Source organism: Eriocheir sinensis, unplaced genomic scaffold (genome assembly GCF_024679095.1).
Source record: "Eriocheir sinensis breed Jianghai 21 unplaced genomic scaffold, ASM2467909v1 Scaffold351, whole genome shotgun sequence".
In the NCBI taxonomy this organism is placed as follows: domain Eukaryota; kingdom Metazoa; phylum Arthropoda; class Malacostraca; order Decapoda; family Varunidae; genus Eriocheir; species Eriocheir sinensis.
The window spans coordinates 2501-132500 of record NW_026111667.1 but is presented as its reverse complement, the minus strand read 5'-3'; the positions used below and the strand labels follow the sequence as shown (position 1 = coordinate 132500).

At 41.6% G+C, this 130000-nt stretch overlaps 3 protein-coding genes, 2 long non-coding RNA genes, 1 other non-coding gene and 2 pseudogenes across 6 annotated transcripts; 3 read left to right on the top strand and 5 right to left on the bottom strand.

Moving 5' to 3' along the window:
- Positions 1-18554: 18554 nt before the first annotated feature.
- Positions 18555-24272, bottom strand: LOC126991861 (multidrug resistance-associated protein 1-like). Its single transcript, XM_050850510.1, has 6 exons — positions 23997-24272; positions 22255-22431; positions 21358-21483; positions 20718-20855; positions 19171-19290; positions 18555-18980 (listed from the first exon to the last, which is right to left on the bottom strand). The coding sequence occupies exons 1-6, from the start codon at positions 24042-24044 to the stop codon at positions 18783-18785; spliced, it is 807 nt and encodes a 268-aa protein (XP_050706467.1). The 5' UTR covers positions 24045-24272; the 3' UTR covers positions 18555-18782.
- Trnaa-ggc (transfer RNA alanine (anticodon GGC)) lies at positions 22015-22088 on the bottom strand. The gene has a single exon. It is a non-coding gene; the product is annotated as a tRNA-Ala (tRNA).
- A 1506-nt stretch (positions 24273-25778) lies between the features above and the next one.
- LOC126991860 (hexosaminidase D-like) lies at positions 25779-42589 on the top strand (annotated as a pseudogene).
- A 12141-nt stretch (positions 42590-54730) lies between these two features.
- LOC126991856 (hematopoietic prostaglandin D synthase-like) lies at positions 54731-59309 on the top strand. The gene is made up of 5 exons (XM_050850507.1): positions 54731-54896; positions 56272-56451; positions 57032-57215; positions 57754-57886; positions 58830-59309. Exons 2-5 carry the CDS (start codon positions 56319-56321, stop codon positions 58992-58994), a joined length of 615 nt encoding a protein of 204 aa, XP_050706464.1. The 5' UTR covers positions 54731-54896; positions 56272-56318; the 3' UTR covers positions 58995-59309.
- A 1127-nt stretch (positions 59310-60436) lies between these two features.
- On the top strand, positions 60437-77454 carry LOC126991855 (uncharacterized). Its single transcript, XR_007745893.1, has 2 exons — positions 60437-60539; positions 77157-77454. It is a non-coding gene; the product is annotated as an uncharacterized LOC126991855 (long non-coding RNA).
- Positions 74329-92292, bottom strand: LOC126991854 (bis(5'-adenosyl)-triphosphatase enpp4-like; annotated as a pseudogene).
- A 2378-nt stretch (positions 92293-94670) lies between these two features.
- On the bottom strand, positions 94671-117039 carry LOC126991857 (glucose-6-phosphate exchanger SLC37A2-like). Its single transcript, XM_050850508.1, has 13 exons — positions 116862-117039; positions 110161-110340; positions 109623-109700; positions 109254-109389; positions 108953-109034; positions 108020-108225; positions 105602-105688; positions 105044-105154; positions 100529-100619; positions 98582-98733; positions 98030-98231; positions 97602-97699; positions 94671-95168 (listed from the first exon to the last, which is right to left on the bottom strand). The coding sequence occupies exons 1-13, from the start codon at positions 116939-116941 to the stop codon at positions 95091-95093; spliced, it is 1581 nt and encodes a 526-aa protein (XP_050706465.1). The 5' UTR covers positions 116942-117039; the 3' UTR covers positions 94671-95090.
- Positions 117040-119046: 2007 nt separating this feature from the next.
- On the bottom strand, positions 119047-126374 carry LOC126991858 (uncharacterized). The gene is made up of 2 exons (XR_007745894.1): positions 126312-126374; positions 119047-123472 (listed from the first exon to the last, which is right to left on the bottom strand). It is a non-coding gene; the product is annotated as an uncharacterized LOC126991858 (long non-coding RNA).
- Between the last annotated feature and the right edge of the window lie 3626 nt (positions 126375-130000).

The window sequence follows — 130000 nt, the reverse complement described above, 5'->3', positions numbered from 1 at the left end:
TCTCTCTCTCTCTCTCTCTCTCTCTCTCTCTCTCTCTCTCTCTCTCTCTCTCTCTCTCTCTATATATATATAAATATATATAAATATATATATATATATCTATATATATATATATATATATATATATATATATATATATATATATATATATATATATATATATATATATATATATATATATATATATATATATATATATTGTGTGTGTGTGTGTGTGTGTGTGTTTAGTGAGGAAATGTAGGTTTGTTTGTCTGTTATACATACCAACATTTTTAAACGCCATTGCTCTTATTGCAGGTTTTCAAATGGTGAAAAAGCTACTGGCAAAAGTGGCTTTTATGGGAAGCAGTCTGAACACATTCATGACAGACAACTGCAGAGCAATGAAGGGAGCCCTTACAGCAACTTGGCCTGCAGCTCGTCAGTTTTTATGCATCTTCCATATACTTCAACAAGTGTGGCGATGGCTGCTTCAATCCCAGCACCGCATCAGGAAAGAGGATCGCCAGGAGTTGATGGCTGTCATGAAGTCCCTCGTATATGCACCATCGACGGACCATTTCTTCAAACTTTATCAAGACTTCAAAACTAATCCTCTTTCACAGAGATATAATAACTTCAGCAGGTATTCGAAAAATTTCTGAATTTTACTCTCACTATCCTAATAGATTCGTAAAGAAACTAAGTATAAAGCTTTTATCAATAAGAATCATATTAATGTTGCCATTATTAATTATGAACGCTTATAATTTTTTTATTATTATTGTTTATGTTATTATTATTATTACTATTATTATTATTATTATTATTATTATTATTATTATTATTATTATTATTATTGTTATTGTTATTTATTATTATTATTATTATTATTATGGTTATTGGTAGTGGTGGTAGTAGTAGTAGTAGTAGTAGTAGTAGTAGTAGTAGTAGTAGTAGTAGTAGTAGTAGTAGTAGTAGTGTAGCAGCAGCAGCAGCAGCAGCAGCAGCAGCAGTAGTGGTAGTAGTAGTAGTAGTAGTAGTAGTAGTAGTAGTAGTAGTAGTAGTAGTGTAATGGCAGCAACAACGGCAACAGCAGTAGCAGTAGTAATAGTGCTAGTAGTAGTAGTTGTAGTAGTAGTAGTAGTAGTGGTAGTAGTAGTAGTAGTAGTAGTAGTAGTAGTAGTAGTGGTAGTAATAGTAGCAGTAGTAGTAGTAGTAGTAGTAGTAGTAGTAGTAGTAGTAGTAGTAGTAGTAATAATAGTAGTAGTAGTAATAGTAGAAGTAGTAGTAATAGTAGTAGTAGTAGTAGTAGTATGTAACAGCAGTAGTAGTAATAGTAGTAGTAGTAGTAGTAGTAGTAGTAGTAGTAGTAGCTGGATGCCACAGTCATTAGCGAACAGAGTTGGGGCCAATGACCTCCAAGTGCTGGAGCCGAAATAAATAAACATGGTGGAGGTATCCATAAAAAAAGTATAGTAGTAGTAGTAGTAGTTAGTGTATTTATTACTACTATTATTTTTCGATGAAATTACTAATAAATTTATTATTATCATCATCTACTATCCTAACTGTTCGCTTTTCAGCTACCTGGACACTCTAATGGAAAGGAGAGAAGAATGGGCTGTTACGTTCAGGGCAGGTGCGATGTTACGGGGTCATAACACCAACAATTATTGCGAGGCAACCATGTGCATCATCAAGGAAGTTGTCCTGAATAGGTAAGCATGTAGAAAATTGTCAACCCCAATACTTGATATGTCTCTCCCAGGTATCAAATCAATGAAAATTATAAGGCTATGCACATACCTACACTTCTCAATCTTCACATTGTCAACTCGATTAGAATTATTCGTTATTGCATTAACATTGATCGTGGGAACTGCATAGTTGATGTAATTTTAAAAATACGTGTGACGTGTGTATGTGTGTGTGTGTGTGTGTGTGTGTGTGTGTGTGTGTACATCGTGTCACATTTTTTTTTTTTTTCAGGTGCAAGGCATATAACACCGTTCAGCTCATGATTTTCATGGTTGAAATTTTTGACTCTTATATGAAGAATAGACGTTGCTGTAGGAAGGCGGAGGACAAAAAATGTAAGTATGGGGACACTGTCCCTTGACGCTGTCACTTCCCTAGGCAACGGAAGATATACTGTGAGGAGCCAGTCTGCTGCATCCCTTGAGTATTTTTTTTTTTTTTTTTTTACATTGCAGCCTATTGCGCCGGTAGGCTTCTTCCGGTGGATCCTGATGGTCGGTCCAAGGCTTCTTTCCGGTAGGTCCTGATGGTCGGCCCAGCCCGTTCTGACGCAGGCGAGTGTTTATAGTGGCGCCATCTTGCATTGGCTCATGCTGCCCTCCCAGAGCTCATCTTTGATCCTAGAATCTAGAGTCCGGGTTGATAGGTGGTCTTCTGGACAGCATGTGGGTAGTTTTAAGCCACTCGGCGGCGGCTGAAAAATCCCAGCTTGGTGGCACCGGGCGGGGATTGAACTCGCGTCCTCCTGAACACGAGGCCGTTACTTTGACGACTCAGCCACCGCCTCCCCTATAGAGTATGCTGTAGATGTGAAGGCTGGCTTCTGTGAATGTAACGTGGGACAAAATGGTGCTCTCTGTAAACACCAAGTCGCCTGTGCAGAACACAGCATGACAGCCCTCCCCCAAGTATCGCTGCAACAAGTGAAAACAGGCGGTGGCTGGCGTCAGTGGCAGTCGGAGAAGAGAACACCCCTCCAGAAACTTTTTTCAGAGGGTTGTTAGAACCACCGCCAGAAGTGGAGGCTGTCGGCAAAACAACTGTTTTTCCAGAAGAGAGAGAAGAGGACACTGAACCACCACAACAAGTCATGAAAATAAAGGAAGAACGGTGTTTAGATATTTCAGAATTTGTCGCTGCTGTACAAGATGCGACGGAAAAACACGGAGATGAACATACCGTGGCAGCTTTCGCCGCAGCAGTAAAAAGGATAAGAAAGATAAAAAATTCAAACATGCTAAACAGCATGCTGTACACTTTGGGAACTGATGTCACTACTACTGGAGCTGGCCGAGGAAAAATTCGGTGCCAACCAGCATCAATTGCTCGAAGGGGACAGGGAAAACCGAAGGGCGCAGCACCTCTCGGAAAAGGAAGAAAACCTAACTCTTTGATGCAAAATGCAAAGACAAAGAGGCCAAGAAATCTAGCTGAAAATATTGCAAAAAACTTGGCTAATGCCAAGTCGCACGGGAGTGGCCATTAGGACCACACACACACACACACACACATTATATATATATATATATATATATATGTATATATATATATATATATATATATATATATATATATATATATATATACACACACACACACACACACACACACACACACACACACACACACACACACACACACACACACACACACACACACGTACACAAACACATAATAATATTAAGAGCATGCTTTTGAAATTTATCTAATATAAGCGTATGTTTACTCCTTAAAAGAACGCTTTTTATTGATCCCACTTTAAAATATATAACCGAGAGAGGAAAAAATACACACACACACACACACACACACAGAAGCGATACGAAAACACACACACACACACACACACACACACACACACACACACACAGAAGCGATACGAAAACACACACACACACACACAGAGAGAGAGAGAGAGAGAGAGAGAGAGAGAGAGAGAGAGGTTAAGGTGAGCGTCGGCGAGGTCTAGTTAAGGCTCTCCTCAAACGGTGTCTTCCATCCGTTCTCACTGCAGCGCGCAGTACTGTGGTACAGTCCAGAAATATGCGTCCGGGTTGATGGGTGGTCTTCAGGACAGCATGTGGGTAGTTTTAAGCCACTCGGCGGTGACTGAAAAATCCGAGTGGTAGCGTGGGGATTCGAGCCCGCGTCGTCCATCACGCGGCGAATGTGGGCCCAGTACGCTACCACCTCGGCCACCGCCTACCTACAACATGGCATTATAAACAAAGTCAGCTGTTATTTACTTATTTACTTATTATTTTTACGGCTTGGCCTGAAGCGCCAGTTGGCCTTTTCAGTGGTGTTGTAAGGTGATTCTGTTGATTACTCGACATCATTTGAAATGCACATTACTCGATTTCCTACTCCCCCACACAAAAAACCCGTGTTCCCACAGGTCCCCGAAGATCGTTGAGAGGATAGGCATAACTTGAAAAGAGGCATAACTTGAAAAGAGGCATAACTTGAAAAGAGGCATAATTTGAAAAGTAGACATTAGCGACGGAATTGATGTACAAAATCGTGCAATTCATAACATCTATCACCAGAAAAACGAACCACGTAAGAAAATCGTTGGTTTGGTGAAACCGTAAATTGTCCAGAACAGCTACTATTACCACTACTACTGTAACATACTTAACAAAAATAACAAAAACAATAACCGCAGCAATACTCATACCATATAATTATACTCTTTTCACTCTTAACCTCTCATCATCATCATCCTTACCTACCACTCGCACCCCTTTACCCCTCCCTTCCCCCCCTCATCACCTGCTCTTTATCTACCACTCCACCTCCCTTCTTCCTTCCACTACCTTTCTTCACTCCATCACCTCCCCCTTACCCCACACAACCCTAACAAACACTCCACACTCACCCCACCCTCGGCGTCCTGCTGCCCCGCCACGCCTGCTGCCCCACCCTCGCCCTCAGTGCTTCACGTCCCCGTCCGGCGCAACGCTCAGCCCCGCCACGGCGTGTAACCCTTGAACACAGCACTGCACACAGGAGGGAAGGAGTCTGCCCTTGCTGAGACACCGACGCGGAGTGACACGTGACCGCGTAACGCCCCACCCAGCTGATTACTTTCCCTCGGCGCAGAGTGTCTTGTCCATGTAGTTCTGCGTGTATCAGTACTGTAGTCTTTCCATTGTATCAGGTCACTTTAGGCGTGACTGTGTCAAGCAACTGTGCTACCATTTCTCCCTTTAGCATTTGCTCTCCCTCCCTAATATCACTCACTCTCCCTCCTTCCCCCACTCACTCATTTTTTCTATCGTAAATATGTTTTGACGTACTCCCCACACCACCCATGAGATAATTCTGTGTCTGGGTTCCGTGGCTCGGGTGACCGGCGCGGTGTTCTCGTCACCGTGACATCATCGCTGTTTTACCCCCAAAAGACGAATCCTTCATGGAATTACATGATTTCATCATATAATGAAATGTACATAGTATTTAGAACTCATCTAGAAGCAATTAATAGTTTACAATATGAGAGAGAGGGTGGCGGCGATGATGTGGCACATCGCTAATCCCGCCGGCCACGGCTAAAATGACTTGATGAAATGGAAAGGCTATAGTTTATGGGTGAATATATCACGTGGAAGAGAAATTACAACAGTTCATGCAAAGTCTATAAATAGACTTTCTGTTCATGCGTATTAATACGTCACCAGCGAACTCCATAGAACGTAACCCCCTGGTATTCCTTCTGTTAGCTATGTAGTATCAACTCTAAATGATGGAGAAAACAATTACCTAACACTACAATAATTAATACATTCTCTCTCTCTCTCTCTCTCTCTCTCTCTCTCTCTCTCTCTCTCTCTCTCTCTCTCTCTCTCTCTCTCTCTCTCTCTCTCTCTCTCTCTCTCTCTCTCTCTCTCTCTCTCTCTCTCTCTCTCTCTCTCTCTCTCTCTCTCTCTCTCTCTCTCTCTCTCTCTCTCTCTCTCTCTCTCTCTCTCTCTCTCTCTCTCTCTCTCTCTCTCTCTCTCTCTCTCTCTCTCTCTCTCTCCAAGGGGTTTCCATTTTCTTTCACTCGTCCAGACTCGGAGGAAACTTTTTTTAATTCCTTTTTCCTCGGCGATTGATGACTTCGGTGACGATGAGCTTCCAGGACAGACCGGCAAATTTTTCTCTCAACTTGTGATTCCCTTCCAGTACCCCACGTCCCCCTACAATCCCTAACTCTTGAACTCCGGGAAACCCAGCCTACGACCCCTATCCCCCTCTTTCCCTTCTCCCTCAGCCCAATTTCAAACTAGTCCGCCCCACCATTCTTCTCGCAGTAATCTTCTCATAGATCCGCACGATTCTACGGACGGATGGCTCGGAGAGGGATGAAAGAGAGAGGAAGGAGGAATTGGCGGAGGAATGAATGGATTAATAGTGGGAGCTCTTGTCTTTCATTTTTTTCTCATTTTCATTTCTTGTCTCATTTTCTCTTTTCTTTTATAATATCTTTGCATTACTTTCATTCTATATTTCGCTACATATTTCTTTTCTGTCTTTAATCTCCTTAATTTCCTCTCACTTCCTTCTCCTATTGCTCGTTGCCTATCATTCATTCTAGTCTATAATTTTCCTCATTTTTTTCGTTCACTTTTCCTGCTTCCAGTTTCTTCTCGTTTCATGTCTTCCCAGTTATTTCTTCAGGATCATCACATCATTTCCCTTCCCACACACTCAGAATATCTCTTGCCTCTTCTAAACCTTTGGTGGCATGGTTTCCCTTCACACACACTTGGCCTCATATCCTCTACCAGTGAACCCTACAATGTGGACCGGAAACTTGCCCGAGCCCTGTCATTAAACCGCGAATTTTGGAAAATCAACCGCTTTGGTGCGAATTGCCGTAACTCCCTTTTTCTGGGGCTAGATAAATGTTTTTGGTATCAATGGACGGCAAAATGAAAGGGCTATATTTTCTAATACGCAACCGGGGTAAAAAAAACGACTCAAAAGGGTTAAAAACGAATAAATTCTAAAAAAAACGACTGAAAAAAACTATTTTTGAGTTCCCAACCTTCAAAGTTCAAACCCACTTATTTTTTGAGAATTCTAAAGAACTTATTTAACAAATACTTTAGCCCTACCAATGTGCTCTCCTATAGCAGCAACAAGCCCCGCCTCCTCCTCCTCCCCTTCCTCTTCTTCCTCGTCCTCCTCCCCCTCCTCTTCCTCTTCTTCCTCGTCCTCCTCCCCTCTAGTATTGTCTTCAACCACACAGCAGCCCCTCCCATCCTCCTCCTCCTCCTCCTCGACCATCTCCGATCTCCCCGCTTCCCACCCCTCCTTCTCCTCTTCTTCCTCCTCTTCCTCCTCCTCCTCCTCCTCGCCTTCCTCCTCCGTCCCCCCTCTCCCCTCTCCCCGCCCACCCTCCTCCTCCTCCTCCTCTCCCTCTTCCTCCTCCTTGTCCTCCGCCTCTTCGCTCGTCCCTCCCTCCCACACCTGTCCTTCACCTTCCCCTTCCCCCTCTTCCTCCTCCCTCTCCTCGTCCGTCCCTCCCTCCCCCACCTCACTCTCCCTTTCACCTACTCCTCCTTCCTCCTCCTCCTCCTCCTCCTCCCCCTCCCCCTCCTCCTCCTCCGCCTCAAATTCCTCGCCTTCCTCTTCCGTCCCCCCTCTCCCCTCTTCCCGCCCACTCTCCCCCTCCTCCTCCTCCTCTCCCTCTTTCTCCTCCTTGTCCTCCGCCTCCTCGCTCGTCCCTCCTCCAACACCTGTTCCTTACCTTCCCTTTCCCCTCTTCCTCCTCCCTCTCCTCGTCCATTCCTCCTCCACCACCTCACCCTCCCTTTCTCCTTCTTCCTCTTCCTCCTCCTCCTCCCCTTTCCACCTTCCACCTCTTCCACAATTTCTCCTCGTTCTTCACAGCAGGTCCCTCCCTCCTTCCCTCTCCCCTCCCCTTCACCCACCCTCCTGGCCCCCCTTCCGACCGTCGGGTTCTTGTTGTTGGTGATAGTCAGGTTCGTTATGTTGACAGGTATTTTTGCTCCAAGGATAAGAACAGGACGAGGGTGTGTTTCCCAGGGGCAGGGGTGGGCCATATATCAGACAGGATTGAGGCGTGTATGGCAAGCGAGGATCGAACCCCATTGTCTTTCTCAGCTGTGGCGGAAACGACGTTTCTCGTGTGCATAGCGAGGACCTTCTCAGGCGTTTTAGAGAATTGTTAGGCAGGATACGTGACGCTGGTGGGTCACCAGTAGTGTGTGGCGTCCTGCCAAGGAGGGGCGTTGGCGATGGATGGCTGTCCAGGGCGATAGCAGTGAACAGCAGACTTGCTGAGCACTGCGAGCGCAATGGGTGGCCGTTCGTCGACAATTGGGACCTCTTCTTTGGCAACGACGCCCTCTACGCCCGTGACGGGATACACTTGACGTTCAAGGGTGTTGAGGCTCTCTCAGACTCCCTTGAGCGAGCACTTGGTACCCTGAGGATTTTTTAGTATAGGCGAGGGGGGAGGTAATGGGAGCAATGGGAGGGGACATCTAGCTCATAATATAACCAGGCAGCTTAGAAGTAATTCTAGAGGAGTAACAGAGGACGGGCTAAGAATCTTCTATACTAACAGCAGGAGCCTCAGAAACAAGATAGACTTACTAAGGGTGAAGCTTGTTCAGAAAATTTTGCCATAATAGCGATCACTGAGACATGGATAGACTTTGCTAATAGAAATTTTAGGTCAGAATTTGAAATAACGGGTTATCAGATGTTTCACAAAGACAGAAGAGGCAGAAAGGGAGGTGGAGTTGCGCTATATGTTAAAGACTCACTTAAATGTTTAGTTAACAACTCAGACAAAACTAACATGGATTCAGAATCAGTTTGGGTGGACGTTTACAAAGGGAAAGAAAACTAACTCTTGGAGTTATATACAGGCCACCAACCTTAACAGGCAGGACACGAGTATATTACTACAGGAGATTGGCAGGGCGAGTATGAGTAGAAATGTCTGCGTAATGGGGGACTTTAATTATAGGAATATAGACTGGGAAGATCTAGTGGGTGACCTGGAAGCCGAGGACTTTCTTGAAGTTATACAAGATAATTTCCTTAAGCAGGTAATTACTGAGCCTACCAGAGGAGATAACATATTAGACTTAGTCCTAACCAATAATGGGAACTTGCTACGTGAGTTGGAGGTGGGCGGAGAGTTAGGAAATAGTGATCACAGAACGGTTCGTTTTAGGTTAGACTGGGCGGTAACCCGTGATCCAAACCCAGTGTTAGTGCCAGATTTTAGAAGAGCAAACTACGAGGGGCTTCGAAGACATCTTGAAGGGGTAAACTGGGATAATTTAGGGATTCATGAGGGCCAGAACTGCGGATTGGAGAGCCAGGAGAACCAGGTAGAAATGTCTTACAATAATTTAGTTAGAGTAATAGTAGAGGGGCAAGAACAGCATATACCACAGCGAACACTTAGAAAAGAAAACAATGATCCTAAGTGGATGACTCGTGGACTAAAACACGAGATTGGGTTAAAGAAGGGAATTTATCAGAAAATAAAGAATGGGGAAACACATCTCAGGGGCCGGTACGTCGAACTATCTAGATTAGTTAAGAAAAACACCAGGATAGCAAAAAGAACTATGAGATCAAAGTAGCAAATGAGGCGAAAAGTAATCCTAAGGGCTTCTTTCAGATGTATAGAACAAAAACACGGGAGAAAATTGGACCGCTGAAATCAAACACGGGAGCTAGTAGAAAATTACGAAAATATGAGCACATTGTTGAACGACTACTTCCTTTCAGTATTCACACAGGAGGATCGAACGACTATACCGGAAAGAGTTCAGGTGTACGAGGGCGGGGATGGCGATAAATTGAGGGATATAATCATTACCAGGCAAGTAGTTCAGGATGAGATAGATAAGCTTAAGAAGAACAAGTCGCCAGGTCCTGACGGGATATTTCCGAGGGTATTAAAGGAGCTAGGTGATATAATCAGTGACCCACTAACCGACATCTTTAAGATGTCGGTTAATACTAACTATGTGCCGAGCCTATGGAAAGTAGCTAATGTGACGCCGATTTTTAAAAAGGGGACAGGTCAGTTGCTTCAAACTATCGCCCAATTAGCTTAACATCGGTTATAGGGAAGATGCTGGAGTCCATAATAGCCAGGAACATTCTGGAGCATTTAGAGAAACATAGCTTAATTCACGACTCGCAGCATGGGTTCACAAAAGGTAGGTCATGCCTCACCAATCTCTTGTCCTTCTACAATAAAGTATTTGAGGCGGTTGACAGAGATGAAAATTATGATGTAATCTATCTTGATTTTAGTAAAGCGTTTGACAAAGTTCCTCACCAACGACTGTTGCTTAAATTACAGGCTCACGGAGTAGAGGGTAAAGTTTTGAACTGGGTCAAGGCGTGGCTTAGCAATAGGAAGCAATGAGTGCAAATCAATGGTAAAAGATCTGACTGGGGATGTGTTACGAGTGGTCCCAAGGTTCGGTATTAGGTCCACTTTTGTTTATTATTTATATCAATGACTTAGACACAGGAATTAGTAGTGATGTTAGTAAATTTGCAGATGATACCAAGATCGGTAGAGTAATTGAGTCGGATCAGGACGCTAGTATTCTCCAAGGTGAACTCAACAGATTAAATGACTGGGCGGATAAATGGCAGATGGAGTTCAATGTAGGGAAGTGCAGTATTCTGAGTGTAGGTAGGAACAACCCCTCACATAACTATTGCTTAAATGACACTCTCATAAGTAGGTCTGGGTGCGAGAGGGATTTAGGGGTCTTAGTGAGCTCTGATCTCCGTCCAAGGGCACAATGCATTCAAGCTAGAAATCGAGCTAATAGGGTACTGGGATTTATTTCAAGGAGCGTAAGCAACAGAAGCGCCGAAGTCTTCCTCAAACTATATTTAGCATTAGTTAGACCTCATCTTGACTATGCGGTTCAGTTCTGGTCACCCTACTATAGAATGGATATCAAAATGTTAGAATCGGTGCAGAGGAGGATGACTAAGATGATTCAGTGGTTGAGAAACTTGCCATACGAGGAAAGACTCAAACAGTTAAACTTGCATTCTCTAGAAAGGCGAAGGGTGCGTGGAGACATGATCGAGGTTTATAAATGGATGAAGGGCTTTAATAAGGGAGACATTCATAAGGTTTTGTTGGTAAGAGAACCGGGTAGGACACGAAGTAACGGGTTTAAACTGGATAAATTCAGATTCAACAGGGACATAGGCAAAAATTGGTTTACTAATAGGGTGGTGGATGAGTGGAATAGGCTTAGCAGTCATGTGGTGAGTGCCAATACAATTGTCACATTCAAAAATAGACTAGATAAATTCATGGACAGCGATATTAGGTGGGGTTAGATACACAGGAGCTTAGGGTCAAAGGAGCTGCCTCGTACAGGCCTACCGGCCTCTTGCAGACTCCTGCGTTCTTATGTTCTTATGTTCTTATATATATATATATATATATATATATATATATATATATATATATGACTATATATATATATATATATATATATTATATATATTATATATATTATATGTATATATATATATATATATATATATATATATATATACATATAATATATATACAGCAAAGGGAGACAGCTCAAAGGGCACCAAAAGTAAGCATTAATTAAAAAAAAGCCCGCTTCTCCTTGCTCTAAAAAAAGAATCAAAGAGGTGGCCGAAAGATGGGTCAGTTTCGGGAGGAGGTGTAATCCTGATACCCTCCTCTTGAAAGTTCAAGTCGTAGGCAGGAGGAAATACAGAATGAAGGGTGTTCCCAGAGTTTCACCAGCGTGAGGAGGATGAAAAATTGGTGCTGGTTAACTCTTCATAAGGGTTTGGACAGTATAAAGGATGAAGCATGAGTAGAAAGTCCAGTGCAGCGAAGGCCGCGGGGACATGGGGGAGGGGCATGCAGTTAGCAAGTTCAGAAGAGCAGTCAGCGTGGAAATATCCCGATAGAAGATAGAAAGAGAAGCAACATCGTGCGGCAGATTTAAGAGGTAGGAGACTATCAGTATGAGGGAGGAGAGCTGATGAGACAGAGCCTTTGCCTCCACTCTGTCCAGAAGAGCTGTGTAACAGAGTGGAGCCCCCACACATAGGATGCATACTCCATACAGGGCGGACAAAGGCCTAATATATGTGGACAGCAGCTTAACTGTGCAGGGGAGAAGAACTGGCGGAGACAGTACAGAAGCAGCCCAGCAGCCTCGAGGGAAGCTGATTTAGTAAGAGATGAGATATGAAGATTTTCAGTTGAGGAATTTTGAGAATTAAGGATAGACCGAGGATGTTTAACGGTGTTGAGAGGTGATAGCTGGAGTTGTTTGTCAAAGAATATGAGGGATGGTTGTTTTGGAAGGAATTGTCATCAGTGGATGGGGTGGAGAAACTTTGTGTTTTTGAGGCGTTTGAAGGACACCAGGTTCTTCTTGCCCCAATCGGAAATAAAATCCGAGGGTTCTGAGGCCTGAAAGCGTTCTGCGGCCTCCGGCAATTAGTCGTTAAAATTTCCTGAAGGTGGGTCTTCTATTAAAGAAAGTTAGATAAAATGCAGAGAGTGGAATCATCAGCGTATTGAAGATTCCTGGATCAGGACAGTTCGTTTACGGAAAGAAGATCATCAATGAACTCTTTCAAGAAAATTAGAGTGGGAATAGGACCGAGACCCCTGGCAGGACACCTCTACTGTTAATAGATTTAAAGGGAGGCTAGGAACGGTGACCGTCTACCACGGCAGAAATGGGAACAGTCAGAAGAGCTGGAGAATAAAGGTACAGAGAGGATAGAAACCCAGCCAGGAGGAGTAGTTTAGAAAGCAAAGATTTGTACTGTAGACCCTATCAAAAGCTTTTGATGTATTGTGTAATGCGCAATAGCAAAGTTTCTGAAGCATTTAGAAGAGGATGACCAAGGGAGTCAGTTAAGAAGGCTAGGGAGATCGCAGTGAGCGCCTTGGAACCCATACTGGTGATCAGATAAACGATCCAAGAAGTGGAAAAGGTGCTTTTTAGATCTGGGTTGGGGAGTTGGTTAGCTTTAGACAAACAAGAAACAAAGCAATAGAGGGCCCCAGTGGTTTGAGGATTGGGCCGGTCACTCGCCCTAGCAGGTGGGCTGTATGAAGGGCATACTTCCAGCAGAAGGAAGGTAGGTGTTGACAGGCCAGGCGAAAAAAGAGGGAAGTTTGGCCAGGCAGGGTGACAGCCTGGAGCTTTGATTTTTAAGGACAATGAGGCTACTCCATCAGGTCCCTCGGCCTTCTGAGTTGAGGCCAGAGGGCATAGAAACATCATTTTGAAGAATCTTTATAACAGGCATAAAAGGGTCCCAGAGGAGGATAGTAGGAGGAATATGCCCAGAATCGTGATGGGGTTTTGAAAAAGTTTGAGAGAAGAGTTCAGCCTTAGAAGATAGATGGGGGCGGCCAGTGTTGCCGATAAAGAAAGATGAAAAGGATTGGAGAAGATATTTCGGCTAGAATGCCGGAAGTCAAGGAAGAAGTTAAAAGTTGACATTTTCTATTAATGAAAAGAATTTTTGGTTGGTAGGAGAATAGATTTGTAGCGCGATTTGAGGCAGAAATGTAAAGTTCAAATTAGCATTGGTTGAAAACAGTATCTTTTGTGAGCTACCTCTCTATCATTGACAGCAAGAACAAAGCGTGATTAAACCAGGGCTTTTTAAGTAGAAACGAGGAATATGCCTCCATTCCATATATATATATATATATATATATATATATATATATATATATATATATATATATATATATATATATATATATATATATATATATATATATATATATATATATATATTCTTTTTTTTACAAGAGACAGCTCAGGCACAAAAAGTAAACATTAATAAAAAAGCCTGCTACTCTGCTGTTCTAAAAAGAATCCAAGAGGTGGTTTAAAGATAGGCTGCTTCGGGAGGAGAGGTGTCCTGATACCCTCTTGAAAGAGTTCAAGTCAGAGGCAGGAGGAAATACAGATGAAGGAAGATTGTTCCAGAGTTACAGCGGAGGGATGAAAGAGTGAAGATGCTGGTTAACTCTTGCATAAGGGGTTTGGACAGTATAGGGATGAGCATGAGTAGAAAGTCGAGTGCAGCGGGCCAAGGGAGGGGGAGGCATGCAGTTAGCAAGTTCAGAAGAGCAGTCAGCGTGGAAATATCGATAGAAGATAGAAAGAGAGGCAAATTGCAAGTGAATTTAAGAGGTAGAAGACTATCAGTATGAGGAGGAGAGCTGATGAGACGAAGAGCCTTTGCCCACTCTGTCCAGAAGAGCTGTGTGAGTGGAGCCCCCACACATGAGATGCATACTCCATACGAGGCGGACAAGGCCCTGTATATGGACAGCAACTGTGCAGGGGAGAAGAACCGGAGACGGTACAGAACGCCCAGCCTCGAGGAAGCTGATTTAGTAAGAGATGAGATATGAAGTTTCCAGTTGAGATTTTGAGTTAAGGATAGACTGAGGATGTTTAGTGTTGAGGAAGGTGATAGCTGGGTGTTGTCAAAGAATAGGGATAGTTGTTTGGAAGATTGTGTCGAGTGGATAGGTGAGAAACTGTGTTTGAGGCGTTGAAGGACACCAGGTTCTTCTTGCCCCAATCGGAAATAATAGTAAGGTCTGAGGCTGCTGCCTGCAGCCTCCAGCCTTGAGTCGTTAAGTTCCTGAAAGGTGGGTCTTCTATTAAAAGAAGTTGAATAATGCAGAGTGGAATCATCGGCGAGGAATGGATAGGACAGTCTGTTTTGGAAAGATCATCAATGAACAACAGAAAAGAGGAGATAGGACAGAATCTTGTGGACACCACTGTTAATAGATTTAGAAGAACAGTGACCGCCTCACCACGGCAGAAATAGAACGGTCAGAAAGGAAACTGAGATAAAGGTACAGAGAGAAGGATAGAAACTGTAGGAGGGTAGTTTAGAAAGAAAGATTTGTGCTAGACCCTATCAAAAGCTTGATATGTCCAGCGTAATAGCAAAAGTTTCACCAAACGGCTAAGAGAGGACACCAAGAGTCAGTTAAGTTAGGAGATCACCAGTAGAACGCTTATGCGGAAACCCATACTGGCATCAGATAGAAGGTCAGAAGTGGAAAGGTGCTTTGAATCTTCCGGTTGGCGATTGATTCAAAAGCTTTAGATAGACAAGAAAGTAAAGCAACAGGACGGTAGTTTGAGGGATTGGAGCGTCACCTCTTAGGTACAGGCTGTAAGGAAGGCATACTTCCATCAAGAAGGAAAGGTAGATGTTGACAGGCAGAGGCTAAAGAGTTTGACCAGGCAGGGTGACAGCACGGAGGCACAGTTTTTATGACAATAGGAGGCACTCCATCAGGTCCATAAGTTTTCTGGAGGATTGAGGCCAGAGAGGCATAGAAACATCATTTTGAAGAATCTTTATAACAGGCATAAAGGAGTCAGAGGGGGGATGTGTAGAAGGAATATGCCCAGAATCGTCCAGAGGGAGTTTTTAGAAAAGTTTGAGAGAAGAGTTCAGCCTTAGAGATAGATGAGACGGCAGTGTTGCCAGGACTGAGGAGTGGAGGAAAGATGAAGAAGTGAAGTTGGAGGAGATGTTTTTGGCCAGATGCCAGAAGTCACGGGAAGAGTTAGAGAAAGCAAGGTTTTGACATTTTCTATTAATGAAAGAATTTTGGTTAGTCGGAGAATAGACGGTACGATTTCAAGCAGAAATGTAAAGTTCATAATTAGCATTAGTTTGAAGGTTCTGTATCTTTTGTGAGCTACCTCTATCATTGACAGCACGAGAACAAGCGTGATTAAACCAAGGCTTTTTAGCGTGAGGAGTAGAGAAAGAACGAGGAATGTATGCTCTCCATATATATATATATATATATATATATATATATATATATATATATATATATATATATATATATATATATATATATTTTTTTACAACAAAGGAGACAGCCCTAAGGCAAAAAAAGGAAACAATAATAAAATGCCCACCACTGCTGCTCCCCAAAAAGAAAGAATCAAAAGAGGTACGAAAGAAAGGTCAACTTCTGGAGGAGAGGCGCCTGATACCCTCCTCTTGAAAGATTTCAAGTCATAGGCAGGAGGAAATACAGATGAAGGAAGATTGTTCCAGAGTTTACCAGCGTGAGGGATGAAAGAGTGAAGATGCTGGTTAACTCTTGCATAAGGGATTTGGACAGCATAGGGATGAGCATGAGTAGAAAGTCGTGTGCAGCAGGGCCGTGGGAGGGGGGGAGGCATGAAGTTAGCAAGTTCATAAGAGAAGTCAGCGAGGAAATATCGATAGAAGATAGAAAGAGAGGCAACATCGCTGGGCGGAATTTAAGAGGTCGAAGACTATCAGTATGAGGAGGAGAGCTGATGAGACGAAGAGCCTTAGACTCCACTCTGTCCAGAAGAGCTGTGTGAGTGGAGCCCCCCTACACGTGAAATGCATACTCCATACGAGGACGGACAAGGCCCCTGTATATAGATAGCAACTGCACGGGGGAGAAGAACTGGCAGAGACGATACAGAACGCCCAACCTCGAGGAAACTGATTTAGCGAGAGAGGAGATGTGAAGTTTCCAGTTGAGATTTTGAGTTAAGGATAGACCAAGGATGTTTAGTGTTGAAGATGGTGACAGCTGAGTGTAGTCGAAGAATAGGGGATAGGTGTTTGGAAGATTATGTCGAGTTGATAGGTGGAGAAATTGGGTTTTTGAGGCATTGAAGGAAACAAAGTTCCTTCTGCCCCAATCGGAAATGATAGCAAGGTCTGAGGTTAAGCGTTCTGCAGCCTCCAGTCTGGAGTCGTGTACTTCCTGTTGGGATGGCCTTCTATTGAAAGAAGTTGAATAATGCAGAGTGGAGTCGTCAGCGTATGAGTGGACAGGACAGTTTGTTATGCAAAGAAGATCATTGATGAATAACAGGAAGAGAGTGGGTGATAGGACAGAGCCCCGTGGAATGCCACTGTTGATAGGTTTAGGGGAAGAACAGTGACTGTCTACCACCGCAGAGATAGAACGGCCGGAAGGGAAACTGGAGATAAAGGAACAGACAGAGGGATAGAATCCAAAAGAGGGCAGTTTAGAAGGCAAAGACTGGTGCCAGACTTTATCGAAGGCTTTCGATATGTCTAGCGCAACAGAGAAAGTTATATATATATATATATATATATATATATATATATATATATATATATATATATATATATATATATATATATATATATATATATATACAGTCGTCCCTCAAATAGTACGGTTTCCAATAGAACGGTTTCGGTTTTATACGGATTGTTATGGAAGAATTTTTTTTAGGATTTTTAAATTTTCCATTCATCGCACCAAGTGGCAATGGCGTGAGTGGCAACACTGTTCTACCAAAACACCTCCTGAAAGCACCCCAAAGCATTCAAGATAGGTGTTCACCTTGCAGAAGAATTCAGATTTCAGAGAAGTTACGTTTTGGGATGAGTTACGTTGCCGTAGGAAGAGCATACCACGTGAATGAGAGCAGTGTTCGCTGTATCTATCATCTTGGTCTTGGTCTTGGTTCGGGAGGTAGTTGTCCCTTTCGGTCCCAACTACAGCCTTTGAAACGGCCTACTCCCTCAGGGCCAACACCCTGAAAATCATAGTGTAAAAGAAATTCTTGCCGCAGTAACTGCCAGTGCTCCAAGTGCTGCAAGAGTGGAAATAAAGGCCGTCCTTTTACTAAGCCTCGTCGTTGTTATGGTAACGGTGTCTCACTCGCAGCAAAATGGCGACGCTGATCTTCCTGGCGACGTTTAATATGGATTACTAGCTGTCCAGGCTGACGAATTCCTTACAACAGAAGATAAAAAGGAAGCTGCAGTGGTTATGGTGGCACAGAGAGGTTGAATGCAATGGAAACACTTACGGAGCTTACTTAAGGAGCTGCCTTGTACAGGCCTACTGGCCTCTTGCAGACTTCTACGTTCTTATGTTCTTATGTATATGTGTTTGTTTGCGCCGCCATGTTTGCTGATGACGTCATCACAGCACGAAGGCGCTCCACCTCTCAAAGCCGGAAGCCAGCGGACATGCCAAGTTGGCAACCCGTGGTGCCGCATCACACATCCGAGAGCACTCGGGACGTTCCGAGAGTCCCGATTCCCTCTCTCAAACACAGCCCAGGGAGTGTTTCTAAGAGGGGCACTAATTTTATACGGATTTTTGAATAGCCCTGGGTCCCTAACCCCCGTACTATTTGAGGGACAACTGTATGTATATATATATATATATATATATATATATATATATATATATATATATATATATATATATATATATATATATATATATATATATATATATATATATATATATCTATATTTTCTTTCTTGGATGCATACATGCCTTTGGAAATAGACAGGGTAAATAACAAATATATATCACCAGCATATTGTATTATATAGCATTTTACCACAGAATAGATTAGACTTACCCAAAGTTGTCCCAAAATTTTCTTGAGAGCATGAGAGGTAATAAAATATAATGTTTAATAAAAATTATCATACAGTATCAATAAATACTCTCTAATCTCTTCACTATTTCAATATGTCTTGCAGAAAAAAAGGTCTTATAATTTTTATCAAACACATATGTGGTTTCACTAAAACAGTTTCCCTCTTCACCAATTTTCTTTACTGATTAATCAGCATTCACATTCTTTCCTCCAGCATCATTTTATAAAGCTTCTTTTCTCAGTTTCTATTCATATTACCCTGAATCATATTTTTGATTCCTCTAAGATACCTTAATCTCACACACCTAAAACCCTTGGCTGTTTATATTCATGATTCCCCTTATTAATAAGCTTTAATATATGCCCAACAAAGTTTGACAAAGGTTCTATTCCAATTTTTCTTTCTGCTCTACTGCAATTGTGCTGGAAGAATTGTCATGAGAGATCCTTAATTTGTCACAACCACAAAACTTCTTTGCATATTTCTCCCTGTATTACTCTGAAGCTTTTCAAACAATAAGATCAATCTGCTCACCTGTAGGATTTAGCTGAGACTTTCTTCCAGTTTTTATTCCAGTTTGCTACAATTGTGCTGGAAGAATTTTCATAGGAGAGATCCCAGAGATCAGAATTTTCCAAAGGCTGTTTGTACCCCTTCCAAATGAGGGAGTCCATCCATGAAAATGTAAGTTTACTGAGGAAGGATGCACCAGTTTCAGGGCAGCTTTTCTGGTAGAAAGAATTTGTGAATGACAATAAAGATCTTCATAAGAAAAAATAGCTTTTTTGTCTTACAATTTAAAACTCTGTGCATATGAATGAATTTGTATGAATTCTTATATATAATTATTGATATTGATTTGAGTCATTAATATAATCATAATTTAATTGTTCCTCCAAACTGGCAGATCATAATTACCTGGCTCTGTGGGTAATGAACATAGCGTGGCGGAGCATCCCCAAAACAGTTGAACACAAGCATCAACACAGTGAGAGGGTAGAACACCATGAATGTACCAAAGCTCACTCCTTCACCCTCCTGTAATATTACTCAGTGGTAAATAATAAGAACCTGTAAAGCAATCAGGTAAATGAAAGGGTGAGGGAATCTATATCCACTCTACAGGAGTGGTTGATCATAATCTAAATAAACAAGTGAACAGTTGTTACCCAACCCATTCCCCATACTCAAGCTAACCCTGATAGTTAAACTATTTTAAGACAGGTTTCAACATTTTCTGTCACATAGTGACTAGTGTGTCTGGTGACAAATGTGTAGCATCTCTTAGGACTTGGAAAGCTCAATCTAACTCAATTCTATTTGTTAGAACAGTGAGACAAAAGTGTTAAAATATTTCATATTTTAGGTGTTGAATGTACAAGATTCCAGTAGTCTATGAACAGTCAAACGAACAAATAGATAAGAGGGACAGTTAAATATACAAATACTGTTTACCTTTATTTCTGCTGTTTGAACTAAGTGATAAGCCATCAAGATTGCCCATCTCTGTACTGTTACTGATGCCAAACAAAAATTTCTTAGTTTAAATTATTAGAGAACTGAAACCCTCTTCCTTTAGATGTTGATGCTCCATATCTTACTTGTGAAAAGTCAAGCCACAACAGAATCAACTGCTGTGAAAAACTGTATATATTTCTCAGAGAAAAGACAGCTTTCTCTAACAGAGATACAAATTACAGTTAGGCATATATAGCTGTGATGGCTGGTATGATAGCCAATGTGGTCCTTTTCCCAAAACTCAGCCTACCAGGACAAGTGTTTAATATGGAAATATCCCCCTTGGAATGAGCTTAACTATTATCAGTAATTCTAGCTTGTTGATTGCTTACTTATAAAGACACCGTGTTTTATATATAAATACATAGATTTCTCAATCATAAAAAGAGTAGTCCTAAAGTACTGACGAGTACATGAATTTACAGTGTCATGCTCACTAGTTGATTTGCTTAGTGAGGTTATGCGAAAGAAAATAAATATATGCTGACAAGGTGTTTTACAGGCATGAGAGCCTGTCCTACCCCAGCAGAAGGCTGCATCAGCAGCACTGGCAGCAGTGAGTTGGGTGGTTATGCTATAACACATTGGAAAAGGACCACATTGGCTATCATACCAGCCATCACAGCTATATATGCCTAACTGTAAGGGTTTGGATTCTACAGCCCTAACTTTTATCTGGACACTATCAGTGTGTCCCACTCTTCCATGATGTTCCCCTTGCAGATATTTTAGATTTAAACACTGAATTGTTGTTGCTTATTACAGAAAAGAGCAACTGGATAAATTTTAGACTCCTATATTACTTTCAACATCACTTATTTGTAATGGTAATTTCTCATTCCACAAATGCTCTTGTAACAGATATAAAATTTATTTAAGATTACTTAAGATCTACATTGTAATAAACCCAATAATATATGAAAATGATGAAAATTCTATATACTGACCTGGTGCGGACCTGCATAGATGTGAGACAGAAACTCTGGCAAAAAACACGCTACAGCCAACACCCAAAAGAGGAAGAGGTAGCCTGAACTCTGGAAACCTCTTTTTCTTTCAACTATCACCAGTGAAAACTGCAAAAACTGAATAAAAAGGAGTGTTAATTCCTTATGGATAAAGTAATCGAATAATTTCCCTGTAATGTTGACATGCTCACTATTACTAGGACATAAACTATATCACTTAAAAATGTTTTTACAATTATTTTTTAGTTAATTCACTGTAATCTTTCAGTTTGAGGAAATTATGGCAAAGATTACGTATAGAATGCATGAGGCATCTAAGAGTCTTTTACACCAAACTATACAGCAATTTTATTCTGATGCCAGTGTCCGAGCTATTTACATAAAAAACTGTTATTAGTCTTTCAAAAGTGTGCCTTATTTCCAAATAATACAAAAAAATATCTGGTGATTTTGATTTTTTTTTGCCATTATGCTATCTAATATTTTACCTTAAGTTTTACTGCATCTTATATTTCTTTTGCAACTTAATGATATAAATCATATTTCAGGTTTTAGATCACTGTGCAGGCCTCTGATACTCATGTTGGCTCATAAACTGGGAATTTTGGCCAATACTCACCAAGGAGACAAAGAGAAAAGCAGGAGTCACAAAATGCACCCCATAAACAGGTTCCCCAACCATCCATTGGTAAAGGGCATGAAAAAAGTCAATCAGCTGCAGCATCAGGAGCACTAATGACCCAGCCTGCAAAATAATTATGTTTGAACTACTATAATCGCTGAACACATGGCGAATAAATAAAAAAATAATTATTTCACCAAGCAGAAATATACAAAATGTTGGGGTGGTAGGGGGTTCATCAGAAAAGGCAGGCACCACCCGGGGATTGAACCCGGGACCTTCTGCATGCCGGGCAGACGTGCTAACTGTTACAACATGGTCGCCTCTCGGTGAGAACCCATACATCTCCCCCTAAGGCCCCCCTGCAAGGCCAGTCCGGGAATGTGTATCGCTGCTCTGGATCCTACTCACTGCGCCATGTTGGGGTGGTAGGGGGTTCACCAGAAAAGGCAGGCACCGCCCGGGGATTGAACCTGGGACCTTCTGCATGCCGGGCGGACGTGCTAACTGTTACACCACGGTCGCCTCTCGGTGAGAACCCACACATCTCCCCCTAAGGCCCCCCTGCAAGGCCAGTCCGGGGAATGTGTATCGCTGCTCTGGATCCTACTCACTGCGCCACGTTGGGGTGGTAGGGGGTTCACCAGAAAAGGCTGCCACCGCCCGGGGATCGAACTCAGGACCTTCCGCTTGCCGGGCGGACGTGCTAACCGTTACACCACGGTCGCCTATCGGTGACAACCCAAACATAAAACAGTAGCAGATCCAGAAAAAAAGTTATTCATGTGTGTGTGTGTGTGTGTGTGTGTGTGTGTCTGTATGTGTGTGTGCATGCCCTAGTATCACCAGTCCCCTCCTTTGCTGTTATGGTTATTGCTGGTTACATCAACTCACCAATTTAGAGACATTAACCCAAGACCAAGGCACATCTCTATCATGGCTCCGGATAATGAAATGGGTCTCAACTGGTGCCAGCACCCATAGGAAGACGCATGGAACCCATGCCAATACTGTCCTCTCAAAGCATCGTGGAAACTGGGGCGTGTCTGCATACCAGGTGAGGTTAGCATCCTGGAAAGAAAAAGATCTAAGACTGTTTGGTGGAAGCAATCAGTCATAAATAACATATCAGTGTGAGGGAGCTGTGTGAAATCCTACTTTGGAGAAGCAGTGAGAAAGTCAGCAGGATGACAAGTATTGAATATATACTTAGAAGAAGCAGTGTAGCAATGGAATTTTATACAATTTAAGGGGATGGTAATAAATGTATTAACAAACTTTATGTGTTATTTAGCAATCATTTGGTCAAGGTGGAGAGGGTCAAGAGTGATTTCTCTCTACCACCCACTACCAGATAATATGAGTTGGTTGGAGTGGCCAGAAACAATATCTTTTTGTTTCATAACATCACTTTGTGGACACTGTGTAGAACACTCCAGTGAAACTAGAAAAGTAAGGGAAATTATGAGACCTCAGTAAGGGTACCATACCTATAGCAGGGGGTAATGGTGGAGGTTTGAGTGATTCTTCATAATTACCAATTAGTCACTATAAAGGTTACAAAGTGCGGAAGGGAGGTTTTGAGGCACAGCCTCAGTTATTTTCATCACCTTATTCATGTGATTTTGACTACAAACTAGTTTTTCGTTCTTGATTAGCAGGGCCAAATGAATCAGCCATGAAGAAATCAAGCACTCCATAGTTACATAATTACAGAATATATGAAATATGGACTGCATCTACATGACAAGTGCAACATAATCCTGCACCGTAGCAAGTCAGTTTCACCAAGAGGATGCAGATTGCTGGGTCAGACTACATGGGGTTTGGTTGGGGAAAACCTAAGTGGTGGCAGGTTAGGTTAGGTCATGTCAAAGTTGCATTACATATCAACAGTAAATTGGGCTGACGTGAAGCGTTGTCAATGTGAACTGTCAGCGAGGAAGAACTGCTGGGGCACACGGGAGATAGAGACATGACGACATACTTGGCTGAAAGCTGGAACGAAGGGAAAGGAAAGGGATGGGAAGGAAGATTACAGTGTAAACACCATAGAAAATATACAAATAAGTGTTGAGAGGTCTACAGAAGTGAAAAGTCAACAGGAAACGTACGTAGAGCAAGAAAACGTTTTGGCGGACATGATATCATCATGTTATTACATCATGCTTGCACGTGTGCTTTTTGACATCACGGGTGACTGGAGATGCTGGATGACTGCCCTCCCGTAGAAACGACTGCATAGAAAAGCAAAGCAGTGGAAGCAAAGTGAACAGACTGACCTCGATCAGTGCAGGGTGAAGTATAAAAGTGTACACAGTGAAGTAATAAGAGTGCGTATAATGAGTATCTGAGTGTAAAGAAGTACCAAGTAGGACCTAAGAACTAGTAAGAAGCGATACACAGCGGAACAACTCAAAAGAACAGGGAATAATAATTCAGTGAACGATACTAATTCGCCGAACATTATTAACTCGCTGCCTTAGCTGGAAAAAATTAGCTCAGCAGGTTTGGAAACACTATAAATAGGTAGTCCACCTACCAGCCAACGATACAACTTACGGACATCACCCGGGCCTTGAACTGTGTGCAAGAAACAAGGCAAATTTTTAAAATTGAGTCAAGTGATTACTCACCCACAGACGGGAGCCGCAGAATGACCATCCTTCTACATCCGCAGCCATACCGGCACTGGCACTCTGGCAGTCTGTCTGGGACTGGAGCGCCACTTGCAGGGGTGACCGAGTGGCTTCTTCTTCTTCCTCCTCTTTTTCTTTTTGACCTGTATCCCCTTATATTGCTTACTAAGTCCTCCTCCTCGTGATCTCTCTTTAGTGAAGGTGCGACCGTGCGACACCTTTGAGTCAGAGATCGGCCAAAACAATGTGCTGAATACGACCACGGCCTTGAGTACGACAACTTCTGGCAACGCGGCGACCGAGGGATGCTGTGCTATGACGCAACCTCCTTTCCAACTCGCGGCAATAGCTTTAAATTAGGGCAATATCGTGGTCATTCATGTCAACCAATAAATCTTAAACTAAATAATCTACCATACTCGCATTCTTGCCTCAACTCCTCCTCCGTGATGTAGTGGTTAGCGTACGTGCCTTATTTGTTTAGCCGAAGGGAGGCTTTATGAGATGTATTAAACGTTTTTTTTCTTTTGTTAACCGCTTTCCAAATTAATTTTAAGGTGGCATAAGCCTTCTGAGATATGAAGCTTACCATCATAAGATCGGTGCTACGTACAGTACTTTAAAATTAGTATGCGGTCGATCTACGCGGCCGTTAATTTCTGCTTTATAGCTTGCGGTCTACCTCATTACAGGAACCTAGCTTATACTGCAGGATAATGAAAAACAAGCTGAAAGGTGCTGATTAAAGGTTTTATTATTATAAGGCAGCAATGAAAACCATCAAAACATAACTATAAAATATCCTAAGCATATATCAAAGTTAAAAATACATTATCATAGGACAATATATGCTAAACAATACGTCAAAATAAAAAAAGAATCATATTGAGATCCTCATTAATTTTATGAATTTCACAGACATATCAGCAGCATCTTTTCTGAGTATTTTTCATTGTCTTTAAAAATCTCTGTTTTGGCATCCAACCATGATTGTTCAGCGTGTGTGTGCTCCTGTCGCTGGATCAGTGGTTCTTAAGCCCGAGTCACACATTCACGACCATCTCCCGGCGCTCTCCCGACTCAGACCACGCCTCCCACCGTCGGGCCGCACGCCGACAGTTTTGGACATTTTCAAAACAATCGGGGCCCTCCCCGATATCTGTCACCCGTCGCGAATAAGCTACGGCCGTCGGATGTCATCTCAACGACGTCGTAACAATTAACGTCGTTTCGACATCGGCTATGGTCGGCACTCAAGGAGATGGACTTACGATGGTCGTTACGTACGTCTGGCAGCGCGAAATTCCAAAACTGGCAGCGCGTGGTCTGATGTCGGGAGTCATTGTCGTGAATGTGTGACTGGGGTTTTACCCACCACAGGCTCATGGCTACACTATATAATTCTACTCTCAGGTTTTTACAATGGTGACTCCAGCAGATAGAAAGTGCCCGGACTATTGTATGAACATATCCTATATTTTCCAATACACGTTAAAATATCAAACCATGTTGCTGGCTGGCACGCGTGTGGAGTCCCTGCGGCGTGACGGGGAGAGGGCAGCGCGTCAGGGCAGCGTCCTCCGATGTGCGACAAACCATTCCAAAATTCGATAATCAGGTCAGCTCTAGGAACGTAGGGTTATGCTATAAACTCGCAAAAAACATCAATTATTAACGAATTTAATAATGAGTATGACTAGATATCTGCTGTTTGTGTGGTTGTGACAGTTTTGGGTCAGAAACCGCCATTTAAATGTGCCAAGTACGACAATCTGTTAACGCGTGTAAGGGCCGACCAGCTGGCGCCCCACAACACACACAGCTGAGCGAGGAGAGGGAGGACACAGCCTAACTAGCCCCAAGAATCAAGAATAGAACATAAGTGGGAGCCGTTACAAAGGCAATCCCACGCCTACTACTGGACTGGATAGGCTATTAGCATCTGTAGTGGAGATCATTGGGAAAGAGGAGTGGCATAGCAGAGTGGAGGAAGAAGACGGAGGAATAAGCACCGTGTTAGGACTATATAGCTGTACATCAACAACGCCAAATCAACAATCAAGAATCAAGAATAAGACATAAGTGGGAGCCGTTACAAAGGCAATTCCACGCCTACGGAGTGGACTGGTAAGGAGGAAGCAGTGAAATTAATACCTTACACAAGTTTTCTTGGAATGCTGTTGGGAAGAAAAGAAGGTATTATTGTAGGAGTACACCAGTCTAGAGATGGCTTTTCTTACCCTGACCATTAGAAAGAGCTCCGCATTCTGAGTAAATTCATCCCCATAAACACCCCTCGGAAATCATTTATAACGGAGGGAGGGAGGCCGTTAGGTTAGGTTAGTTTTAGGTTAGGTTAGTGTTAGGTTAGGTTAGTTTTAGGTTAGGTTAGTGTTAGGTTAGGTTAGTTTTAGGTTAGGTTAGGTTAGGTTAGGTTAGTTTTAGGTTAGGTTAGGTTAGGTTAGGTTAGTGTTAGGTTAGGTTAGTGTTAGGTTAGGTTAGTTTTAGGTTAGGTTAGGTTAGGTTATGTTAGGGTTATGTTTAGTTTAAATGCACCTGTGTGGACGAAACTAGTTTTTTCTGGTAGATTTCGGTCTGTTTTGAATGAATGTGCTCTAAATTTTTTATCGCAAATCATTAGTCTCTTGGTTGGAAGGGGGGGGGGGTAAAAAAAAACATGTGATTTGCGATAGAAATGACACGCATATTCATTCAAAACAGGCTTAAATCGAAAAAACTAGTTTCGTCGAAATCAGACTGGTGAAGTGCTACAAATTTACCGAAAAGAACCGAGCAGTGAAAGTGGAGTGAAAAGAAAAGTGTAATATTGAAAACCTAACAAAACGACATAGAAAAGCAAAGCCAGGGGAAGAAAGGAGAAGTGCATGGTTTGAAGTATCAGCAGAAGTATTGAGAAGGAGGATCTAAGAAGCGATACAAAGCATTACAGGTCAGAAGAAGAGGGGCGCCAGGCCAGCCACAACGCCTGTCACAACCCTGCAGGACGTAGTGTCTCCTAGACCGTCACAGCTCTTCAACATCAATAAACTTGTTAGTATTTGATAATATACGTTCTAATACTGCAATACTCAAGAAACTTCGGTAAATGTTCAGAGAGTTGCCCATCTCAAAATTTGATACACTGGCTATTTATTTCGGCCTAAATATTTTGCTTTACATTTGGAGATAGTTTTTCTTCGAAACTACTAAAAGTGACTTATTGCAATTTCACCATCTGCCGCCACAGCCGCAAAAATAGCTCATAGAGGGTTTAGGGTGGGAAACATATTTAAACTATCCCAACCGAACTTTCGACCTAACAGCTGTGCCCTGGACCCCTCCACATGTATATGCGACTTATTTCTGAGGAGGTATTTCTGCAACACCGGCTGCACCGCCACTTGTCGCCAGAGTAGTCAAATATGGTGGCGTAAACAGTGGTAGCCGTAAATATTTCGTAAAACTAGAGAAACAACTGTAATAGGTAGAACACCGTATAATTAATCTAACCGTACCAGGCTAGTATGGGCCAAATTATTGAGAGTAGTATGCTAACCCTCCAACGCCCTGGGCCCTAAACCCAGCGGCCCTCAAAACAACACAAACTTTTTAAAAATCGGTAGCAGCGTTTCTCTCAATTTGTGATGCATATATAAGGGGTTCAAAATGCATGGAATAATGAGATCTAACCCATGGTTAGGGTGAGAAGTACTGCAGTGAGATGGGCAACTCTCTGAACATATACCGAAACTTCTACCAAGCTTTCTAACGACAGTCACTGGAGTTAATGGTCAATTATTTAAAACCAAAGCAAGGTCCAGTTGTTTGAAGGCTTGCTGGGTGACACGGTTCAGTCTGTTCACACATTTGGAGAGCCAAATGAGCTGTCACCCAAAAAACCCGATTTCCCCCTTGTCCCCCAAGATCATTAGGGGAAGAGGATTAGGCTTTTTTCTTTACTTTTAAGTACTTGCTCTTTCATATTATGGTTGAGGAACATGTATTTTGTCCCTTAAGTATAGTTTGGAGGCGTAATATCGTATTTTGGAGGCGCGGAGTCAATCTCCACAATTACTTAAATTTATTCGGCACGGTGTGGGTGCGATGGAAATACAGCGCCAGGACGGGATATGGTGGCGGCGGTGGCGGATGCTGCGAGAAATACCTTCTTGCTGAAATAAGTCGCTCTGCTGTCCACCACGAATGCGCACTGGGGGAATGCACAGCAGGCAAACATTAATTTGCATGGTTTTGTTCTAGTTTGTTCACTTATGATCTTTGTGAGTGGTGCAGTGAGTGAAATATAAAAACAGTAAGCAAGTTGAACCTCTCTGCGATATTTTGCGGCTGTGGCGGTGTTCAACAAGCTTTGAAAAGTCTCATTTTATTAGTGATTTAATGATTTGCAAGAGAAACAGTTAACAGATTATTTCATAGCACACCGAAAACTACTAAAAAAAAAAAAATAGTTTCATCCAACAGTGTCCCATGGGTGTCAATCTAGAAATTTACTTTTTTTTATAAATATGTTGCCCTAGTGAAAGAGGCTAACTGACAGGCATTGTTAATATTTATGCTCCCTGTCTTACTATATTGCTGTCAGACATGGACACTAAATAGTGACTTCGAGAGGTGTCAATGCCTTTGGTACTAAGTACCTTCGTCCTCCGCAGAATCATAGGGTATTGCTGAAATAACTTTGTTCCGAACCAGTGATTACTCGATGAAATTGAATCAAGGCCTGTTACTAGCTCAGTCCATGAACCGCAATTGTGGCTAGATGAGCACTTGACACACTTTGCAGACGTTGATCCTGCTTATAGGGTTGTTTATGATTGTGACAACATTGAGTGGAAGAGACCAAGGGGGTGCCCACATAACTCATGGTTGGGGCAAGTTGATCAATCCTGCCAAAAGTGGCTTTGAATGGGAAGTGTCACTGTGTGGGGGCTTGCTTAGAGGGACTGTCAGGGGTGCATGATTCATCATGCCCCATGGTGTATGCTCCCCATTAGTTAGTTAGTTAAGGTGACTCCTTGGCTCCATTTTCTCCTTTCCTTTTATCTTTTCCATGCTGTTCATCCCCCCTCTGGGTATTATGGCTTTTAAGCTTTTCTATAAGGCTCATTCATGATCAGTAATGTATAAGAATAAGAAGGAGGAGATTTATTCTTGAGTTGTTTATGATCAAAGGCAAATTTAAGCCCTCCACTGTTCATTCAAAGGCTGAGCCTGATTTGAAGAAAAATGTTCTCAATGCTGTTAATTAGTTTAAAGCAGTGTTTCTTAAAGTGTGGTCCGCGGACCCCCAGGGGTCCGTGGAATGTTCCAAGGGGTCCGCAGGATAATTTTTAATATCGATTTCAGTCAAATTTCGCCAAAAACCGTCATAAATTCCTATTTTTGTAGCACCAAATCCTGATGTTGTGGAAATTATGTTAAGCAAAATATAAACATTTATTTTGAAGATAAGCCAGTAATAAATAATTCAGTTGTAATTTCAGTATATTATGACCTGCAAACACTTTCAAACTCAAGAGGAAAATTATAATAATAAAGGGTCCGCTACATGAGTAATTTTAATAAAAGGGGTCCGCTGCACAAAAAAGTTTAAGAAACACTGGTTTAAAGAATGCTTAAACGCTCTCACAACTACGAGTCTGATGTTTTTCTTTTCAAATATTGGAATGCCTTATTTGAATTGCCTTACTCTTATTCTTAATCTACTTTCATTGGGTTTCAGGTTCTCCACTGAGAATGGAACAACCCAGAGATTTTCACAGGTAAGACCATTGATTCATTATCATGTAATATATTCACAGCAAACATTGATCGGTCTGCATGATATCAAGACCAGCTAATTGATATTTCTTAAGCTAAAGTTCTAACTTGTCAATTTAATTATTAATAATAAATACAAAATGATAAGCAAGTTAATACGTGGTGTAGGGTTGGAGCGGCATTAATAGACTCCTTCAAGTATCATAAGAGACGAGCGAGGGTTCTCGCCCCGCTCATAAGCCGGCTGGCAAGTACAAGCCTGTGCTGAGCAACGAGAGAGAGAGAGAGAGAGAGAGAGAGAGAGAGAGAGAGAAAAAACAGGGAATAACCTTGTCTCTTCCTAGAGGGTCTGGACTCAGGCGTTTGCGGCTCGGGTCGCAACGGCGGCCGTGCTGTCTGTTGCAGAGATTGGAGTCGGACGGAAGTGGTAGTTGATTCTGAGCAGGCCCTCGTTATTTGTATATATATATATATATATATATATATATATATATATATATATATATATATATATATATATATATATATATATATATATATATATATATATATATATATATAGATATATATATAGATATATATATATATATATATATAGATATATATATATATATATATATATATATATATTTATATATATATATATATGTATATATATATATATATATATGTATATATATATAGATAGATAGATAGAGATAGATAGATATAATACTTGTTTCATCATATTCTGCATGCAATTAATATTTTGTCATACTGAAATCTTGTAGGTTGGTCCACCTCGACTTGAAGGGAGCACCTCCAAAAATAAGCTACTATGAACAAGTAAGAGAAAAAGGCCACTTTGGTGTTCTTTGAATAGCATTATTTAGCAATTTGAAACAGAATATATTTCATTTTAATGGTTTGAGTGAGACTGCATTGTACAGTATCTAATAAACTGTTGTGTTCTTCACTGTTGTAAATTATCATGCAGCATTTCACCTTTTCATTCAGATCTTTCCTATCGTATCGTCTTTTGGTGCCACGGGGCTTTTGGTGGAGTACGAGGACATGTTTCCATACCATGGGAAGCTGGCACACTTGAAGGCGCCTCATGCCTACACACAAGAGGATATCTCAAAAATACATGAACTTGCAGCAAAAAGCAACCTTACTGTCATCCCCTTGATTCAGACATTTGGTCACTTTGAGGTAAGTGATTGCAGGATGTATTTATTGTTTGATTCAAATTCAGTACAGAAATGGTAGTCACTTGACTTCAAATACCTATGTAAACATAATAAATAGGGAATCAGTGGGAAATGTTTTTGTGTGTATTATTGGTTACTAATACTCACTCCCAGTCATGAAGGGAGCTGCTTTTTGGTATCCATGATTCACTGATTACTTATGCATAACAAAACATTGCCAGGTAAAAATTTGGTCTTAAATTTTACAAATTATAGATATAGGAAAACAAATGTGGACTTTTTCTGCTAGACTGATTAAACAAAAATGAACTTGAAATTAATAAAAAGTAGTTAACCCATCTAATTTGAGGGACTTTACAGTTTGTGCTTAAACATGATGAAAACAGAGCACTCAGGGAGATTGAGGGCTACCCGAACAGCCTCTGCCCCACTCACCCCGACACCTTCCCGCTTGTGACAGAGCTCCTCACTCAAGTGGTGAGCCAGCACCTCAATGACAAGTACATTCACATTGGTGCTGATGAGGTATGGAAATGTTGTACATTACCATATATACATTACTTTTAATATTCTTTGATGCCATCCAGCATGTGCAGGAAAGGTCATCTTATGCAAAGAAGATTTTTCACTAAAGTGCCAGACCTATTCTTAGATTCGTCAATAATTCTTTCATGAATAGAAAGTGTCACAACCTTGCTTTACCATGATGAAACGGTCAAATAATGCGAAAAAGTGTTGTTTTGTGCAACATATGTAGACAGGTAATGAGTGTTTTGAAAAGCTAGTAGTTAGGGCATTAAAAAATTCAATAATTTTATAGGAAGTGCTTTATCACGTCCTACTGCCACTCAGCGAGCGTTGATGCCAGAATTTTTATATAAATACCTCGGCCCGTGGGAATTTAAATATAGCGGCTGCAGGCTTCAAGATTTGCATGGAGTTAAAGAAGTTGAGTTTTTGAACTGAAAATTTGCCTCACAGCTTAATTGTGTCTTTGGAAGCTCATGTCCTGAAAGATAATAAATCAAGATTACATCAATGCAATATTCATTTGGATACTCATCACCATGTGTAGTCCCTGCTTCCTTACCTTGAGTCTGGACTTAATTCCATGCTTATCAAGGGATAGATTTCATATTAAAGATACATGTGGCTTTTCACATTTTCTGTGATTTACAGGTTTGGCACATTGGGAAATGTCCAAGATGTCAAGTTGAAATGGCTTCAAAAGCTATGACAACAGATGACATTTTCCAAGCATGGATAATCAAAGTGGTGGGATGGATCAAGAAGGAATACCCTCACCTTGTAATTATCATGTGGGATGACATGATGAGAAATATATCTACAGAAAGAATTAAAAGTTTGTATATATCCAGCTTGTATGTTGTTTCATAGGTTATATTTATATATACCCAAACACACACACACACACACAGCCTCTACTTGACAGGATTGCATTCTATAGAAAGCATTCAAATACAGCAAACCATCTCTAATTGGGCCTCTATAATTTGGGTATCAGATAAATTGTACATGTTAGTGCTCCGTACACATATTCATAAATTGGATCACAATGTGGGATACATGACGCATATCCAGACACAACTGGGAATCGGAATGGATGTTGTAAATCGGATGAAGATCTGGTTTATAGCTAGGAATTTGGTGTGTGTAGGGACTGCATCATTTCAAAACAAAGGCTGCCTGTCTCACATCCTTCCTGAGCCCACATTGGCATAGGGCAAGAGCAGTGCAGCTGCTCACTGCTTGATTTTATTTCTCAATCGTAGAGACACACAGGAAATAATTAATTTTCAAATTCAACAGTAGTTATAATTTGTGTGCACCAAATGCAACTCATTACTTATTCACCAGAAACTGCCCAGCAATGCTGACGGAAGGATGGAGGTTCTGCAGATGATAGCCGAGCACGGATTGACCCTCATTTTCGTATATTTTAGCTTACATTACAGTTACAAATTTATACTAACACAAGGCAGAAAAAAGAAATCATAGCCAAACATGAAAATGGCATTCATGTCACAGGAGTGTGTTTGTTTACACATCACTTTGCCAGCCAGCCAGGCAGCATCACCAGACTGCCTTACTCAGAGCATTGCATTTATCAGTTTCAGTCCCAAAACTACAATGCATACACAAATAATATTCAATTAATGTTATTGAAACCATTAATTGCTGAGGTTTTTTGCAAAATTATGAGTCAGAAACTAGAAAATACAATGTGCTAAGTGCAAAAATCTGGTAATGTTGACCCCAGCCTGCCCACACTTCCATCTCGGTTGCCTGTGGAGCTTGTGATGTAAGCACTACTCACATTACAGTTGCTGCTTTGCCAGTTTATGGACCTACAGTCTGCTATACAAGCATACGAATACAAATTTATGCATGAAGTATTGTTATAAAGGTTTAAATAAGCAATCACCAGGAGTTCAGGAACAGATTAATCCATATCACTTTAATTTTACGGAAATCTGGTGTAAGTTTTTTGAAAATTAATTTTCTGAAAAGCCTTTTGGAATGAATTAAGTTCATGAACTGAGGTTCCCCTGTATCTATGTTCTGTGCCTATTGTATCCAATTTTGTTGTAATCACACCGTCTGATTGATGGCCTCACCTTGGATCTTTTTTACATCAGTTATTTACCAGTCTGTCACTCTTTTTGTCCATATGGTGTTCCCTCTCCAAAATATGTCCTGACCATTGTTATTTCTTGATTAGAATTGTCTTTATAATGTTACCTACATGTCTAATGTCGTATCCATTTGCATTTATTCCATCCATGTTCTGAGTTATTTTTCTTTTCTTTGTTCTGAAACAATGAGTGCATAAATGAAATACCTTATATTCCATGTATTATGTAGTAAGTGTTATCACACAGAGCCCTGAATGATACTGTATTTTGAAATTCTCTAAAGAAATTGATGCTTCATACTATTGCCTGGGCAAAAATTACTTGATTGTTTAATTATCTTCATGCAATAAACTTTGAAATTTAAATAATTTGAAAATTTTGATTTTGATTTTTTTTTTTTTTACAACAAAGGAGACAGCTCAAGGGCACAAAAAAAGAAAACAAATGATAAAAAAAAGCCCGCTACTCGTATGACATTTATAGTAACTTCTTAGCTAAAGTATTTTATCTTGTTCGTCAGTATACATTACCAAATATAAATTACATGATTTCTTACATGTCTATTTTTACTTTTAAGCTATTGCTTTTAACATAGTGGAATTCATTGCTCTTTGATGAATGTAATTTGAAATTCTACCCAGCCTCTCCCCCTTATCCCAAACCCCACACACCACATTCTGTTAGCTGACTTAAAGTTAGTGGAAATAAATTTAGCGGTCCGCTAACAGTTTCAAAAGTTACCAATAATGTTAATCTGCTAATGAAAAGTCAGTTCTGCTGATTACTGGTTAGTGGATTAGCGTAACCGTGCCCACCATTGTATATACTATGAATTATCTTTGTTTCAGGCAGTGGCATCGGTGATCTGGTTGAACCTATGGTGTGGCAGTATCAGGCTAAAGCATTTGACTTGCCTTCAGGTAAGTGGAATATTGCTTTCATGATTTTTTTGTTGTCATTACCATCATCACCAGCATCATAATCATTATCCTCATCATATTTATCACTGAGGAATTTTGTGTGACAGTTGTGGCGCTTGAGTCTGAGGTGTGCAATATCATGCTCTGGCAACCTGATGTCCCACAGCGTGTCTGATTTCGTGGTAACATGATAGCCTATACATAGGAGACAGTCATCAGTATCAATAATATGCAGGCAGCAGTTACAAATACTGTCAATTATAGTAGATTTTGAGTTAAATATTATTAAAACTCACAGATAGTTGTTTTGTTAATTTATAACCTTCTACTTTTCTGGGCAGAGAGCAGCCAGGGCTGTTTAATAATCATAATCAGTGATCTTATAGATTAACAAAACTACTGTCTGCAACAATATTAATAATTTTCAACACAAAATCAACTATGATTCACTATATTTGTTGTTGTTGCCTGCCTGTTGATACTGATGACTATTTCCTATGTGTAGGCCATCATATTATCCTCGAAATTTAACTGGGAGAGCCCAGGTTCGATTCCTGGGCGGAGTGGAAAAATTTGGGCTTTTCCATTACCACGCCCCTGTCCACCCAGCAGTGAATGGGTACCAGGTGTTAATCGGGGGTTGTGTCCTGTTTCCTGGGATCTGTTCCCTTCTCCTATAATTCCTTACCCTTATGTCTCTCTCCGGCATATGACCACAGATGTTGCGCCGACTTAACCAAACTTTCCAACTTTCAAAATTTAACCTGATGTGAGACAGCAGGTCGTCAGAACATGATAATTCAAAGCTCAGACTCGAATGCTACGACTACAATTACTGTCTGTGAAACCCACAGAAGAAGCTGCTTGAAGGCAAAACATAACTAAAGGCAATGATGTTTAGCTAAATGTCAATACTATTAATTCACTGGTCATGGGATGAGTGATAAAGAACTAGGGTTACTGGGACAGCTAGCTCCCAGTGACTCCAGATTTGAGGATCATCTTATGCAAAGGCTATACCTTAAGCCTGCATTTTGAATGAATCTTTTTTTAATTATTTCATAACCAGGCAGATATGATAACTAAAATTGATACATCTCCTTACCTCAACTTACATCATACATGATAACTTTAACACTTACTTAATTGTTGTTACCTCTATCATATGCCTTTTCCATAGTTATGTAATAATACTAAGTATATTATCTCCTTCATTGTCACAAGAGCAATCCTACAGATTGAATTAATACTCTGTGATAACTAATTTGAATCTCATAAATAAGTTTGTTTGTTGATGATATGCTAATGGCCAAATTTGCATCATAGCATATCAAATAACACTTTTACATTTTTTCAGTTGAACACTTTAAGTAGGACAGAACTTTAAAATATTGTTTGTCAAATATTTTGGATAGAATTTCCTGTTAAGCAGATACTCATTGTGGGTCATGTTCCTGTAAATATAGTTACATGTTTATAAATGCTTTCAGATTTATTTGAAAGATACGCTGCAGTATTTCAAAACATATGGGTTGCAAGTGCCTTTAAGGGTGCAACAGGAAGCACACAGTTTCTGCCTCCCATTCAGCATCACATCAACAACAACCTGATGTGGATGAGTATATTATCAGAAAAGAAACATATCAATAAATTCAAAGGTATTGCTCTCACTGGTTGGCAAAGGTAAGCACAAACAGTATCTCATAAAATGTATGACAAAGTACATCTGCAATGCTTATTGTATAAAACACATTCAAATTTGCAAATGCCAGATGCACATACAACAAGAACCCAGGGTATTTAAAGTTTTTGTTTGATTCTTCTTGCCATGACTTTCAAGCCTTTGGTGACAGTATTTTCATTTTCACTCAAGATTGATAACACTTTCCCACACATAGTTTTTATTCTCTTCAAAATTGGGATATTTGTAATTATGTCATCTGTTGGTTAACCATGAAGGTAGTACTGTTTATATAAACTATATTAGTTAATCATATATGTATTTACCTCTGTTTTATTACTATTTATGTTGAATGACTGTCTATTGTGATGATCAGTAGTGTGTATGAGGCAATGGATGTCCTAGACCTAGAGACTGACTCCACATTCACATAAAGACTAGGGAGTGCTTTGTAATTTTCCTCAACCCATGGCAGTGTGTGTGGTGTCCTTACCTGGGATTTAAAACAGGATAAATTCTTCACTAGTTGTGGCATTACTCATTATCACCCTATGATATGATGTGTCAAAAATAAATGTAGCTCAGTTATACTAGTACTTTCCTCCATTAGGTATGACCACTATGCTGTACTGTGTGAGTTATTACCAGTGGCCCTACCCAGCCTGTGTCTGTGTCTGCGTGTGGTGTCCCAAGCAGCTTTCACAGAGGCTGACCATGATTATGTCTCCCAGAAGATGGGCTTCCACCAACGTATCAGTGTCCTACCTTTCCCCAGGTGACTCTCCTCAGTTACGCGCTAATAACTGTCAAGAAAATGTCCTTATAAGAGCATGTTAAGAAATGCAGTACTATTACACTCATCAGATAACAGGGTAGAAAGAGTCAGTCAGTTTGAAAGGGGTCTATCTCTCTATTTATACCTCAGATATTTTGGTGGTCATGGCAGCAGTCTCCAGTTTTCCCTGTTCTGGCACTCCTTTCTCACATTTCAATCCTTTACCTGCCAGCTCTTGCTCTCCACTCTCTTGATCTATTTTACAAGTGGTTTCCTCTTGATACCATTCCTCCCAATCATACTCTCATAAACTCTTTAGTGTTATCCTCATTCATAAATCATGTCCATTCCATCTCAGAGTTACCATGCTTTACTCATACAATCACTCCACAATCCACTCCTGTTACTGTTACACCCATACCAAAACTCTCATACACATCCTCCTGACAGTAAACCCTCACCTTAATGAACCAATTGGAGGGAAAGGGGCGACGTTATATTCGAAAACCTGTTACATCTGAGGGATCTGAACTTTACTTTGTACGTTATATGAGTTGAAAGTTCACTAATTTTGCAACTGTCATCACTTGCACCACCTCATTTATCATAGATTCACCCATGTATTAGTTTTTTTACTTCAGTATGAATGATTGAGATTTTGTTGCCTTTCCTTCAGACCACAAGTGATAGAGCAGCAAATGTCCTTCCCTGGCCACAAGATTTATGTTGGAGTGCAGATGTGGTCAAATTTTGTATGCAGATACCAAGCAATAAGTAACTCAGAAGGGTAAGGTCTAGTGAAATACAGTTGTTCTCATAACATGTCCATTATGCATGCATTTCTTCTGTCTGAGTTACCAGTTTTATGTACAGTTGATGCAAAATGTGATAACAAATTTATCCAATAAATGAAGGTATGTGTTGTCTCCATTTTCAGAATGCTGGGATGGTTCAGTGATTATTTAAGATCCAGAAACTTCACTAACCCTCCAAGTGGAAACTATTTTGACACAGATAGTTGAGTAAGTAGAAATATTTCTAATATTTTTTCTTTTTTTATCCATTTATTTCAGCAGAAGAGGCAGACCAAGTATAAAAATATAAAAAGGCCAAAAAATGGTAAGAAAGAGTATGAGTAGAAAGAGTAGAAAGGAGAAAATGAAGATGGAGGAAGCTGTTCTAAAGTTTAATATTGAAGGGAATGAAAGAATTGATATATTGTTTAACTCTTTCATTACAAGAGTTGGGCAGCACAGAAATAAGTTACATAGAAAGTCTTGTGCAACAAGGCTGTGGTAAGGTTGGAGGCATGCAGTTAGCAAGCTCAGAAGAACAGTTAGTGTGAAGAAAAGAATAAAAGATAGCAAAGGAAGCAGCAGTGGAGTGATAGATTGTTATAAAAAGATGGGGAGCTTGTGTGACAAAATGCCTTTGATTGTACTACCCTGTCCAAAAGATCTTTGTGGATAGATTCGTACAGGAATGAATAAGCCCCTTGTACAGTTGCCTCACGTCCAACGTGTTTGCTGCCTCGCATCCAACATATGTTTGTTCAGTGCATTTTATGTCAAAAGCAGCATTTTTTGGACAAGGATTTTAAAAAAAATTGCTACAGTCTGGGTAAGCAGCCCATTCACAGATATTTACAATACTCAGTCTGGCAGTTGCCAGTATCCAGTACCTGTGCCGGACTTTTACTATACTTTGTCCAGCACATTTAAGCAGCACATCTTAGAGATTAATAAAACAAGTTATTTGAAGACTTGCATTATATGTCAACAAGGGATGCACTCTCAAGAAGGAATGGGATTAAAGTTGAAAGAAGTTTGTGAGTGAAGGAAACCACTGTAGTTAGCGTCAATAACAAACTACTACTTTGTTAGATAGGTTGTAACTACATTGTACGTTGCTATGCATGTAATGTATTGTATTGTTGGCACGGCCGGTTTCATTCACTCTCCCTTCACGCATCTGCAAGGCAAGGGTTACTCTTCCTCCAATATTATCTCTCTACACCAGATCGTGCTCTTGTCTTCCTTTTTGCTCTTATTTTTAAAATTTATTTGGTTCCATGGCAGAGACTTCTAAGCGATGATAAAGGCATTGCCTCACCCTCTGCATTCATGGTGTTCACAAGAGGGCTAGGAGGGAGATGAAGTGTAAGAAAACTTGGCAAAAGAGAAGCATAATCTGTGGGAAGAATATGTGTCTGCATACATAGGGAAGACCATGGCAAAAGAATGCATGAAACAACAATAATCACCCAAATTAATACAGTCCCCATATGCTCGTTTTCTCCTGTGTGTTGCTTGCCACACTTCTGGTTGGATTTCGATTTGCGGCAAAGATCAGCAATGCTCACCCAACTTCAATCGCAGTTTTCTCATTTTCTTGTGTGTGTTGTTTGCCTCACTTCAGCAGGGAGCGCCACATTTACCAAAAAGTTTCAGTGGACACTGCCACCATCTTCAGTGAGGAACATTTGTACAGAAATCATTTTATGCTGGGAAAACAGATAAACATGAGAGGGCAGGGTGGGATAAGGAGAGGCAGAAAAATTTCATCCGTCAGGTCACAAGTAGGAGATTCAGGTCCACTCCCCTCCCCCACGTCAAGGTGGATGGACAAAGGGATTAATTTTGTGGCCCTGTCGGCTGTAGCCGGTGACCATACACTGATTGTTTGGCAATGGGCTGGCTCACAGAAGGCGATGGGCCGGCTCACAGAAGGCGATGGGCAAGCTCACAGCCGGTGGGCGGTTGGAGTGTGCTTGCCGACAGTCTTGGCGTGCTCGTGACTGGCCAAGAATAGGGGGCAGTCAGCGACAAAACCGTTACGACTCAGGCCTTGGTACAATCACCATCCTTGGTCATGATGGTGTGACAGGGGTTTTAGTCATCATGGTACTCATGCTCATTTGTTGTATTTGTACTAATTATTAATATGTCAAGGAAAATTAAGAATTTTTAATGAAGCAGAAAATGTTCCAAGACCAGTGGTTTTGTTTTTTGTCACCTCTGTATCTTAACAAAAGGCCTCCCCATGCATGGATTGTACCTTATTCCTGCATGCAAACATGGTAAGTGCTTTTATTTTTTAATTTTTATTGATGCCTTTATTAAATATTTCTTATTATCGAGTGGGAGAGAGGTCACCACAATAAGTTGGCAAGACCTCTGCTCTAACTGTGAGTACTTGAAGAGAAGAAGAAGGGGTTGATTTATGGTATGGCCATGTGTGTGTGTGTGTGTGTGTGTGTGTGTGTGTGTGTGTGTGTGTGTGTATTTACCTAGTTGTGACATACGGGAAAAGAGCTACGTTCGCGCTGTCCCGTCTCCATATCCTCTCTTATCCAACTTTTCCTTAAAATCATGAATGTTTCTTGCACAAACCACCTCCTCCTCCAGTCCATTCCATAGCTCAATGCTTCTGTTTGGGAAGCTAAACTTTTTCACATCTCGCCTACACATGGTCGCCCTCAACTTCTTTCCATGTCCTCTCGTTTCTCTCTCGCACACAGGTCCTCTCTGTCCAGATTCTCCACCCAACTCGCCACCCTGTACACCACTATCAGGTCTCCTCTTTCTCTTCTTCTCTCGAGGGTTGTGAGCCCCATGCTATTGAGTCTCCCCTCGTAAGTCCGATCCCTAAGTTCCGGTACCATCTTAGTTGCTGCTCTCTGTACTCTTTCCAGCTTTCTTATGTTCTTCTTTTCATGAGGAGACCAGACCACTGCTGCATACTCCAACCTTGGCCTTATCATTGTAACTATTATTTTCTTCATCATCTCTTCATCCAAATACACAAATGCCGTCCTTATGTTCCTCAGCAAATTCATAGTTTGTCCCGTTATCCTGTTGATGTGTTTGTCCGGTGACATGTTCTCTGAGATAGTCACTCCCAAATCTTTTTCTTCTACTCCGCTGCATAATATGTCACTTCCCATCTTATAATCATATTCACATCTTCTACCACTCCTACCAAACTCTATTTTTTTACATTTCCCAAGGTTGGATTCCATCTGCCATGTACCACTCCACTCCCATATTTTGTCCAGGTCCCTCTGCAATGCCTCACAGTCTTTCACATCATTGACTCGTCTCAATAGCTTTGCATCATCTGCAAACAAACTCACATAGCTGGTTACTCCATCCACCTATCATTTATAAAAACAGCAAACATTATTGGTGCCAGCACTGAACCTTGTGGGACCCCACTCCTCACTGGGCACCAGTTGGAAACTTTGTCTTTGATTATTGTCCTAATTTCCCTGTTAGTTAGGAAGTCCTCCAGCCACTTAATAAGTCCATCACCCACTCCACCCCTATTTTTAATTTTCCAAATTAGTCTTCTGTGCAGTACTTTGTCGAATGCCTTTTTCAAATCCAGGTACACTCATTCCCCCCAGCCTTCTCTCTTTTGTATTAAATCTGTCACCCTTGAGTAATAACATAAGTTGGTGACATAAGATCTCCCTCTCCTGAATCCAAACTGTGTGTGTGTGTGTGTGTGTGTGTGTGTGTGTGTGTGTGTGTGTGTGTGTGTGTGTGTGTGTGTGTGTGTGTGTGTATTTGCTGTCATGTTATTCTTGTTGTTTGTTCGTTGGTGTGTGTGTGTGTGTGTGTGTGTACAGAGAGAGAGAGAGAGAGAGAGAGAGATTCATTATCTACATCATCACCATGACACTGTATCATACCACTAAAGTATTAAGGTTTCTCCCAAGCATCTCCATTTATTTCTCTCCTTTGGATCAAAAACTTGCCATAAACTACCAAAAGGATAATGAAATTATTAATGTTTGTGATTATTGTGTGTTATGAATTCATATGATGTTTCAGTGATTTGAGAACCAAATTAAAATTTCAATTAATAGTCATTAAAATATTTCTTGCTTATGACTCAGTTATGAAATTTTGGTAGTAGCTTTATTACTGGGATAAAACTTGGGCATGACAGTAACTGACTTTGACCATTTTTAGGGTCTTGGACAACATTTTGGAGCTGAAGACTCACTTTGTGCCATGGCTACAGGATGTTTTCTTTGAGGACACAGTAGAGGAGTGGGTTGGCTGCTATATTGACCCACTTGTGGATAAACTGAATGATGTGATCAAGGAATGCAAGAAACAAATTCTCATTGGTGGACGAGTGAGGGACTACAAGAAAGCTCAGATTAGCTGAGATGGAAAACAGTCAACAGTCAACAGTCCAGAACAAGGAGGTTCTGTCTGAAAGACACAAGATTTGTGTCCATTATTATTATTCACACTATTGTGTGAGTATTGTTTTAAATTCAATTATTTGAATTATATTCCAGTGTTATGATATTTACATACTTCACTCACGAGTTAATGCATCAAATATATAGGATATTCAGGAAAAGAAAGCATTCAGATGAATGCTATATTTTTTTGGCATATAAGATGCACTTCTGTTTTTAATAAATGATATCTTCAAGAAAAAAGTCCAAAGCTTTTACTTACTTGTTCAACATCAGCATAATCTTTGGTTACCTAATCTTACATTATTATTTACTGTGCTTTGTAATATGTATAATCAGAAATAAAATCCATAATGTGATAATATATACTTATTTGGCATAGTAGTTATCATGCCTAGCTATAAATCCACTGAGGTTTGAGCCTGGCCAGGGCAGTTGGCACCCAGCTCACCTAGCTGTAAGTAAGTTTTAGTAAGTTTAGCATTTTTTTGTACAAATGGGAAATGAATTTCTGAGTTCGGAACTTTGACCATCACGCACCCCTTTCTGGTTCAGTTTAAAAGCAATAAATATTGACATCTGCCACTGACTTTGCACCTAACATGGCTTCTGTAGTCTCATAATCAGTCTCTAGCAACTTGTGTGGACTACCCAGCCCCTCATAAATAGAGGAAGAAGACATAACACCTGCCTGCAACATCATGGTCCCACAAAGGACTAACACTACCAGTACAAGATTTACTGGGACAGGTGCTTCCCAGTGGTGGGCACTGCTAACCCAAAAGTTAGCTTCGCTAACTGGTAATCCACTAAGTAAAAAGTTAGCTTGGCTTATGCTAAACAGCTAAACTGATAAAGAAATTAGTGAAAGCTAAACACTAACCACTTTTTTTGGTGTATGGATTTAGCTTCGGTTTAGTATTTTGGCTCTAAAACCCTTAAAAACAGACCTAGTGACCTGAAATTTCAATATGTTGTAGCTTAGATATAGAGCTTTCCAGAACTGTATAGGATGTCAAATCAGATGATTAAACTGGGTTGCATGAGCTGGGTGTGTCCTCTTGACATGTGACTTCAAGTTGTAAAGGCTCGCCGTCTGTCCGTTAATGATGGTCCTCTTGGGATGGCACATGACGCACCGGTAGTGCAAGACATTGACGTTCGTCATACCTCTTGATTTAAAGACAAAGTACTTCTCCTGGTGGGGCCACGGGTTCTGGGACTTCTGGCCGTCAGCTTGAGTGTCCTCCGCCTCACCCACATCTGCTGCCGGCTCCTTAACAGGGTCGACATCCTAAAGCGAAACAAAAATGTCCTCATTTGGGTCACCTTCCATGACGTCGATAACAATAAACAAAGTAACAATAATGAACATGACGACTACACGATGACAACGTCGCAGCTGAACTGAACAAAGAGCCCAACAAGCAACTATAAGAAAAAGAAAGAAGCCTCCAGTTTATCCTAAATCCGTATATTTTATCCTAGATTTCCCACAAATTTATGCATTTTTTACTTTTTTCCTCAACTGACACTTTTATTTTTATTATTTTAAGTTTACTTCTTGTCAGGTGGAAAATATTGAATTCTTGTTATTAAATCCCGAGTTCAAAGAGTTGGAAATGGAAGATGCATTACCCTAAATACCCAAAAGTTTCCCTAATAATTGTCCAATTTCCCTACTTTAAGGCATAATTTACCCAAAAGTGGAAGCCCTGGAATTATTGTGCCATGTGGCACAACTGGTACTGTGTCTGCCCACAACGGACAAGAACAAACCTGTATGAATTTTTGGCGGACTTAAGTTAGCGGATGAGGAACTTCATTTAGCGAAAGCTAATTGGTCCACTAGCTGTTTCCAAAGTTAGCGAAAACGCTAAACAGCTAACGAAAAAAGTAAGCTTTGCTAATTAGCGGTTAGTAGATCAGCGGAATCGTGCCCACCATTAGTGCTTCCTCAGTCTTGTCATTGCCTTCTAATATCCTCAAGCATACAGCCTTCTTGCAGAAGTCAGGCCAGCTCAGCAGAATATGTAAGGTAAAGTTGGGAGCACGCTATAATTGTGAGAGGCCTTGCTGCTCATCTCCTTCCATTGGCCCTTGAGCCTGTAGTGGGTATAGTAATAACTTCAGGACACAGGGCAATTGCAACATCCATGTTTCTACAGTTTACCTTCTCCAGGTCTCCCCAGGTTGACCAGTCTAAAAGGGAGGATGAACAACTTGGTGGGCTGCATGCCAACTGCCCAGGATGGGGTTCAAACCCAGGCCTGCAGATTCTTTGCTAGCTAGGTGTGCTACCCAGTACATGAACAGGACACTATGCATGAAACAGTCCTTTCTCCAAAAGCATATTACCCGCTGTATCTATAGGAACACTGGAGGCTGTGGTTCCATGACCTATCTCAGATGCTAAAAGAAGCAGTTAACTGCATTGTATTTCTGTAGCAGTGCCCCCTACAAACGGCCGTGTGCTCTCCTTCCCGGTGACCAAAGAAAATGGGTGTTGCAGCACACACTTAATGTTTTGATGCTCTTGTCTCCCGTCGCGCTCCCTGTTGTCCGTATCGCATCTTCATTGTTTGTCTTTCTCGTTACTTGTTTACCTTCGACTGTTTGTCCACGTCTTGCTACACATTACACATCCATATTGTTCCACACGTACACCAACACTTCATTGTCACTTACACTACACAACATTCATACAAACGCATATACACTCAACCATCTCTTTTATGTGTTGTGTTTGTCTTAATGACCTGTGTGATTTTTTTTATAATAGAGCAACCCTGACGGATATTGACTTTCTCTATCCGTGAACCAATTAGCGCTTAGAACACTCACTTAACACCAACACTTCTCTGCCAGAAAAAGTGAATATTAATCAATAAATTATAATTAGATCTTCTGTTTTCATTGCCTAATGAAAAAAAAAAGATTGAAAACTTAATTTAGGATGGCAAGTTGGAAGGGGTGTGCAACCATAAAAATAAAGTTACCTCGACACTATCATTTTCTCGAGGTGTGTAAAATTTTCATAAAAAATGCACATAACTGCATACTTTCTTAGGTGCCGCTTTAGCGTGCGGTCTACCCGACCATCAATTAACACTTTCACGTAGACCCTTTTAACTCCCGTGGTCCCGTGGTAGAGTCTCCGCCTTGCGTTCCGGCAGGGTGCTGAAACGTAGGTATGGGTTCGAGACCTGTCCGGTGCCATGGGAGTGGAAAGGTGGGGTCTTTCCGACACCTCACCCGTTGTTGGGTCTCCTCCTTAAAAGAAATGGGTATCTCTCTACCAGCCGTCTGGGTGGTTGTGCGGCATGCACCGCCTTCCTCCCTTGGGGTATATCCCCAACGAAATACAAAAAAAAAAAAATAATAATAAATAAATAAATAAATAAATATATAAATAAATAAGTAGCGGATGCCCGATAACCCGATTTTGTTATCAGCGATGATTAAAGTATCGCGATAACTTATCGCGATAACGCCCAGCTCCTCACTCACACGGACCCTACACTCCCCGTCTGCCTATATCTGGCGTGGGTGTAAAAAAAGGTAGCCTAAGTACTTTTTACTTGCTTTTTATGCTAAAATGTGCATGAAAAAATTCCATTTAAAGAACATAATATTATACTCTATTTATTCGCAAATGGGTTGGTAAAAAACGTGCTTTAACGTACTTTATTACTCAGAGAGAGAGAGAGAGAGAGAGAGAGAGAGAGAGAGAGAGAGAGAGAGAGAGAGAGAGAGAGATTTACATAGATTTACATAGAAAATCAGACCACACAGACCCCATGGTCCAGACTTGGTGGTCTGTCCTTAAACCTAAGTGATTTTACATTAATCAGAAGACTCCAAAACGTTGCACTTCTACTCTAGTTGATATTAAGTTGAAGGAAGTGACGGTCGAGCTTATTTTTGAAGGAGTCAATCGTGTTACACTGGACCACTGATGGTGGAAGCTTATTCCATTCTCGCACTACAACGTTGGTGAAGAAAAATTTTGTGCAGTCTGAATTTACTTGTCTACATCTGAGTTTTACGCCATTGTTCCTCGTGCGCAGACTGTCATTGATCATAAACAATGTTGATCTGTCTACATTCGTGAAACCATTAAGTATTTTAAAACATTCGATCAGTTTTCCTCGGAGGCGACGTTTCTCAAGAGAGAACATGTTAAGGGTAGAAAGCCTTTCTTCGTAGGATTTGTTGCGCAAGGAAGGGATCATTTTCGTTGCCCGACACTGAGAGAGAGAGAGAGAGAGAGAGAGAGAGAGAGAGAGAGAGAGAGAGAGAGAGAGAGAGAGAGAGAGACTTTAATCCTATTAGAAAATTATTTAATACATAATAGGTGATTTCCTGTCTCGTTAGTAGTGTAGCTTCGCCCTGAACCTTGATTCTTGAGCATCATGCTGAGTTTCTTGTACACGATGATTTGGAAGTAATGATGACGCCTTTATATTTCACACTATATAATCACCGTGACTTTGCATTACTGTGCGCAACATTTGCATCCCCTAGCCCCATTCAAGATCTCCCCTCGCTGCTTCCTCGGTCATTCCTCCCCTTTCCCTTCCCTCTCCTCCCCCGCTCCCTTTGATCTTTATGTCGATAATCCCACGAGAATCTGAGGAACTACGACCTTATCCACGAGGAGCAATAAAAGCGACTCCTTATTACGACTGCCTTGAAGCCACGACCCTTCCCTATTCTCTCTCTCTCTCAAATGTAGCCAAGATCAATATTGTTTGCTTATAATAATAATAATAATAATAATAATAATAATAATAATAATAATAATAATAATAATAATAATAAAAATACATGTCCTATATTCCTTTATTTGGTCTTCAGTGACTTATGATTGGTTTTCCTCAATTCATCTCCGTTTATGTCACTGTCACACACACACACACACACACACACACACACACACACGATGATTGAGTATAATTATATTGTCATAATATGGCAGTATACCGCTTTTCGTAATGTTAAAAACATGCTCTGTGGCTTAGGCCTACTAGCTACTACTACCACTACTACTATTATACTTTCACATCTCACAATGACTGCGCGTAAGTGTGGAGTAGCACTGTCGTGGACCATAGATACTGTTATACTCCACTTGTCTACCCCTCACACAGGCAGACAGGTGCTCTCCCAATTACTTAAACTGGGCTCGCTATGGAAAACACAGTGCTCCCACGAGGCGGACAGCAGACACAAAGACACTCCGGCGGACACAGGCGATTAAGTCCTAAGGCACAGAGCACAGGCGAGCGCGTCCTTTGTCTTCTCTCCGTCTCCACTCTTCCTCGCCGCATGGCGTCCCTCTCCAGCCCGCCCCCTCAACGGGGCCGCAGGGAACCCTCATTACGTCACGTGGCGCCAATTACAATTTAAACTAAGCTAAGCCTTGGCGTAACACTACCCCCCCCTTAAGCGCAGGCGACCCGCCTCGCCAACTTAACAAAACAAATAAAACATAACTGGGGAACTAAACAAATCATTCTGTATCAAAATCTGTAAGCCATCCTGGCCTCCTCCTCTCACGTCTTGGTCGTCGCGGTGGAGGTGAGGGCGAGGAGAGGCAGGCTGGTCCAGGTCACCAGCAGAGCCGGCCTCCAGGTCGGCGTCTCCACCTGCCTCCTCCTCCACATCATCCGCGACCTCGACGTCCACCGGGTCAAGTTCTGCCCGGTCCTCCTCGTCACTACTGGGGTAGTCAGGGTCCTCCTCAGCGCCAGTACCCCAGGAGTAACGGCCCGGCCCATGGTAGCGCCAGAGCCGGTCAACGTGGACGACAGAGGAGCGTTTGCGGCCCCTCCTGATGCGGTAGGTGACAGCGGACAGGACTGCAATCACCGTGTAGGGCCCCTCCAGGGACTCTGCAGCTTCGGTGATAACCCTTTCTTCCGGCGAGGGTTATGCAGCCACACTCTGTCACCCACCGCATACCTCACGTCCCGCATGCGGCGATCGTAGTAGTCCTTCATCGCCTGGCCTGCCACTCTGAGCTTGCCGCGCACCTGGTGATGGACCTCGACCAGGTTCTCCTGCAGCGCGGCAGCGAAGCCAGAGGTGACAGTCGGCAGGCCCACGTCCGGCGGCCGCCCCGTCGCCAGATCCACGGGGAGTCTGAGCTCGCGGCCAAACATAAGACGTGCGGGTGTATAGTCAGTGGCCTCGTGCACAGCGGACCGGTACGCCATCAGCATTGCGGGCAACTTGACGTCCCAGTCCTCCTGGTTTGCCCCGCAATACTTGGCCAACTGCTGTGCGAGTGTCCGGTTGAACCGCTCCACCATCCCGTCCGACTGCGGGTGGAGTGGCGTCGTTCGGGTCTTCCGCACTCCCAGCAAGTCGCAGCACTCACGGAACACACGGGACTCGAACTCACGGCCCTGGTCTGAGTGCAGTTCTGACGGCACACCGAACCGGGTGAAGCACTCGTTTACTAGGACACTCGCCACTGTTTCAGCCTCGTGGTTCGGGAGCGCATACGCCTCAGGCCACTTCGTGAAGTAGTCCATCACGACGCATACGAAACGATTGCCCTGGGCGTCATGGGCAGCGGGCCAGCAATATCTACAGCAACCCGCTCCATTGGCGCCCCCACGCTGTACAACTGAAGCGGAGCCCGATTCCGGCGTGTGGGCCCTTTTTCGCACTACAAACGTCACAGGCCCGACACCACTCGGAAACGTCGTTCCGCATACCGACCCAGTAGAAGCGCTGGCGGAGACGTTTAAGGTCTTTTTCGCCCAAGTGGCCACTAACACCGGCGTGCAACTCCTGTAACACCTCAGCACGCTTTGCACGGGTACAACCACTACCCAGGCGTCTCTGCCCACTCCGCCTAACACCTCCCAGCGCTTTACTAGCACTCCCCACCGGTCCAACCGCAGCGTCTCCCACTGGTCGACGAGGCACTTAGTGGCAGGACTCTCTGCCGACACTTCCTCCCACCGGGTCGCTCCCCGCTGGCCCTGAGCCAACGCACTACAGGAGCAAGAGCGGGTCTGCTCTCTGTGCCTCACGCCACCGGTCGTTGCCTTCAGTGGCGTTGGCAGGCACCGTTAAGCGTCGGCAAACAGGGTCAGGGTCCTGACGCGCCTGGTGTGAGTAGCTTGTTCACACGGGCTCTGACTCACGGCGTCAGGTCCTTCAGGGACGGAATGGGAGCTACCTGCCTCACACGGGCGTCGAGTCACAGGGTCGGGGTCCTTGCTAGCACAGTGAGAGCAACCTGCCTCACACGGGCGCCGGCTCAAACTATCGGCGTTGCTGTGCACACGACCCGGGCGGTGAACAATCCGGTAGTTGAACTGCTCGAGCCTTCCCAACCACCTCGCCAGCTGACCCTCCGGCGCCTTCAGTGTTTTCAACCACTGCAGGGCAGCGTGGTCGGTCCGGACAGTGAACTCAGCGCCGTAGAGGTACGGCTGGAAGTGCTCGAGACTTTTTACTGCCAGCAGCTCCTTCCTGGTCACGCAGTAGTTGCGTTCAGGCCTACTGAACTTGGCGCTGTAGTAGGCCACCACGTGCTCCCTTCCATCCTTCACCTGCGACAAGACAGCCTGATGCCCTCCGCACTGGCGTCGGTGTCAAGCAGGTAAGGGAGCTGGGTTGGGGTACGGCAGGACCGGCGCCTCCACTAGGGCCCTCTTCAGGCCGTCGAACGCAGCCTGGCACGCCTCGTCCCACTCGAAAGGCACTCCTTTACGAGTGAGGCGGTGTAGGGCGCCGCGATGGTGGCGAAGTCCTGCACGAAGCGACGGTAGTAGGTGCACAGACCCAAGTAGCTCCTGACCTCAGCTACGTTAGTGGGCCGAGGCCAGTCTGCTACTGCTGCCACTTTCTGCGGGTCTGTGCGCACGCCGTCCTTGCTGACGACATGCCCCAGGAACGGCACCTCGTACTGGAAGAGGGAGCACTTCTTGGGGCTGAGCTTGAGGTTAGCCTTCCTCAGGCGTTGCAGGACCTCCTCCAGCCTCCCCAGCTCCTCCTCGAAGGTGCCTCCGTAGACGATGACGTCGTCGAGGTAGATGAGGGCCGTCCTCCACTGCAGGCCGTCCAGCACCCGCTCCATCAGACGTTCAAAACAGCCAGGGCGTTGCAGAGGCCGAAGGGCATGACATTAAACTGCCACAAGCCCTGCCCGAAGGAAAAGGCTGTCTTCGGCTTGTCCTCTTCGGCCATCTCCACCTGGTGGTAGCCCGACTTCAGGTCGAGCGTGGAGAACCACCTCGCCCCTACCAGCGCGTCCAAGGTGTCGTCGATCCTCGGCAGGGGGTAGGAATCCTTCACAGTCACGTCATTCAGTGCCCGGTAGTCCACACAGAAGCGTTGTGTGCCGTCCTTCTTTAACCAGGACTACCGCTGAAGACCACGGACTGTCGGACTTCTCGATCACCCCTGATTTGCCAGGTCGTTGACGGTGCGCTGCATCTCCTCTCGTCGGGCAGGTGCGATACGTCGATGGGGACACTTGATGGGCGCGCTGGTTCCAGTGTTGATGCTGTGTTTCACCAGCGACGTGCGGCCCAAGTCCAAGTCGCCCGGCTGAACACGTCTGAGTACTGCGTCAAGGTGTGGCGCACCCTCTCCGCCTGCGACTCCGTCAGGTTAGCGGAGCCCCTGAGCGCCAGGTCTTCAAGGAAGTCAGGCAGCACTCCTCCGCAGGCGTAGACGCACTCTTCGACGGCTGTTCAGCTCGCTCCACCTCTTCACATGTGCCTAGTCTGGCACCAGCGGGTAGTCGCCGAGCCTCGTCAGAGAAGTTAGCAACGAGTACTGTCACTAACTCCTCCCCCGCTCCCACGAGGCTCCTCCCGACTTCCACACCGTCAGTCAGGTGAAGGTTTTCTGATGGTTCTACTATGCCTTCCGCGTCGTGCATCACCCTCGACAGTCGACACTGGACTCGTCGCTCCGTCCTGGGGCAAGGTGCAGTCGCTCGGCCGTCACTACCTCGGCACAACCGACTTCCGGAAGCCAGGGCACCTCTTGTCCGTGCACCTCATCCGCTTCCGTCCAAAGTCGATACATGCGCCAGTCTGCACCAGGTAGTCAAAACCGAGCAAGCCCTCTTCATCCAGGTCGGCGGCGTACACTGGCAGCCGCTCTTCTGCGCCGCCCACGCCGACACGAGCCACTACAGGCCCCTGGAGTGCCACGCAATGCCCCGTCACGCCGCACAATCTCTGCGGGGCGTCTGGGAGCCGCTCAGCGTCCAGCAACTCGGGGCGCACCAGGGTCTTTTCAGCCCCGGTGTCGACTGTCAGGCGGCAAGACTTACCGTCTACGTTGCCCCCACCTGCACCGAACTAGTGGTATGGCGGCATCTTACACAAGTGGGGGCGTGTCGACCTTGGCAGGCTGGGTAGTCGCCCCCTTGTCCAGCCCGCTGCTGTTTCCCGCCTGCGCCACTTGCTTCGGCTTGGGGCAGGCGCTGGAGCGGTGATCAGACTTGCCGCAGTCCTTGCAGCAAGTCTGGAAGCCCCCAGACTTCGGCCGGTCGAGGGAACGCGTCTTTCGCCCCTCGGACACCGGTCGCGTCTGTGGCCCTTCTCACCGCAGCCCCAGCAACGGCCACCAAACTCGGGGCTCGTCTCCTCGACGCCGCCTTACGCTCGAACTTCGCCTTCCGGCCTCGCACGTCGTTCCGAGGCTTGGCGTAGTCAGCGAGGCGGCTTGACGTCTTGAGAAACGCCTCGAACTCCATGGCCTCGCCAAAGCCACCTGCAGGTCACCAGGGTGGGCTTGCTTTACGTAGATCTGCAGCTGGTGGTCCTGCAGAGCATCTACGAAGGCGTCACGGGCGAGGACGGTCGTCATGTCTTCACCAGCAGCCGGATAAGCCCGCCTCACAAGGGCCTCCACATCTTGCGCCAGTTGTGACAGCGTCTCGCCCTTCTGCCTCGCCCTCTTCTTCAGCTGAGCCCTGTACACCTCAGCCTGGTGACTGTGCCCAAAGCGGCGCTGCAAGGCTTCCGACAGGCTGGTAAAGGAAGCTTGCTTGGTGGCTGGAAGGTGGCTGAGAATCTCGAGTGCCGGGCCCCGCAGCGCCGTTGCCAGCTGCAGCGCCTTTTCTTCCTCAGTCCACCCTTGAGCTGTTGCGAGCATGACGAACTGAGCAACGTAGGCCTCCCAAGCTACCTTGCCGTCATACTCAGCCGGCTTACGCCTGCGGTGGTCGTGGGAAGGAAACGAACGAGCAGGGTAGAAGGCAGGCACTGGGGCAAGAAAGGAGGCAGGGTAGGGTTTAGGTGAGGAGGCGAGGGTGGCGGGCTGTTTGGCAACAGTGGCGGGGCTGCTGCTCGCGCCCGCCGCAGCCCACGCCAGCCGCTGAACCCCGACCGTGACCCCTGGCCGGACACGCCAGGCCCGGAGGCTCAGAGAACACTGCGTGGCCTCAGCGAGGCTTGACACTGCCCCAATCACACAAAGGCTCACTCTGCACTTCCTCTGGGCAGCACACACGGCAGCCTGCCTCGCCTCAAACCTGCCTCCTGCACCTCACCTCTCAGTGCCTCTAGGCCCCTCTGTAGCTCACCCCGGACCTCCTCACAGGCCTGATCGGTATACTGCCGTGCCTCCTGCCGCACAGAAGCCAAGCTTGCTTGTAGTGCCTCCTCAAGCCTGCTGGCCTGTGCCTCGGAGCGCTCGGCCTGCTCACGGGCCTGCTCCTCAAGCCTGCTGGCCTGTGCCTCGGAGCGCTCGGCCTGCTCACGGGCCTGCTCCTCAAGCCTGCTGGCCTGTGCCTCGGAGCGCTCGGCCTGCTGTGCCTGCTTTTGACCTTGAAGCGTTATTTCTTGCCTCAAGCCAGCCAACATTGAGGCAATTAACTCCAGCTGGCCAGGCTTAGCGTCTTCATCAGCCTCAAGGTCACCACTACCCCCACCACTCGCTCCGCCAGCCGCACCGTGCTCGCCGAGGTCCATTGTGCCCGAGGCGTCACTCTTTGTCTGCCCGTCCACTCACAGCACAATTTCCACCCCGCTCCTGACACCACTGTTATACTCCACTTGTCTACCCCTCACACAGGCAGACAGGTGCTCTCCCAATTACTTAAACTGGGCTCGCTATGGAAAACACAGTGCTCCCACGAGGCGGACAGCAGACACAAAGACACTCCGGCGGACACAGGCGATTAAGTCCTAAGGCACAGAGCACAGGCGAGCGCGTCCTTTGTCTTCTCTCCGTCTCCACTCTTCCTCGCCGCATGGCGTCCCTCTCCAGCCCGCCCCCTCAACGGGGCCGCAGGGAACCCTCATTACGTCACGTGGCGCCAATTACAATTTAAACTAAGCTAAGCCTTGGCGTAACAATACGTACAGTTTCAAGGACACATGCCATATGGAGGACCTCTGAGTGACGGAAAAGTAAGAGGAGGAAAATTAAGGCAGCTACTATGTATACTACTACTACTACTACTACTACTACTACTACTAATGACTGTGGCATCCAACCATATCACTAATACTACCTAGCACTAAATCACCTATCATCTATTACGTCCAGATCCCCCTTTCCTTCCCTACTCAAGTCACTCCTGACCCACCCTAATGTCACTCTCCACCACTGTGGCTTCATATTCCATATTGGAGATGTTGGTGGCTTTTGGGCAAGAGTGTCTGGTGCCCCTGAGACATAGGATGGCCGACCTGAGCAGGGAGAACGAGAGGCGACACCTCATCCAGGCGACAACGTGGCTCCTTGGCTGATGCTTCTTTTTTGAGATTAGTTCCGCGAGGCGTGCGTAGAAGCATTGGGCCCTGGGACCCATCCCGCCGGATGTGGTGAAGACGAGGGGGGTGAAGCTGCCCTGATCCACATGATGGATTCTTTCACCGTATGCCCTTGTCTTCGCCTGCTCGTTCCTGTGGTGGACGGCTTCCAGGGGCAGCTCACGGTGACAGGCAGCCATCGGGTCGAATATGCGGATGTCCAAGAACGCCCGCTGTCCGCGTACCCAGAATCCGCGGGCACTTACATCAACCCGTGCCTCCTGTGAGGTATTGGCCGTCCTGTACCGAAGGTGTTCGCCGTCCAGGGGAAGCAGTGCCGGCTCGGCAGTGACGTCTTGGCATACCTCCCCGAGCATGCTGACTGTCAGATCCCTTACTTCATCGTGTCGAATACAGACGAAGCCTCCTTTTTTACATGTCATGGTGCTACTACTACTACTACTACTACTAGTCTATACTACTATATATCAAGAACAGTATAACAACTTCATGCAAAGCTTTCACCGTCAGCTATATCACGTGTCAGCAAGGAATTAATGGTTGGGTGGGAGGAAGGGGAAGGTTTCAGAATCTACTTATTCTCTATCAGTTTCTCCAACACCTATATGACCCCTGATAAGACATCTCCCCTCCTCAACGCCACCAATTCGATTTGCACTGTCATTTTACGTAACCCCTCAGGCCCTCACCGCCATAATAATGATTCGCAATCTACCTCCTCTTTCCACTTGCTCCTCCCCTACTGGTCTGCCTCCTATATATTCCTCCTCATGCCCTTCCCCGCCACAGCCAACCCAAGAAGCGTGCCACACACACGTCCGCTCCCTCACTGCTTTCGCCACCACCACCACGAACTCCACTTTATAGCTACCACCACTTCGTCATCACCAATAATTGCTCCATCAATGTAAGTGCTTTAACTACCGTGACCGACCGACACACACACACACACATACACACACACATTATATGGAGCTCCGTAGTGCAATGGTTAACGCGCTGGCGGAGTGCTCAGCGTGCGGGCGTAGAGAGCCCCAAGACAAAGTCAAGTCCCACCGAATGACGCTGACAGTTTTCAGTTATCGCCGAGTGGTTGAAGATTACCCACTTGTTGGTCAGATCTTCAGTCAACCCTAACTTCAACAACTCCGTTCAAGTGGAGCACCGGGGAGTAGCATGGGCCAATCACGAGTCATTTATGTTACTAAAGCATTCACTATAAATAAAATTCGCCTGCGCCACTAACGAGCTGGAGTTGTCCGAGAATCCCCTTAGGAGAGCCTACCGGCGCTATATATAGGCAGCACCGAAAAAAGAAAAAGAAAGCAAAACAGAGCGAATCCAGATTCAATTCCTGCGTAACACAATCCTAAAGTTCCAACTGACACCCGATGTCCATTCACTGCTGGGTAGACAGGGGGAACCTATCCGTCTCCTCTCTGACCTAGAATCGAATCTATAGGATCGCTCGGTTGTGAAGCGAGCGCGCTAATTAACTAATTGCACTACGGACTACGGAGCTCCGTGTGTGTGTGTGTGTGTGTATGTATGTGTGTGTGTGTAGAACTAAAGAACCCGCGAGCCCGGAGTCGATGCCTCCATCAACGCCCAGCTCATCCAACTGTTTATCCTCTTTCGGGTTGTTTAAGAAAAGTCAAAAGGAAAAAGTTAACATGGGGGCATACGCAATAGCTGCGCGTTGCCTCGGTGCTCATATCCGTCTCAATATTAGCCCTTGAGCCTATGGTGGGTATAAAAAGAGTCACCCCGGGCCACCTTGCCAGTATGACATACGGGTTATCGCAGTTTACCCAAAAGGGTATGTGGGGAAAGTAAGCTGTGATAACCCGGATGTCACACCTGCCCTGTGTCCCTGGATAATGGATTTTTACCCACCGCAGGCTCAAGGGCTGAGGCGGAGATGAGCACCGAGATCAGCGCATAAGGGCCGGTATAGTCTATGTCCCTGACTTTACTTTTACTTAAACTGAATGTCTTACTATATTTTCTTAAACGATCTTTTTTTTTCTAGTCCTGTCAGTTAGCAAGTTCCAATTTACATTAAACCAGCTATTCCCTACCCATTGCAGGGAGGGCAAAACACACGGCGCTGGCGGAAGGCAGGCCGGCAGGCGGGCAGAGCATCCGCCACGCCAGCCGACGACACGGTGTTAAATAACGATGATGATAATAATAATAATGATAATAATAATAATAATAATAATAATAATAATAGTTCTCTGTTTAACATTTTATCCCTTCGTTTCTGTCCCTCATTGTAGCACGCAAGATCAAGATCTGTCTCGACTCCCGACCTTGGTAACACGATATGGCTGAATACAAGCTGACCTACTTCATCGGGCGAGGGCTGGGCGAGGTGAGCCGCTGGATCATGCACTTCGGCAACATCCCCTTCACGGACGAGAGGGTGGAGGAGGTGGACTGGCCCGAGAGAAAGAAGCGTAAGTCTTGAATGGCATACAAGTAGTGCAGTGTTCTTCAAAAAATTCTCACTGCAACCTTATTGTTTTGATTAAGCCTTTCCCTCAGGACCCATTTCGAATCCTCATATACAAAGTAGACTATTCTATTCTCTCCTTGGTTGTTCCTTTTTGAGTAGGAAATTTAGGAACTGCATTAGATGATTGATTGATTGATAGTTTATTGTTGCAGGTATACAACAAAGGAGAAGGGAGGAACATGCCGTCCCAACCCCCAGGCAATACTAGTGTGATTGTTAAATATGCATCGTGAAAAATATTTATGTAATGGTTTTCCAGTGATTTTTCTACTTTACACGAATCTTGTATCCTTGCACTGAACTATGTTTGCACGCCACAGTAAATGAAAGCTATTGACACATTTCGGTAGCAATGGAACTACCTTAATTACTACCCATAGCCCATGTTCTGATGGTTCAGAGGCACTCGATACAGTATTCCAGCATGCAACATACACTTTTCCTCAACATTAATCAGTATTCATTCTCGGATATTCTTCATCATTGCCCCCTCATCTCATAGTTTTTCTTCCTCGACACAGACACACCGGCTGGTAAGTTGCCGGTGCTGGAGGTTGAGGGGAAGATGCTGAATCAGTCCCTAGCGATCGGTCGTTTCCTGGCTAGCAAGGTGGGGCTGGTGCCACAAGACCCGCTGCACGCTGCCTTCTGTGATGCTGTGGCTGAGACGATGAAAGAGTTGGCCGTTGATATATTTGATGTCAAGTGAGTGATGAAGAGAGAGAGAGAGAGAGAGAGAGAGAGAGAGAGAGAGAGAGAGAGAGTGTGTGTGTGTGTGTGTGTGTGTGTGTGTGTGTGTGTGTGTGTGTGTGTGTGTGTTAATTAAAAGCAAAGTAATTACAAAGCTGCAATCATTATAAACTTGCTTAAGTAGCACTGGAGAGGTAAAGAGAGTAGCTATGTGGCTGTGATGAATAACTGTTTTTTCATTGCTGATCCGAGGAAGCTTGGATTCACCAGTGAGATGAACACATTTTAGCATGTCGTTCTTATTTTCTTATTTCATCCGTGTTAATGATATTATGGTCTTCAGTACCTGACAGTGAAGCCTCAGAAAGGTAGAAAGGACCTAATGTATAGTCTACCCTCTTCTCTTCCCTCAGTCCTTTATTTAGTTGATAATTTAATCATAAGAATACCCCCATCTCTATACCCTTTCCCTTAAATCCTTTACCCTGTCCACACATCTAAAGCAGGGGTCTACTCAAGCTCTCAGCCTCATCTCATTCTATTTTATTCATAGGAATGCAGAGGGCAAGAGCAAGGAGGAGAACATGAGAACTTACAAAGAGGATTTCGTGCCCAGCAAGCTAATGCCTATGATGGAACGCATGAACAAGCGGTTTGATGGGAATGAATGGTTCATCTCATGCAAGGTTAGCTATCACTCACAGTCAACAGTGTACTCATCTGAAAGGGAGTATATATAATGTTACCACAAATGGTCAGAATATGAACACAACGATAAAGAGATAATATATTCTAGTTGTCTAGCTATCAAGTATAAGTAACGGTAGATTATAAGATTAACTAATATAGCAGCAATAGTTGGGCCCAGGTTGAGCCTGTCCATGCGGTGGGCTCCCTCAACGCATCCGCATTAGTTGAGCCTGCCGCCTACGATGAGTGCACGATAAAGCCTACGCAGGCCTCTCGTAGGCCTTGCCTTAGGCCCGTAATTTTGGCAGTTTTTTGGGGGGTCTAGAGGGCATCATAGGTTCAAGGCAGGGGGGGAGAGGTAGGGTGGCGAGCAAAGCGATCATGCTCAAGTGGGGTAATTTTTTTGAAAAATAAGGACTTCTAGGGTCACTTTCGGGCCGCCAGAAAACATGCTATGGCCCCCTAGCCCCCCCATAAATTATGGTTCCGCGCTTCCGCCCCTGCATCTCGAAAGGCGAGGGTCTCCAAGCCACTCGTTGTTTTGCGGACCATTTCAACAGTATAAATAATCAATAGACATAAAGTATCAAGTATGTATGTAGTATAGCTCCATGCCCACTTTCTTTCCACGGCTGCCAACTTGTCTGCCGAATGCTGCATGTAGTAAGCAAGATGGCGCCACTATAAATACTTGCTTGCGCCACAACATCCCACCAAGAAAGCCTACCGGCGACACAGACCGAAACGCAAAAAAAAAAAAAAAAAAAAAAGCTGTTACTTGGGTCACATATGCCGTCTGTGGGTCATATGTTTGATATCTTTGATGTAGATAGTGAGGTATGTGTATATGAATAGGCTACATAGATGATTGGTAATCTTTTTGTTCTGTGTATCACACAATACTAATTCCACCAATCCCCTTGCTCTCCTCCTCAATAGCTCACGTGGGGTGACATGGCCATCGCACTCACCATGGAGCCACTGTTTGCAGAGTTGCCAGAGCTGGCTGCTAAGTTTCCCAAGCTGAAAGCGCATTCAGATAAGATGGTGAACCTTCCTGGAATCAAGGAATACCTTAAGAAACGTCCCGAGACATCCTATTAAATCCTTTTCCACTACCTCCCCTCGCCGTTCATCTCAACACTCAATTTCAACACTCATTTTGTATTAGATCGTCTTTTATATACATATATTTTTTATATATTTGTTTATTTTATAATTATATGCCAGACTGTCTTTTATATTTTTATCAATTGTAGCAAAATGCATAACATCAGGAAAAGGCTATGTCTTTGCAGCTAATTTGAAGAAAACTGTTGTAAAATAGGAATGTAATGGGAGACTTAACAGCATATTGAAATCTGGGCTTGGGGTTCTCCCTCCCATTAATATATATATAATAAAAATTGTGAAGCTAGAGGAGGCCGTCTTTTTCTTTCTTTGGCCTTGGCTTTCAGAAAGACATGGAATCTCATGCAACATATTTTCTTTATTCCAATGCCTTCATCATCGTCATCTTCAGCCATTACTAGTCTACTACAAAGCCTTTCCTAACAATCTGACTTCTACAATACCCGGCCTCCCACTCTAGTTTATACCTTAGTTGCCCATATGTTATCAGTTCTATGCATTTCTAATCTTGATCAAACCTTTTTCAAAATAGCTTCCACCTTTGTTGTGGGGTCCATGATGTACGGTACAGTTTCAGTCTCCGTGTTATTATACCCAGCATTTTTCTCCCCATTCCTCCTTCTGTGCTTATCTTTATCTCAAAAAAAAAAAAAAAAAAAAAAAAAATATTGTAAGGCTCCAAAATTCTGAACCACATGTTAGAACTTAGAATTGTCAGTATACATTCATGACATAAGTGAAATGTAAGTAATAAGTGTGTAGTGAGTCTGAAATTGTCACCTTCGTGTTTCTGATAAGACTATCACCATATGAAACATTCAGATTTTCACTCGTTTCAGCCAAGTTAACTATAATCTATTACAATTAATTGGAATGATAGGCTATATTTTGAATTTACAGTAATCATCCACCTAACAACATTACCTGTCGAATATCAATATAATAGGTAAGATTATCCCTTTAAATTTTACCGCCACCCGAAGCATCAGCCGCTGCTCCGAACTTTCGAATTCCGGTGTTGTGGGAATTAGCTCGCAGCTGCAAAATAGCTCGCGGATAGAGGTTCAACTTCCTTACTTTTTATTATAGATTTTCACTCGCCGCTATCGTTTACTTGTCCTATTTCGGCCCCAATACATGGCACAGACATCAGAGCCACACTTTTAATCAAGAGAAGGCTTTACAACAAACGAAGAGGGTAGATTTTAGGAAGAATTACCCCACGTTGACGTTCACTCAGTTCCTGGCTTGTTTGGTCTGTTGGTCGGTGTGCTGTTGTCTCGCGGGCAATATGAACCATCACAAAGATCACAAGTGGACAAACTAGAACAAAACCAGTCAAATTATTATGTTTTCCTGTGTATTCCCCAGCAGCAGAGCGACTTATTTCTGCGAGGATATATTTCTCGCAATACCGCCCCTTTCAATCCCCCTCTGGCACAAAGGTAAAGCAAAGGAGCATCATTTCAGGGTTTAGCATCGGAGGTGGCAAGGCTGGGCTGCTCACGGGCGAGAATGGTGGGTATACTTTGACATTATTGAATATCTTTGTTATGAATTAAGTCTCAGATAAAGGCTCAGAGAAAGAGAGAACGTTGCAGGAGTCGCTCAAGGCATGGCAGGAGCTAATGGTGATATTCCGGGGAGGTGTTCAGCATGCCAAGTTAAACAATGCCGATTTTGTCCATTGTTGTTCTTTAGTAAATGTGCTCCACTGCGGGCTACAAAGCTGTGGTGGACCTGCTTGATTAATCTGAAGTAAAATGGAAAATCAGCTGCACGGTTTGTTTGTGTATTTTAAAACTTGCCTGGTAAGTTAGAAATACGCAAACCTTTACCTGACAGAAAAGTAGTTTCCTCTGCATATTTACTTCAACTTCAAAGTAACCAAACCCAATCAAATACCAAACTCAATAGTGCAGTAAATAGCAACCCAACTTTACTAAACTGTTAACCTAGCTCCACAAAATTAGTAACCTAACCCTGCTAAATCAACAACCCCATTTGATTAGCAACTTAACCGTACTAAGCCAAAAATATGAAAATTCCCTATCTTCAGTTTAGGTCCCTGTAAGTACTGAATTGATTCAAGGTAATTTTTTAGTATAAATCTAATCACAAACATCAGAACCCAATGGTTTTGGCTTATTTTGAAGTAAATGCTTAGAGCTAATTAAGGTATTTATTTATTTTATTGTTGCTTCTTATTTTTACTGTTTTATATCTTTCATTTGATATTTTTTTAAGTTTTTTTGAGTATTGTGAGGCCTCATTTACTGAGCAAATGAATAATAGTCATGATATGACCAATGCCAAATGTAATAATAGGGAAACACGGGGTGGAAAGGGGCAGGGTAATACTTTCTGAGAATTCCGCCTCCCCCTCCGCCACTCCAGACCCCCCTACCACCCAAGACAAGCCTGGGGAACTGTGGGGAACCGGGGTTTTGGGGGGGAAGCCAAAATCACTGAAAAATGGGCTTCCAAAATTTCTCTAGAAAAATCCCTAAATTAAGGAAAATTCCCTACATGTGGGGGGGTGGTCCAGGGGGGGGTTCAGCCCCCCTTGGTTAGGAGGATCGAGGGAGGCGAAGCCCCCGCGTTAGCAAGTCGTACAGTTCGGTTGGAGTAGTTTAAATATGCTCCCCACCAAAAAAAAAAAACAAAAACAAACTCACGATGTTCCGGTGCCTCAGACAGGTAGGGGGTCCAGAGGGGGGCGCAGCCCCCCTTGGTTAGCAGGGGGGCGAGGGGGGCTGTTTGGTTATAAAGTTAGGACTGTCCTTACTTTCGAGACTAGGGAATTTTCCTTCATTTAGGGATTTTTCTAGGGAAATTTTTGAAGACCATTTTTCAGTGATTTTGGCTTCCCCCCAAACCCCGGTTCCCCAGGCTTATCTTGGGGGGTAGGGGGGGCTGGAGTGGCGGAGGGGGAGGCAGACTTCTTAGAAAGTATTACCAGGGGCATAGTTATGGCTGCAGAGTGGTAAAGTTTCAGGAAAAATAGAAAGTTTCCAAGGAAAATTTTCGGGAATATTCAGGGCCCGGCAATTTTGGGAATTTTCAGGAATTTTCAAATTTTTCACACATGTGTATTTGTATTATCTAATAAACAAACCAATCTTGGTTAGTCTAACTTAAGACACATAAGAGGCGACAGCTTATGTTACAAAATAACAAAGAATGACCTCACTCAGTCAGTAAGGAAGCATATATGAATACTCTTGAGTCAAGACCTATATATAGTAAATGTTTTGGGTTTTGTTAGGTTAACCTAGGTTAAGTTTAGGGTATTGGGAATCTTCAAACACATGATTGCCAGCATCTTAACCCGTCCGCTGAGATTGGCATGGATTTGGCTTTCACAGGTAGCCAGGTATCATATACTCCCAGGTCTTTCTCTGCCTCTATGGTGGATAGTGGAGTGTTGCCAATGTGGTATTAGTATGCTGGATATCCCCTCCCAAGGTGCATGACTACATTTTTCTTCATCGAATTGTAGCAGACACTTTTTGGTCCATTCCTGTAGCTTGGTGATGTCTTCTTGTCGGAAAACCTCAGTCAAGGGGTTAACGTATAAACCAACAAAGAATGACCTCACTTTGCTGTTTTGAAAGTCTCATTAGTAAGGAATCTTATATGAATTTTCTGAATCAAGACCTATAACTGTTTGGGGTATTGTTAGGTTAGGTAAAGTTAAGGATATCATCAAACACATGATAGGCAGCACCTTTTAGTGAAAATCAACAAAAAATGACCTCACTTTGTTGTATAGAAAGTCTCATTAGTAAGGAAGCATATATGAATTTTTCAAGTCAAGACCTGTAGTAACTATTTGGGGTTTTAAAACGTTAGTTTAGGTTAGGTTAAGTTTATGGTATCTTCAAACACATGATAGCCAACACCTTATGGTATAAATCATCAAAGATTGACTTCACTTTGATGTATTGGAAGTCTCATTAGTAAGGAAGCATATATAAATTTCTGAGTCAAGACCTATAGTAACTGTTTGGGGTTTTGTTAGGTTAGATTAAGTATAGGTATCTTCAAACACATGATAGCTAGCACCTTATGGTATAAATCAACAAAGAATGACCTCACTTTGTTGTATAGAAAGTCTCATTAGTAAGGAAGTATATATGAATTTTCTGAGTCAAGATCTATAATGACTGTTTGGGGTTTTGTTAAGTTAGGCTAGGTTAGATTGGATTAAGTTTAGGGTAACTTCAGTCAAGGGGTTAACGTATAAACCAGCAGTGGCAGTATCGTAACCAATGAGGTTCATCCAAGGTGCGTTTTTGCTGCCTATGCGTAGAGCTCCCTTGTTTAGGGTATTGGGAAAGGAGCAATACGGCTACCCTCTGACTGGGAAGGTAGCCTACCCCATCCTCACCTTCACATAGTGCGCACCGTTAGTATACCCTGCGGGGTAGAACCAACGGGGAGGGGGGCAGTGACCATCAGCTGCTTTGTTTTAATCCTTTTAGCCTTGACAAGGAGCAAGTCTCCATAACACTACATTGGACTGGTCACCCATTGGTGGCCTCTAATACTTTTATCAAGTTTTTAGAGGCAGGAGCGATGGCCAGAGGGCGGCAGAAGAGAAAGGAATGTATGAGACTGGTGTCTATTAATATGAATGGTTTAGGTGGTGAGGAAAAGAGGAGAGTGATGATTGAAAATTTTGTAAATGGTAGAGTGGATGTGTTGGGAGTGAGTGAAACACATATTCGAGGAACTGGTGTAAGTGATGGAAGAGAGGGTACGTGGGAGGGTGTGCCTGGGGGAGTTGTATGGACGGGGATAGATGAGAAGTATAGAGGCAGGAATAAGGAAGGATGTGCTATTGTGATGTCTGAAAGAGTGTGGAATGGTGTGACTGATTATGGTTGGAAGGGATCAAGAATTGTGTGGGTGAAAGGAAAAGTAGGTTTAGAAAAGTATGCATGGGTGTGTATTTATGCACCAGTAAATGTGAAAAGTTAAAAAGGACTGAGAGAAAGGGAAGCTTTTTGGGAGGAAGTGAATGCATGTTTGAAGAGTTTTGAGAAAGAAAGGAAACTTATTATGATGGGAGATATGAATGCTAAAGTGGGTGATGAATGTGTGATGGATGTGGTGGGAAAATGGGGGATACCTGGGAAGAATGAAAATGGAGAGTGCCTGGTGGATGTCTGTGCTGAGAGGGGAATGTTCCTAGCGAACACCTTCTTTCAGCACAAGAATATCCACCGATACACATGGAGGAAGGGAGAAGATAATGAGCAAAAAGGATTGATTGATTATATGGCAGTAGATGAAAGGCTTAGAAAAGAAATTTGTGACACAAAGGTAGTAAGAGGAATGTTCGATGGATCTGACTATCTCGCAGTGCTGGCAAAGTTAAAGATGAAAGAAAAGTGGGTGTTTGAAAAGAAAAGGGAAAAATATAAAGGGAACAGGAAATCATATTGGAAAGAAGTAAAAAACGAAAGAAATGCAGAAAATATCTCCTCAAGTAAAATAAATTAAGTTATGGATGAGAATGGAAAGATGTTAAAAGATGGGGAAGCTGTGAAAGAGAGATGGAGAGAATATTTCAAAAACTTAATGAATTTTGAGGGTGGACGTCCAGCAGCTGTAACAGCAGCAGTTTTGAGTAGAGGTAGAGGAGGAGTATATAAAGAAAGAAGTATAACATATGAAGAAGTAAATCAGGCAATAAAAAAATTAAAAAATGGAAAGGCAGTAGGAATTGATGGAATCACAGCAGAAATGTTGAAGTGTGGAGGAGATGAAGTCGTGAAATGGATGGTCAAGATATGTGAAGTAGCATGGGAGGGGGGGGTGGTGCCAGCAGACTGGATGAAAGCCATCATTGTCCCAGTTTACAAGGGGAAGGGCAGGAGAGGGGAATGTGGGAGCTATAGAGGTATAAGTCTCCTGAGTATACCCGAAAAGGTATATGGAAAAGTCATAATAGAGAGGGTGCAAAGACTTACAGAAGAGAAATCAGTGAAGAACAAGGAGGCTTCAGGAAGGGAAGGGGATGTGTGGATCAGATATTTGCCTTCAGGTGGTAGTAGAAAATATAATAGCAAAAGGAAAGAAACTATATGCTGCCTTCATGGATTTGGAAAAAGCTTATGACAGAGTCGATTGGATTGCATTGTGGGATGTTTTAAAGATTTATGGTGTGGGAGGAAAACTGTTTAGTGCAATAGTCTTTCTATGAGGATGCATCTGCATGTGTCAAAATTACTGGAGAAACAAGTGAACATTTTGAGATAAAAGTGGGCTTAAGACAAGGGTGCATCATGTCACCATGGTTATTCAATATTTATATGGATGGTGTGATTAGAGAAATGAAGGGCAAAGTTGGAGAAGTTGGAGTAAGACTGTTTGATGAGGGAAGGAAGTGGGTACTGAATTCGATACTGTTTGCTGATGACACGGTGCTCATTGCAGAAAATGAAAGTGACCTACAAAATTTGGTGAGTGTTTTTGATAGTGTCTGTAATAGGAGAAAGCTGAAAGTAAATGTCAACAAAAGTAAAGTAATGGTTTGTGAGTAAAACAGAAGTGAGGTTGTAGATTTTGTATGCCCATATAGAGTGGGAATTGAATGTGAAAAAGAATGCAAAATAATTTTGAATGGTGAAGAAATGGAGGAGGTCAATGAGTTTAAGTACCTTGGATCAGTTATGTGTAAGCATGGTGGTATGGAGGGAGAGATAAGAGAAAGGGCATTGCAAGGAAGAAGGGTGGTAGGGTCTTTGGGACAAATCATGAATGGCAGAAGTGTGAGCATGGAAGTAAAGAGGGATTTGAGAAATACAATAATAGTACCAACCCTCACATATGCAAGTGAAATGTGGGCCTGGAATGAAAGTCAGAGGTCTAGAGTGCAGGCAGTGGAAATGAGTTATTTGAGGAGTGCTTGTGGTGTGAGTAGAATGGATGGAATGAGTAATGAAATCGTGTACGAGCATTTTGGAATGTGTCACAGGGGTGAAGGGAAGAAGTGTGGAGTGGTGGAAGAAGTGAAGTGACAGACCTTAAAGTGGTTTGGCCACATGGAGTGAATGGAGGAGAGTAAGATGACCAGAAGGGTGTATGTGAGTGAGATAGAGGGAGGGAATGCTAGAGGACGACCTCCAGTGAAATGGAGGGATAGGGTGCAAGAGTATGTTGGGGAGAGGGGGGAAAGATCTTTGAGAAACTTTGAGCAGGCAAGGAGGGAGTGTCTGGATAAAGAAGTTTGGAAGCTCTTCTGCCATGGCCATCCCCTGGTGGGAGCTCCTAGGAGCAGGCGTCGATGAAATAATGATGATGATAACTTCAAACACATGATTGCCAGCACCTTATGGTATACATCAACAAAGAATTACCTAAATAGCCAGCACCATATGATATGAATTAACAAAGAATGGCCTCACTTTGTTAAATAGAAAGTCTCATTAGTAAGGAAGTATATATGAATTTTCTGAGTCAAAACCTCTAGTAACTGTTTATAGTTGCTTTGTTAGGTTATGTTAAGTTTAGGGTATCTCAAGACACATGATAGGCAGCAACTTAAGGTATAGATCAACAACGAATGACCTCATTATGTTGTATAGAAAGTCTCATTAGTAAGGAAGCATATATGAATTTTCTGAGTGAAGACCTATATTAACTGTTTGGGGTTTTGTTAGGTTAGGTAAAGTTTAGGGTATCTTTTTAAATAAATTTATGATGAAAAGATTGTTAGTCAGGAATAGGATTGTAGAAGTCCTGTGAATTTTGATGTGGGAAACTCCATGGGAACTTTGGTAATTTCGGGAATTTTCGGGAATTATGAGAATTGAGAAAAGTTTACGTTTTCCTATGTTTTTTTTCTGCCCTTATTTTTGTATCTAAGATTATCATTGCCTCTTTAGGCAGTGTTAGTGAATGTCCCTTACCCCTGTGGTGGCGCAGGCAGGATTGAGGCTCATGCCACCCTCCGGTTAACCCAACCTAACCTAACAAAGCCTCCAAAAGTCCCCAAATGTCTTGACTCAGAAAATTCATATATGCTTCCTTACTGATGGGACTTTTTATACATCAAAGTGAGGTCAGTCTTTGTTGATTAATGCCATAAGGTGCTGGCTATAATGTGTCTGAAAATACCCTAAACTTAACCTAACCTAACCTAACAAAACTCCAAACAGTTAATATAGGCCTAAAATCTACGAGCAATGAGTAATGTTTTCTTTACTGACCAGCAAGTAAAATGTTTGGACATTTGGTTCCAAAGAGTAACTTGTATTCTGGATTTCTGAAATAGGAAAAAGAACTGAGTTCACTAAAAAAAGTATCTCTGTCAGTTTTCTAGGTAGCTTTTTTCTTTTTTTCAGCAAGGGAGACAGCTCAAGGGCTCTAAAACAAAGTAGCAACAAAAGAGCCCACCAAGACAAAAAAGCCTGCCAAGGTGCAGTTATATAGCCAATACTTGAGAACCTGCATGTTTGACTAAATTCAAGTAGTATTAGCAACAGTGAACTCAATAATTTCCAATTGTATGACCTCAGACATAAAGGGTGAAATGAAAGTTAGCCAGATTGGTGGATATTTAAGGAATTGAAAATGCAAGATTCATATTGGAAGCACTTTATTGTTCATCAGCAAAAACATATTTAATTCACACAAACAGTTTCATTTAAACAGATTTGGTGGACAATAGCATTGGATTCAGAAAGGTTAAGGTACTGATACCAAAGTAGGTTTGATGCATTTAACTTTGGTGCAGTACATAATTTGAATATTAGCAGTTGTCTTATGGCATTTTAATATATATGTGTGTGTATATATATATATATATATATATATATATATATATATATATATATATATATATATATATATATATATATATATATATATATATATATATATATATATATATATATATATATATATATATATATATATATATATATATATATATATATATATATATATATATATATATATATATATATATATATATATATATATATATATATATATATATATATATATATATATGAAGATTGAAATCTTTTAGAATTTTGTCACTTACAAAAGTGAGATAATTATGTCAGTAAAGATTATAAATAAGGATTAAAGTTTTATGAAAGGAGTGACCCCTATACTATGGCCTTTTATAAGTTACTACCACAAAAAAACATTTCAAATATGTAATTACATCACCTGACATTGATGTGAAAAAAGAGTGAGAGTAAGAGACGATTGTGCTTTAACCCTTAAAGCGTGGGTGTCGACAATAGTCGACAGCTGGTGCCTGGGCTCAAACCGAAAGGTGTCGACAGGGCATTTTTTTACTTAGCGCGCCGTCAAATTTATTTTGTTTATGCTGAAGTAGGGTAAGCATGTCGTTTTCTTTCAAACAAAACCCAACCATGCTCTCTTGACTAATTATTGGTCAGTGTATGACTTGTGTGAGCTTTGAAATGATGTCCGCTAGACATCCCACCTCTTCTCACCTTCCAGTGAATTTCATCCACAAAATGGGGCCCTTTGACCTCAATGCCCATCAAGGGCATCAAGAAGGCCTAAATGTCAAGTTATTTTGGGGTGTGGTTCACATAAACTGTATAAAAGTTATGCTTCTTAGTACTAAATCACAGAAGGAAAGTCCATTTGGGATGGAAAACTGCCCATAAAAATGTGTTCTAAGTGATCCTACTTCAATATTCCGTACGCGCTCTACCAAAGGTCATATAGTCTTCAACTTAACGTCAATAAAGAGTTAAGGGTATGTACTTTACAATGGTACTTCATTCGGTTATGTGAGTCAAGTAAAGTGAAGGTATGAAGGATTGAAGTGAGGTATGTTTTTGTCTGAAAATGCCAGCGTGGGAGGACAGGCACGCAAAATAAGCCCGCGCTTTGAGGGTTAAATTTCTGAGCGAAATAAACAGAACTATAATAATAAAATAAAGATTTGGCATGAATTAATCTTATTTAACATGGAGTTAGTCATTATATTGCACTTTTCAGTCCAATATTTGGCACGAATGACATTAAGTAATTGTTAGCTCATATTACTTGAAATACTGCATCTCGTCAAGAGCTTTTTCATGATGTGATTAAAAACATGCACAGTTCAAGACTATTACCATGTTAGGAAGTGGTTGACTGCAGATTAAACTAGAAGCAAGAATCATGTCCTTGGTAATAAATGAATGGAATGGTAATATGAACAAAAGAGGTACTGTAGAACTTGATACCCAAAGTTTTGTAGAAATAAGTATGAGAAGTATTTGAAAATATAAATATAAACAAACATCTCTTTTAATTTACAATAAATTGAGTTTGAAAAATTATTTAACTAAACAGGAACTCATTGGACTTTACTCACTTTTCTCACAACCTTTAACAATAAGTAACTGAGATTCATTTATTCCTGGATAGGAAAAGAGAAATACAACAAATTTATGATTTAGTAACTAGTCTAAACAGATTCAAGACTCATTGACTTTACCCAAGGTAAACTCAGTTCAGTAACACAATTAAACTTACAGTAATACCTCGGTGTACGAGTGCCTTGGTTTATGAGTAAAAAAAGTTCACTGAAAATACCTTGGTATATGAGGAATGACTTGGTGTATAAGCATCCTGTTTGTACAGGTCAAAGATGCGGGCATGAGTTCCTTTTGTTCGCTGCAAGACAAAAGCGTTCAGAGCGGAAAACAATGGGAATGAGATCAAGCTGGTGTCACACTGGGCCGTTGTCCTCCAAACCCATTGGTGGTATGGGGAACTGGCAACTCCAACTTTTCTGAGTGTGCGTCACACACGACCAAGGTTGGTTGCCCATATCCATAATATAAACAAACCAGTCATCCTGTATCCACATGGCACCGTTTCCAAAAGCAAGGGCTGTTGTGGCTTGTGCTGCTGTTACTCAAATTATGGACATGTTGCTACAGTTAAATGGAAGGAAGAAGCAGTTGTGAGTACAAAAAAATCATGGCTTCAAAGATGGGAGGACAGGTGTCTTTACCCAAACCAACAAATCGCTCCCAGTTGGGTGTACGGGCAACCACGGTTGGGGTAAAACGCCCATTGTGACACTGCCTTCAGTCTGCTTAGTACACTCAGAGTGCGATCTTTGTCTTTTCAGCACTACATTATTATGTTATATTATTTATATTATTTATCATTGCTATTTGTTTGGAAAATTTATTTTATTCTGTATAAAATAACTTGTAAAATGATATTTAATACTTCTGGGGATATGGGCTGCATTAATGGGATTCCCATTAATTTAAATCGTGAAATTTGTTTTGGTTTATGAGTTTTTTTGGTTTGCGAGCAAAATTCCTGAACGAATTAAACTCGTAAACCAAGGCATGACTGTAAATTATATAAAACTTGTTCATTTTGATTGATCTAGTCCAGTGGTTCCCAACCTTTTTTGTCCCGTCTCCCTTTTCCATTTACTTTTTCACCTGTGGACCCCTACAGTGAAATAGGTTAAGCCAGCAAAATTAATAGAAGATTTTTCTGCAATAAAAATAATACATACATATAAAATCCCTTGCATTGTTATGCTGATTAAGCTGTAATAAAATTAAAATGAAAGCATAATAAATTAAAAAATAATTAGGATCTCTATGGACCCTTGGTTGGGAATCACTGATCTAGTCTAAGAGAATATGCTTCACTCGCCTAGGCAGTTTGCCATTTGATCACTGCAGAGTAGAAAACATTGCCTCAGACTAACCACTGTCCAGACATTGCTAAAAACATTCTAGATCTGAATACTTATCTAGACTGTAAACAGTGGTGTGATAAGTTTTATGGGTACTGTTGACATTAAAATATACTGCAAAATCATTAACCCTAATACTGTGATAAAATCTGTGAGTGACTTCAAATAGGTTGGGGCGCATGTAAACAGGTGTTCCTCTGTTTACTCAAATTATTCAACAAAACTTCGGATGATTATTTTGAGGGGGAGAGATGAATATTAACCCTCTCGCGCACCATAAGTTTCCAATAAGTTTCTGTTCCGCTCATCATACATTTCTCAGGCCCAACCGGCTTTTTTTTGCCGCCGCGATACTCTACATTCCCGGACGTATTTTACCCTCACAGATATATCGTACCCCAATGAATTTGGTATCAATGGATTCATAAAGACTTGTACTAGAACATGCACAAATATAAACAGAGGGAAATATATATATATATATATATATATATATATATATATATATATATATATATAGATATATATATATATATATATATATATATATATATATATATATATATAAACAATACACATTTGTTTCAAGTCTCCGTATAGAGTATTGTAGACAATAAATCTGAAGTACCAACTCTCCCCACTCGCTAGCTCGAAATTTTGTGGGCCAACTCTTTTAGCCATATATATATATATATATATATATATATATATATATATATATATATATATATATATATATATATATATATATATATATATATATATATATTTGAAGCGAAATTTAGTGAGGATTCATATGGTATCCTCAAAATCCTCATAACCCTATTAGTTCCCGAGAAAACTGTATTTTTTTCCTCTCCCCTCAGAGGAGGCTAACAAATAAAAATATCTCCACACTCCTCATCTATGCTCCTTAGAAAGGTTGCCATATGTTACCATTAAGAAACTTATCCCAACAAATGATGCTCCCAAATATGACGCACTTTCACTGAAAATTTATTTTTTAATCAATTTTTTAAAGTTTTATGGTGCATTTCGCATCATCATGCGCCAGGACCTTTTACCCTTGATGACGCGAAACGCATCATCATGCGGGGGAGAGTTAACTGGTTTTCCATTGTTTCCTAGATTATTTACTCATCATTCAACAAAACCTGGGAATTGTATACCATTTGAAAGCTAAGAAATCATTCCTTGCCATAGTCATAAATTAAAAACAGAGCATTAGTTTCAGCATACTCATTCAGGTCAATTTCTTCTAGGTTGGAAACTTCAATCTTACCTCACACTCCTCATCAGCCATTGTCAACACAGCACACACTACTCATTTGTCCATGTCAAATAAGAGCACAAAACATTACAGTCACATGTCGTCATCTGTCTTATCGTGTGCCTCATATACTTATTTACCTGTGGAAATAGTAATATAGTAGCTATTTCACTTGTAAACTGGTAAGAAACTATAATAAATAGCACCCACCACGATCTGTACCCATGTTGGGAAAATATGATGCTCGAATAAGCTTGTAAATATATGATTATATAAGCTGGGATTTGATTGGATAGGTGAGGTATAAGCTAGGAAACAATGGGCCAGTCATAAGGCTTGATGTGTGATGCATAGCCTCAAACCAAAACAAACTATATCAAAAAAGGAACGTGAGATTTGAATAGCGCTAGGATTGTGGCTAATGGAGTATGAGGGTTAAGTATAACTGATATAAACTTACTTTTGCAAGTATGTTGTTGCCATTGCACTGAAATCTTTAATATATGGGAAAAAAAAAAAAAAAAAAAGTCTAAAGCTAAATTGTACGATATCTTGCCCATGACTAGATAAAACTGATTAATACATATAGTGACTAGTATTAGTAAAGTAACCAGAAGTATTTCTTTAAATTCCTGACAATACAAATGGAACTAAAATTCTTATTCCTAAGCATAAGAATCTTAAAAATATAAGGATATAAAACTGAGAAGGTAACTTCCAACTCAGTCTGTTAGAAGACAATTGGTTATTACACAACACTTTACATTGTTTTAATTTTTGAAATGATCAAGAGATATCATGATGTTCAGGAAAGTTGATCTACATGGCATGGCCATCCGACTGTGTATACCAAATTTTCTTTTGGAACTGAGCATATGACCTTGTTCTAAGTAACACCTCCCTATTTTCAAGTCCATTTTCATCATGAGGGTACTTGGGACCAGGGACTGGTGCACAATGCTGGGGCAGAGACCTTGTGATTTCCTGTTTCTGCCCCTTTCTGACAAATTCTGCTTGAACTTTCCCTTCTATGCAATTTCTTCTCCCTCCCTCTGCATCTAACTATTCCCCCTCTCTTTTTCTTTGGTGAGTGCCATGCATTTGGGATGTGAGGCTAGCCATAAGCTAGACAAATGGCCTGGGGGTGCCACTGGTGTGGTAATCCTACTTTTCACATCCCTCACTCTTCATGAGGGTTTTGAGGAGAGAACCTAAGCTTTCTCCACTCTCTTGAAGGTTTATCATGGCCAATGATGAAATTACTTTTACTTCTAAAAGGCCTTTGGGGCAGCTCCTGTGAAGAAGACACTTACTTACTACATATATAAATACTTAAATGCACACTGGAAATGGCTCTATTGTAATCCTAGTATCTGGAAAAGAACCTTTACTGGTTCTATTTAAATGACTAAATAGCTCACTGCAAAGTCCAATCGCACACTCTTCCTCCCAGTCATTTCCAGCAGTGATAAACCTGGCCAGACCACTCTATCTGCCCTTTAGAAATTAGCCCCTAAAGGATGGGGATGCAATGTGAAATTGGTTCTCCCTGTACGGCAATGTTCTGACATTTTCCTGAAAATTGCTCACTTTCCATTATCAATTTCACGGCTCTTCCTAACCCAGAAGCTTTAAATTTATGGGCATTCCCTTTATCCATCCTTCATTTTCAATCTGCCACAAACCCAAAGTCTCTATGTCATGTGGTGTTTCTGTGGTGATATGAAAGGCAGTAACTTTTTCCTTGCAGCAGGGCTATGTTCAGAACACTGCTTAGGTTGAGGCTGGCACGGTGTAGTGAGTGTCCCTCCTTCTCCTGCACTTGACCCCGCTGCAAAGCCCCTTCATTACCCTCATATTCTGAATTTGGTAACCCTGAAGAGTGGTGGGATACATCCTCAGGGGCTTCAATATCACTTTCACCATCACTGTAATGAGATCAGTTTACCGGATAGCCACCAAAGTGAGGTTGCACAATGTGTGGGACTCAGCTTTCCTGATAAGACAAGGGGTTGGAGTTCAACACTTGTGCCGACACTGTCTTCACCACTAACATAACCTTCGAGGCTTGAAAGTCACTTTCAGCTCTCTCCCGATTGCACTGACAGTGAGAGCTCTTTTGGGAGCAAGAGGAGGCTTATGAGGAGTCGAGGTCACTGATTGTGGAATCAGACGAGGGAGCTCTAAAAACTCTCCTCCTGCCACTGTTTTAGTCACGGAAACACTGACAATGGCACGAAGGAGTTGTGTGGCAGCCTAGGAGTCACGTTGGCCCATAAATCCCCATGCAAACTTATGAATTAGGGTGGAAAAAAGCAGACTAGAAAAAACGTCACCTGCCCTTTATCCGGCAACCAGAAAACGCATCACCCGCCCCTTATGGGGTAATGTCTGTGAAAACTGCAATGTTTTCTACATTAGTTCTGTCTACCACTTTCAATCAGAAGTTGCTGCACTCTGCTTTAAGCCTAATTGTAGAAAATACATGACAAGAAACTCATCACTTTGGCTTCATCTTATACCCCCTCTCCTAGCATGCTCCTCTACTAGCTCATTCTGCCAGTTCATCTACTACAACTGGTTTTATTACCTCCCCTCCAGTTGCTTCCCTTTTTCTCTTCTTCTCTACTTGTTCCTATATCTTCTTTCTTGCTCCTCTCCATCCTTCTCTGCCTTAGATTCTGACACTTTAATCCCTTATCTCTTCCTACACCCTCCCACAATGTATCCATATATGTTTAATCAAAATGTCACTCCTCCACTTTCCCCAAAAAATCTGTCACTATTCTTACTCCCTCCTAGTTATCTTGAGTCTTGCCCTCCTGCCAGTGCTCCCCTCCTGACTCCCTTTTGGAGACAATATCCAACACTGCAAAATTTCTAGCCCTTCATGTCCCAGTCCCATCCCTGTCACTTCCAACTTCAGTGTCCTTGTTTCAGTCAAAGTAAGTTTAGCACCCCACTCCAATACTTCCTTTCTCCAATTCTCCCTCCCCCCCTTGCTTTCAACAGGGGTTGAGGTCAATCCTAACTCCCTCCTCCCTAGCAGAACTGTAAGGTCTTAGCTACTTAACTTCTCTGATCACCTTTTATAGTTGGTGTCACAAGAACTGGTGGGAATAATCCTTCAGGGAAGGACTCGCGGACTTGGCACCATTGCTTGGGTGGTGGTCTCTGCGCTGCTCATTGGCCTGTTGTTTACTAGATCTAACCTGCGGCAAATTCCATTTGCTGTGACATAGCCTACTATCTTTCGCTCTTTGCTACCTCTTTAACCCCTCCAGGACCGGCAGTGATGGTAATCTTGGTGCTGCCAGGACCGGCCCTCCAGTGCTAAACACCAAAAATAGCCTGTATTCACACACTCCTTGCTCTTATCCTACAATGGACGAGCAAATGAAACAGACTTTGTACTCACTATTAAGTCTTCCTCTTTCTAATGATGCCATCCAGAAGTCTCTACACGCCGTGGTTATGGAGAGACAGCGAGTTGAGGGAGGAGAGAATTCTGACTGGAACGGCCATGCGTCTGTTTTGGCTGCTTGGCCATGGCTAGGTCGTAATGAAAACGGTGCCTTGAGCTCTATTAACGTAAGCTAGTCTATATTATAAGCTCCCTCCACACAATAAAGCCCCTTTTGTGTGTGGTTAGCCAGAAGGTAATACGCATGGCGTTCAGGTCCGAGGGCGGGAGGGTGTGGGCAGGAAATCGGGCACATCGGAATCAGTGTCACTGCTTTCTGCCATGATAAGAGCAGAGACTGACAGAGTAGCCAAACTAAATCTCGGGCAGAGTTCCCAATAAGTGAAATACAAAAATTGGCAAAATGTAGCTAAATTTGGCGTAAAAACAGCAAGGCTGTTATAACTGCCTTGGGTTCTCGCCCTGTAAAGTGGCTATAGCCTCCTCCGGTCCTTTAGGGGTTAAATCAGCCCTGTTGGTATCTAACTGTAGTTATTCTTATAATCGCTCTTCCTTATGCTTATTTATTACCTATAAATAATGGAAATATATTTCAGGATTAATGATAGCATGACGAAAGAGGAGGTTTTTTGCCTTAGGTCAATGTTTACGTTATGAGTAAGTAGCATCACTACACATAAATGACAAAGTCAGGACTAATAATACACCAAGAAATCTTACAATAAATGAGTTAATGAATGACATTGTGTAGACTGTAGCCAAACACTTTGTAGTAGTAGGAAAAGTAGGCAAAAATAAAGTCTAGGATTAACAGTCGCTTCAATCGCTGGATATTTTCCGTTTACGTGAAGTAACAACTCAGTTTTGTTATGAATGTCATTTCAGATTTTTCTATAATAGTTGAAAAGGCACATATTTATCGATAAAGGTAATATTGCATTAGTTTCTATCAAAGCAATCTGTTACCTTGCAACTCAAAAAGGGTTTTAGTAGGAATATAAAGTCAGTTTCTTGTACGTTAGAACAAGTTTAGAATTGGCCAATGAGCACGCAGTACCATCACCCAAGCAATGATACCAAGTTCGCAAGTCCATCCTTGAAAGATTATCCCAGCCAGCTCTCATGACACCGACTATAGTGTCACTGAAGCAAGGATGATAAAAGGGGAAGTTGCCTTCTCAACAGGTTTAAAATATTTTGTCAAGGACTGAAAGGCTTTTGCTGTTCCAATAAGAAATAACAGAAAAATTCAAGAGTTGTGCATTTCGCAACAAATCTATAGGACTTACACATAAGACCTTTTTAGCATGACTAGGATTAACTTACATAAAGCAACATTTGTAATCTTTGGCATGAGACACTTGGATGATGTGCCCTAAAACTTGTTGTCCCATGAATATTTTAAACTTGAAATTATTAAACTTATTTAATTTCTCAGAGGTTCTGAAGCACCACTCTGCCCACAAACCTTTGTATGTACTCATGCCTACACCAAGTCTATCTCTTCATTATCCAATAGACATTCCTCTTCACTTTCATCAGCAGACTTCTTGTCTTTTTCCATAGTTTTCCTGGAAAAAAAGAAAACATGTAGCCCTCACTCTATATATTTGGAAAGTTAGTCAATGATATGATGCCTTAGGTTCTAGCACTTTGCTTATTAATGTCTACATGTCCTTTTACCTCTTGTAAATTTTCCTTTCCCTAATTTCATCCTTACAGGAGGCCAGCTGAAAGACCAAAGAAGACTGAACATCGGGGAGGAGAGAGTTTATAATCATCAAGAGTGGGAATTTGAACAAAATTTATTCTCATAGAAATGTTAATATTTACACATATTTTACTAACATAGGATGTTAAATGAAAAGAAAAAAATAATGACTTTCCACTACCCTTTCAGTACCATTTATGACACATGGAGTGAAGATTTCCACATTCCACAACAGTTATAAAGAGATCTGAAAAGGGATCACTGGAGGCATGTGGATAATGATTTCATAATTAAAACTAATAGAAGGGACTGTGGTGTAAAGTCAGCCCTTCCACTCAGCAGACAGAACTAAACAATGGGATTCATCATGGACTCAGAGGAATTGCTCTTCAGTGGTAGAACTGGCTGGCTTGCCAATCAGCTCTTTATCATGGTTAAATGGAGTTCATTATATTTATCAAAATATTTTTCATCCTAACAAGAGGATTTAGCTAAGGCTTCATCAATAACCTCTCCAGTAACTAGTACTAGATGGCTGTCAGTTTACAGAGGAAATCATACCCCTCTTAACAGGTTTTGTTTTATTCCTGTTGGGTGTCTAGGTACAGTGGGGTATCTATCTGTAACGGGAGCATATGCTATGGCTGTGCATGGACTCTGAGCTTATCTCCACCACATTAGCCCGTCAGCCATAAAAATAATTTTAAGTTAGTGATACTGTATAATGTCTTTGCTGCCTAGTGGAAGAATAATATCAACTCAATTCACCAAAAAACCCCATTCAACCAGAAACAAATTAAAAGGTACAGACGTCAAAAAAAGTATCGGTGCACAGGGGGTGCAATGCCTACAGCAAACATTCGAGCATCTGCTGATATTGTGGGAGGGTTGGCATGCCTGACTGTGGCTTGTTCGTAAGATTCGAACCACACAGCGATTGTTTCATAACTCAGATCCAAAAACATTTCAAAGACTGACAGGAAGTTTACGTGGTTATCTTTGTATCATGGTCATGCCAATCAACATGGAAACATCACAGGCAACACGAGGGGCTGTCGTAGCCCTCCATGCTAGGGGTGTCACTATTACTGATATTGCCCGTCAGCTTCATATTCACCGGAACACAGCAGCACAGTGGATTCGGCGGCACGCAGACACAGGTGCTACAGACAACATGCCACGAGTCGGGCACCTACGTTGCACCACCGCAGCCGATTACCAGGTTAATTGTTTGTTTTTGGTGATATAATACAGTCTGTAATAGAATATTACAGTCTGTAATATTAGATAATGTGGATAATAACAGGTGGACTATAACTGGATACAGTAATACATGTTGTAATACAATGATATCCTGTGTTACTGTTCACCAAATGCCATCGATGATGACCCATTCACACCTGCTGTCGACATTCGCCGTGACCAGGGTCTGCAGTGCAGCACACACACACACACACACACACACACACTCACTCACTCACTCACTCACTCATATGAATACGTAAACAAGTTGGTGGTTACTACAGGTGCCTGTATCCACACCCACAGATTTGTGTTGTCTGTCTTCTGTCTACTACTAGTTAGAGTAATTATAGTTATGCTAGCATAACTGTAATTACACTAACTTTGAATATCAAGGACAAGACATAGACTTGGTTGGCTGCAATACACCTTTCAATATCAGTTACAGAAGAGGTTTTATGTGACTACTACATAAATGGCTATAATGTTTCAGATACGACATTAAAAATCTAATTGCTAGCAGCAGGAGCGGGCGTGTCTCTGCAGGGTTATTTGGATGGATGCATGCCAGTGCCGTTGGGGAGTTGGCTGATGTTGGACCGGGATATTTAACAGATGATAAGTATGTTGAAATCCTGGAGGAGGTCCTTCTTCCCACGGTAGAGACATTGCTGTTCCCCGAGGGGGAGCCTTTCTACCTTCTCCAGGATAACAGCCCAATCCACACATGCCGGGTTGTTAGAGAGTGGTTTGGCCGACATCCAAACGTCACTCTGGTGCCACATCCACCCAAATCGCCAGACCTCAACCCTATCGAGCACGTCTGGGCAGCAATGGTCCGACATATGCCTGAGCGGGACCGGGGACGGAACCGTGCTGCTGTCGTCAGAAGTGCACTGCAAGCACAGGAGCACCTCCGTCATCCACTTGGGCAAGAAATGACTAGTGCGTTGGTGGCATCCGTGCCTAAATGGCTGAATGCTGTCTTAGCAGCAGGTGGGGCCTATACGGCTTATTAATGTATTAATAAAAAAATTGAAACGCGCTTATATTTCTCCTAAAAGTAGTATTATAACAGCAAACATATTACTAGTAATATTATAACAGCATAATTATGACTGTGAGTAATAACAGCTATAATATATAAATGACCCGTATTCAACTACCATGTTGTATAGTTCACATACCCTATTTCATAAGTGAAGTGCAGTTATGTTTTTCCACATGTAAAGTGTTACAGTAAAAACCATGTGACAGTGTTATGTTGCATTATCGACGCACGCAGATAGGCCGTTACACGTAACCACATATGTAAACCTGTAAGTAATATCATGCTGGCTGGTGATTTATGGAATTCACCTCACAGCAGGGCTACCAATGTGTATCAAGTCGGCCACTTCTTTTCACCGTCCTTCGTTCCGTGGTGTCAGAATGATTCGTACTTATAGTGCACCAATACTTTTTTTGACGTCTGTACAGTATACATATATTGCAGGAATCCCCACACAGGTGTATGCCCCTACTGATTAAATGACTAATTGAATTGTTCAATTAAATTTTCTATACCTTCAGCAAAATATCCTGAAGCACCTGACTTGCTGCTTCTGTGACTTAGCTGATCATAACTTAGGTTGGTCCAGCACTAACCTGTACACATAACCGTTGATCAGTGCATCAGCAGAGACAGGAGACCGTTTCTCCCGATGGTGTATTTTGCATGCCACTGCCATGATCACCACACCAAACACCACTAGGCAGGCTAGGGAGGAGGACATAAAGGAGTTACAAAGTGATGATAGTCAGACAATTATTTGAATGTTTTGAAAACTGGTTAATTAGAACAAAGTTTGTTCTCATATAAATGTTAATATTTTCCTATATTTTACTTATACATTTTTTTCAAATGTGAAATCATAGAATTTCATAATATTTTCAATATGTATTGACTTCTTACCATAAAACTGTGACATCATAGAATGAATAAACTAAAGGTTCATCAAATTACAAAAATATACAAATATTAACCTCTCTCTCCACATAGTGACTAATGAAACATACATTCCATGAAATTATATTTTGAAACTAGCAGGTATTATTGTTCATTCTAGAAAATATGCCACTTTCACACACAACACAAAAGCAGTCACACCTGACAGTGTGTAGGTTATATTTACTCCACTTCATCATTTACTTTGCTATGTGGGGTGTACAAAAGTGCAAAGTTATTGTGCAGAAACTTGACAGATTTCACATCAGGGATGTACTGTTGTACTCGGTACTATGAACAACTAAATTTAATAAGTGCTTAGGGTTCCATAAGAGCACTAGAGACCATGCCATGCTGGAAGGTGCTGTCTACTACTGGTCAAAAAATATAGCAGTCATAGCTAATATACAATGAAATAATATGCTTACATATTATTCAGTATAGACACTGTTTGAATGCACTAAATTTAAAGGACACTGCAAGTGAGGTGCTACTCGTGCCTAATAGCTATATGTTAGGTGCAGCATGTCATTTCAACATACACAACTGTCAAGGTCATCTCAACATGCCCTGCCTAACATTTTTTTTTTCTCTGTGTGTGTGTATTTACCTAGTTGTAGTTTTATAGGGCCTGGGCTTAAGCTCGTGTGGTCCCGTATCTGTATTTGTCCAACTTTTCCTTAAAGTTTTGTACACTCTTCGCCGATACTACATCCTCACTTAGTCTGTTCCAAACCTCTATATTTCTTTGAGGGAAGCTAAATTTCTTTGTCTCAAGCATCTTCCCTTTCTTAATTTTTTACTGTGTCCTCTTGTGTTCCTGGTGTTTATTCCTTCTCTTAGTAGTAACTCCTCATTATCTACTTCTTCCATTTTACTCAATAATTTATAAATTTGTATTAGGTCTCCCCTTTCTCTTCTTTGTTCCAGTGTTGGTAGGTCCATTTACTTTAATTTCTCTTCATATGTCAATCCCTCCAGTTCTGAAACCATTTTTGTTGCCATCCTTTGTATTCTTTCTAATTTGTTTATGTGTTTCTTCTCCGCATATTCCAATTTTGGTCTAATCATAGTGGTTATTAGTAGTGGAATGCTAATCCTATATTTCTCACCATTTTATACGTATCACCGAATATCCTATCAACATGACTCTCAGACTGTTGATTATCTTGTATTTTCACTCCCAGATCTCTCTCTTCTTGAACTTTCTTTAATATTTCTCCATCTCCCATCACGCTTTCCCATTTCCATTACATAACATTTCTTCACATTGACGAGAGAGTGTGTGTGTATTTATCTAGTTGTATTTACCTAGTTGTGACATAAGGGAAAAGAGCTACTCTTGCGCTTTACAGTCTCCATATCCTCTCTTATCCAACTTTTCCTTAAAAATCATGAATGTTTTCTGCACAAACCACCTCCTTCTCCAGTCTATTCCATAGCTCAATGCTTCTGTTTGGGAAGCTAAACTTTTTCACATCTCGCCTGCACGTGGTCGCCCTCAACTTCTTTCAATGTCCTCTCGTTTCTCTCTCGTTCCACACACACAGGTCTTCTCTGTTCAGATTCTCCACCCCGCTCGCCACCCTGTACACCACTATCAGGTGTCCTCTCTCTTCTTCTCTCCAGGGTTGTGAGCCCCATGCTACTGAGTCTCTCCTCATATGTCCGATCACTAAGTTCCAGTACCATCTTAGTTGCTACTCTCTGCACTCTTTCCAGCTTTCTTATGTTCATCTTTTCATAAGGAGACCAGACCACTGATGCATACTCCAACCTTGGCCTTATCATTGCAACTATTATTTTCTTCATCATCTCGTCCAAATACACAAATGCCGTCCTTATGTTCCTCAGCAAATTCATAGTTTGTCCCGTTATCCTGTTGATGTGTTTGTCCGGTGACATGTTCTCTGAGACAGTCACTCCCAAATCTTTTTCTTCCATTCCTCTGCATATTATCTCACTTCCCATCTTATAATAGTATTCACATCTTCTACCGCCCCTACCAAACTCTATTTTTTTACATTTCCCAAGGTTGAACTCTATCTGCCATGTACCACTCCACTCCCATATTTTATCCAGGTCCCTCTGCAATGCCTCACAGTCCTTCACATCATTCACTCGTCTCAATAGCTTTGCATCATCTGCAAACAAACTCACATAGCTGGTCACTCCGTCCACCATATCATTTATATGTGTGTGTGTGTGTGTGTGTGTGTGTGTGTGTGTGTGTCAGGAAGGTTTGGCAACGCGGTGAATACCCACAGTAGCCAATGCCCGAACGATCTCAATATTTTAGTACTACTATAATAGTATTATGATGTATGATGACAAGAAGGATGGAGGGTGAAAGAAAAGAGTGCAAATATGAAGTTCTGTAATTAGGGAAAATATGTAGTGTATGAAAAGGAGCAAGGGGCTATTCATAATATCACCAGTTTCTTTATCACATTCAACTGTGTGTTCCCGGATATGCTGAAATGCACTACTCAGAACTTTAATACAACTCTCCTTTCTGATTTAGTCAGTTTCTCAAATACATGAACATGGCATGATAGGCCTTTAAAGGAGTCACATGAACCAAGGCAATGTCATGAATTGAGGGAAAAAATAAAAAAAAAAGTTATGATCTCTGACATGTTCATCAATTTAGAGACAACAGTTAATGACTGGCCAGTAACTTCATGCACAGTAATAGGAATAAAGCAGGAATTAAATAATGGTGTTCTAGCTACTGGTAGTTAGGAAACTGCATATGAAACATTTTGTAGATTAAAACAGCAAAATACCTTGCTGTGTCACTTGCTGTGAGATAGCAGAAGACACAACACCAGAGTGCCTGACACCAAAGATGAGGCTATTTAATGCTTGCCATTACCTGCCTCACCAGGTCATCATGTTATGTCAACACCAGAAGGGAAAGGCATCACAATAAAATTAAGAGAAAACAATGAAAACAAATAGAATTTGGAATACATCACTATGGCTGCTGTCTTCATAAAGAATATATGGTACATTTTATATATATATATATATATATATATATATATATATATATATATATATATATATATATATATATATATATATATATATATATATATATATATATATATATATATATATATATATATATATATATATATATATATATATATATATATATATATATATATATATATATATATATATATATATATATATATATATATATATATATATATATATATATATATATATATATATATATTTTACAGCTTTACAACATCACCTCAAGTACTGAATTTCATAATGAGCAACTTTGAGGTAAAGGTTTTCACAATGAATGAAAGCCTCTGAAAGCTGTTCACATGCTAATGTCAGAAATTTTGACTCAATCAGTGGCAGCAACTGCAAACCCATGAAAGGTTACTCTTCACCTTAATCTACCAAGCAATACTGTACCCCTTTCAGAGAGAAGTATTCATTATGTTCTCTAGACACAGTACTGAGAAACATGGTAGAGCACTAAAAATGTTGCAACAATCAAAAGACAAACTTTTCATATGATACTGATCCTGTCACATGTAGCTTTAAAATTCCAACAATTTTCTTTTAGGTCTGCCAGGCTGGAAAGGAACAAAGTTTGGCAGATTGGTAATTGCTTAGCTTTCCTATACTGAACTGACAGCTGAGGAGACAAAGTAAGAAAGCATACTTTTTAGTGGATAATGATGTCAGGATATTATACTATTTACAGTTCTTACTACCCTAGTTTTATATAAAAAAAAACTAAAAACCATTAAGTACTCAATTGCTAAAAGTAGCTAATGAAGACTCCGCTTACTAACATACAGTAAACCTTTGCTTTTATGGGACCTAAATATAATCAATTTTGGTTCTAACAAACTTTTTGGACCAGTCTGGTATATATGGGAATTTATCAAACAAGTTGGGTAGATAAGGGGTTTGGTTCGGTGCGGGCCAGCCGAACATATACATCAGTCAGTGTCGGTGGAAATGAAACCAACCTGGCGGTGTTCATCAAGTCAGTCTAGTTTTTTCCGTCCAACTGTAAACACCTCCAATCTCGAACTTCCATGCCTTATAACGAACAACCTTTGTTATTTAAGGAAATGGTTGCAAATAGCAAACTTACAGCTGTGAAAATTTGGATCCCTCAGATAAAATGTCACCCCCTTTCCCCAACTGGTTTGTTAAAGTGAAGCTTTACTGAAATATATATTACTGAAAAGATTGAGAGGAAGGAAGTAAAAAGTATAGATATCCATTGCCTAACACTCCCTATAATAATCCCTATAATAAATGCTATTTTTGGCAAGCTTAATATTTTCATAAAGCAAAAGTTAGCCTTTCTGCTTGCCTTGAATGAAGAAAGTTAAGAAAAGTAGAGATGTCTCATAGGATCAACAAAACAAAGCCCTGATGATTTAAGATTAAAGTACCAAAGGAGGAACTAACCCAGGGCGACAAGGAGAGGCTGAATAAGACGAGTAGTGATGGGCTGAGCCAGGATGGGGTAGATATTGTCAAGTGAGCCATTGTTGGGCCCCGGAGGTAGCCCCAGCATTAGGCACAGCAGTGGGTAAACATCAAGGTTACTGAATTCCTCTGCTGTGAATTTCTGACGAAATGAAGGCCCAACTGCCACGAATATAGGCTCCATGCTTGGGTTGTCTACTTCATAGCCATGGTCACCAAACATCTCTGTCACTGTAAAGGTGAGATGTTATGTAATGATAATTTATTTATAATGTTGAAGTCAAAGATATGCACAAAGCAGAAGAAAAGGAAAATGGCCCACAGTGATAGGTAACAAACTGTTTTAGGATGATGATAGTTATGCAGTTAATCAAAGTCAGACCCTACATTTTTTTCATAACCCTGGCCCCTATGAAGGAGCATGTACATTATTATTATTATTAATATTATTATTATTATAAGAGATGAATTAGGCAGAGAGGGAGGAGTGCAGAACCTATAAGCTGTCTGTACAGCAGCCCCCAAACACTTGAGATGCCTAGAAAGAGAAAATGAAAGTGAAAGCAATGAGATAAATAGAAAGAGGATGAGATGATGTAGATTATAGAAGAAGAGGGACAGAGGGTATTGAATATCTTATAATGCACAAGTAAACAACCCCCCCCCCCCCCAAAAAAAAAAAAAAAGAAATTAAAAACAACTAATTAAGTATGAGCATAATATTTGAGATAATTTACAAAATACAATTTTAAGAGGCATAACAAATATATACACAATAAATATATAAATAGGTATATCTACTATATATCACTGGGAAAAAACAACTAGAATATAACAACAGTAGGAGATATATAAATAGCTGCCTACTCAATAATCTAGTTTGGCTAACACTTGAAAGAGTGAACGTCCCTGGCAACACAGGCACCCTTGCTCAACGAGTTCCAAAGATCAACAACATGGGGCAAGAAGCAATGCTGGAACTGGCTGGTGTGGTAACAGATAGACTGCAAGGAAAGCGAATGCAAATTTAAGGTGAGGCACACATTCTGGTCAGCGATACGGCCCTGGAAACACGTGGTGCAACAGGTGGTGTGGGCTTGATCGTATCGTAAGGGCATGCATACACTGCTGACATCGTGCGATGACTCAAGTCACCCAAGACTGATCTGTCACAGTGAAAGCTAGTGGTAGGAAACAACTCTCTCAAGGAGGTTATAATGACAAGAAGTAACTGAGGACCTCACCAGTGCACAATACTCAAGTAGAGGAAGAATAAAGCAACAGAAGCAACTGGCAGAGATGTGCCCATCATGAAATATACTGTAAGCCTTTCTGAGTATACTGAGCTTATGTGAAGTTGAGCTAACCAGCGATCTTATGTGGCATTCTAAAGTAAGTATTGTGTCACACATAACTCCTGGGATAGTGACTGCATCACTCCTGGCTAGCAATGAATCCTTGTAAAGCAGATCCCCATGAGATAGGAGGACAGTGCAGGGTTTAGGAACCAAAAGACTCCTGGACTTTGATAAATTCACTTTCATGTTCCACACACGCCACCTTGATATATGTCTCTGGTCATCGTTGATCGATTCACGAACCTCAGCCTCAGGGGATTGGATAGTTGCAATCAAGGTCACATCATCCATGTAACTGTACAAAGGGTTGCGCCAGGTCAAGAAACTGAGTGAAGGACCTGGTTTGTCACCCACTGGGGAAGGGAGAGTGGGGGTGCCCAGGAAGACTGGGTGCATGGCTATGGCCGTGAGTCCAACACACACTCTAGAATTAGCTGGCTAGCAAGCTCATCCACCCTTTGATAGGTCTTACATTTCATCCTACTGGGTGTCTAGTCACCTTCCTCACCGATAGTCCAATGGGAGAGCCAATTGCATTGCTGACAGTCCAACCATACAACAGGTCATACTGGATTACATGGGACCAATGGTACTAAATATTGGCAAAATCTTTTTTTTTTTCTGTCTTCACCTTACTTAACTACAAACTACTCAGCCAAATACAAAGCTACACCACTTACAGCCTGGATATCCTTTATCTTTGTGGCCCTTGATGAATCCTTTGACATCCTGGAAGACATAGCCATCATTGGCTACTAGGGTGATGCTGCTGATGCGTGGATTGTTCATGTAGTGCCATGCTTTCATTTGACTGTCCTCCTTCATGTAGACTTTGTAAGGGTAAGCTTTACTCCCATCCTGCAGCTTGGCATACACATATACAACCTTCTCTGCAAGATTTTAATATTATGTTACATTGATTAGAAAGAACTGCTCAAGGCACAAATATTGCTTGATATTTTCACTGAACTACATATACAGAACTACAATGGAACAAAGATGACACAACTTCTACTACTTAAGCAAAACAATGGAAAATCATTAGTTCATCCACCTTTAATGGGCCAAATATTGAGAACAGGAGAGGAGCCTGTGAAGGTATAGAGCCCCGGGTCAAGAATGGTGTCCAAGTCGATGATGCCAGTGATGGAGGAAATTTGAGCCATTCCATGATCACTTAGGATCACCACATCCACCTCCTTTTTAAGTCCTCGCAGATCCAGCATGTGGAAGAGGTAACCCAAACCTGCATCAATCTGGGGAAGAATAAATCACTTGAATACCACTCAGATTATGAATAAAATGGCCATTTGAGTGATACATAATACAACAAAATGAAAGGTATGCGAACCTTACCCAACATTAGAGTGTACAATGTCATATTTTGGAAAAGTTCAGTATATTTTCTCTTTTTTGTGTATACTTTTATGGTGACTAACCACACAACTTCCATTCCTTTGCCACACTCCTAAGCTTCATATATCTCACTTGATCATCTTAGTAGAAATAACAATAAACTGACCATTTTGATAATTCAGCAGTATCATAGACTCAACCACTTAGATGTAAAAAAGCACCCAAATATACTGGTAACATGCATTAGTTAGCTACCTTCTTGAGTTCCTCATCATAGTATGAAGAGTTTAATATACACATGCCCAGCCATGTCTGGCTGGTCATGGTAGAAAAAAATGAGGTTGGCAGGCTTCATGGGATGTGTTAGCCACTTCACTGCCAGATCAACCTCTTCATCAAATGTAGCATTGTCACGGTATGGTTCACTGAAGGTCACATTCCTCCCATGGAAAGGGACAGCACAGCCTGGCCACATGATGCAGCCACTGTGGCCTCCATGAAGCTCATTCAAAGTCTGAAGGGCAAATATTGTTAGGGAAAGCTAATGGGTGACTTTTACAGCTATGGCAGCTTAAAAATCTCACATGGCTTTGTGAAGTCCCATAACTATATGAAAAGCAGTCTGTATTTAAGTTGGTTACTTTGCACCAAGAAGCTCTGCCCCTTGCACTAGGGAGGCTCCATCCCCTTCCATCAGATTGGCTGAGTTACAATTAAGAATATATATAATATATATGCACTTTGTTTTTGATGCTTCAAAGTTTTCTAATGAGTTTATGTACTAAAAAAGAAAAAAGCGGTATTTAATCAAGGGGATCAAGTAGTACCCCAAAAGACCTGATTTCCAAAAACTGCAACCTTCTGTTGCACTGTATCGCCTTGGCAATGCATGGGCCTGCACCTCTGCAGTGCATATGTAATGGGCAAAAAACACCATTAATATCTTTAATGGTTAAAATAAGCTATCCACATGAAACTAGATAACAAATAGGATAAAATTGAAAAGAATTTTTTTTTCACTGAAATTTATATTGATTGGCCTCCTTAAGAAAAGCTGAGCCTGATATCATCTTTCTGAGAAAATTCTGCAACACATTAGCATAAATAAAATAATGTAAAAATAGTGAGAGCATAAACACTTTCACAAATCACAAATACAGCATTTATAAATAGGCTATGAGTGCAATGGAGAGAACTATGTAAGAAAAGAAAATGAAAAAAGTATGGAAAGTATGTATAAGAGGTTTGGTATGGGTAGAAGAGTGATGGAGTGGATCACAAGTGGTTAAATGAGTGAAGTGTGGTGGTCTGAGATGGTTTGGACGTGTAATGAAAATTAATATGGAAGAGGGAAGGATTGCGGGAGAGGGTGCCAGGAGTAGATCAACAGTGAAATAGATCAATAGAGTGGATGAGCATTGTAGCGAGTGAGTTGGTAGGCAAGAGATTAAGTGTGCTGAGAGTGTACCTAATGAAACAGGAAATGTAGGACATGCTTCTACCATGGAAAACCCCTCTTGGGAAGTTCCAGTGAGGGAGCAGGGTGTCGGAAATACAGATAGATGAACAGCTTCTTTTGCAATGAAAGTGAGTTTGAGGCAGTTTAAACAAATGCACATGAAAATCAATATTAAAGATGACCATTCTAAATCTCTACTGGCCATTTGCTAATTAATTCAATACCTTATACACCCTATGTTTCAGCAACTACACGACCACAAACCTACCCAGAGAGGCATGACACCTGGGTTCTGTGTAAAGAGCTCAGGATCCTTGATGGTGAGGGTGCGATTGAGACTTGGGTCAAATACTTTGTTGCCTACCACACCATGTGACTCTTCAAACAGCCCTGTGGCTACACTGAAGTGGTTGGGGAAACTCTTGGTTGGAAACTGATTTCTGCAAAGATATAGAAAAGGACAATATTAATTACTTGTGAGTCCCTCTGTACAATCATAAATAAGATATATTATGAGGCATCAACTACTAGTACAGGCATAACCCTACTTATGAAGAGAACTTGCAAAAATCTGTACATATGAAAAAATAGAAAAAAAGATCAGGGGTAAAATACCCCCCCCCCCCAAAAAAAAAAAAAGTAAATAAAAAATAATAATAAAAAAATAAATAAATAAATAATTAAAATATTTTACAGATTCAAATTGCACTAAGTGCTGTCAGCTGATTCTTCCAACTTGAATGATCCTGCTGCAGTCCTGTCACATTCCAATTCTGTTACTACTCTCTTTGTATGTTATTTATGCACTGTACATTTATGTTTTTTGTGTACAGAATAACTGTACAGAGTGACTGTCTACCAAGCAGTGTGCAGTCTTGATCTTGCAACCACTATTTTACATCAAAAGGCTATGGGATGTTGGTCCTAGGACCCCTTACAGATACCAGAATCCGCATATATTCAAGTCGTGAAAAATGGTCTAGTTTTTGCACATAGCCTATATACAACATTCTCTTTACTTAACCCTTAAAGCGCGGGTGTCGACAATTGTCGACGGCTGGTGCCTGGGCTCAAACCATGGGTGTCGACAATAGTCGACAAGCTATTTTTTCACTTAGCACGCTGTCAAATTTAATTTATTTGTGGTGAAGTAGAGTAAGCATGTCGTTTTCTTTCAAACAATACCCAACCATGCTCTCTTGACTAATTTTTGGTCAGTGTATGCCAGTGTTAGCTTTGAGAAGATGTCCGCTAGACATCCCACCTCCTCTCACCTTCCAGTGAATTTCAGCCATAAGATGGGGGCCATTTGACCTCAGTACCAATCAAGGACATTAGGAAGGTGCGTAAGTTAAGTTCTTTGGGGTGTTTTTCACATAAACTGTATAAAGTTTATGCCTTTTATTATTAAATCAAAGAAGGGAAGTCCACTAAAGGTGGAAAACTATCTATAATAATGCGTTTTCAGTGATCTTATTCAATATTCGCTACTCGCGCTACCAATGGTCATATAGATTTCAAATTAACGTCAAAGGACAGGTGAGGGTATGTACTTTACAGTGATACTTCATTCAGTCACATGTGTTAAGTAGCAGTAAAGGTATGCAAGGTTGAAATGAGGTATGTTTTAGCCTGAATATGCCCGCGTGGGAGGACAGGCATGGCAAACAACCCCGCACTTTAAGGGTTAAATTATCTCTAAATTATTTACAATACATAATACAGTCAAACCTCATCATCCATGGGGGTTAAAGTAACAGATAGGCTACACCCATGGATGTAAAGGATCTATGGATCTCTGCTGATAGATGCATACATAGAGCAACCACTACCATGGTTTCTGTAAGTATGAAGGTGCGTAGGGTGGTGGCGGGTTGTGCGGTGAGGTACAAGTACTTTGGCTGGCCACAAAAGTGCAAAGGAAAACCCACGAATACGCAAGTCTTTAACTTGATAATATCCACGGGTTACTCTGCAAATATTCAAATTTGCAATAATTTAAAATGCATGTTAAATCTGCATATGTTGAGGTTTGACTGTATACATAGTAAACTTCACATTTTGTGAAAAGTTGGTGACAGAGAAAGCTCACCAAATGCAAATAATCAAAACAATAGAAAAATAATTGATCAGTACTAGACCCTTAGAGTCAACTTTTTTGGTAAAATTCTTCACTGCCAAAGGAGGCAATGCGCTTTCGTAAACATTATCCCCTATTTTCAAGAGTAAAAAAAAGTCCTTGAATTGGATTTTGAAAGCGTTTCCATGACGGTTGAAGGTTTGTAGAAAAGATATATACTATATGAAGAGATAGTGATGTTTCATAAAATAGATAATGAGATACTGGCACGGTACTAAAACGAATCTTTACCTATATATATATATATATATATATATATATATATATATATATATATATATATATATATATATATATATATATATATATATATATATATATATATATTTTACAAGAAAGGAGGCAGCTCAAGGGCACAAAAAAAAGGAAACAATAATAAAAAAAAAGCCCGCTACTCGCTACTCTTTCCTATGGTTCTCCAGAAAAGATATCAGCGTGTAAATACATAGTACTTATCTTTACTCAATTATCATGGTTGTCAAATGGTCATTATCAATTTGCACAAGAAGTAAAGCCTCAACATCCTCAAATTAGCTATATGGAATGGAAGAAAAAGCACCAAAAATAGGAAGCAGCAATGTGAGTAATAAAAGTGTGGTGGTATGCCGTCCTGTAATATCCCACTTAAGCAAGCACAGTAGGTATCCCATGCAATGCAAAAGCTATATTTTATGAAGTAAGGGTAATAACGAAATAGTCATATCAACACAACTGGACACGTACATGAACCTGCGTGGGTGGCTGCCATGAGCATACACCCATGTGAGGTGGTCCCAGGTGTGCCGGGCCAGCTGCTCCTTGGGGAAGCCGTCCAGGGCCACCACCAGGACCCGCGGCCCGGCGCCCCCACACTGAACACGCATGGCCAGCTGCGTCACCAGGACAGTCGCCAGGGTGCTCCACATCTCCACAATAGCCATGAAGCAGCAACAGCAAAAGGTAACACCAGCTAGGCACCACCTGTCACAGCGCTTCCTGCCGATCTGTTACTAGTCACCCAGTAGTCGATCCTCTCATCATACTAATCTACAGTTTCAACTTGGGTGCTATGTCTTGTCAGTGATCTTGACGCACGTTGATAAATTAATGAGTCACTGCCACTATCATCAGTCTAGTGAACACTGATATCACACTGCGAGTGGCGACGTTGACGTAAACACTCCACTCAGTGTTGCCATCGAAAAGATTTCAGTCACGCTAGATTCACCCTAAAAAATCGCTAGATCAGTGCCCAAACCCGCTAGAATTTAAGTACAGAAGTCACTTACTCCTACTACGTGGGCGAATATATAAGGGCGACACACGGCCTCGCGTAGTAGGAATACATATTCTTATGGGAAAAAAATAAGGGTATAGGTATGGGTGGTACTGCCCTGACTGACTGACCTTTTTAGTACCTTAATTTTTAGAGATAAAATATAAGGAATATTTATGATATCTTACTCACCTCGATCCGTGGTCTAGTAGTCAGTGTGCCTGGCTTCTACTCCGCGGGCCCGGGTTCGAATCCCGGCCCGGGCAGTCGGCGTGCAGCCACAGAGTTATACGTTATATAGGTATATAACTCTGTGCGTGCAGCTCACCCAGCTGTTCATTCTCCCTTTCGGGCTGGTCGATAAATGGGTACCTGGGGATACCCGGGGATGGTAAACTGTGGGTCTCATGGTTGGGAACTCAAAAATACGTTTTTTTTCGTTTTTTTTTCGGTTTTATTCGATTTTCGACCCGTTCGAGTCGGTTTTCGAGCCCGGTCACTAATTAAATAATATAGCCCTTGCATTTTGCCGTCGATTGATACTAAGAACTTTTCTGTTGCCCCCAAAATAAGGGAATTATGGCGATTCGCACCAAAGCGGTTGATTTTTCAAAATTCACGGCATAATGACAAAGCTGGAGCAAGTGTCCGTTCCATATGTATAGGTTTCACTGGTAGTAGCAATAGACTTACTAATAGTAATAGTAGTAGTATTGTTGTTATTATCATCATTATAATTAGTAGGCTAGTAGTAGTGTTCACAGGAATGATACCCCCCCAGATCTGTGAATCTTTGAATTGAAAGGGCGCAATTTAGGTCCTAAGGGGGGGGGGGGGCGGCCCCGGCCCCCCTGGATCCGCCACTGAGTATGACCGCCATCTTATTTGGTGGTGTGGGTTATTAACCATTTTTGCTATACCGTGGTGAAGGCATCGTTGGTGGCATGTAAAAGAGTGATCGACAAAGGCAATGTGGGTAGCAGGGAACAGCAGCTCGCTCTCTCTCTCTCGCTCTCTCTTCCTAGTAAGGCCTCTTCTTTTCTTCTCCTTGTGAGCCTCCTCCTCCTCCTCCTTCAACATCAACAACCTCCCCACTGGGTTTCCCCCATAAATTAGAGAGAGAGAGAGAGAGAGAGAGAGAGAGAGAGAGAGAGAGAGAGAGAGAGAGAGGGCAAGTAGTATAAAAAGTACACTCTCTTGGAGGTGGGCGCCTCTCCAGACAGCATAACCAAGGAAGGGGTTTCTTCTTGCTTACTTTATTATAACATCACCACTCTGCCCACGACTGTGTGATATATGAGAGGTAAATGTATGTTGTTATCTACTTCACAAATGTGCCTTAACTATTTTATTAAGGAGTAGGCGATCAGTATTTAGTTTATTGAACGAGATAGCCTACTGTTATATTTATTGCGTTATATATATTGTGATTTATATTGTCCAGTGTTAACATGGCCAGTGCTGTATAATATATAAACAGCAATAAAGGAATATAACGGTGGGTTATGTCGCTATGTAAAAAACTATTTATAGCCTAGTCCTGAAAAAAATTCTCTCCCTCTCTCACACACACACACACATCAATATTTAAACTTGTAACTTCAATCCTATTAGGTTCGCATTTTATCCCTGCCATATAAGTTGCCCCCTAGTTTTGGAGATATTTTTTTCAGGCTCAAAAAGTTGACTTACACGCCACAATTTACGGCATTTCTTCAATCTTTTTTAATTCCATAAACCACCATGGGACCTAAGAAAGCTAGTGAAAGCATAAAGATGAAAAGGAAAATAGTGAAAACAACAATAGACGTGAAGAGAGAGATCATATGGAAGCATGAAAATGTCAAGTTGCCTCGGATTTGGCTTTGCAGTTCAGCTTAGCTTTATTCTTTATTCAGATTGTATGTTATAATATAATATTACATTGCATTTATAAGCATTTTTATGCATGAAATACACCTAAAAATGTAAACAAAGGTCTTTCTTTTGGGGGCCAAGAATGGATTAATCCATATTATATTTCTTATGGAAAATTTTGTTTTGTTTTTAACAATTCAGTTATGGAACAACTTTTGGGAAGGAATTATGCTTGAAAACTGAGGTTTGACTGTATTTTGAAACAAGGAGATCAGAGAAGGCCAGCTGTGCCTCATTTTTTCCTAGTGAATGAAATATAGAGATGGTAGTCAAGGAACTTTTGGCTTTGACTGTACAATCCTGCAACAGAAAGGGTAAGAAACATATCCAGGAATTCATTACTATAATTTTCATATATAAATACACTTACAATCCATAAATTATACAACAATGTCTTTAAAATACTGCATACCTCAATCCCAGTGTGAGGTCAGACACTCCTCTCTAACATCTACCATGTGCTCAAAGCTTGTTAAAATATTATGAGTTTTGTAATTATATAAAATATACACTTCAAGTGATCAAATTAACTGTTTTACAACAATTGCACTTAGTGCACAATACATGCAAAGAATATGTACATTATTTCATCCCAAATTAGACACTAATGTACAGACCTGATCAATATCATGCACAGCTGAATGCTTCTCAGGCATCATGGGTGAACTGGGCATAACCTTCTTTATATTCACACAATACAAGGTCCTGTCAATGAGATGGGAGGGATGAAGATAAGGAAGGGAGGTTCTTCAGAGAGGGGTGTGGGGCTGCTGCCTTCTTTTGCTGTACCACCCTCTTACTTCTCGCATCACTAGTCGGGTCAGCAGCTAAAAACAAACAAATAATTAGTTACTCTCATTGCTGATACACAAAAAATGCATCCTAATGTTTGATAATCATTTTGCAGGACAACAAATAATGATTGGAAACAAAACATGAGTTGAGAAATACACGTACAACTATTTAGGGCAAACAATTAGTGCAAACCCAGACCAGAGAAAGTAGAAAGAAAATAAGAATTTTGGTAAACATAGTAATATGAAAACCAACCTGCCACCTCCTGAAGGTGTACTATCAATGCATTATGCCAGTCCTAACCTATGGTTTAGAAACTTGGCATCTCACAAAATAATGAGTAAGTTAAGAAGTGGACATAGGAATGGAGAGAAAAATACCAATTACAACATGGAGAGGCATGGAGCAAGCATCATGGATTGAGAATAAAAAAAAAAATTGAAGATATTTTAATGGAAAAAAAAAAAAAAAAAAAAAAAAAAAACGCCTTGGGAAGGTCAAATAACGTATAATTGGTAGAGGATTTGAAATGAGAGTAATAGAGTGTCAATCCAGACATTGTATAAGTCAGGGTAAACAGAGGATCAGGTGGAGAGTAAAGTTTAGCATTTGTTGAGATGTTCTGAAATGGACTGCTGAAGATGATGACGATGATGATGATCGCGTGTAATCCATCATGGTATGATCATGCGACAGACTCATGATCCTCTATCAGTACCCTCCACGAATAAGCATGCTCACAAGTGAAAGGTCACTGGATACGGCTGAAACCTGACACCCACACATGCTAGGGAGGCAGGACAGAAATCCTGAGTGACACCCAGTACCCATTCACTGCTGGGTGGACAGGGGCCACAGATTAAAGGAGAGACCATGTTTTCCACAAAAAACAATATGAGGAAATGGAAAGGCATTGTGACTCTTCTCAGGAGTGTTCCAGGTGGGAAAAACAAAAAAAGTTGAGTGAGGGTCAGTCCTAACTTCAATCTCCTTTATCAAATATGTCCCTTTCTGTCACTTCATATAATACGCAGCAGAAGTATTTCTTATCCCAATCTCTCAGGGATAACAAGTGTTGCTGATAGAGGGGATAACTGAGAGTCAGCAGCAGTCTACCCATTGTCTTTCTATAATTCTGACTTGTTCCCTGAAAATTTGCCTCCAAAACCATTCCATCATGTAAATATCTCGTCAGTATAAAAAAAAAAAAAAAATTGTCTTATCCTTAATTGCTCTTAAAAGTCTGTCCATTACATTATTCATATAATTATGACCTATTCCCTATAAATTATCATTTGATAAAACCATTTTATTAAACTATGTAAATATTTCTGGGTAGGTTGAAATATTCACAAACTACAAATTAGTGTTTTGCTTTTATCCAGAAACAAAAATAAAGCCTACATCAAATAGTACCTTCCATGTGATAGTTGATTTTTTTATGAGTTTACTTAATCTTTGGGTGTATTCTTCACCATGTAGCAATAACTCGGGCATACCATACAGTACACCAACATATTGTGCATTTGAGAATGGAGCTTTGCTTCCCTATGAAAATAAATCTGTTTTCTTTATTCTTATCTCAATGGTATTCTCTACTAATTCCTTATTTCTTCTCCCCATCTCCTACTCTCCAACTCTAGGTTAGGGAAGGAGTATTCATATTTGAATACATTCAAAGACAGAATAAAGATGTATTTGTATTTGAATTATTTTCATGATAAAGAAATGTTCTCTCCTTCATATTCAAATATTTGGCCAAAGTATTTGTATTCTTTGAATAAGCTGGGGAATAGTCGTAAATTTATAATTAGGAATAATCATTCATTTGACTATGAAGTGTTACCTGCAGCTAGAACACATAGAGAAGTTTAACATTATGACTCTGCTCACTCAACATGTCCAGTACGTGTCAGTAATCAGCCTGTGATCACCCCTAATACAGACAGGTGAGCAGCTGCCTTCTCGTTCACAGTCCTCTGTCACCCACACGATAGATACTTGTGTCAACTTTGTCTTGAGCTTGTGAGTGAGTGAGTTGATGAAATTTCAAAGCTAGGATTCAGTTTTACTTGGTGAACAAACAAATATGTCTGTGCTGTACTCAGGTAGGTGTGATATCCTGGTCCTGAATACTGGTACTGGTCATAATCATTGCTCATATAGTAATTATGCCATGGCATAACTTCAGTAGTACTGTGATAAGTTAGCAGATAGAAGGTATTTTATGAAAAAAAGTGTTCATGAATGCATAAGAGAATACTTTCATTAAGCATATGGATTTGCATGTGAATTCCCAGTACTTCATAGTATTTGTATTTGCATTTGTATTCTTCTATTCGTATTTGAATACTTAACTTTTGTATTCACTCCATGCCTGTTCCAGGTGCTATCCACAGCCCCAGTGCTTTTGGAATTAGGTGGACTGAGCTACACAATGTAAAAGAAAGCTGTATTTTACTCACCAGCAGAGCCAGGAGGTCAGACACCATCAGCATGAGAAACACATAAGACCAGCCATAATTGGAGATTGGGCCAGCTAACTGAGGGCCCACAGCAGCACCTAGAAGTAGTGGTCATGGTAGTAGCAGTAGTGGCGATATTATTATTATTATTATTATTATCATTATTATTATTATTTTGTTATCATTATTATTATTCAAAGTACATATAGCAAAAGTAGTAGCAGTAGAGAAGGGTACTGATTTAACATCAGATAGATACCCAAGAAAATCATGCTTATTCAAAGTGCTATTTTAGTGGAATTTATTAGTCAGGTAGGACTAGCAAAGATTTGGAAAGAAGTAAATGCAGCTTTCTGGCAAGTGGATATGAATACCCAGCAGGCAGGGAAGCAGCCCTTGAACACCTAGTCAAGTCTGGTAAGTGTTACCTATGGAGCCTGTGCCATCAATAATGGCTGTAACTGTGGCCAGAGCCTTGGCATTTCCTTTGAGGGACTTGTGAGTGCCCAGGTCAGCAGACACAGCAGTGGTGATGAGGGCATATGGTCCATTTACCAAAATACCCACCAAAATCAGGAGGAAGATGTTCATCCCATTAGACACAGAACCAAATGTCTGATAAACAAACATCTGTGGGAAAAAAGAATAACAACTTATTGGTGTTCTGTACCACAAATGGGAAAGCAAATCTTAAGACAAAAATTAGATTTGCTTTTTATTCCAGATTGAACAAATTTTCACCCACTGTCCTTTCATATACACACGATGACATGTATGTTTTTATAGTGACAGAAACTTTAGGCACTCTCTTAATGATTTTTAAAGAATGAGCATTCCTTTCATTCCATAACAAAACAAAACAGCTTAACATGCCAAACCAAATAACATCATGGGGAAGTCCACAGATACTTGTAGCCAAGAAAAATACTTGACACTTTTTGAGGAATCTATCTACTAAAGCACACTAATGATTAACTCACCATAGGTATGGCAACAATCAGCATCACAGAACAAGTGGATGCTGACATGCCTGAGTAGTCGCTGACCACACCAGCCAGGATGCCCCCAATGATGCCACCTACATCAAAGAAGGTGGACAGGTTGGCACTCTCTTCAACGCCACCAGAATCCTCTGTGGAGAGAGAGCTTTGAAGATCTCTTAAGGTAAGGGAGAGGCAAGTGTTTTTATGTATTGACCTATTTGTAGTATATAGGGCCTGAGCTTAAGCTTGCACAGTCCTGTCTCCCAATCTATATTTGTCCAACTTTTCCTTCAAGGAAGGTAAGTGAACACCTCAAAGTGGTGGTCATTCTTTTTTGTTATGATGAAAATGTTTTGAACACACAGTGTGGTATAGAAGGTGTAATGAATCTGCTGGATGTGATGTTTCTCATTATCTTAAGAAAATGTTTATTATGCAAAAACAAAACCAGAGATGGACCAACTCACTCTAAACTTATTAAAAATTATTGAAGACGGTCTGCTGCACACACACTCAAATAAGTATCATTACACATTCAGCACGATACAAACTGACACCAAGGATGAAGCCATTGATAACAGGCTACGATGTTGGTATCACTGCGTGTGTTGGGTGTGGCTTCACTTGCCTGAATCAAGTGAGTGGGACTTGTAAATGAAGCAGAAGAATTTGAGGTGGCATGGTAACGCTTCATGAAACACACAGGTGGAGTCTTAGTCGAAGTGACTTGATCTGTGTTGTATGTAGCAGTATAATATTGTCGTGTTTTGGTGAAATTATGCTTTAACACTTCACAGACAAGTGAATAGTTAAAATTTTGTCCATTTAGGATACAATATGATAAACACCTTGTGTTATTGTTAGACTTCATTTTTCTTACCACCAATGGTTTTAGCGTTGCAATTTGACGTTGTGTTTTTTCAGATGCCCACAGCTTGTTCATGAGAGAAAAGACACGTTTAGTGGAAGCATTACTTCCAGGATGGCACATTATGAACTGAACTATATCTGACATGTGTTGATGGTTGATGTTTTGTCTTTGACATGGGGCAATACTTCTACCCACCACTGTTACGTATATCATATGAACATTATTGTTTTATGTGTGAATATAAAGCTTAAACAAGTGGCACTCAAATCACTGTTAATATTATGGTGATATCTGGTATCTCAGTGTCTCCCTTCCTCACTATCCCTCCCGTACAGGGGTCCTGTTCTGCTCCCCACAGCAGAGCTGAGGTGGTGGGGGTGATCGCACTTTTAACAACCCTGCCGAGATTACTGGGTTGCTCAATGTGAAACTCTGGACCCCACTGTAGCGATCCTTTTTTGTGTGTACATGATGATATGTGCATGACACTAGACTGAGATGAAGTTATCTCCATCACTCTGAATGCAGTACCCAATCATCAATTTAAAGAGTTTGTGTAAAATTTTTAACCATTTTCAGTCAGTGGTAGTATCATAACCAATGAGGCAGATTTTGTCTGAGAACAGTGGCAGTGTGCAAAAGTAAACATTGGGTTGTTGGGAAACTAGCTACACCCCTTGGGCTACCATAAACACTGCTTACAATAGCCAAGTCCTACCTTGCCATCATAAGGTGGCCTTATTATAAATGTCTTTTAATGTTTTTGTTTTATCGGTGGTGGAATCAAATGGGAGGCTGTGCATTACAGGCACACTGTTTTAATGATCTTTTATTTTTATTTGTATAGGATATATTCTACCACTATTAAATGGACTCTAGCATCATGACCCCCTAGCCACCCTTCTGCGACCCCATGGAGGTTGCAACCAGAAGATTGGGAACCTCTGGTCTACACATTTTGCACGATGCTGCAAAATCAATAACTTCAGCATTTCTTTCAAAACCATTATTTTACACTCTGTGGCACTGATTAACATATTTACACTTTCAATTCTTTAGTCCCTATAACTCACCTTTGCTGTTAATATAGTAGGGCAGCCAGTAGAGGAATGTGTATGATACAAGCTTGGCAAAGAATAAGCAGAGGGAAAATTCAACCACTCCCTGTGGAAAGACATTCATAGGTTCAGCTATATGTAGAAACACTGCTGCAATGTTGTAACATCATACAATAGTCATTTTCTTAATTAAAACCCCAAACATTATGATGATTCCACTCTACTATGTTACAGTAAAGTAATGCATTAAAAAAAATTCCTCACCAAACACAAAGGCTAAAGGCTAATGTGATAGAGGATGAAGTATTGAGGTGGATCAAGGCTTAGTGACTAAATGCAGAGTACAAGTAAACAGGGATAAATCAGACTGGGTTTGTGCTGCTAATGACATCCTACAAGGGTACATCCTACCTTGGGTACATTGCTGTGCATCTCCATTGACAATTTTAACTGAAGTCTAACCAATCACATCAGCAAGTTTCCTGATGACACAAAAATGGGATGACTAATCAGATCATGCAATAATGCTGTTGTATTATAGGAGGAACACCATGCAAATGAAGTCTTGGGCTTTCATTACAGAAGCATTAGCAAACAGAGCACATAATTTATTCTTAAATTGTATTTGGCACTGGTGAGGCATTACCAGGACTATGATGTTCAGTTTTGATGTACAGAAAATAAATGAATTCCCTCAAATCATGAAAGAAGAATAACTGAAATCATCCAAGGACATAGAAACACTGTAAAAAAGCTAAACTCACAGCTTTTGAAAAGACATAGACTAAAGGTGATTTATTTGAAATTTTTTAAATGGGTCAAAAAAGATAATTAATAAGGAGAATTTAGATGATGTATCTATATAAAAAACAATGTAGGAATTGAATAAAGTCAGATTCAGGTAAGAAACAGTTAAGAACTAGTTCATAAATAGGGTTATGGACAAGTGGAACAAACTGAGAAGATATGAAGTTAATGCAGACATGATTAACTCTTCATCTGTTCTATTCATCTAGACAGACAAATTGAGAGATAGAGACAAAGAGAGAGTAAGAGAGTTTTTATCTCCCCTATGTACCTCATCATTCCAAATATAACTGAGAAGGCTTCAGCAGAATTAGCTTTTCACAGCAGTTTTCTGAAGTGACAGACTACAGAAAACAGCTACAAGTCTGTTTTCTTTTATGGTAGGCTAATTATAGCATGATGCATACATACATCACTGGATTTAGTAAGTTGAAAGGAGGTTATATAGGCTTATGAATGGGAAGGGACATTGGTGAATGACCCACTCTTAACCCCTTCCACCTGAGGTTACATTTAGAGATGCGGGGTGGGGGTGGGTGGAGAGAGAGAGAGAGAGAGAGAGAGAGAGAGAGAGAGAGAGAGAGAGAGAGAGAGAGAGAGAGAGAGAGAGAGAGAGAGAGAGAGAGAGAGAGAGAGAGAGAGACTTACATAGAAAATCAGACCACACAGACCCCATGGTCCAGACTAGGTGGTCTGTCCTTAAATCTAAGTGAATCTACACTAATCAGATGGCTCCAAAACGTTGCTTTTCTACTCTAGTTAATATTAAGTTCAAGGAAGTGATGGTCGGACTTGTTTTTAAAGGAGTCAATCGTGTTACATTGGACCACTGACGGTGGGAGCTTATTCCATTCTCGCACTACAATGTTGGTGAAGAAAAATTTGGTGCAGTCTGAATTTACTTGTCTACATTTGAGTTTTATGCCATTGTTCCTCGTTCACAAAGTGTCATCGATCATAAACAATTTTGTTCTGTCTACATTCGTGAAACCATTAAGTATTTTAAAACATTCGATCAGTTTTCCTCGGAGGTGACGTATCTCAAGAGAGAACATGTTAATGGTGGAAAGTCTTTCTTTGTAGGATTTGCTGCGCAAGGAAGAGATCAGTTTTGTTGCCCGACGCTGAACACCTTCTAATTTAGCAATGTCCTTTGCATGATGAGGAGACCAAAACTGTACCGCATATTCCAAGTGGGGTCTGACTAAACTATTGGGGAGAGAGAGAGAGAGAGAGAGAGAGAGAGAGAGAGAGAGAGAGAGAGAGAGAGAGAGAGAGAGAGAGAGAGAGAGAGAGAGAGAGAGAGAGAGAGAGAGAGAGAGAGAGAGAACCATAGCGAGAGAGAGAAAGAGAGTGAGAGAGAGAGAGAGGAGAGAGAGATTTACATAGATAGATTTACATAGAAAATCAGACCACAGACCCCATGGTCCAGACTTGGTGGTCTGTCCTTAAACCTAAGTGATTTTACATTAATCAGAAGACTCCAAAACGTTGCACTTCTACTCTAGTTGATATTAAGTTGAAGGAAGTGACGGTCGAGCTTATTTTTGAAGGAGTCAATCGTGTTACACTGGACCACTGATGGTGGAAGCTTATTCCATTCTCGCACTACAACGTTGGTGAAGAAAAATTTTGTGCAGTCTGAATTTACTTGTCTACATCTGAGTTTTACGCCATTGTTCCTCGTCGCAGACTGTCATCGATCATAAACAATGTTGATCTGTCTACATTCGTGAAACCATTAAGTATTTTAAAACATTCGATCAGTTTTCCTCGAGGCGACGCTTCTCAAGAGAGAACATGTTAAGGGTAGAAAGCCTTTCTTCGTAGGATTTGTTGCGCAAGGAAGGGATCATTTTCATGTCTGACGCTGAACACCTTCTAATTTAGCAATATCCTTTGCATGGTGGGGGACCAAAACTGTACCGCATATTCCAAGTGGGGTCTGACTAAACTGTTGTAGAGCGAGTATTACATCTTTATTCTTGAATACAAAGTTTCTTTTAATGAAGCCCAACATTCTGTTCGCTTATTTGCTGCATCGATGCATTGCTGTGAGAATTTGAGGTTTGACGATTTTGACCCCAAGTCTTTGACGCATTGAACGCTTTTGAGTTTAACGCCGCGCATTTCGTATTCGAACTTCTTATTCCTCGCTCCAACTTGAAGGACCTGGCACTTGTCTACGTTAAAGGGCATCTCCCATCTATCCCAAGCTGAAATTTTGTGCAAATCCTCTTGGAGGCTTTGCCTGTCTTCGTCAGTGAGAACCGAGTTACCAATCTTTGTGTCGCCTGCAAATTTACTAATGCGGTTATTGAGTCCAACATCCACGTCGTTGATGTAAATAATGAAGAGCACTGGGCCAAGGACCGAGCCCTGAGGGACGCCACTAGTGACAGGCGCCCACTCTGAGTTAAATCCGTCAATCACTACTCTTTGTTGTCTGTTGCTCAACCAATTCGCGATCCATTGGTTTACTTGACCGTCAATACCTATTTGCTTTAATTTGTAAAGTAATTTATGATGCGGGACTTTATCAAACGCTTTCTGGAAATCTAGATAGACTACGTCCAGTGATTTGGTTACGTCATAAACAGTGAAGAGGTCGTTATAAAAGGTTAATAGGTTTGATAGGCAAGATCTTTTGTTTCGGAAGCCATGTTGTGAGTCCCCAATCAATGAGTGGCTTTCAAGGTAACTCACAATTTTGTCTCTAATTATGCCCTCAAGTAGCTTACCTACAACCGAAGTTAGACTAATGGGCCTGTAATTACCTGGTACTTTTTTGTCTCCTTTCTTGAAAATCGGTGTCACGTTAGCCTTTTTCCAATCTGAAGGGACGATGCCTTGTCGCAAGGACATATTGAATACGGTTGTGAGGGAGGAGAGTATTTAGCTCTTCGTTTCTTTCAGTAGAGTTGGATATACTTTGTCAGGTCCAGGACTTTTATTTGTTTTAAGTGAATGGAGAGCTTTAAGGACTTCATCTGTTGTTATTTCAAAATTAGGCAATGCATGCTCGAGATTTACAATAGTACTGGTGTTGGTGGTAGCGAGAGGAAGACTGTTAGTATTAAACACCGAGGAAAAGTAATTGTTTAAGAGGTTTGCAATGTGTTGGCTGTCAGTCACTAGTGCACCGTCGCTGTTTGTTAAAGGTCCAATACCACTTTTGATCGCCTTTCTGTTGTTTATGTAACTGAAGAAAGATTTCGGGTTATTTTTACTGTTGGCTGCAATATTTTCTTCATATCTACGCTTTGCCTGACCTACTAGTCTTTTTACTCGTCGCCTGGCATCATTATAAAGTCTAATGTTCTCGGGCGTGCTTTGTTCTTTCTTTAACCTGTAAAACAATTTTCTCTCATTGACTGATTGTTTAATTTTGCTATTAAACCACGGTGGGCTTTTATTAGTGTTAATTCGCTTCTCGCACAAGGGGACGAATGTGTTCTGCTGAGTGAGTAAGTGATTTTTAAGGCTTAGCCAGGCAGTTTTTGTCGGATTTCTACGAAGTTAGCTCTTTTGAAATTGGGCACCTTTACTTTATTTTCAGTCACTGATGATTGAGCTTTAATGTCGACGCGCACTAATTTATGATCGCAAGAGAGAGAGAGAGAGAGAGAGAGAGAGAGAGAGAGAGAGAGACTACCTCTTATACATATGAACACAAACACACAAACATCACTCACTCCTAAATAAAACAAACCCATGACTCACCGGAATGGCAAGAGCTTGCTTGAGTCCAACAGCCTTGTCATCCCTGGGGTGCATCTCAACCTCCGTTGCTTGTGCCTCCTTTGTCTTGTCATCATAGTTCACTGGGGATTCCTGAATAATAATCAGTAGATTATCATCACTTTGAAAATAAATTTTGTATGCATGAATTATTAAATGCTCCTTTTAAAAAAAACTGCCTCAGAACAGCCAGTTTCACATTCTCAGAATCACTGTAAAATATATTCTTTCTCTAACAGTAAGGCATTGTGAAAAATAATCTCAAAGTATATGTACAAAGTGGATACAATTTTCTTTCTTCCCTCTCTTAATTTTTTAAATAACAATTTACCGTACATTTAAAATTACCATTAAAAGATGTAATCATATTACAAAGGATGAGTCTCAACTGTCGTCATATAATGTGAGGGAAGTTTGTGAGTAACTTTAAGCCAGACAGCTGAGCAGTTATTTCCCTCCAGACAATACAGCAAAACCTTGTATGGCAGCTTGGCCTCCCCCACTTCTTCACTTTGGCCAACTGATCTCAACAATACTCACGTGGTCTAACAGAGAAGCAGCTTCTTCATCACTGGTGTCAGCAAAATTAGGCAGCCTCTGTCTTCTTGTTTGGGGAGGAGAAACACCCTGTGGCCAAAAGTAAGCAACAGGACAAAGAACATTCACAATTAGCCCAACAATTATGTACACTGAAGGCTAAACTCCCTCATGCAACTTTTTTTTACCCTCTAAGAGTCCTAGAGAGAACAATAAGCCTTCTTCCCTTAGTATTGTAGTTGATTTGACATTGGAAATGTTTTTAAGACTCCAAAGTAAGGAGGAGAGTATTAACTCTTCGAATACTGACTAAAGATCTGTGAACAATGCACCATTTCCATATTGCCAAACCAAATTTTATGGAATAAATCCTTGTCTACACATGCTACCAGACAAACAAGCACATGTTTATGACACATATACAATTAATACATTTCTTACATGTAGTATACAGGATGGTCCTACTCATCCAACATGATGTAATTCCAATCTTAAATGTAATCCAATATATATATATATATATATATATATATATATATATATATATATATATATATATATATATATATATATATATATATATATATATATATATATGCAACTTTCCAAGGGAGAAGGGAAGGGACAGGGAAGGGGGAGGAGGAGATCAGCATCATGTGAGAGAGGAGGAAGTGAGGGGTGGGAAGGAAGGAAGGAAGGAAGGAAGGGTGATGTGACAGCTGCAGTAGCACTAGCCAGGGAGGAGTGGTAAGGAGGATATGGGGGAGTGAAGGGGAAGGGGAGGAATTCTCTGGCATTTGAGCGAAAACGAAAGATTACTAATATAGGAAAGTCATGACGGGAACAGTGAAACATTATTCAAACTGTCCAACATGTTAAGACAAAACACACCATGGGAAAGCTCTAAGCACTGGCGTCTCAGGCCTCAGCGAAGAAACCATGTGGAAGTTTCAACGAGGAGATAATTATAATACTAATAATAATAATACTGATTAATTATTATTGTTATTATTATCATTATTATAATCAAACAATATTGATCTTGGCTATATTGAAAAGAGAGAGAGAGAGAGAGAGAGAGAGAGAGAGAGAGAGAGAGAGAGAGAGAGAGAGAGAGAGAGAGAGAGAGAGAGAGAGAGAGAATGATAAAATAGAGAAGTTACAATGAAGTTAAAAACAGATATAGTATTTGTTATGCATCAAAGAAAAATTTGTACGGGACATGAGATTGAGCGGTGATCATGTTAGTGCTTGCTTGTACTGATGTACACTGCCATGTACAGTCATCGTCAGTGGCAGTCATGGCGTGCTGCCTTGGGTTGAGTGACGAACAGATTTACTCTGAGTTATTCATTTAGTATTTAATTTTGAACAATAACTGAAAAGTCAGAATGATTGAATCACTGATTCTGATGACTGATACCGATTCAGTGTAAAAAAAAAAAAAAAAAAAAAAAAAATCTGTGAGCATGCCGCGCTGCAAATGTCTTCGATATTTTTCTAAGTACTGCAAAAAGTACCGCAGGATTCTTTAGTGCAGTCCGCGGTAGTGCGGTATTTTCAGAAAGTTAGCAGTAGTGCAGTACTTTTTTTGTGATGCAGTACTACCGCATTTGCCCACCTCTGCTGTTTGGGTGTCAATATCAGCTAGCTGCATGTTGTTGATGGCTTTTTTGATTTGCTAATAATAGTAACATTTCCAATAATATATATATATTTTTTTTATGTCTTCGCCTGTAGCGCCAGTAGGCTTTCTTCAGGGGCCTGGTGGTCGGCACAAGCCTGTCATGGTGCAGGCAATTTTTATTGTGGTGCCATATATGCTTGGCTCATACTGCCCCCCGGAACTCATTCTTGATTCACTAGGACGGTTTCTTTAAGAGTCCAGGTTGATGGGTGGTCTTCAGGATAGCATGTGGGTAGTCTCAGGCCACTCGGCGGTGACTGAAAAATCCCAGGCGGTAGCGAGCGGATTTGAACCGACGATGTCCATGGAGCGGTGAATGCGGGGCCTGCCACTAACCACTCAGCCACCGCCTAGGAAAAACCTCCTAAAGTTTTAAGGAAGCATGTAGCTTTAATGATAACAGACACAAGCAAAGCCATAACTGGGTGTGAGGTGGACGGTTGGGAAGGGAGGAGGGTGGTTGGGGTAATTTACAGTTTGTGAAAGCTCCTTCCCCTCTAAATATTAAAATAACAGGACCATACTGCATAATACAATGTAAATAACTATTGTACAAGATAGTAAACAGAAAATCCAATTTACTCTCCAGTCAAGATACTCCCAAAAATATAAAATGAAGGGACATTATGACAACCAAATTGCCCATTATATACAAGAAATACCTCCATGCTACCCATCCCAACAAACTCGACTTATAATATTTTTACTTCAGGCCAACCTTACAGCATCCTTACCTCTTCCTTGTTATTGGGGTTGGGGAGAGAAACCAATGAGGGGTCCGGCACCATGAAGAAGAACACTAGAACCCCTAATGCAGCAATGATGAGACCAGGGATGATGAAGGATAAGGCCCAGTTCTCTGTGACAAAGGATGCTGCAATGACTGTGCCCAAGATGTTCCCTAGGGATGTGTGAGAGTTCCAGATGCCCATGATCAAACCTGAGGGAACACACACAGAGGACCATCATTTGAAACTCTCATTTCTTATCGAGGACATGGAAATCGAGAATAAGTGTATTTCTCTAAGTTATTGTCACAAAATGTGACGAAACAACTACCCTAATATTTGGTGTATTAGATGCACTCCCTATTTTCAAGGCAATTTTAATTTGTAAAAGTGTCTTTTTGGTTTAACATAACAATCCACTGATATATGACTCTTTGTTGTGTAAGGCTTATTGTGTCATGATAATGACAAATCTGCTGAGCCCATAAGCAGCTGTGATACACACTAATATTCACAGATCAGTGTTATGCTAAGATTTGTATTTTGTATTGTAAATGCCTCACATTCTACAATTAGCTAAAAGATGAAAACTACAGTTGCTGAACAACACTGCTTTTGGTTAAGTTTTACTTTCAACTAGCTTCTTTTATGTTGTCACTACCTCTTTCCTGAGTGACAATTTGAAGTTTATATCTGGTGCTAAAGACTACCCCTAAATGAGTCATTCATTTTGAGGTTGAAGAGTTGCTTTATTTGCTGGGATATATGGGAAGTAGAGAGGTCATTATATATAAAAGCACTCCAAAGAGACAGTCTCTCCCACTGGAAAGAAGAAACTTCATGCCAATATTGGGAGCAAAAATGCATATTCGGTGGCCTTTAAGAAGAGGCAGAAAATAATAGAAACTAACAATATCAAGAATGACAAAAAGTCCTCACCTCTCTTTCCTTTGCCAAACCAGTTTGCCATGCAAGTAACAACTCCTGGCCAGCCTGTTGACTGCACCAGACCACTCAAAACCTGTGGACATTAAAGCTACTTGTTCACAATAAATACAAGAAACAAGATGAGCAATCACAGCAGAATATGTAGTTTACATACTCCCATATATGATGCAAAGACAATAAAAACTAATTGCTATTATTGTGACTATAACATGCAAGTCAGAGAATACAGCCTGTAGCACCCTAATATAAAGGTATTAAAGAAAAAATATACTTTAAGTGGTGGGAGACATACCTGTGCAAGGATGTAGAACCAGAGGTAGTGGATTTTGAAGGTGTAGCCAAGCCCAAACATGGCACAAAAGGCCCCTGAGAGCACCATGCCAGCGGAGAGGAATATTCGAAGGTCTATTCTCTCTGCCACCATCCCACTGTGTGTCAGAAAAGATGACTCATTTATCTGCAACCTTTCCATTATTTCCCTTTCCCCACTCTTTATATATATATATATATATATATATATATATATATATATATATATATATATATATATATATATATATATATATATATATATATATATATATATATATATATATATAAAATCCTGTGCATGACCTATTCTCTTCTTTTTGTGAAAACTGTGGTTGGGATCTGTTCTTACCTGAGGAACATGCTAACAGCATATGCAAAAAGGAAGGAAGAATCCACCGTGCTGAGAAGAGAAGCTGAATTGTCACCGCTCATGAAAAAACAAGAAGAAAACTTGTGTCCCCCCTAAAATAATATTAACACAAAGCAGAGATCAGATTTGTAATTTTCTCTATAAAAATATCAGTACAGTCTCAAGAGTTAGGTTTAGTTCAAGGCTACTACTGGTAACTATCTTCAGTTGATTCTTCAAAAATTTTCATAACCAATTCTCACTAAAACCTAACACCCCCAACATAGAGCCAGTGAGTTGCCTCTTAACAGGAACAGGGGTACATGATTTTTGGCAATATTTTAAATAGTTATTTCCCATTTCTAGAATTCATACTGCATATTATGTCACTAAAGCATTAAATGATTGAATAAATAAATAAATAAAAGTTGCTGTAAAAAATGTACATTCATCTCTACATCTATTTAACCTGTTTCCACACTGTCCCCTTGAGGTGATGAGAAGGTTCAGGCAGTATTATGACACATTCTCTACCAGCTCCTCCTGCTTACCGAAAGGTGCCCAGTCACACCAGTGAGTATTATTAGTAGTGTTGTCAGGAGGGGTCATATCAGAGCAGTTCTGGTTGAGGACACTTTTCACCACAGAGATGGGCTTGCGGGACATGTGATAAGCACAATATGTGATGAATGTCAGCACCCAGATCCATGTTGAGTACCTGAAGGTGGATAAGGTGTAGATAATTTTCATCTGTATTTCACATTTGCTGTCCTCTTAAATAAAAACAAATTTTGGGAAATATCAGCTGCAGGATCAGATAAGATAGTTGGATGAGTTTTGAGGGAATGTACAGAGCAACTGGTTGGAGCAGTATGTGAAATTGTACAGAGATGATTGGACAATAGAGAGGTGCTGGAAATCTGGCAGAGTAAACACAGTACCTATCTACAAAAGCTGTGGCAAGGAATACACATCTCCAGGCCAGTATCACTAACAAGTGTGACATGTAAGCTATGTGAAAGGATTATAATGAGTAGATGGACTTGGTTCCTAAGAGAAAATGTCATGATATCAAAATGACAGTTAATAATCATGTTTCATATTTCATGAGTTTCTACAGTAGGGCTGTGAATATTAAGCATGAGAGAGAAGGATGGATGACAGTCTGTCTAAAGAAAGACTTTGACAATGCCACACAGGAGGCTGTTTTGGAAACTGAAAACTTACAGGGAAGTACAGGGGAAAATATTTAAGAGGGTGAAGAGCTAGGACAGGGAGACAATGGGACAGGGGATCCTCATGGAGGACTGCAACAAGTCAAGTGCCACAAGTTTTAGTAGTCATCAGATGAGGGTGGTCATAATGGAAAGAGAATCCTCATGGAAGACTATATAACAAGTGGAGTGCTGTAAGGTTGAGGCCACCAGTACAAAATAGCACATGTTAGGACCAGGGTTGGCAAAAACCAATGTTTTTTTTTAAAAAACAAAAAACATGTTTTTTTGGTTTAAACCATGTTTTTTTTGGTTTAAACCACATTTTTTTTTCAGTATTTTTATTCCAGTAATTCTATCCGTATATACATATATGAGTTTGAAAAGGAATTATAGATAGATTTAGAGATGGGTTTAGCAATATATTCATTTGATCTTCATACAATCTGTAAAAGAGGCAAAATGCAGCTTCTCCAACATGCTTTTTAATTGCAAAAAAAGCAATGTTAAAGAGTAGTAAACATGAAAGACCTCTTCTAATATTCCAGTTGCATGCTACAAAAACAGTTGAGAGAGAGAGAGAGAGAGAGAGAGAGAGAGAGAGAGAGAGAGAGAGAGAGAGAGAGAGAGAGAGAGAGACTGACTTTCCTAGCTATATCCCGCACCGCATACTGCCGCTGCATCGCGCTCCCCGGAGCTAGGGGCGCTGTTATGATGAGTCAGAACAACAATGGCCGCCTTAGCATACACAGACTGTACGTAGGTACAATTTACAGTCCACAGACGCTAGTGTCACCATGCACAGCATGCATCTAATATCTACTGTGCTGGAACCTAAGTAATACTTATTCTGAGTTATTAATGAGAATAGAGTCACTAGAACTGAAAATCATTAGAATAGTGGTCCTGGCAATTATTCAGGCGACGATTACCATTGCTGCTTCCAGGACAGCTCCCCCCCCCCCTTCGGTGATGACTGCATTCACGATGCCCCCCCCCTACAATACCTAGTTACACTATACCTCGCTGCTAAAGTAATACACTACCGGTACACAACACTATCACTTTGCACCTTGCTCCGGTCGGGAGCAAGGTGCAAAGTGATAGTGTTATGTACCGGCAGCTGGCAGCTCTGAATGACTAGAATCGTGAGTCACTCTTTCCCTTCCCACCAGGATTGCCAGGTTTGGCATAATTATGCCAATTTGGTATATTCCAGGCCTGGTGGCGTACTGGAAATTTAGTTTTATGCCTAACCTCATTTGGCATAATTTTTGGTATATTCAGGAGTGTTTTTAATATTATTTCATTTATATTCATAATATGGTGCTGAAAGTCAAAGACGTTGACCAGATTCTATAATATATCTAGTGAATAAAACATCAGAAAAATCATTATACACATCAGATGAGGGTACCGTTCCTCTTGATACCGTTTCAGGACCTAAAGTTCCTTATCACCGCAGAACGCGTATTGTTCGTGTTCGGTTACTATCTTTGGTTACTAGTCTGCGGGTCTCTGCGGGAAAGGAGAAAGTGGTCTCCGCTGCCCAGCAGTGCCCTTGTACGCTACTTTACGAGGACTTACCCAGCTGTGTTGTTGTGTCTTACAAGTGGACTGAAGTATCAGAGTGTGCTAGGATCCGTTCCTGACCCGCAGTAAAGGCTATGAGTCGCAAAAACTTGGAAGTATATGTGGCGTGTTCCTCGGAGGCATTGACGAATATGGCGGAAACGCTGCGGCATCACATTTTTATGTGCTTATAAAGACCCTGAGAAGCCATTTTAACGTGATTTTAGGAGTAAATGAAGCCGTTCGTATCGTATTCTCCCCTCACAGTGTGGCATCAAAGGGAAGCCAGAAATCTTTAAAATGTGCTGATAGGCGTCGGTTTCTTAGTCAAAGAACTCCTCTGCATCCTTGTAATCTACTGCTGCACACATTAGTTACAGGGGCGTCGGTGATGCGATGGTGTGGAATGCGGAGGGAGTGGACAGTGCTTGATTGGAAACAAGATATGAAAGACCAAAATTGTGTTTTAACTAAGCTAGAGTGAGGGACACGCAAGTTTGGCGCGAAAACGGGTCCTATGTAAGGGGTCTTGGCTTGTAACTCCCAAGAAAAGGCTAAGATAATACGCATTTGAAAGATGTGCAAGTCTTAAGTGTTGAAATAATGCAACGTGTGCGTGTGTCTACCATTCCAGTGCTTGAACAGTGCCATACAGCGAAGGTGATGTGAGGGTGGGTGGGAGGATAAGATGACGCGCTAAATCCTTCTCGTGTCAGACCTCATAACGCCGAAAATATATAGATACGCATACGCTGAACTACCATGTAATTTAAATTGATACATACTGTATACTGAACATACTTAATTACAGAAACAGAGCAAATAGTGTATAGAAAAGTGAGTATGATTAATGGGTTTTTGGTTTAAACCAGGGGTGTCAAACTCATGGCCCGCGGGATAGTCATAAATGGCCCGCGGTGTCACGGTAACTTCAATCTTGTCAATGTATTTTCTACCCTTGTTGGCCCCCATGATGGCACTTCAGAACATGAATTGGCCCTCGAAGGGTTTTGAGTTTGACACCCCTGGTTTAAACCGCCAACCCTGCTGTACATAATTAAAATCTTACATATAGTTAAAACCACAATACTGATGAAACTAACAAATACACACAAAAGAAGAAAAAAAAATGGTTTTATTAGTTGGTTTAAACCACTGTGTTTTTTATTGGTTTAAACCATTTGGTTTAAACTGCCAACCCAGGTTAGGACCCAGCTCGAACTAAAGAAGAGGTCCTTCAGTGTCAGGCATTCCTCTGGAATTCCCTCCCTGAATCCCTAGTCACCCTCCAGTCTCTATCTCTATTTAAATCAGCACTTGCTCATCATCTTGGGGACAAACTTTTAAAATATCATTAATGGACTATAACTCTTCATCCAATCATATAAATCAAATTACAAGTTGACTGCATATGATGCACTATCCAGCTCTTTCATTAGTATTTGTTTTTGTTCATGTAATTATATATTGAGAGCTGGCGCATCAGCAGAGTGCTGGCTTCCTAGTACCCCCTCCTCATCATGTGGATTGTGGGGTCGGGAAGCCCACCAGGTGAGTAAGGTTTAGTATTGGCACCAATTATGTTCCAGGTGTAAGTCAAGGACATGACAGACAGGTTCATAATGCACACACACTGTGCTTCAGGTCATTATTTTCTCAACTATAGTGGACCTGCCTGACACAAAAAGCCTCCCAAATTCACTAATTTCATTTCATTTCTAGGGGACCTGCAGAGGGCCACTCTTGGGTGGCACGATATGCGAGGATTGTGCGGGGGATTCAAGGGGCCAGGACAGGATTAGAATAAGAGTTAGGATGAGGAAAGGTATTGTGTATGGTAAAGGGCCAGGATTAGGGAGATAATGTTTGATGATCCTATTCCTAAATGTGTCAAGTGGGACTATTAATTACATGAGATAGGAGATGATTCCACTCCTGGATGCTGCGGGGAAAGAATGAATATTTGAATAAACTAGTGTTAGTCTGGTAAGGGTGGTATTTACGGTTGTGGCTGCCTCTAGTTGATCGTGTAGTTGTCGGGTGTAAATAAGTGTCTTTGTTTATGTCTGCTAAATTGTTTGTGATTTTATATAGCATTTGTTGTCTGTGTATTTGTCTTCGTGTTGCTAATGGGTCTAGTTTTATGTCTAGTTTAAGCAAAGTGACTGATGTAGTGTGTCTGTAATCATGTCTGGCCCATCTTGCAGCTTTGTTTTGTATGGCCTCTAATTTATTTTTATTGTTAGTGTGTGGGTCCCAGACGGTGTCACAATATTCTATGTGTGGCACTCAGTGAGTGGGGTACTTCTTTGGCTGACTGGTTAAGGAGTGGCTTTCTGTCTAGCCAGCCCAGAGCCCAGAGTGTTGTATCTACTCAGAATATTTTAGCTTTTATAACATGCCAAGCAATCTTGGCAGTATTCTTTACAATTAATATTAGCACATTCTTGCATTCCTCAACTAACCCTTAAACTCTTGGTAATCAAATCTTGCCACATATGTTGCCCTTTCTAGTCAACATGTCCTTGATCTTTCTTGGCTGTGATGTACTGAGTGGCAGTTTACCATTCCTTCTTTAGGGTGGGTTTATGTTAGTTATAAACAGTTCCAAACAAATCAGGCGGTGATGGGTTACTCTTTTTACTGAGCTGCTCGCTTAATAACTCTACATGGAGCTTATTCACCGAGCCCTGCCAGGTGGACAGGCCTCACACTTTTAGTTTTGGGCTGGTGCAACTGCAGTGTGGCTTCCCTTGCCTTGATATCTTGTGAAATAATACCTTTATTTAACCTATGAGAGCACCACCAACGTGTTTCCAATCTACTGTCCGTATTGCTATATGTCTCGGCGCCTCAGTTCCTATGTTTGAAAAGTTTCTTATAGAAGTTGCTGGGAGTTCCAAGGACTGTTTTGTGATGCTAGTGATAGTTTTACACAGCTTTTACATCTTGAATGGAAAAAACACTGATGAAAACCTGGATGATCTTCTCTGGAGTCTGTTTGAAAAGCTTCTCGTAGAAGTTGCTGAGATTTCCACTGACTGTTTTGTGATGCTGGTGAGTGTACATGAATTCTGCACCTTGAATGGGAAAAATACCCATGAAAACGTGGATAATCTTCTCTGTGGCCTTGGGAAATAGTCTTAATGGAAGCCCGATGTGTTTAAAAATATGTAAAAGGTAAAAAGGTAAGGGTGAGTGTATACGCTATAGATGTGTGCGTGGCTGCGGTGCTCATCTCCGATCCATTGGCCTTGAGTGAGTAAAAATACAGACACGCCTATACCCCAACATTTCCCAATGTACATTTTCAGGTAAATATTCAGAACATGACCCGTGGGAAACTATTAGATGAAACCATTTTTTCTGGTGATGATATGGAATAACACCCCATTTTCGTGACACACACACACACACACACACATATACACACACACACACACACATAATAAAGCCAAACTATACCCTATCATTTCCTGACGTACATTTTCGGGTAAATATTCAGAACATGACCCGTGGGAAACTATTAGACGAGACCATTTTTTTCTGGTGACGATATGGAATAACACCCCATTTTCGTGAGGCATCTCACACACACACACACACACACATATGAAGAAACACATAGTAAAACTAGAAAGAATACAGAGGATGGCAACAAAAATGGTTCCAGAACTGGAGGGACTGACATATGAAGAGAGACTAAAGGAAATGGACTTGCCAACACTGGAACAAAGAAGAGAAAGAGGAGACCTAATACAAATATATAGGCTATTGAATAAAATGGAAGAAGTAGATAACGAGAAATTGCTACTAAGAGAGGAACCTTCCAGCAGGAATACTAGAGGACATAGTGAAAAGTTGAGGAAGGGAAGATGCTCAAGAGACATAAAGAAATATAGCTTCCCACAAAGAAATATAAAGGTTTGGAACAGATTAAGTGAAGAAATAGCATCGGCGAAGTGTGTGCAAAGTTTCAAGGAAAAGTTGGATAATTATAGATACGGAGACGGGACCACACGAGCATAAGCCCAGGCCCTGTAAAACTACAACTAGGTAAATACAACTAGGTAAATACACACACACACACATACACACACACACATAAAGCCAAACTATACTCCATTATTTCTCATAGTACATTTTCGGGTAAATATTCAGAACATGACCCGTGGGAAACTATTAGATGAGACCATTTTTTTTCTGGTGATGATGTGGAATAACACCCCATTTTCGTGAGGCAACACACACACACACACACACACACAAAGCCAAACTATACTCCATTATTTCTCAAAGTACATTCTCGAGTAAATATTCAGTATATGCACCGTGGGAAACTATTAGACGAGACCATTTTTTCCTGGTGATGATGTGGAATAGCACCCAATTTTAGCGAGGCATTCAGACACCCACACAAAGGAAACCCAGCCATTCACTCCCTCATACTTACGCTGTCTGCTTCTTCCTCGGCGTGGTCCTCACACAGTAGCTCGACTCAATGGCCTGGACACTCAACGGTAGTCTGGCCATTGTGCTGAAGAGATCTCTGAAGCACTAAACAGACGCCATTCGCAGTACGTCCTTCACCTTCGAGTGTTGCGTGACTACTGAGTTATCCAGCTGATGAGGCGGAGTCAGCTGTCAAGGGAGGGTTTGTTGCCATTTATCGGGGACACAATATTGTACCCACGATCCACCTGGAGGACTATAATTATATTTTAACTGTGGCAATCAGTAAATGTAATATGAAAGCAAGCTATCAAGGGTTCTTACAGAACGGTGGAGTTATTTTAAGTATACCTAGAGCCGCGGTCGTATTAATTATAAGTAAAAATATCATGCGAATTGGCCAGAATATGTTTAATTTCTATCATGAAACTAGATTTATCCAGAGAAGTGCTTTCCTCGAATACTTACATTCAAACCTTAATTCACACATAGTCTCAAATTTTCCTCGGCTGCTGTAATGGAAAAATCATGGGCGTGCTATCCTTCTCCTTTGTTGTTTACTTGCAACAATAAATATCAATCAATCATAAAAAAATACACTTGAATGATTATAACGTTACTAATTAATACAATACCATACAAAAGTTATGTATAAGTACCTATTAAGTTTCGCCTCCTTCCTTTTTTTTCTTTCTTTTTCTTATTTGTTGTTACTTTTCTTCTTCTTCTTGTGTGAATATTTTTTACGTTTCTTTTTTTAAAGTTTTCAACAGTAGTTCTATAGAATCTAGAAAATATATTCCTATTATCTCTCTCTCTCTCTCTCTCTCTCTCTCTCTCTCTGGATTGAGTCCTAAAGTGGAGCTTCAAACCTTAATAATTAATTGGGATGCCAACACTCGTGACTTCCTTAGTGGGCCCCCCCGTCAAGAGAGCGTATCTAATCACCGTTTATCGCTACTGTCTCCTGGCCGTGTAACAGATAACCTGTCACTAATAGCGTATTCCGTCCACACACAAACACGATGATCATCACGCCATAATTTGTGCGAGGGGTCCGTGGGCAGGCGTGAAGGAGGCATGAGGGACGCCTGATCCTCCACCGTGCTGCCTACGTGGGGGCTCCTTTGACTGACATCACGAGGCACTATACACGCCCATGTCACCTTGTCTCTCGGGTCGCAGGTCAAGGCTGGGAGGTGGTCTAAGCAAAAATTAAGCGACGTGCGTTATCACATCACCAGACTCGAAAGTGAAGAGGGAGAAAATAAGATGATGTGTGGTATGATTTTTGCTGCCTTCGCGTTTTTTTTTTCTTCGTCATGGAGTTTTAAGTTTGTTGGAAGCAGAGCATTCTCCGTCATTATTCCATGCATTGTGGCACCAACAGTAGCTACTCTGCAAAATAATATAATCTTCAGCGATGATGATAGAGTGGACCTACTACAGAAGGCCGATAACCAAAATTCTTTAGTTTTAGTTGTTATTGTCTCAGCGATGGCACTGAACCCATCACGGACAATGATCATTCCCCACGAGCAAGTCATGGGGTCTTCTGTTCCATCACTGTTTATCCTCCGTTTACATGACTGACTTTATTAGAATCGGTTCCATGATTTTTTTTTTTCCAGAGGAGGCACTGTAAGATGGAAGGTTGGTTGAGGTTTGGCCAAGTAAAGAGGAAACACACAAAAAAAGTTTCAAAATTAATTCGGAGGCCACGTGGACCTGGGGGGATTTTGGAAGCTTAAACACCGACTCTCAAGCCTCCCCAGAGCTGTCACGGGATCATTCTACTCACATAACCCGAGAGATCAGGGCACGGGTAAGGTTTCTGACATGACGGCCTGCGGAGGGTGGATGTGCGGGGTGTGGGCAACGTTAACAGGTGACGAGTGACGATCATCCTCAACGCAACAATGTTATCACGTCCTGGTTTCCATTGTGACACGTTGTTATCTTCCCGACAACATTTTCATTTCCATAATAAGATTCACAGCCACAGCCATTGTGAAAGTTGTGGTTATGCTTATCTGTGTCATTCTTGCTGCGAGGAAGAGGCACATTAAATTTTACTCACCATGACTCTGAGGTGGTTCATTCAAAGTGCTGACATTTGCCTTTCATTCCTTCTCCTCCTTATCCTCCGGTGCGAGCGTCAACGGGCTGGATAATCAAAGGGCGTGTGTGAGGCCAAAGCGGCCAAAAGTTTATTCTCTGAGGAACACTGGAGGACACATTTGTGCTTCCACGGAATTTGTACAGTCGTAAAGCACACATTATTTTCTCCTGTCAACAAGAGTGCTACAATTGTATGCCCTAAACCAATACTAAATTCACCTAATAAAAAAAAGTAGAATGGCAGTATAAAATCCTCACACAAGAAGCTATTAGCTGCGTGAAGATTCGTAATGAATAAGTCAAAAGTGTAAAAAGGTGATCAAGTCTCTTCTGAGTGACATACTGTTGTCTCATCGAAGTTCGAGATAAATTATCATAGCCGTACAAAATGTCTCCCTCTTACGGACTTCCAAAAACTGCAACGTGAAAAAAACTACACTGAATAATAATGTAAATTTTTAGTTTGACGAATCATCTTGTCATGTGGCAGGACCACCTGCCAAGCCACAGCCGCACCTCACAGGCCGCCGCTCTCGTAACAGGGCAATTAAATGCCTCTACCTTTAAAGTTTCTGTGGGGCGGCGACCCCTGGGGGTGGTGCCTCGGTCACCAGTAGAGGAGGAAAGAAGGGGAGGGGCAAAGGGGGCGGGGCAGGCGGGAGTCAGCCAGCAACACCGGGGCAGCTCAGCGGCTCCCTTTGTCCCTCCTCCTGCGTGTGAGAGGCGGCAGAGGGAACAACTTTCCCAGTGAGTCTCTCTCACCTGACCAGTGTTTGATAAGGCAGAAAAAAACAATATTCAAATGAAACGGTGGCAAATTATCACTGTCGAGAGTTAGTTAATATATATATATATATATATATATATATATATATATATATATATATATATATATATATATATATATATATATATATATATATATATATATAATATCAGTGCCTTTCTGACAAGTTTGTATATACGAAAAAAAATAAAATAACGCGAGTTAAATCTTTGCGTGTGGAGAAGCGTAATGAGTGGGGCGTGCACCGCCTCGAGGGGAGGAAGTCAACGTTTATAATTTATAACAACGTACGGGCCTTGGAGGAAACGTCAGAGGGCGCCGAGGCTCACGTGTGTAAAGCTATGATAACTAACGTGGAGGTAAGGCGCGGAGGGAGGAATAGCACTCGCTGGCTGGTGACAGGTGGCGCCGTATAAAAATATAAGAAATGTAAAGTACACAGAGAGGGAAGGTTTCATCTTAATAAAAAAAAATGTTTGTAAAGATTTCAGCAGTAGCAACAGTGAGTATACAAACGTCTGCGTTACTCTCGATAGCAACACCCTTAAAATAATGATTAATATGTTATATAAAAAGCGTGACATTCTGTGTATCAGAACACCTGCAAGCAGATTAAACACACACACACACACACACACACACACACACACACAAACACATAGTACTAATAAATTTTTGCTCATAATTACAACACCTGCAATCTTGACAATTATGCAGCTGCAATCTCTCTCTCTCTCTCTCTCTCTCTCTCTCTCTCTCTCTCTCTCTCTCTCTCTCTCTCTCTCTCTCTCTCTCTCTCTCTCTCTCTCTCTCTCTCTCTCTCTCTCTCTCTCTTACCCGGTACACTTATACTTCCTCGTTAGTTCACTGGGAGGCTAACAACAAAAATAATATAGAAGAACAAGACACTCGGAAAAAATACAATTGTGGTAAGAATGTCAAATTAAATTTTATTGAATATTCAATACTGAATATAATGATTTAATGTTAGTAATTAATAGCGGAACGTTTGCAGATACACGTTAATGAATTACAACTGTTAGGTCTTAGGTAAAAGGATTACAGAGTGTGATTTACATTTTTTCGCAATATAAATGTAAATTCTTTATTTAGCATTTTATCGAAAAGGGATTTTTATGAAAGTAAAAGCAATTTGTGACGTCTATGGCTTCAGCGGCGTCCTGGCGAGCTTCCCGCATGTACATAAACACACACACACACACACACACACACACACACATACACATTCACACACACACACCTCACGGGCAGGCGGAAGGCAGCGTATTGGTGTGTAAGGTGCAGGTTCGCCCGTACGAGGAGAAGCGTGTCTATACCAACTGGACACATACTTGACAACACTGCTCGCGGTTCTCGTTATGAAGCACTAACAAATGTTTGCAGAAATTTATCTTATTTCGTGCTACTTACGAATAAAGCTTATAAATTATTCCAGATTTATTTGTGCTGGTATTGAATGTTTTCTTTTTGGAAGTTAGAGAATGATTGAGTGGTGCTTTAATCTAAAATTCTATGCGCGATTAATGCGGATTGAAAACGGCGTCATAAGTACAGACCAGCAAAAAGTCACTGCGCCGCGTGTCCCTAGGGCGGCGCCAGAGGGGGGCGAGGGAGTAGCGCCCCAGCCATCCGTCAAAAGTCCTATAAAACATAAATGTGGCGGAGCTTCATGTTCTCGTGAGTGTCTGAGGTTCACGAGTGAGGTGGCGATGCTGTGCAGCCTCGCCGGGTGCCAGGGCCCGGAGGAGACGCCGTCGGCTGCTGTACGCTGGACCCGGGCCGCCACGACCCTGATAGTGTAGGCCCTGCGAGGGCTCCATGGTCTACAGCTGCAGTGCTGTGCCGCCACCATTGTTTGGCAGCCGACACACTGCTGTCACCGCAGGTCAGCTTCAGTGGTGAGTGGCAGGCAGGCTCTCACTCCGCGGCGGTTTGAGCGTCGGCCGGGGCACCTGCGGCTCGTGCTGACCAGGTATGTTTCCACACGCGTTAATGACAAGCACATGTTTCTTGTGTGTTTATGCAAACTGCATATAAAAATATTATTTGAAATTAGTTTGTAATAAAAGTCTGCACGGCAGACCGGAACAGTAGAAACTGGGTATAAATGCAATGCTCGAATAGCCACTATAACAGTACACTGCGTCACCAGTCCAACTCAGCCTCGGGAGGGGCGACGCGCCAGGCTGGTGCAGTGGGGTGCGAGCGGCGGGTGGCGGCCGTCCACTGTGCACTGCGTTACAACACGTCTTGGCGGGTAGAGTCGCTTTACATTACACTCCAGTCTGTAGCATACCCCAAAGAGAAGAGAGACTGACATGCAAGAGATAAAAATGTAGAATGCGGACAACACGCAGCACATTTAGCAAGCTCAAACCATGCCCAGCAAACCCACACTGTTCAGACAACCACTGAAGTTGTCCTGCGACGCACTCAACTAAGGACGCCTCGCTGATCACCGCCGCTTCCGCCCCACTACATCAACTAGACGCAACACAGCACGCTGCAGTAAATATCAAATAGCAGTGTTTATTTAGTGAAAAGTGGAAAAAGAGATTTTACAAACGCACTGAGTCTCAACTTTCTCAGTCACCTATTCGCCAATAAGTGAACTTGTTAATGAAAACCTTCATGCCTCGGCACCAAGACGCAGCACGCGGTGTCTTCGTGGAGTTCTCGCAGACCCTTTCTTTCGTTTGTCTGACAGCATTCCCCTACACACACACTCTCATACACACATTCCACCGACAGTTCCGCGTTGTCAGCAACACCTTCCGGCATCACAGAGTGGTATCACCCACTGTTACAACACAACCGATCCCGTTCCACGGTCAACTTTCCGAGTTCTTATAGGACCCAAGAGTTCTCCATGCATCTGTAGATAATTATATATGTCTGCTTCTGAAGTATCAGGTTATAGAAGAAACATTTAGAGCATTCATTTTCATGCAGCATATGTATGTTAGAACACGAAGTTTTCACCACAAACTGCTAACCAACAATACTAAAAATAATAAAAAAAAAAAACCCATCCCAGTGTTGTGAGTTTTCTCAGCATTAACAGAACTGTTCGCTGACCAACTTAAATCATTTAAATTTTAGTTTATGTCCCGATTTTCTTCTACTGATTAATCTGATAAAAAAAAAAATCCACCATGTCTTCATTATTTCATTACACCTACACAGAATATTTTCACCGTAATCTTTGATTGATCAAGTTCTATCTGAAACTATGAATCAGGTAACGTTTGGCTATGTTAAGATTGAACTCCCGACTGAGCGTTCCGGCCACGCCGCTCGGCCCCCGAGCAGCCTCCACGCTCAACAAGTCTCGTCGCTGCTTCTCCGAACTCAGCGGTCGTGGTGCCGCCGCAGATGTAGCCTGAGGCTTAGGGCTCAGGGGTGGCGGTGGGGGGGGGATTGTGGCCCAGAAACCTCACGAAGCCCTCATCTCTCCATTACTAGTGGTGTGAGCAGGACTGCAGCAGGGCGTCGCTCTCTGATGGACTCTTGACGAATCCCTCCAGGCTGGCCTCCTTGTCGATGATGCCCCCGGGTTGTTGAGTCTCCTGGTCTTGCAGCTGAAGGTCTCCACCACCTCCTTCTCCTCCCCCTTCTCCTCCACCACTACCTCCACCACCTTCTCCCCCTCCAGTCACCCTTCCGCGCTCTACTGTCTGTACCTGCCGGAGATGAAGGCATTTAGAGATACGATGGACTGTAATGAAAGCGCTACTGATCAGCTGTCAGTGCCTGGAAATTTAAGAGAGAAAAGCGGGAATACTAAAACTCAAGCCAAAAAAGCAAACAGGAAAATATGTATATGTATATATATATATATATATATATATATATATATATATATATATATATATATATATATATATATATATATATATATATATATATATATATATATATATATATATATATATATATATATATATATATATATATATATATATATATATATATATATATATATATATATATATATATATATATATATATATATATACACACACACACACACACACACACACACACACACACACACGTATATATATATATATATATATATATATATATATATATATATATATATATATATATATATATATATATATATATATATATACTGATGAAGATAATTTATTTTTTCAGAAACGCGACTGATGAACTGAAGAATGACTAGTGATGGGGTTGAGCAAAGCTGGCAAGATATTAGGATATTCATCAAGAAATATATTGGGTAATAAATACTGAACCGAGGGAGATGAATAACAAAAAGGAAATCAAGAAGAGCGAGGAAGTAAAGGAGGAGGTATACGACAAAGGAAAGAAATATAAGAGGGAGGTAGAGGAAACAGATAAAAGGGGAGGGAGGTGACATGAAGTGACTGATGACTAATAGAAGTTAACAGACTAAGTAAACAGTAACAATAGAAAGCAGAACGAAAACGTAAGTGAATAACGGTTCAAGTGCATTTCAACAGGGCTAAACACCTGAGTTTCCTGACAAAAAGAATACGCGAGGAGGGCAATTTTGGGGGCAGGAGGAGATCGAGAGGAAGGGCCAAAAAGTGGGAGGGGGTAGATGCTAAAGAGGACTTCCAGTAGAGCAGGATGCTGTGTCCTGTAAGAGGAAGACGAGACAGTAAGAGTGAGTGCGCATTTGAGTGAGCGAAGAGTGCACAGGGAAACGTCTCCTAACCCTCAGTTCTGAAAGAGAGAAATGGTGAAGAGAACGAACACTGAGAGACACGAAGCTGCTGGCATGGCAAACATCGGCTGCTACAGACAAACTCTCCACGTGATAAAAAGTAAGAATTGTAAACACTTCCTACAAAAAACTGAAAGGGAGAGAAAAACTAGAATACCAACAACACTTTCACTTGTGTAAATATTCCTCCTTACAGCAAATGTGGTTAGAAACGGAAAATAAAAGAAAATAGTGTCTTCTTCAAAATTATACATAAAAAAAAGAGCATCCGCACAAAACAAAAGCCGCACAAAGGCGCTGCCGGAGCCTCTTTCAATAATTTTTTTCCTCTTTCTCTCACTTCGGTAGTTTTATATTTTTATATATATATATATTTTTTTCATACTTATTTCAGAAAGGCAAAGAAGGACAGGACGAGGCATCTGCACTGCCAGGAAAGGACGAAGGAGGAGGAAGAAAAAGGGAACTGATAAAGCGACGATGGGAATCACTGATGGAGGGGAGGGAAGATGCAACACTGAGAGTTGAGCTCAAGCGAAGAGCAGGAGGGACGAAGAGGAGGCGAGTGAGGAGGGAGGGGGAAGAAGGGAGAGGGGCTGGGGAATTACTCAGCTCTACTGATAAAAACATACTGCTACAACTTTGAAAAAAAAAACATTACCACCTTACACCAAACTACCTCATTATATTAATAGCTGTGGTAGAAAAAATATTAACACTGGCAACAGGGAAAATGGCTCAAATACACACTTGGGTCTTCCAACACTTACTTCTGATGGGGGTGTGAGGCTTCAGGGGGGAGGGAGGGGAGAAGAGAATGCAACACTAACTAACTAACAAAAACAAAATCATGAACAGTCCAGTAATCGAAGTGAGCACATTCAGATGCATTGATTTTACACCACTTATGAGGGAGAGGGAGGGCGCGGGGAGGGAGGGATTTATTTTGGGAGATATGCTCTTAAAAATATTCTAGACATTATCAAAGCTCTCCTGTTACTGATATTCTCGAGCCGACAATGAAGAGAGATGAACAACGAAGATTGGTTAGCTAATAATGCAAGTTGGAAGAGGAAATAGGGAGGAAGAAAGAGGAAAAAAATAGGTGAAGGCAATAAGAGAGAGAGAGAGAGAGAGAGAGAGAGAGAGAGAGAGAGAGAGAGAGAGAGAGAGAGAGAGAGAGAGAGAGAGAGAGAGAGAGAGAGAGAGAGAGAGAGAGAGAGAGAGAGAGAGAGAGAGAGCGAGAGAGAGAGAGAGAGAGAGAGAGAGAGAGAGAGAGAGAGAGAGAGAGAGAGAGAGAGAGAGAGAGAGAGAGAGAGAGAGAGAGAGAGAGAGAGAGAGAGAGAGAGAGAGAGAGAGAGAGAGAGAGAGAGAGAGAGAGAGAGAGAGAGAGAGAGAGAGAGAGAGAGAGAGAGAGAGAGAGAAATAGTTTCATGCATCAGTGGTGGGTCAGTTTTAGTGTTACAATCACTATACATTAGTGAACCGAGCCAACAACAATCTTCCACAGCAAGAAAAAGGAATTAAGGCAAGACAATTCTAATGTTATCAGAGGAACAACAACAGATAGGAGCAACGTGTCCGCTGATAAACTTACATTATCAAACAATCAGGGAACAGTTTAAATACTATATGATTGCTCGCTTCTCAGAGTTATCAATTTCTTGTGCCTGACTTTCCCTCCTGCTGTGGAGCACTGTTCAGGGTATTGAGGACACCCCGTGCTGTGCTGAAGGGGGGAAGGTGTGTGTAGGTCTGAGGCTCCTATAGCAGAGGTGTGCTCTATGACAGTCACTTACTCGGACGCCCGGAGACACGCCGCCAACACTAGCCGTGCCTGTGGGTGGTGCTGTAGGAGGGAGCGTTGTTGGCAAATAAGCAGCCGGGCCAGTATGGTGTAGGCGTGAGGGGGAGGTGCGGAGACGGGCTCATACAAAGTAAGAGAGTGGAGCGTGCGGTGGTGAGCGGACAGGACAGACTCGCTCGAGACCGTGACTTCTCGTGACAGGAATGGTTCCAAGGCTGTGTGTGACCTCAAGGCACGTGAACTAGACCAGAACTTGGCAAAACTCCCGATAATTGGCTTGTGTACAGGTGAGTGGTGGCGGCTTTATGATAGACTAGAGTCCTGCTGTGCCTGCTTAGTGTGTAGTGAACTCAGCAGGTGAATAAGACACGTGTGCACGCCACCTTTGTTACCTGGTGACTTATACCTGATGGGACATCGAGAGTTTCACCAATGTGGAAAGTAAATGTATAGTATGTATAACCACCGATCTCCACTATATTCATGTCAGCTCTTGATCTATTGCTAATCATCTGCCTCCACGAGACAAGGGTGGCACAGAGTGAAGGTGAGTGAGGCTGGTGGGTGGGTGGTGGGTGGTGGTAGGTGTGTGGGTGCTGCGGGCGGGGCACTCACTCTCGGCTGGTGCTGGCGGCCACCGCGCTCTCTATGGTGTGAACCTGTGGGGGGGCAGGTGGGCACGCTGCCGTGAAAACATTAGGAAACACGGAACTGAAAAACAATAGTGTGTGAGCAACAGCTAAACTTACGGAACACAACATCATCAACAACAACAACAACAACACGCTGATTCCTCTACCCCGGCAACAATCAGGCGATAAAGAGACAGGAAATGACACATATGAACATTTGTTGTGTTGCATGGTTACGACAGGTGAAAAAATAACATTATGTGAAATGTAAGGCTCAAACAACGTCGTTACGGACAGTAGCAATGAGAAACACTGTCGACTTGCATGGCTCTGGAAGCTGCACCCGCGAGAAGCAGCAGCAGACAACGAGGTGAGGCCAAGAGCATGATGACGAGGGGCTGCCTTCCAGGCCAGCAGGGCAACAAAGAGGGGCTGCAGGTACACACGGGGAGGGGGGGGTGCTGAAGGCATCACAACGAGGTCCTCAGGGACCACGTCTTGACTGGGATGGAGGGTAAGGAAGGTGAGGCGATTGTCGACTGTGTCATGTAGTTGATTATTTGTGTTCTTGTCAAGTTCATGGCGCCCTAAGGAAGGAAATGTAAGAATATAAATACGTTCCCTTGTGAGGGGTCATCTCCTGTTTCGGTTATTTTGGCAAACAAACCGTCTACTTTCTCTTCTCGATGCAGGCGTTTGGATAATACTGTCTCGTTTTCGCTATGAAACTCGTCATGACGGTCAGGACTTGGCTCTTCAAGATTTGACTTTCAAAAAAGTCATAAAAAAAGGTCGCATTAATTTATTTTGTCTTTCATGAACGGAAAACTGGACAGAAGCGTTGATACTGTAGTGTCTAGTAAAGTTACGACTTGGCAAACTACACGTACCTCATGAAATGTCTTCATCCTCCCCAATTCGGGCTGGGCCGACCATCAGGCCCCACCAATGAAAAAGTCTAACGGCGCAATAGGCCGCGATGTAAAAATAATATATATATATATATATATATATATATATATATATATATATATATATATATATATATATATATATATATATATATATATATATATATATATATATATATATATATATATATATATATATATATATATATATATATATAAAACCTGTATAAATGTTTATCTCTGTGGTTCGTTAAGAGAATTTTAATGATGGACTTAGCTTCTGATACTTGACTTTTCTTTTTTCCCAGTAAATGAGGCAAGCCACTGGCAAGCCAACTCAATATAAAAAAAGTTCACGCCACGCTGCTCCTGAAGAAATAATACAGATGTCAAAAGAATATTCAGTTTAGTTTGAAAGGTGTCTTGCTACTCTCATCTTAAAATAGCTTAAGTCATTAGGAGGAAACCCAAGCGAAGGAATGCTGCTCCAGAGTTTACCAGTGAAGAGGACGAAAGAGTAAAGATACTGGTTAACTCGTATTAGAAAGATTTAAAACATCTTTCAGGCTCTCCTCGTAATGGCTTATCTGGACGGCTTCGGCTCACGCGTAATTAACGTTCCCCGATTCCGAAGCAGTTTGTTGTCGGGATGAGGACGAGGCGAGTCACACACAAAACCTGACTTTGACTTCGGGATACATTGCCTGACTTAATCATGACACTTTCCTGATTTTCAGTGTTACAAAACACGAGTTTCTGCGCCAAAGTCAAGATGTGTTGTCAAGATGTATCAAAAGGTCACTTCTTACCCCGTGCGTGACTCAGGATCTATTGTCCCTTCTTGTCCTTCTTAGCTCCTCTTCTTTTCCTTCCCTGGGCGAGAGGAAAGCGATTGTTTAATTTTACAGAGAAAGCTTAGTTCCTGGCTACTTCCTAATGCGATTAATAAGTAACCTTCGACTGGGTAAGCCTTTAATTTTGTTACACATATACTGACGAAAAAAATCTTAACTTCCAATTATTCTCTTTTTGCCTTCAATGCAACAACACCCAGCTAATAAAAACTGACCAAGTTGAGGCAACTACATAATATGGAAGCTTCTGAGCCCGTAGTCTATCGCAAGGACACTCGTAGTGGCCGACACCGTCCCGGCGGTGGGGCCAGCGATATACATACAAACATACATATATATATATATATATATATATATATATATATATATATATATATATATATATATATATATATATATATATATATATATATATGGCTTAATGAAGAAAGCTATTAAAAAAGAATGTTGTAGTTATAGGGAGTGGGGTCTGTCTTCCCTGTCCTATAACACCTGCTTCCCGCCACTCGTTGGGGAAGGAGAGGGGGAGGACTAAAATCTTTTCTGTCACGCGATACTCGTCTGGGTTTCTAAGTGGCACGGATAAAAAACCCATAATATTCAGTAGGAGCATTTGATCATCAACAAACACGAATGATCACCATCAGTGTAACCCATCCTCATCATCACTTTCATCATCATCATCATCATCATTATTATCATGACCATCGCCTTCTGTGTGAGGGCTCAAGAGGAGCAAGGTAAAACTTGGCTCCCAGGTCTGTTTTAATTCGCCTTGAAATCAAGGTCATTAACGTAGGTTGTGTTCGGAGCTGTAGGGAGCCAGACAACCATCCATTTTACGTGTATCTCTCTCTCTCTCTCTCTCTCTCTCTCTCTCTCTCTCTCTCTCTCTCTCTCTCTCTCTCTCTCTCTCTCTCTCTCTCTCTCCGGAATGTGTTTGCGTCAGTCTAATCACCACAAGATAACACACCACTCAGTTTTTCGTCGATCAACAGGGCAACCTCAATGAGTGGCGATGAGACCCTTCCCGTCTTATCAGCCGACTCCTCCTCCTCCTCCGTGAAGGGCTCCTCAGTAAAGGAGCTTGGGTCATGATAAGAAAATAATTAATGAGACTGATTCTGAGGAGACATACGACAAACCCGGTCTCTGAAATGTCTTTCAGTCTCTTACACGAGATGCTCAAAGCGACATTGATTTCTCGACGAATTCTCTCCCTCTCTCCCTTATTCATCCTTTTCCTTTTCCCTCCTTAATTCTTTTTTTTTTTCTCTTTCTCTT

Coding starts and splice junctions, on each gene's coding strand:
- LOC126991861 (XM_050850510.1), bottom strand. CDS start 24,044: ATGGCTGCGGATGTAGAAGGATGGTCATTCTGCGGCTCCCGTCTGTGG. Junction 21,484..22,254: donor GGGTTAATGTCTCTAAATTG/GTGAGTTGATGT, acceptor ATTATTTTGCAG/GCTGGGTCATTAGTGCTCCT. Junction 18,981..19,170: donor TTCATTACCCACAGAGCCAG/GTAATTATGATC, acceptor TCTTTCTACCAG/AAAAGCTGCCCTGAAACTGG.
- LOC126991856 (XM_050850507.1), top strand. CDS start 56,319: ATGGCTGAATACAAGCTGACCTACTTCATCGGGCGAGGGCTGGGCGAG. Junction 56,452..57,031: donor CTGGCCCGAGAGAAAGAAGC/GTAAGTCTTGAA, acceptor TCCTCGACACAG/ACACACCGGCTGGTAAGTTG. Junction 57,216..57,753: donor GTTGATATATTTGATGTCAA/GTGAGTGATGAA, acceptor TTTTATTCATAG/GAATGCAGAGGGCAAGAGCA.
- LOC126991857 (XM_050850508.1), bottom strand. CDS start 116,941: ATGGCCAGACTACCGTTGAGTGTCCAGGCCATTGAGTCGAGCTACTGT. Junction 109,390..109,622: donor GCTGTTAGCATGTTCCTCAG/GTAAGAACAGAT, acceptor TCTGACACACAG/TGGGATGGTGGCAGAGAGAA. Junction 109,035..109,253: donor GGTTCTACATCCTTGCACAG/GTATGTCTCCCA, acceptor TAATGTCCACAG/GTTTTGAGTGGTCTGGTGCA.